This window comes from Trichosurus vulpecula, chromosome 4 (assembly GCF_011100635.1).
Source record: "Trichosurus vulpecula isolate mTriVul1 chromosome 4, mTriVul1.pri, whole genome shotgun sequence".
Lineage (NCBI taxonomy): Eukaryota > Metazoa > Chordata > Mammalia > Diprotodontia > Phalangeridae > Trichosurus > Trichosurus vulpecula.
The window spans coordinates 389,837,103-389,958,998 of NC_050576.1; the positions used below are offsets into that span (position 1 = coordinate 389,837,103).

Below are 121,896 nucleotides of genomic sequence, written 5' to 3' on the forward strand. Positions count from 1 at the left end.
TACCACATTTTCACACAGCAGAGGGAAGGATCAATGGGAGTATAACATATGTTGCATTTCAAAAATCATGTTGGAACACATCAGAGCCCAGCTGATGCTCATGCCCGGTGCCCTTTGAAGTTGCTGAGGCTGGCACACAAGTTAAGGGCAGCATTTTGTCCAGATGCACTAAGGTTCCTTGTGCGAAGATGGGTTGGTGTAGCAATTAACCTAATCAAACCAACGGTTTTGAACCATTCCCAGAAAAAGAAACAGGGAGAATGCACACGCTGGCATCTTCTACTGCTGTTGGATGTTCCCAGCGCCTCAGAAAAACCTATTTGAAAGCTCCTCTGTGCAGCCCAGATCTCCCCAAGCAGACTTCCAGAGAGCCAGCTAGTCTTCTATGGAGCTCTGGCCTGGCTCCGATATTTTTTCCCCTGGTCACGAAGGAAGCAAGAGGACGCCCTCCACTGGCCGAGCCTCCACTTTTCACCAATCATCAGATGCTAAAAAATCACTTTGAACACTGAGGCGGGTAGCTAGAGGCAATTACCGGTGATTGATAGCTCTAAATATGAAACGGCATGTACCTCATCCATGAAGCATGGAATCAGAGACATATTGTTAGTGGGGGAGATGAATGGAACTTGAGATAACCTTGGCAAATTAGGCATATGTTAGCATTAAGCTTTGTCAGTAAGCAGGCTATAAATTACAGACATATTGTAACTCCATAAACTCATCTAATGAATTGAATGACAGTGGTAATTTAATGCAGAATGGAACAGTTTAACCCTTTTAAGAATTTAGCTACATTTCCGTATTATGCAACAAACCAAATTCTATTAAAAAGGTTAGTGTTTAATATCTCCAGAAAGAACATTTTCAGTAAGGTAGAATGGGGCCTTTAAATTTCATGCACATTTTTTTTAACGTGTTCATTAACCCGGAGGGAATAGCATTATTACTAGTTAATTATTTTTAATGATTTTTTCACATATTCTTCATTATAATCACTCGGTTCCCCCTTCTTAGAAAATGATCAGGCTAAATATATTTAAGCCCCAAGGCACAGCATGGAGCACATTTCTGGGCCATGACTGAACACCTCGGGTGGTATTGTGAGCAGGAGGCTAAAGGCCGAGAGACTTTAACCAGAGAAGAAGTGCAGCAATTCTGTAGAAATGCACTACCTGCGGTGTCTTATTGCTATAATGAAATGGAATTTATAAATAAAAATAAGGGGAAAAGACAGACCCTGTGCATTTACTGGCCGTTAGCTATGACATCAGTGACAGCTAGTCCGGGATTGTGAAGCTGTTTCATAATTTACTGTATATTTTAGTCAAAGTTCCATGTGGAAATAACTGACAAATCAATGTGGGAGCCGAAGAAAAGTTCCAAATTCGAAATGGGAAAATTAAATGTCATATGTCATTATTTAAAATGTGTTGACACGCTAAAAAGCATTTTTAAGTTCTTACTCAAATGGAAGTGATGCAAAACAGGCGAATGGGTATAATTATTGTCTCCCAGGTGTAGTGATTTGTGTCTGATGTTACTAAACTAAGAATTTTCCAGATAAATTGCCCCCTTATATGTTTGTTATCCTACAGAATGCAATTATCTTTTACCATTGGCTCTAAGTTGAAATGCGTTGTCGATTTCCTGCACCATAAATTGTGTTAACTGCTTTCCGTGGCCACCTCTTTGTGCGAGGTAAACAGGCCCGTGGCATGGACTTTCAGCCAGAGCACATCTGTAATATTATTTTCCCTGATTCTGATGTATTGCGTGCTATTCACTTAACATCTCCGGTGAACTGAACCACCACATTTACCCTGATAGAAAAGGATGAATAACAGTAATGATCATATTTTACCCATTCTGCTGTTGCACCTTTAACCTGATGATCTCCAAGTGCTTTGGAGAAGCAGTGTCGAAATAAGGGCCTTAGTAGGAAGTTGTAACCTGGGCTCATTAGCAGATCAGAGCTATTTGCTTCTAAGAGGCTAATTCGGAGAAACAGTCTATTCAGCTGTCATTGCTTCGCTGTATAAACCCTCAACTATCAAACTTCCATCACCTGCAGGGGAAACTGGCTGCATTCTTTGGTTAAATTAAGCCCTAAAAGTTTAAATTAAGCAAATAGGTATTATTTCAACTTTCAAATAGTCATACTTCACAAGCCTTTTATAGGGTAATCAATCATATGCCACATTGACATGCGGTAAAGAAAATCTGCGACTCGATGGTCCGCTGTCTCTTTTTGAATGGAACCAACAATGGGGGGGGGGGGGAATATTGTAAGAAGAAAAAGGAAGATGCTGTGTCTAGAATTCCCTATATCACTTAAATGCTCCTAATAATACTTTATACTATATATCTTTCAGGTACTACATATATAGCAAATAGTACCTCATAGGAGGTGATATATACAGTCTGTGTTCAGTATTCATATTATTTTGATACTGTGACAATACATAAAACCAGCTCACTGGCCTCAAGTAACTAATAGGCAATTCCTGTGAAGATCTAATAACCCAGTGTTTGGCACACAGAAAGCGTTCAATAAATGCCTTTTCATTGATTCAATCATTCAATGCAGTCCAGACTAATCTCTCTTCTGAGCTTCTCTGTCTTACTCAGTTTGCATTTAGCTAATACTAACATATGTAAACGACCCTTTCTTCCCAACTAGACTGTAATCTCCTTGAGGGCAAAGAACAGACCTTACTTCAGAAGTTCAAAACGAGGTGCCTGATAAATACTGATTAATTGGCTGATTAACATCTTTTGGAACTGACAGGTTGTAGGTATTAAGTTTAATGTTGACAAATGCTAGAGGAGTTAGAAACAATGAAAAAAACTTGATGGAGATGATCAGGACTGACTGAACGATGTAAACTCTTTAGGCAGAACTTTTAGGCAAATGTGTGACCTGTTCTTACAAATGTCAACCATCCTAAAGAAGAGGCAGAAACTTTCTCATTCTTCCCATTCATAAAAAAAGGTTCTAGAGGAGTCCACACTGAAAGCCTTCCACTACTGAGTATCTCTTTTATAATGGGAAAGTTGCTCTAATCTGTTTTTTTTTAAAGGTAGGATCTTGGATCACTTATGTAAACAAAACCTATTGAGTGAGGTTAAAAGTTTAGGAAGAGGCAATACGGTTTCTACAAGAGGAAGTCATGCCAGACTAATCCACTAGAATTCTTTGAAGGAATAGTTTCAGGAGAACAATGGGGAACCAATAAACATAATCTATTTAGACTTTCAGAAAGGCTTTGACAAAGTTCAGCACCAAAAGCTATTTTTTTTAATTGAGTCACTGAGAATAAGGGTATGGAGACCATTTTACTGGAGATAAGGAACTGGTTGATAGAGAGGAAATAAAAGGTAGGGAGAAATACTTACTCAAACACATAGAGAAAAAGGACGATGTTCTATTGTCTCAGTCTATAGAATAGTTTATTGAGTTTCTTAAAACCTACAACCTTTTTTGTGCAGGCCATACCCTTCCTATTGAGTTTTTGAGGGCCAGCTTTTACTGTTTACAGTCTTTTTAATTATCTGAACTTCCTACCCAGAATTTCAGGGCATCCATCACCACCAGGTTTGGGGTGGAAATTTGTTATTCTTCTTTGTAAACAAGGGATACAATGAAAGACTAGCAATCGCTACCTCCTTCATGAGATGTTAAGTAGACAATGTGGTGATTGGGAATGAGGTTGATTCCACAGTGATATATGCAGAAAGCTCCCAGAAACAAGATCTCTGTGTCTTGAATTCTGAATTCTGCTTTCTTACTAAAATCTTCTCTTTCCACCTCTCCTACCACCCTTTGCTCCTAAATCTACTTTCCTTCATCACTGGGACCACCTAGCATTTGATCTCTACTTCTATGTCACTCGTATCCTGGCTTAACTTCTCTTCCTCAACAGTCTTAGACCTAAAGTCATACATTTTTATCAACTCACCATTTACCACCCTTGAATCCTTTGAACACTGCATTTTGGTTGTTTCCGCTTTGGCAATTCCAACCATGAATCACACCCTCTCCATCCACAGCACCCCCCACTATCACCACTACCATCTCCTAATTTCAAACTACCAAGCACAGCTGGAAATGTCTTTACTACTACATAGAAATTCACCTCTGATTGACTCCTGATCATAATGGAAGGAATAATAGTAATTTCGACTTTTCTTTCTTCAAACCCCCAAATCATCATCACCTCTGTTTTAGCAGATTGAAATGAGAAGATTGAGGCCAGCTTCAGTGAGCTTGCTCATCTCCCCTCTCCCATACTTCTATATCTCTGTGACCTCACCCATCTTTTCCTTCTTCCTTCCATTCTTGGAGGATGAGGCATCAGACCCACTAACTTGTTAGCAAACCCTTAGATCCAATTTTTTTCTGTCTTCTGCAAAGCCCTAATAAATTGGTCATCCTCTCTCATTTTTAACCTCTTGCTCACTATTGTCTCTGTGTACAAATGTGCTCAAGACTCATAATTTTTTAAACCTTCTCCTTGACGCTGCTGCCTCTTTGATCCATCATTCTAGATTCCTCTCTGTTTCAATGTTATATTTCTAGAACAATGGGCAGAACAAAGAGAATGTCACATACAATAACAGCAATATAGTTTTGAGAACAACTTTGAGCAACTAAGTCCTTTTGGCTATTGTAAATATCCAAATTAACTACGAAGGACCTATGAAGGAAGATGCCATCGGCATCCAGAGAAAGAACCGATAAATAGAAGTATGTATAGAATGATTTTTACATACACACATATACACACATATATGTATATGTATGTATGTATGTAGACATACATATTTGTGTCTAATAGTAGCCATCTCTAGGGCAGGAATGGGGACGAGAGAAAATAAGGAGAAATTTACATGACAACTTTATTATACATTTAAAAGGAATAGTAAGTTGTACATAAGAGATTTGCAGTTTCATGTGCAATCATCTTTTTTCTATTCTACTATGTCATGGAAATTCTTGAATTATTTCTTAAGTTCAGAATGAAATAAATTAAATTAAAAGAAAAGAAATACAAGAGAAAAAAAGAAAAAAGTAAAAGTTCTCTGCTGCCTTTTCCTTAGGGATTCTTGACTTAGGGTCATTGTACCCCACCTGCAGAGATCTATGAACAGATTTCATAGCATCTATGCACTTGGATGGGGGGGGGATTACACCTTTATTTCGACTTAATTGATTTCCTTTTTAATCCTATGCGTTTATTTTACACATTTAAAAATATTATCCTGAGAAAGGGACCAAAGATTTCACCAGACGTCCAGAACAGGTCCATGATACAGAAACAGTTAAAAACTACTTCTCTCTTCAATTTAATTTAGCAAGCCTTCACTGAGGTCTTAGTATGTTTGAGTCACTATGTTAGACACAGGGGTTACAAATAAAAATATGAAAATCTCTGCCTTCAAAGAGTTTAAATATTATTCAATCTGGATTCCCTCCCAATCACTCTTGAAACTTTTCTCTCCAAGGAAGAAGATGCTGATAAATTTTAAGAACCAGGTATCTGGAAGAAGAAAAAATAGACATGTGACAGGCTTTTAATTTTTATATACAGTATTCATATTTCCCCATCACTTTGTTAAGTCTGGACCAAAGATGTCACACTCATAAGGGGCCAGCAAAACTAGAGTGCTGCTCAAACTGTATTAAAATATAGTTGGGAAATATTTAACAAAATGAATAAAAATACAATAAAACATAGATGATGTTAATTTATGGTTTTCTTTTTAAATTTTTTTCATTCATTTTAAATGTAAGACAAAAAGACAAAAAAGCATTTCCATCTATACAGCACAACAAAAGAGAGGACTCAATAGGAAATAATGATTCTCTGTCACACTCTTTACTTTTTTGAAAACTGTGTAAACATTTTCAAAACTACCCTGCTTTTCTGTGCTTCCTTCTGAGTTTTCTTTTGTTCTCTGCCATGCACTTTTTTTCTCCCTCTCTCCCCACCCTGTTATAGAGAAGGCCGCCATTAGACACAGATATGGACATAGATGCAAAAATACTATATACTTTTATTTATCAGTTCTTTCTCTGGAGGTGATAACGTCTTCTTTAATAGGTCCTTTGAGTATTTATAATACTCTAAATAACTTAGTTGTTAACAATTTTCTTCCAACAATGTTACTGTTATTATATCCAAAATTCTCTTGGTTCTGTTCATTTCACTCTTCACCATTTCATGAAAGTCTTTACATATCTTTTTAAATCAGCCTGTTCATCGTTCCTTATGACATAGTAGTATTCCATCACAATCATATACCACAACTTGTTTAGCCATTCCCCAGTTCAGGGCTGTCCAACCTTAGGCTATCTTAGGGCTGCATTAAAATAAAGTAATTATTCAAGGGCCTTACCCAGAATAAAAAATACAGTACGCTAATAGAAAGTGGGGGAACGCTCATCATCAACACGACAGGCAAAGGCACAAAGCGCAAAAGCAGACACAAAACAACCAAGTGACAACACAGCAGTATAAAGGTAGGTGCATACTGACTAGCTGCAATGTACAGACAGAATGCATCCCACAGATCGATTGAAAATTTCGTGCGATATGTTCTGTCCATAATACTGCTTAAAAACACCAAAGAAAATTAGCATCAATGAGATTATTTATTAGTAATGGAATTAAAAAATCTAATACATACTCCACTCAAATTATTATTTTATTTTTTTGCTCATGAAAATTAAAACCCACAGGTGGGCTGCATAAAATCGCACTGCAGGCTGCTCGCAGCCCGCAGGCTGTATTTTGGACAGCCCTGCCCCAATTGATAGGCATGCTCTCAATTTCCAATTCTTTGCCACCACAAAGAGAGCTGATATAAATATTTTGGAACATACAGGTTCTTTTCCTCCTTTCCCGATCACCCTGGGAAACAGATCTGATAGTGGTATTTCTGGGTCAAAGGGTATACACTGTTTTAGAACTCTTTGGGCATAATTCCAGATTGTTCTCCAAAATGGTTGGTTCAGTTCACAGTTTCACCAACACTATATCAGTGTCCCAATTTTTCCAAATCCCCTCTAATACTTTTCATTTTCCCCTTCTATCATTTTAGCCAATCTGACAGGTGTGAGATGATATCTCAAAGTTGTTTTCATTTGCATTTCTCTAATCAATAATGATTTAGAGCAATTTTCCTATGACTATATATAGCTCTGATTTCTTCATCGAAAAACCGCCTATTCATATCCTTTGACCATCTATCCATTGGTGAATGATTTGCATTCTTATAAATTTGATGAAGTTCTCTATGTATTTGAGATATGAGATCTTCATCTGAGAAACTGTATATAAATTTTTCCCCCGATTTTCTACTTTCTATCCAATCTTGGCTACATTGGTTTTATTTGTATAAAGCCTTTTAATTTAATATAATTAAAATTATTTATTTTATATCTCACAATGCTATCTCTTGTTTATTCATAAATTCTTCTCCTATCCATAAATAAGTCTTACAGGATGATTTGTGGTTTTCTAAGTCAATATATGGCCCATCTATTTCTATCTGAGTTTGACACCACTGGTCTAGACAATTAATAAAACAATAAATCAAGCCCTGATTTGTAGCTTTTGTCAATTTCCTAGGTGTAAACGCTGACACTAAAAATTTAATAATCAGCTCCAGAGACCCATTTAGAGCTGGCTCCAGCATATCCATACTCTAAGGCCACCAATGACTTTTTAATTGTCCAATCCAATAACATTTTCTCAGTTTTATTGTCTTTGGTCTTTCTGTCAGTATCTGTCATTGCCAACCACTTTCCCCATCCTGGATACTCTCTCTGTCCTTGGCCTCCACCTGTTTAACCATTCCTTCTTGGCCTCCTCCAATGGCTCATCTTCTTTCTTCGGTACCATATGGATGTGTCCATAATGCCTCTCCTCAGCTCTCTTCTCTTTCTATACTTTCTCCTTTGGTGAATTCATCTACTCCCATGACTTCAATCATCTCTATGCAGATGACTCCCAAATCTAGAGAGCCAGCCTTATTTTCTTTTCTGGATAATAATCTCTCATTTCCAACTGCTTGTTTAACATCTCCACCTAGATGTTAGACCAGCACCTTAAACTCAACATGCCCAAGACAGAAGTCTTTGTGTTTCTTTTTAAATTTACTTATTTTGTTCAGTTAACAAAAATCCACCTTCTCTTGCTCCTACCCACTCCCCCACTGAAAAAGGTAAAAAAATCTTCTAAAAGCTATAACTTATTGGATCCCCCCCAAATAAAACCTACTCCTCTTCAGAAAGTCCCTATTTTTATCAAGGGTACTACTATCTTCCCAATTACCGAGCTTCTCAACCTGAGTGTTCTTGACTCTTCACTCTCCTTCATCCCCCATAACTCATCAGTTGCCATTTGTCATCCATGCAACATCCCTTGAATCCAGCTTCTGCTCTCCACTCATATAGTCACTATCCTTGTTTAGGCCCTTACTTAGACTATTGTAATAGTCTGCTAATTGGGCACCCTCTTTCAAGTCTCTCTTCTCTCCAAGATATCCTCCACACAGATGCCAAGGAGACATTGCTAAAGCACAAGTCAAACTGGCCTACTGGTTTAATATATATGACATTCCATTTTCATCTTTATCCCTTTCTGTGTTTCTTGCTACCTACAATGTGCCCCTTCTCATTTCTACCTCTTAGAATCCTGGATTTCTTCAAAGCATAACTCAAGTATACCTTATAAATAAAGCCTTTCCTGGTTCCCCAGCTGCTAGTGTCTTCACCCACCCCTGCAATTATCTCATATTTACTCTGTATATATTTGTATTGACTTGAGTACATATTGCTTCTTCTGATACCCTAACAGCTTCTTGGAAGCAGAAATTGTTTCATTTCTGTCTTAGTCCATGCAATGCCTAGTATTGTACGTGGTCTATATAATAGATATATAATAAAATACTAGCTGATGAAATTGCCCAAATTCACCAGAAAAAAAATTTTTCTTGACTTTTGCTTCTGGGAGATGATAATTGTCACATAGCTGGGCCATCTCCAGTCATCTTGATCTGTATCTTGCCACTGGACCAAGATGGCTCTGGAGGAGAAAGTGAGACTGGTGACTTTGTACAGCCCTCCCTCACTTAAATCCTATTCAATTGCAAGTCATGTCATCATCCTCCTGATGTCATTGGTCCTCTTTGAGAATGAAGGACAAAACACACAATCACAATTATCAAATATTAACCTAATGTTTTCTCTAAAGCATTGATGTTCATTATAGCTCAAAGAGATAGCAAATAATTTGTATAGTTGGTTAAAGAGACTTTCAGAATCATCATCATTGTGCAACATTTATTACATACTTACAAGATATATATAGACAGTACTTTGGGGTATTAGAATAATAAAATTCAGAGGACAACCTCTGTATCCTCTTCTGCCAGCTCTAGGATCTGGCAAGGAGTGTGATTACTTGGATTTCATGGTGGAATTAGCTGAAGACTAAAGACTTCCTGCTTCTGGAAGGATGAAGGGAAATCACAGAATCTAACTGAAAATCATATACTATAGTAAGCCCTTGTTTGGGACTTTGCATCTTCCTATGAAGCAGACATCTTGCTCCTGGGAGGCTTGATTCAAGTGAATGAATGAATGGATGAATGAATGAAAAACATGCATTAAATACTTATTACATGCAAAGGGCTATTCTAAATACTAAGGATACAAATAAAAAAGCAAGATAGTCGATATTTTCAAGGAGCTCACATTTTAAATACGGGAGAGAGTATATATTTGAGGTTTCAGCTTCAAGGCAAATGGAAAGACCTGATGTTCCCAAAGGTACAGTGGTAGCATTGGTATGGATTCATGTAGAGATATTCTTGAAGTCTTATTTCTGTCTTGAAGTCATCTCTAATTACACAAATGCCAATATTCCTCTAATTCCATTGTTTAAAAATATAACTTGAGTTATCACCTCACTAAATGAACTTAATGTAACTACCTAATTGGAGTTACGTATTGTAAATGTTAGTATATCCTTAGTATTTCTCCTTCACAACCTCCTCCTCTGCTACCTTCTCTTCCCTCACTTCCTCCTTGTCTTCTATCACCACCTCCTCATCCTCATCCTCTTCCTCATCTTCGTTCTTCCTCATCCTCTTTCTCTTTCTTTTCCTTCTCCTTCTTCTCCTTCTCCTTCTCTTCCTCCTCTTCCTCCTCCTCTTCATCCTCCTCCTCCTCTTTCTTCTTCTTCCTCTTCTTCTTCTTCTTCTTCTTCTTCTTCTTCTTCTTCTTCTTCTTCTTCTTCTTCTTCTTCTTCTTCTTTAAAATCAATTCCTTATTAAAACAGATGATTAAGTCCACTCTCCCCCTTTAGCAAAAGCACAGATATGGCTTCTACTGGAACATTGCAGTGATAGGGCTCAATACCTAAATTCACCATGTCCCAAAAGATCCTATTCCCTAAACCAATGTGGTCTGCTGTAAATGATAAGGTCCTGCAAATACAAACACTTAAGAAACACGTAAGCAGAAACAGACCAATATATGTAATGACTATAATATACATGAAAAGAACACTAAAAGAAAACTGAACCTTGAGTAAGCACAACAATCAATCTTGGTCCCAGCAACAAGATTATGATAGACATCTCTCCCCTGTTTGGAGAGAACCAATAGCTTAACCTTTCTAGGCCTCAGTTTTTTCTGGAAAACAAGGCTGGACTAGCTAATTTCTGAGTTTTCTTATAGGTATAAATCTGTGATCCTATGATGTAAAAATGCAAATGGTATACCTCTTCAATCACCTCCAATTTACCCTGTATATGTCTTGTACTTACATGGCTATTTGCATGTCTATTAGTTCTTTTGTGAGGTCCTTGAGGGCACACACAGTTTTTGCCTTTCTATCCCTAGTTCTCAGCTCAATGTTCATCACATAGTAGATATTTAATAAATTCTAGTATACTTGTATGTAAAAATAAAAGGGATCCATAAGAATTATTTACAACAAAATAAACAGTAATGTCTGAGAGGACAGAGTCACTATAAGCCAATTAAAAGAGATGCTTCTAGGAGTTATAGCCCCACTCTATAAAGAGACAGAGCTGTTCAATGTCAAAAAACAGTTAAAAATATTTCACAAAGTGCTCATGAAAAAGTGAACTGATAAAAAATTAGTCTAAGAGCACTCATTTCTTCAAGAGTAACAGTAGAGATGGATTTTTTTAAAACCTGTGGCATGAACTCAATGAATTCTCAATGATTCTCAGACCTCAGCAACATTGTCTCACCTGTTTTAAATGCCTTAGAAATGGCACGTGTTCAGTAAGATGAGTTTTCTGTTCCTCAGCTGAAAAAGAAAATACCTTTCTTAAAAGGAAGAAATGATCTTTCCATAGTCAGTCAGCCATCTAAAACTCAATCCTCTCAGCCAGCTCCTTGATCTATAAAACCCATTCAAGTTACCATCTTGTGACTCAACCCTGCAAAGAGAATGGGTAGCTAGAACCCTGGTTCTTATTGCAGGCAGCTCTATGAAAGTAAGGAGTAGCTCTTCGAGACGTCAAGACAGAGATGGGTTCGAATAGCTCTTGTCCTCGGAATTCCCTGCATCTGCCAAACATTCATATAAACAGTTTGAAGATGAGTTGTTTCACTGAAGCCATCAATCTTTTTGCATAACCCCTGGAGCATTCATTGTCTTCAGGTTCCAAAAGTTGTTTCAGAAATCCTTTATTAGCGATTTCTCTGGAGTACATTTTATCTCATGAACTCCCACTGACCTGACCTCAGACACGTAAAAGAAGCCATAGTTTGACCCTGACTAATTACCAAAACTTACTGTGTACAATGCAAGGAGCTTTCATTCAGAATTTTTTTGAAAAATAATAATCTTAGAGACCTTTTTGGGGAAGTGAATCCCAGGGTGGGGAATAAAATAAAATGTTGGGGGGAAGAGGACTAACACAAGAGAAGGCAAGGGGAAAAAGTAGCTTTTACATCACATTTGCATTGATACAGAAGGTAAGAAGGTATTTACGCGTTGCTTTAAGAAATAGCTTTGCAGAAGTAAAATAAACAAAGTGCCTTCACTTGGGAATTAACAGACTGCTGGTGAAATATTGGTCCTCATGTAGCCAAAGGCAGATGTGAATGCTCTGGAAAGGTCTTCAGGAAGGGATTGCTTCCTTCTTCGGATTTGATCCCTAGTGCCTAGCAAGGTGCCTGGTATATAGTAGGTAATTAATAAATGCTTAGGGTTTGATCGATTACTAGGCCCTCTGCAATTAGTGAAATCGACAAAAGTGTGTCTTTAGTCCCATGTCTTTCCACTTGACATAAAATTAATAGCAGCTGCCATTTAAGGTTTACAAAATGCTTTCTTTGCAACAACCTATTATTTGATTGATTACTAGACCAGGTCAACCCTCTGCATGCAGTATAGTGAAATCAACAAAAGTATGCCTTTAGTCCCATGTGTTCCCACTTGACATAAAATTAATAGCAGCTGCCATTAAGGTTTACAAAATGCTTTCTTTGCAACAACCTGGAGAATAAGGCAGCGCAGAAATATTTTTTTTAGTTCAGTCTCATTTTCAAGAGGAAGAAACTGACGCTCAGGGAAGTGACTGTGACCAGTTATATAGGTAGAATTGGGGGAGGCAGTACTTAGACCTTACATCTTCAAATACTAAGTCAGTGTGCTGCCTCTTTCTCTATGTGTCTGTCTATGTGTATGTGTATCTCTCTGTGTCTCTCTCTTTCTCTGTCTCTCTGTCTCTCTCTGTCTCTCTCTCTCTCTCTCTCTCTCTCTCTCTCTCTCTCTCTCTCTCTCTGTCTCTCTCTCTCTCTGTCTCCCTCTCTCTCTCTCCCCTCCTTTCATTCTCCCCCTCTCCCTTTCTATCTCTGTCTGTCTCTCTGTCTCTGTCTATCTGTATCTCTCCCTCCCGCTTTCTCTCCTCTCCCACCCCTCTCATCAAACCCAGGGAATGATCATAGGATAATTCAATTCACCAAGCATATATCAAGCAACTACTGCATACAAAGAAGGCACTTTGCCTGTACACTAGGATACTAAGTAAATAATTTTAAGACAGTCTCTTCCTTCAAGGACCTTATAGTCCACTGTAGTTTCATTTTGACTAGGCAAAAGTCTTCAAGTAAAGCATTTGTTTTTATGTATCCCCAATGATAAGCACAGTGCCTGGCACACAGGAGTCATTTAATAAATAATAATGGAATGATTAATTTTAAAAATATATAATTCATTTTCTAAAAGTTGAATTTTTCCATTAATTATCATCATAACCAAATAGCTTATGTTTATTTGGCACTTCCTGGTTCATAAGAATTATCTCCCTTGATCCTCAAAGTGGTCCAGTAGACGTAGATATACTTATTATTGTCCCCATTTTAGGTATGAGGAAACTGATATTCCAAGAATTGAGTGTCACACAGGAAGTGAGTGACAAAGCCAAGGATTGAACCCACGAAATCTGATTCCAAGTCTAGTGCTCTTCCTACTCCCCATGAGCCCCTGAAAGTCAAAGAAATGGAGTAATAGGTCATTTTTTGATTGACTTCGATGGGGACACTGTTTAGAATCCTTCAGTCATCTTTGCCTTCATTTGCTATTGTTCTTTTCCATGCTGCTTCCAAATTCCTGTTTGCCGGACAAGAGCAGGAAACATAAGGTATGCCTTTCTCTCCAAGTGCCCAGATCCATCAAGTTCTTTATATTTCAATAATGGCACTGACGTGTGCATCAGAGAGCTTTTGGCACAAATTTGATCTCTCAGTGAAATTGGCCCTTGAATCCTCATCCCAGCCGAGATTATGTGACCCTTTCCTCCCTATTTTCCTAATGGTTTCTTCACTACAAAGCCCAAATTGAATGAATATTTCAGCCATCCCCAAGATTTGGAATTAAATTTATCTAGTATAAATCAATAGAATGGAAATCAAAACTAAAAGCCCAGAATTATTTTTGTAGGGCTCTTTGTGCAAGACAACTTTGCATTTAACCTCTGGACCAACTGGCGACTCCCTAACTCCATCACGGCCACTGAATTCGTGTTTCCCTTACATTAATGTAATGAAGCTGTTCTTAGGGCAGACATTAATGACAAGGTCTATCAAAACTGGCTTATACAACTTTGGTTCACTCTCTATCATGAATTGTTGGATAACTAAATTAGAAAATTATAAATTGACTTAAAGTGTCCAATTTCCAATTGGAAGAGAATTCAGTATTTTCTTCCTGGCGCAGCTAGCCTTCATTATTTCCAAACTCAGATTAGTGGATTACTTCGTATTTTAATTATTTTATAATTCATACGTTAACGTGACATTCATCATTCAAAGTGTGTAAGTAGGACTCACCCTAAGCAAATTGTGAGGCTGTCAAGCTAGAGTCATACTGGAGTTCACGTTCACCTATTATCTGATTCGTGGCATATTCCATCCCAAAAGCCTGCAGGATATCTACTAGCTGTCCAGCCCCACCCCCTTGTGGCAGCCTCCCGGAATAATGACCAATGCCCCTGTGATAGTACCGATAATTTCCAGCTTTTCCCCACAACATGGATTAAGCCCATCCCTCCCATCCTTCCTGTGACAGGAACCTAAAAGAACGTAGTGATTCCAGTACCTTATTGATCCCTGTGATGCAGTTTCCTGATTACTTAAGGGAAAAAAAAGAATTCTACCTACATATAGCTAGGGTGTCTAGGTGGCACAGCAGATAGAGCTCTGGGCCTGGATTCAGGAAGACCTAGGTTCAAATCCAGCCTCAGATACTTGCTAGCTGCATGTCCTTGGACAAGTCACTTAACCCTGTTTGCCTTAGTTTCCTCATCTGTAAAATGGTCTGGAGAAGGAAATGACAAACCTCTGCCAAGAAAACCCCAAATGGGGCCATGAAGAGTTGGACAGGACTGAACAAGAACAACATAAACCTGGGGTCCCCTCCAACTTGGTAGACTCTGATGACCGTGCAAAGAGTCATTAGCTAGCATTTATATACCACTTTAAAGTTTTCAATGTACTTGACAAATATTGTCTCATTTAATACTCATGAAAACCCTAGGACTTGGGTCGCTATTATTATCTTCATTTTACATATACGGAAACTGAGGTAAACAGGGGTCAAATGACTTGTGTAGAGTAACACAGCTAATAAATGTCTAAGGCTGGATCTGAACTCAAATCTTCCTGACTGTGCGACCTGACTTCCACTGAGCTACCTAGCTGCCTCTACTATTCACTATACCCTTCACCATATCCTGCCCTGAAGACCAGAAGAGTTTCTATATGTAGATGAGGGGTTCCACATCCAGAGAAATTCAGTGCCATTGTATCTTTATTCTGCACCCTGCTGCGTTAAGGCAAAGCAAACCTCCTCTCATTAACTGGTCAATGACTCACAAGCACTTCGTTTTGTCCCGACTTAGACCTGATCTAAGAAAGTGACATTAAAACCATCTCCAGTGGATCTTCTTGCTTCCTTTGACGGAAACTTACTTATCTTGTGTCTGATTCCTTTGAGATATTACAATTCAGCTGGTCATCCTGATTGAAAGCAATCTCCAAAATCATTTTATCCAGATATTAATGGCTTCATGTACAGCCCCTAATGAGAGACATTTACATGAAGAGATTCTAGGAGACAAAGTATCATCCTCAAAGAAATGAATCAGCCATGGTGGGGTTTCAGGCACTAAATAAAAAGAAAGTAGATGAAATTGGAGTTTCCAAAAGTCTCAATGCAGTTTTAAGCTATTGTTTGACCTTTAATTATTAAGCTTTAAGAGCTTAAAACTACTCCAAGACATTTGGGAACCCTGTATTTGAGTTACTATAATGACATCAGATGAGCTGACACCTCATCAAATTAATTAATTAATAACTAATCAATTAATAATGGCACCGCCTATTCCACTATCATTTAAAGGTGCCCATCATTCAAGGGCCTTCTCCTTCCTTGATGCATTTCCACAATGATCCATTCTAGCTCTCAAAGATGCCTGAACTGAGATCTGGCCTAATTTGTGATGTCAATCAATCGATTTTGTGCCAATCAAAGTTATCCCTTACAAATTCAAGTTCCTCTAGTTACAGTACTTACTTCATAGAATCATGGAATCATAGCTTAGTAGCTAGAAGAGGCCATGGAGGACATCAAATTCAGTTTTACCGATGAGGCAGCGGAAACCCAGAGAGGTTAAGTGACTTGCCCAAGGTCACAAATTTAATAAGTGTCTGAGGCAAGATTTTTAACTCGGGCCTTCCCTACAGTGGCCCAGTGGATAGAGTGCCAGACCTGGAATCAGAAAGCTTCATCTTTCCTAAGTTCGAATCTGGCCTCAGACACTTACTAGCCATGTGAACCTAGGCAAGTCATTTGACCCTGTTTGCCTCAGTTTCCTCACCTGTAAAATGAGCTGGAGAAGGAAATGGCAAACCACTCTAGTATCTCTGCCAAGAAAACCCCAGATGTGGTCACGAAGAGTCAGACACAATTGGAGCAACTAAATAACAACAAAAAAGCTTCTCTGACTTCAAGCCCATCCTTCTACTTAAGATCCCAGGTGTTCAGACTAATGTTGTTTTGCATAGGCATAATAAATAGTAATGTTATTAAACTCGCATTATGGTTAATGCCAGCACTAGCCAGAGATGACTCACTAGGGTGAAATCTTGAAAGAGTAAAGAGAAATTTAATATTATCACTAAATTAGTATCATAAAAACCAAAAATTAGTAGTATATAGATGAAACCTCTCTGAACCCAATTAATAAGCAAATATTCTTTCCATTCTTACAAAAAGATTGTCATTACACAGATGCACTTGACTGTTTCTGACTAATGTTGACTTTAGCCAAAGTACATTGTCCATAGAAAATGAGATATGCCCTCTCTTCCAGGGACAGTCTCTCATTGTTCAAGGCATCATTGTTCTAAAGGACCCTTACCTAAATTTAATTTAAAAAATAAATTATCATGTAGACGAGAAGTCCCTTGGCAAGGATAAAGACACATTAAGCAGAGATCTGGAGATTAAAAAATCTAATGTTTCTTTACCTTGGAATCTAAGATTGTCCTCAATTCCATTGGAATAACAGTACTCTTTGCATAGATGGAATGCCTCCCCTTGTAGGGGGATAAGAATGGATAGATTTCTGGGATTTGGAGGGTAGGAGGTGTTGCTCATCTCCTGAGGTAAGAAGAAATTGTATGTCTGGTACTGAGGAAGGACTAAAAGGAAAAGAAGAAGAAATGAATCCTAGGATACATGGAGCAGCTATGTGCCAGAACCACAGCAAGCAGGGCAGTGACTTCTTCCTTCTGAGACACTAGAAATGTGATAGCTAAAGAGGAAGCGGCCATGTATATGACTTTTTAAAATTAAATCAAGGGTGTTTACAGACTGGAGAAGTAAAGACAAAATATATTTGGAGGAGAACATGAAGGAACTAGCAGTCTTTATCTTGCCTTACTTTAGCTGGGTGTGACTAGCACCCATTTCTTTTTTTTAATTTATTTTTTATTTTTAGTTTACAACACTCAGTTCCACAAATTTTTGAGTTCCAAATTTTCTCTCCTTTCTCTCCTCTCCCCCTCCCCACCCCAGGCAGCATGTAATCCAATATAGATTCTATATATACCTTTGCTTTAAACTTATTTACACAATAGTCTAGTTGTAAAGAAGAATTATAACCAATGGAATGAACCAGGAGAAAGAAGAAACAAAACCAAAAAACAAGGAAAAGAGAGAGCAAATAGTTTGCCTCCATCTGCATTCAGACTCCACAGTTCTTTTTCTGGACGTGGATAGCTTTTTCCATCATGAGTCTTTTGGAGCTGTCTTTGAACCTGTGTTGCTGAGAAGAGCCAAGTCAATCAAAGTTAGTCATCACAGATACCTCGTGTCTGTAATTGTATATAATGTTCTCATGGCTCCTAGCACCCATTTCTAACAGTATACACTAATTATGTCAAAGATTGCACCCTGACTGATCTCATCTTTTTTCTCATTTAAAAAATAAAATCCATGGTTGCCCCTAACCTTGTCTATTTTATTTCCTTGTCCCTCTTTTGTTTGCCACTTGAGGGCGCAAGTCAGCTCCAGGAGCCACATAGGGGAAAGAGATCTTTCCTAGCACAAGGCTGGAATGCATTGAAAGCATAACCAAGAGGCATTCACATGTTTCATAATACCCTTCCAAGGGCAGAATTATTATAAACTTGGGTCTTTAGGTCCAGTCCTAACTTAGAAACCCAGGGGCTTATCAAGAAAGAAATTATATTAAGGTATGGATTAACCCAAGCGTTTGGCAGCCGTGAAAAGAGCACTGTCCTGAAATTCAGGAGACTTAGGTTCTTGTCTCAGCCACACTGTTAACTAAATGCATGACCTTGGGAGAGTCAATTATCCTCCCTGGGGGTCTCAGTCTCACTATCAGTAAAATAAGGAGGTTGGGCTAGATCGTTTCTAAAGTCTTTTCCAGTTCTAAAATTCTAAATTTCTAAAATTATGGGATGCTCAGGCATTCCCCTGCCCAACCTCTCCCACCCCCCTCAACTATTTCACACTAAGGTTAAGGTCTTTGAAATGCCAAAATAAGACTTGGCTGCCAACTCCCCCATTTCAGTGATCGGTATTTTTAAATAAATTATACATTATTTGAATGAATGTATACACGTCCAATCTGTTCATATCTGTACACATTTTCTTGCTTCATTGATTTGATTTTTAAAGAACCCTGACTAATTCACTTTAGCATGAAGTTAATCCTAGACTATAGGGCTAAGTATAAAACAAGTGACATCCTCAAATGGGTGACAAAAATGAGCTGACTAGGGATCATTAAATCCTCATTAACTGCATGTTGTCACATTAACTACAGGGTGTAGCACCAATTTTCTCTTCTTTGTCATGAACCGACACTATCCCCTTTTTATGGAGCAAACCACTGGTGTGATATGATGCCCAATGTCTGTTCTCTGGCTCTGTTCTTTATTTGGGATTAGTTATTTCTCATGTTTATTTCTATGAAAACAACTGCAAAAGTTCACCCTGAGAAAAAGGGTAAGAGGTGATGTTGGCATCATCAAGTCCTTGAAATAGTTAATTTTCAGCAAAATAATTTTTCCATTCTACTGGGGATGTGTAGCTATTTTCAGCTATGAGTGATAATTGAATGCTTTTGTTTCTTTCTACTATTTTAGGATTTCAAACTTGCCCACATCCTCTAGATTGCTAGGGTTTTCTATTTTAACTCCTTGCTCACCCTGAGACTCAGTTTCTCCAAAGTATGTTAGCAATTTTTACATGGATATTGCCAAGGATTTGGGAGATTTATAGGACATAAAGAATTCAGAGTCTTTTTTATAACGTGTATTCCTCAGGAATTGTGGATACTACCATTGTAAAAAGAGCATTGCACATGCCGCCCAAAGGCCCGGATATTAGTCATGCCTTCACCATCAGCTAGCTTGCTGTATAACGTCATACAAATACCTTACCCTTTTGGAGCCTTTGCTTACCGATTTGTAATACTGCAGATGACCTCTGTAGTGCTTAAACCTCACCTGACGTAGGTGTAGAAAGGCAGGAGTAAAATGTAAAGCATCAGGTAAACAATGGGCACCTACGTAAAGCTTTATGTAAAAGGTAAGCAGCTAGGTGTTGGACCGAGGCAGGAAGATTTGAGTTCATACCTGTCCTCAGACGTGGCCTGTGCAAATTTCTCAGCCTCAGTTCCACCAGTTGTAAAAATGATGATAATAATTGCACCTGCCTAATGGGATTATTGTGAGAACCAAATGAGATAATATATGTCAAAGTGCTTTACAAACCTTAAAGTGTTACATAAGTTATTATTTATTATTAGGTAAATGTGAATTTCTGTTGTTAATGATATTTTTAACCAATATTTATCAATACACAGTGGCACAGTGGATACAGTGCTGGGCCTAGAGTCAGGAAGACTCATCTCCCTGAGTTCAAATACAAACAGACATTTACTAGCTGTGTGACCCTGGGCAAGTCACTTCACCCTGTTTGCCTCAGTTTCCTCATCTGTAAAATGAGCTGGAGAAGGAAATGGCAAACCACTGCAGTGTCTTTGCCAAAAAAAAAAAATTCAAATGGAGTCAAAAAGAGTCAGACACGACTGAAAAACTGGACAACAATCAATATACATTCTAAAAACAACAGATGCATTGTAGAAAAATTGTAAATCACCAATATATCAAAATATTTCTACCCTGAGACTAAAACTGAGCCTGAAACTAGGAAGGATGTACATTTTAATAAGTCCAGAAAAAATCTTTCTCCCCTTGAACAAGGTCTTGTTTCTTTTAACATCCACTTCCATTTTTGACTCACCCTCTTGAACTTTCCCCACAGAGTCTGTTGTTACAAAACAGACTGTTACAAACAGATTCTTACAAAATGCTATCTCTCCATCTCCAATTTCTTTTGATCATGACCAGGTGAAAATGTGCGATTGGTGTGAGTTCACTGAAATTTAGTTTGATTTCATGTTTTACCCAATATTGCCCATTTTGAGAGTCCTTTCCCAAAAAAAGAGGGCGCCCGTTTTTCTCGTGTTTTATGGTTGCTAAGGTAATTTAACATACATTATATAAGAATTTTCAAGCATCTATTTCAAATGTCCTTCTTAAAAATTTCTTTACAATACTGAGCAGGAGTAGAAATAAGGAATACTTATGGAATGGAGGTGAGCTGGGAGAAGAAAGACTCATTTTCAACTTCTATGAAATCCCATTAGATTTAAACCTCGCGCCAACAAAAGTCCTACACCACAGCTCAAAGCCTTGTATTCATTATACGTTCAATATTCACTGAATCAAACTGAAAAAAGGAAATAATGTAACAGAACTCAGAACAATACACCAACTTGATGTCATCTAATGCTTTTCTTAAATAAATTTAATCTATTTTAATAATGTTATTAATTAATTATGTAATTAATAATGTTTAATACAGTTAGGCAGTACGGTGGACAGAATGCTGGACCTGGAGTGACATATGGCCTCAGACATTTACTAGCTATGTGACCGTGAGCAGGTCACTTAACTCTGTTTGCCTCAGTTTCCTCATCTGTAAAATGAGCTATAGAAGGAAATAACAAACCACTCCAGTATCTTTGCCAAGAAAATCCCAAATGGGGTGGCAGAGAGTCAGGCATTACTGAAATGTTTCAACAACAACAGCTGTGTGGCCCTGAGTAAGTTGCTTAACCTCTATTTGCCTCTGTTTTCTTGTCTAAGAAACAGGCATAATAACAGCACCTATCTCCAACTCAGCATAGTGCCTGGCACATTTTTGTTGTTGTTCAGTCATTTCAATCATGTTCAACTCTTCATGACCCTATTTAGCGTTTTCTTGGCAAAGGTGCTGGAGTGGTTTCCATTTCCTTCTCCAGCTCATTTTACAGATGAGGAAACTGAGGCAAACAGAGTTAAGTGACTTGCCCAGGGTCACACAGCTAGTAAATGTCTCAGGCCAGATTTGAACTCAGGAAGATGAGTCTTCCTGACTTCAGCCCTGACACACAGTAGGTACTATATAAATGCAAGTTATTATTATTAGCCAAGAAGGAAGAACTTATCAAAAAAGAAAAATGGTCTGGTTTTTTATTGTAGAAATTAAAAATCAATTTAATATTTCCCAAGCACAAAAGCTTTGAAATGTTATTCTCAGTTGGGAAAATTCTCATCCTCCTTTTTTTGCAGAGTTGGGGGACTATGGGTATGGTATGTTTCATACATTCTAAGAATCAGTTGAGTATTGGTTGTTTTTTCTAATTTTCTCTCACTCTTTTTCTTTTCTTTTCTTTTTTAACTATTTATTACAAAAGAAGGCCTGCTATCAAGGGGACAGGGAGAAATATATTCAGAAATGGAGGTGATTTAAAAGATAGCAAGATTTAAAGAAAAAGAAAAGTAGTTCTCACAGGATATTTCCTCCATGAAATCATTGAACAAGCCTCACAAATTCTATGAGCATCTTCACGCTCATAGAAGCTTTCCTTCTTGTTTCTCCAAAAGAGATGACACTCCACATAAGTAATTTGGGCTCTCTCAACCCACTCTCACAATCAACCTTGAGCAGAATTTTCTGGTGGAGAGAGAAAGAAAAAAGAAGAGATATTATCAGCTGAGCAGAAAGGCTGGAATCACCAGGAATGGAAAGAGAGCATCTCTAGCTGGCCTCCAGCAGGGATATGCTGGTAAATGTTTAACAACTGGCTCTTGGGAAAGCACACATTTTAAGATTTAATCTACATGATTAATATTTATTATTATTAATTATAATTCTTTATATTTATATAATTATATACTTGTATATAATTTATATATTTATGTGATATTTTATTTATATAATATATAATATATTTATACTATATGATAAAATACATAAATAGATATAAGTATATAATTATAATAATCATGTAATTATATACTTACACATAATTTATATATTTATATAATATATATTTATACTATGTATAATAAAATATGTATTATAAAATGTATAAATAGATATAAGTATATAATTATACACTTAACATAATTTACATATTTATATATTTTATTTATAGAATATACTATATGTAATAAGATATATTATAAAATATATAAATGGATATAAATATATAATTATATAATTTATATATTACATGATATTTTCTTTATATGTTTACAAGATATACTTACATAGATATATCATAAAATATATAAATAGATATAATTTACATATTTATAGATATTTATATAAGATATAACATATATTTATACTATGTATTATAAAATATATAAATAGATATAAGTATATATAGATATATACTTATATATAATTTATATATTTATATTATTTTATTTATAAAATATTTATATAATATATTTATACTATATATTATAAAATAGATATATGTATATAATTATATTATAAATAATCTCTAAATCATTTTCGTAAGTCTAGACAATTAACAGAACAATAAATCAAGCCCTGATTTGTAGTTTACTTAGTTCTGAGATAAAATGCTCACATTGAAGATTTTTAATGGGGGCTTTCTTCCAGCTAGCTCCAGTCCCTGGCCTTAAGACTACTGATTAGTAATATTTCCCATGAAAGATCCCCCACTTGTGTTCCCTGGTATTTCTGTGTAAAGCTAGGCCCTATTTGGAGCAATCGGGAGATGGACTGACCCTTGCCCTCTCTCAGGCCTCACCTTCCTCACTGACCTCCATGCTGGTTGTGGGGAGCATCTTTTCAACCCAATGTGTCCTTTAAAGCATCAGCAGAATATCTCTCTACAATTAGTCTGTAGAACACATGAGAACTTTATGTGATTTTGACACAGCTAATCGTTCCCAGTTAGTCTATTTAAGGCTTTATAAAGACAAAAGTAAAGAAGACAATTAAACAGATTGCAGAGACCAGAGAAAGAGGAGCAAGAGAAAAAGAAACCCAAAGAGCCAACAACAATATATCACAAACAGCTCAGCAAATAATAGTGCAGTTTCCCAGCTAATAGAATGGTTTAACACCTGAATACATTCACATGCCTGATTAAACACTAACAACATAAACCCATAAAAGAAGATTATAAGTTGTAATATGTCTTTGCGAGAAACAGCATATTAACCACTGTTTGTATGCTTCTCCAATTACATTCCTTTAATTCTTTTCATTTAGAAAACAGTTTACATTATAATAGCCAACATCACTTCTGTTTTAAAACAATTGATTACATGCATATTGCCAAATTATGGGTCTACAAGGATATTTTCATAAGTGAGTACAATTGAAAATGTGCAGCGGAAATGATTTTTAACTAGGGTTTCTGTGGAAAGAGAAAATTTGTGCTCTTCTGGTCATCCCTCCTTACCCTGCCCAGCCTTCCTAGCCCTCTGAAACTTGTCCATTTTCATTCTCAAGTTCTCTGGGGACAGGCTAGATTATTTGAGGTTGAATTCCATGGGGACTCAGTAGAAACTGTGAGCTTCTTTCTTAGTGCACTTATTTCATTTCTGGAAACCGAGGCAAACCCCAGAAAGGTAGGCTTTGTGCCTTCCTTTGTGTCATAAAATCTTTGAGTCATGGGATCTTAGGATTAAACTCTGGAAGGCATCTTAGAAGCCATCTAATCAACTCCCTCATTTTACATATGAGGAAACTGAAGCACAGAGAATTTAAGGGTAATTGACTTTTCATGCTTCTATGTCTTTGCATAGGCTGCTCTTCATGCCAGAATTGTCTCTCTCTTTACCTCTGCCTCTCTGAATCCCTAATTCTGTTCAAGGCTTAGTTCAAGAGCTATGACTTATCCAAGACCATTTTGTATTCTTCCTCCCTCCCATGCCAGGTGGTTGTGCTCTCACCACCACCCTAAAATTATTAAACAGAGATGATAGATGGATAGATAGATAGATAGATAGATAGATAGATAGATGATAGATGGATGGACAGATGGATAACTAGATAGATAACTAGGTAGAAAAGTAGATAGATAACTAGAAAGATAGACTAGATAGAAAGAGTTAACTAGATAGAAAACTAGATACATAGATCAGGGCTGTCCAACCTTAGGTTATCTTAAGGCCACATTAAAATAAAATAATTATTCGAGGGCCGCACCCAGAATAAAAAGTACAGTACACTAATTGAAAGTGGGAGAACACGCATCATCAATATGACAGGCAAAGGCGTAAAGCGCAAAAGCAAACATAAAACCACAAAGTGACAACACAACAGTATAAAGGTAGGTGCATACTGACTAATCTGCATCATACAAACAGAACACGTCCCACAGATTGATTGAAAATTTCATGCGATATGTTCTGTCCATAATACTGCTTAAAAACACCAAAGAAAATTAGCATCAATGAGATTATTTATTAGTGATGGAATTAAAAAATCTAATATGCATTCCATGCAAATTGTTATTTTTTTTGCTCATGAAAATTAAAACCCGCAGACAGGCTGCACAAAATTGCACTGCGGTCTGCATGCGGCCCATGGGCCATATTTTGGACAGCCCTGACATGGTTGATAGAAAACTAGATTGATGATGATGATGATAGCTAGCTAGCTAGCTAGCTAGCTGGATAGATAGATAGATAGATAGATAGATAGATAGATAGATAGATAGATAGATAGATGGATGGATGGATGGATGGATGGATAACTAGAAAGATAACTAGAAAGATAGACTAGATAGAAACAGCCAACTAGAGAGAAAATTAGATAGATGACATGTGATAGAAAACTAGATAGATAATAAATAGATAGACAGATAGACAGATAGATAGATGATGGACAGATGGATAACTAAATAGATAACTAAGTAGAAAACTAGAAAGATAACTAGAAAGATAGACTAGGTAGAATTAACTAGATAGAGAACTAGATAGATGGTAGAAAACTAGATAGACAGATAACTAGGTAGAAAACTAGGTAGATAGATAACTAGATAAAAAACTACACAGCTAGACTAGATAGAAAGATAGATAACTAGATAGAAAACTAAATAGTTGATAGAAAACTAGATAGCTATACACGCGCACACACACACACACACACACACACACACACACACACATATATATATGGAGAGAGAGAAAGACAGAGACAGAGACAGAGACAGAGACAGAAACAGAAACAGAGACAGAGACAGAGAGATTTGGATATAGAATCTAGTTAACGTTCATGATTTGCTTCATGGGTTGCCATGGCCAAGCAATTCATCACCTACTGGTAATGAGCTTTTCTTTACTTAATTAGTCTGGTCCTTGGAGAGCATTCTAACTCTTGCTGGGACCACACTATGACTTCCCAGCATGGTAAAACTTGGATGAAATTTGTACTTCACCATCTTACTTTTTGAGAACTAAGTATCACCACTGTGTCATGGTGAAACATCAGAGGAGGACTTTGGGGACTTCTGTCATGGTAGAGGATGTCATCAGGGAAATGCATGATGAGCAAAGAAGGGCTATTTATGTGGTATGTGAAGGATAAATGGTGGAAGGCCAAACACCCTGAGGATCTTCCCCTCTCAGATTGATTTTTTTAAACTAGGTGAAAAAGACCATTCTGTACCTCATTTCTTTACTTAGCCTTAATCGCTGAATGAGCCAAAGTCTCCCACAGCATCCAGGGCCATCTCCAGTGACCCTGACCTATATTTTGCCCATAGACCCAGATGGCTCTAGAGGAGAAAGTGAGGATGGTGACTTTGCACAACCCTGCATTACTTAAATCCAATTCACTTGCAAATCATGACTTCACCTTCCTGATGTTATGATCCTCCTTGAGAATGAAGGACAAACATCATCCTATGCCTAGTAGTTGCTGCCCCACTGGGGACACAACTGCTCAGCTCCGTTTGGGCAATGCAGCTCCTTCCTTCCTTCCCTTCTTCCTTCCTCCCTCCCTCCCTTCCTTCCTTCCTTCTTCCTTCCTCCCTTCCTTCCTTCCTTCCTTCCCTCCTTCCTTCCTCTTCCTTCCTTCCTTCCTCTTCTTCTTCCTTCTTCCTTCCTTCCTTCCTTCCCTCCTTCCCTCCCTCCCTCCTTTCCCTCTGCCCACACTTTCCTGCAGGTGCTCTGCCCAAAGGAATATAAATTTTGATCACTGAAACCTAGCAAGGTATCTTGGGGTTTACAGGCTAGATTTCTTTTTAAGGACCATGCCTTAAACCCAAATCACTCTGGCTCTCATTGATTGGCCAGCAATAGGTCCCAGCCCAAGCCTCACTTCGACGTTGTTGGGCTCTGATGGCTCCGAGTAGCAATTGTTTGTGTTTTGGCCAGAAAATTTGAGGGTTTTCCCTTCCCAGCCTGATTTTTTTTGACCAGGTAAAAGAGGCCATATAGTAACAGCAATATTGTTCAAAGAATAACTATGAACAGCTAAGTTATTCTGAGTATTACAAACACTCAAATCAACTACAAACAACCTATGAAGGAAGATTTATCCACTTCCAGAGAAAGAACTAATAAATAGAAGTATGCATAGCATGGTTTTATACACAAGCACACACATATACACATTGTGTGTATATTTTTATATATCAACATTTGTGTATATGCATATATATTTGTATATAATGTATATAAACCTACATATGTGTGTATATTATGGATAATAAATGACTCATCTATTTAACATTCTGTACAAATGTATGTATATAATATGTAATATAATGTATGTATATAATATGTAATATAAAAATATACATGTGTACATGTGTGTATGTATGTATACACACAAATATACGTATATTCTGTGTCAAATGGTGGCGTCCTCTAGTGTGTGGTGGGGAGGGAGGGAAGGAGACAGTCTGGAACATAAAATGTAAAAGAAAATTTAAATTAATTTTTAAAAGAGAATACGAATAGAATCAGTTCCCAGCTTGTATCTTAGGTGGGAATATTTTGAAGCAATCTTCCTTTCTGAAAATCCAAGAGTTAAAACTCTTGGACTGAGCAGCAGATATGAAAGGTTGGTCACTAGGTACCCTCTTCCTTAGAAATACCATACCAAAAAGACATGAAAAAAAAACCAAAAGTAGAAAGTAAAGGATTTTTTTTTTCCTCATGGAAACTCTGTGACCAGACATGCATGGACTGTTTGATGAGCTCCCTGGGTCTGATAGAGACACATTCCCCATTATATGTGTTACTGTTGTAAAAACCCCTACAGTTCATTTTCTATTGCTATGACAGTTGCTCAAATGAATTAAAATCTGCAATTGGAGAAAGCTGGTGTAAATAGATTAATTTGTTAAAGTCCCATCTGGTTCTAATGTGTGAAAGTCATGGTACAAAGGGAGGAATATCAAACCTTCTTGCTAAATAGAGGCAAAGGGCTGATGAGAATTTTTGTCCCTAATTACTGGAGAGTGCCTATGCCTGCTCTGCCCCACACTTCTGTAGCACATAATCTCTCCAAGCTACCAGACACAGGGAGGTCAGGAAGCCTAGTTGTGGACAGCCTATCCCAGGGAGCAACCTGTGAAGTCCGATCACTTGCTTTGTGAATGACCACATCTGAGCAAAGTCAATACGTAGCTCTGAAGATCTCTCTTAGTTCTAATGCCTTCACTCTGCTGATGATTTCAAATTTATTTTGTCTATGACTTGCTTGTATATACTTGCTTGCATGTTGTCTTCCTTGTTAGACTGTGAGCCTCTTGAGAGCAGGGAGCATCTTTTACCTCACTTTGTATCTCCAATGCTCGGTACGGTGCCTGGTATATAGTAAGTGCTTAATAAATGTTTATTAACTGACTTACTAACTTACTCTAGTGGGTCCTAATTTTAATAGCAAGAAATCCCTGTCCTATGGAAAGGGAGACCTCAATGCAACCTTTTTGCAAATGGCGGTCCTAGAAAGCCAAGAAGATTCCATGGGCCATGATATCCTTCAGGGACCAGTCTGGCATAGTAGGATGGAATGTGAATTTAGAGTCAGAGGACCTAGGGTTGAAACCTGATCTTGCTGCTTACTAGCTGTGTAAACTTCAGCAAGTTCCTTCCTAAGTTCCTTTGGGCCTTGATTTCTTCATCTGTAAAATGAGAGGATTAGACCAGATCAGGGGTGGGGAACCTGCAGCCTCCAGACCACATGTGGCCCTCTAGGTCCTTCAAGTGTGGCCCTTTGACTGAATCCAAACTTCACAGAAGAAGTTGGCCTCAAGGCCTCAGGTTACCCACCCCCAGACCTGATAATCACTAAGGTGCCTTCTAGCCCTAAAATCTCATGACCCTTTACTAGTGTCTCTTCCTCACTATCACTGCAGGGCTCAGAGTAGAAAAAGATCTAAAAACTCTCTTCCCCCCTTTGCTGAAAATCTCACATTGGGATGACAAAGCCCCTAAGAACCAGACAGGTTCCACTGTCTGGCCCAGTGAACTGAGTGCCAACTTTAGAGTCAGAAAGACTCATCTTTCTGAGTTCAAGTCTGACCCCAGACACTTACTAGCTGTGTGACCCTGGGCAAGTCACTTAACCCTATTGGCTTCAGTTCCCTCGTTTGTAAAATGGGCTAGAGAAGGATATTGCAAACATTCCAGTATCTGCCAAAAAACCCAAAGGGGTCACAAAGAGTCAAACATGGCTGAAAACTGCTGAACAACAAAGAGTCAGACATTCTCTCTCTCTCTCTCTCTCTCTCTCTCTCTCTCTCTCTCTCTCTCTCTCTCTCTCTCCTCTCTGTTTCTTTGTCTCTCTGTCTCTGTCTCGGTGTCTGTCTCTGTCTCTGTGTCTGTCTCTCTCCCCCTTCTTTGTGTGTGTATCTGTCTGTCTCTGTCTCTCTCTGTCTCTGTCTCTGTGTCTCTCTCCCTGTCTGTCTCTCTCCCTGTCTCTCTGTCTGTCTCTGTCCATCTGTCTGTCTGTCTCTTTCTCTCTCTCTCTCTCTCTCTCTCTCTCTCTCTCTCTCTCTCTCTCTCTCTCTCTTTTTCTCTCTCTGTCTCTCTCTGTGTCCCCCCACCCCTTGTTTTCTGTATTCTGTGTCAGGCCCAGCACATTGCGGGTCCTCAATAAATACCAAACAATACCAGTCATGTTTACCAGAGCCGTGAAAAGCAAGTCCACAGCTGTCTTTCCTCTCTTCTAGCCATTCACACTCTATTTGCTCCTTTCACATCTTCACTCCCCTGTTCTTACCACTTCAGAACAATTTCCGCTCATATTTAACTCGGGAATATCCAAGACACCAGTTGGAGCAACAAAAGAAAATTTCAAAGTCAAACATTCATGGAGCTTTAATTACCTCCAAAAAAGAGAGGCCTTACCATCAGGAGGCAGGTTAAAATGCAACCGTTGAGTGGAAGAATGAGGATGTTTTTTAAACAAAGCACATCAAAGAAACTGCATCTGCTCTTCCTTGTCCAAGGCTGTCCAGAAGCTCTGACTTTTACTGATGAAAAGGAAGTAGCCGGGTACACTGGGATAAAGGGCTGGGTTGGGAGTCAGAGGACTTGAGCTCAGGTCTGTCCCAGGCACTGTCTGCGTGACCCTGGGCAAACAACTCAACCTCTGAGGCCCCACTTTCCTCTATAGAAAGAAAACCTCTATAAAAACATAACCAATGCAGACATCTCACAAACCCTACTAGAACAACTCTGGGATCTCTTCCAGCTTAAAATCTATGAAACCATATAATGAAGACTTGGAGCCTAAAGGTCTCTGCTTCAGAAATGGATGCTGGAACAAAGCAAAAGCAAGCAAGAGATGATTAGTGGGAGCCAAGCCAGGTCTGCATAAACCACATGTCCATGGGATGATTTGAGAGGGAAAGGCCTACCTGTCCAAAAATACTTCCTTCACTGATCTGCCCTACTGGGAGTTGGGGGAGGGGAGAAGGAAGCAGAGATGAACTCTCTTTTATTAGTTCTTCTTGAATCCAATTTTTTACTTATTCCTCTGGGCAACATGAGAAAGTCCTTTGTTAAGATGACATTGTTTTCTATGAAAGGATAACATAACAAAAAAAGGCAGCATAGTGGAGTTGGTTAGAATCCTGGTTTGGAAAAAAAGAACTTGGGTTCAAACCCCAGTTCTACTACTTATTACCTATATGACTTTGGGCAAAAGAGGACTGACACTTACCAGCTGTGTGACTTCGGGCAAGTCACCTAACCCCAATTTGCTTACCTCCCCCCTCCAAAAAAAGAAAAAAAAGAGGATTAACCCTCTCTGGGCTTCAATATCTCCATTTTTATAATGAGGAAGTTGGTCTAGTTGAGGGCTGTTAACCTGGGATGCATGAATCTATTTTTTTAAATTGTTTTTATTTTTTAAAATATATTTATTTAATATCTTATTTCCCCCCATTTCGTATAAAAACAATTTTCACCATTCATTTTTTTAATTGAGATCCAAAGTTTCTCCCTCTCTTCCTCCCTTCTCACCTCATTGAGAAGGCAAGCAATTTGATATAGATTATACATGTGCAGTCATGCAAAACATATTTCCATATTAGTCAGGTTGTAGAAAAAAGACCCCAAAAAATAAAATTTAAAAAACTATGCTTTGATCTGCATTCAGACTCCATTGGTTCTTTTTCTGGAGATGGATAGCATTTTTCATTGTGAGTTCTTTGGAATTGTCTTGGATCATCGCATTGCTGAGAACTTCTAAGTTGTTCGCAGCTGATCATCTTACAATACTGCTATTACTGTGTACACTGTTCTGGTTCTTCTCATCCCACTTTGTATCAGTTTATGTAAGTCTTCCCAAGTTTTTCTGAGAGCATCCTGCTCGCCATTTCTTATAGCACAATAATGTTCCATCACAATCATATGCCACAACTTGTTCAGTCGTTTCTCAATTGATGGATATCCCTTCAGTTTCTAGTTCTTTGCTTCCACAAAAAGAGGTGCTATAAATATTTTTGCATACAGGTATTTTTCCATTTTCCTTTTTGTTTTTTGGTTTGGGGTTTTTTTTATCTCTTTGGAGTACAGACCTACTAGTGCCATTGCGGGATCAAATGGTATGCAAAGTTTTATAGTCCCTTGGGGCTATAAAACTTTGTTCTCCAGAATGGTTGACTCAGTTTGACTGCTTTCAGAGCTAGTTCTGGGGATCTGTAAGTTCTTGGTTCTTCCAAGGCAGTATGATCTAAGAAGAAGCATGGTTACTGCTTTCCTGGCCTGTGTTCTTGTCTGTGAGTGACCACAAGCACTCTTTTCCACCCTGGAACTGTGACCAGGGTCCCTGCTCCTTTCAGGCTGCAAGGTGCTTGTGCTCTGCCTCACCCTGGGACTGGGACCCAGGACTGCAACTTGGATCTGCATATGAACAATGGCAATAGAGTACTGCATCCAGTTCCAGAAAAGGGACCCATAGAATCTGCTTCTGAACAATTGTCCCCCCCCTTACTGTCTTTGGGCTGAGAGCTCTGGAAGCCAGAAGCCACTACTGATGCTGCCACACTGACTCAGTCACCCCCAAGATCTGCTGCTTGCCGGTTTGCTGGAGCCTGGCCTATGCTGACATAGCCTGCACTGGACTGTGCTCAACTCTCACCCTGGTCTCACAGACATTTGCTGTTGACCTTCTAAGTTGTCTTAGGCTAGAAAATTGTTTCACCCTGTCCTTTGGTGGGTTCTCCCAATCCAGAATTCATTTTGAGGCATTATTTAAAGTTGTTTGGAGGGGAATTTGGGAGAGCTCAGGTGAGTCCCTGCTTTTATTCCACCATCTTCAATTTTTAAAAATTATAACCCAAGTCTCAACCCTGGAATACCTACATAAGAATACATACATAAGCTCATATTACAAAAGATACGTAAGATGATGACTACATAGTATGCTTGCATGAGGGGCAGAGTTGAAACAAGACCTTTGGGGCTGAGAGGTATTCTTCTTTCTGCTTTAAGAGAAAGGACATATGAGATTCTGGTGTCTCTTTGGGGCCAATGCTGAGGAGAGAAGGAAATATTTTTGAAGGTAAACATGTAGGGGAAAACGTGTTCCTCAACATGCCCATGATTTCCAATTTGCCTCCCTAGAGATTTCAGAGAAATTCCCCTTTGGTGAGATTGGAGACTCTCCCTTGGTTGAGCAGAAATATCTTGCTCCTTTGCTTCACATATTATTTTGTATATTCTAATTTCTCTAACTTCTCTAATTTTTGTTTGTTCTCTACTTATATTAATGGGTTTACTTACTATTCACTATTGATGATGGTTGTTTTTATGTAACTTGCATCTGGAAAGGGCCAAGCTTTCAGATGAATGCTTGGGGTGTCCCTTTCTCATTAAGAGATAGTGACCAGGAAAATTACTTGACCCTGAGAAAATGATCATTCCCTACACTAGTGAAATTTAGGGGGGCAGATTATTATAATTCAAGCCCAGTACCTTCCCTGTGAAGTGGGCAAAGGGACTAGTCCAATGGTCCTTTCCTCTATTCCCCTCCAGATAGAAATTAATTTCTCTTGGAGAGGAGTGGGCAAGATTCCAGAGATATTTCTCCCTGCCTCTTTGTGAGCTGCATTTAGATAGCCTACATGGACACATGCATAACCTACACAAGCAACTCACAAACCCTATATAACATTTTGATAAAATAGATTTCTTTTATAATCTCTTGTATTTTATTTTATTCATTTAAACAAGTTATTCTGAGAAAGGGAATATAGACTATTACACATAAAAAAAATAAAACACTAAAAACCCTTAGGTTAGATAGATGCTATTCAGTTATAAATTCTATAATCTATGAATGAGTCATTTTCAGCTATTAACACCTATTGTGAATTCATTTATCAGATTCAGTCTCATTGCTTGGCAAGGCTCCAGGCCACATGGGTCAGGAGCCTGTGGTCTCTAGGCCACACATAACCTTCTAGGTCCTTGGGCGCAGACTTTTGACTGAGTCCAAGTTTTACAGAACAAATCCTTTTATTAAGGGGATTTGTTCTGTGAAGTTTGGATTCAGTCAAAAGGCTGCACTTGAGGACCTAAAGGGTCACATGTGGCCTCAAGGGCACAGGTTCCCCACCCCTGATCTGGGGGAATGAGAAATAGGACAGGTAAATTTCGATGGAGGGAAAGGAAAGTGATGAAAGTGAGGGTGAAGGGAGGTGAGAAAACCACTTAAAGCAAAACTTTACCTGCTGCCTGCAGCAGGTCACCCTTGGCCTCAGTGTAAGAACATTGATATTTGTACTTTAGCAGTAAGGAAGAAACAAGACTGAGCTGTGTTTTTCGTAAGGTCAGAGGAAGATAAGTGAAAGGATGGAATTGAGTAGGAAATCAACACCAAACAGAAACAGCATCAGAAGAAGCCAAGACCCTAAGAGGGGGTTTCAGCTGACATGGAATATAAATCTTGAGTTGCCCCCCAAAATTCTGGGAAGACACTTGCTGTAGTATGGCTTTTGGTCGGTAATAAACCAGAGGGCAGCAGTGATTTCATGCTGACTCCATGCATTAATGGTGATCTTAAGAAAACAAAAATGATATAGCAGGCTCATCACAAGCTTACTTAGTTATTCAAACCCCAGCTCTAGTCAAGGATTGAAAAGCTAACAAGCTGAGCTTAAATCAATGTCATATTAATCAGAGAAGCCAAAAAGCCCTTTGGCTTGGACACATGTTTTTAAAGGCACAGTTTTATAGAATGAGGCTTTGGGAGGGAGGGAGGAGAGTTTAGTTATCTGTAGCATGTCATAAATAAAATCCCTTTCCTTTCTAATATCACCCACAGACTCTTGCCAATGATGGATTTCTCCTCCTTTGTTTCTCATGGTGTTAAAATGAAAATGCTATCTGCTTTCTTCTGCCAGAGCCCCCAGCTCTGTACTGAGGACCACGATTGTCACTTTGGTTTTTCATCATCCGTTTAAAGCCAGTTAGTGGGCACCAGCATTGCTGGAGGAGAGGCCTTAGCCAGGAGTCGAGAGAACATTCATGGAGAAGGATGCCAGTGCAACAGACCCCTCAAAAATCCCCACAACTCAGCTCTACTCAAGTTTGTTTTCTACCCCCTCTAAGACTGATTGGTTTGGAGTACCAGACTGCCACAGGAAATCATTTTACTTACTCTGTACTCCTCCATCATTGGCAGACTTTATCTCTACCTTAAGAGCAGAATGGCCTTCAGCCAATTCCCTGAATGGTGTCCTGCGAGGAAACTCCACACACCTTTGGACTCATGAGTCTCGACTCTTTCTTGCAAAGAGGGTCTTCCTCTTATAAAGCAGGAAAACACTATTTACAGTGACTACGATGATGACAAGTGCACTGTGGAAAAGACAATAGTAACAGAAATTAAAACTGAACACTGTCTAATAATATTGACCAAGCCTGACCCCAAAGAAGAGACAAGGCAATGTATTTCCCTCTCTTTGCTAGAGATATGGGGGACTATGTTGGTAAAGGGGAACAGAGGAAATGTTGCATATACTCTCACCCGATATATTTGCTAGTTTTTCTTCTTTTCTTTTTCTTTTTTGTTCTTTGTTTTGGAGAACGGCCTTCTGAGTGGCAGAGACAAGGAGGGCTGTATTTGGAGATAAAGGAGCTGAAAAAGCTGATGGCATCAATAAAAACTAATCATTTAATCAGTCTTCAAGCATTTAGTAAATGCCAACTTGGCACCAGGCATTATGTTAGATGGGGGAGGGGGTGGTCGAAGACAAAAATGAAATTGTCCCTGACCCAGAGGGGCTTATATTCTACTGGGGGAGATGACAAACATATAAATAAGTCCCATATACACAAACAATATGCAAAATAAATGCAAGATAATTTGGGGAGAGAGGATCCTATCATCTGGGTGATCAGGAATGGCTTAATGGAGAAAGGGGTACAGAAGCAGACTTTTGAAGGGAATTAGGGATTCTAAGAGTATCAGGTGGGAAGATAATGTTTTCCAGGAATGGGATTCATGGTCAAAAACACAGAGATAGGAGATAGAATATCATATAGGTCAAATAGTTTGACTAGACCATAGAGTCCCTGACAGGGAATAATGTATAATAAAACTGGAAAGGGGGGTTGGAGTCAGGTTTTGAAGGCCTTTAAAAGCCAGGCAGAGAAGCTTTTATTTCTCAGAAGCCACAGGGAACCACTAGAGTTTACTTAATGAAAGAGAGACAGGGTCAGGCTTGTATTTTGGGAAAGTAATTTTGGCAGCAGAGTGTGTAGGATGGATTGATGGAAAGAGAATCAAGACCGAAAGACAATTAGGAGTCTCCCAATAGTCCAGGAGACAGGTAATGAAGGTCTGTCCTAGGGTGGTAGTTGAACGAGTAGAGAAGGGACCAGATAGCAGAGGTGTTATAGAGGTAGAAATGACAATGAAAAGAAATATTTCTTAAAAGAAAGAAGAGTGTCTTCCTGAGTGAGGTAAATCACTCAAAAAGCTCCCCTATCCCCGGTATATTTTCATATCCAACCAGAAAATATAAAATCTTCCTCCCTTCTTAGAGTTGCCACTACATCTGTCAAAATGAAAAGTAAATTTCTAAAAATATAAATGGAGAATGGGGCAAGCAGAATAATAATAATCCCTAAAGTACCTGATTTGCCAAATGCGCGCGCGCGCGCGCGTGTGTGTGTGTGTGTGTGTGTGTGAGATGTTCCCTTTTCCTCTTCCTCTAGAATTGGCAAGGACTAAGAAGTGAAGAATTTGGAGGTTTACAGGACTTTGTGGGAGAGTTAGAAGTCAAAATCTTCCTAAGATGTTTGCCTCCTTTGCCACCTGGAAAGTTCTATGCATCTCACTTCCTGACCTGTGACATAACAAAGCTCTCTGCTCATTCCATGGTGAAGCGGTATCCTGGACACCAAGGTCAAGGGGGGGCTGAAGGAATTTCAGGAAGAGGGGCTTCTTCCAGGTGAAAAATGCAAGACCTTCCCGCTGCTGTCGCCTGTGCTGAACATGACAGGGGTTAGAGCAAACGTGACTCCTGTCTCCTTCTTCGTCCTTCTTCTTCACTCTTGGGGAGATACAAAGCCCCAGGTGCTCATCAATGACCCAGGTACAGTCAGAAGGTTCAGCGTTAAAACAGACAGAAAATTGTTTTATCCTTTCATAGAATTAATTGTAGTCAGACTTCAAGCAAGAAAAAAATTGTCTCCCCATTCTGTTTTCTGGTCGACACATAGATGAGAGAGAGAGAAAGAGACAAAGAGAGAGACAGAGAGACAGAGACAGAGGCACACAGAGAGAGACAGAGAGACAGAGACAGAGAAGCAGAGAGACAGACAGAGACAACAGAGAGACAGAGAGAGAGAGAGAGATACATAGATGTAGTATATGTGTAAATACACATGTGTCTGAGTCTATTTGTCTGATTATACCTCCTTTTCCCTCCCTCTCTTCCTCCGGGAGGCATTTGAGGAGAAGAATAGGAAGTAATAGCAGGCTGATTTCTCCCAAAGTTCATGATGGAGTTCAGAGCTTCATCCTGCTCTCCTTAGTGATACGCATTTGAGTTAACTTTAACTATGGGAAGAACTGTTTTTATACTTACTCCTAGAAGGGCAGTAGCAGGTCAATGGAAAGACCACCAGTTTGAAAGCCAAGAGTGAGAACCCAAGGTTAAGTGCTAGTCCTGGCACAATCACTAAATCACAATCTGTGTAGCCTTAGGCAAAACATATAACCTCCCTGGTACTTAGTTAACTCATCTCTTGGCTCCAAAATGTACAACTGATTCCAAAGGGTGGATGTTACAGTGAGGCAGATATACAGGAAAAGCTTCCTAATAATGGGAACTGTTCAAAATTGAAGTAGCAAAACTTATTCCTTCCTATCAGTATCCATCATAAATAGATCTAGATCTAGAAGGAACTTTGGAGGTCAACTGGTCCAGCACTTTCATTTTATAAATGAGGATTCTGAAGCCCAAAGAAATGAAGTGACTTGGCCAAGGTCATACACCTCGCTAGTAGTGGAGTCAGGATTTCAGTGCACCGACTCTGACTCCAAATCTAGCATTCTTACCCTGTTTTCAGGGTCCAAATCAAGGCTAGATGCCCACTTTTAGGGATATTGGAAAAGAGTTCATGGACTGGGTATGAGTTTATGCATCTGAGGTCTCTTCCAGCTCTGAGACAATACAGGATCTCCAAGTTTGCTTTCAGCTCTAAAATTGTATAAAGTAAGCACATTTGGGAGAGGTGAATTGTTTGTCCATTTTTCCATGGCTACTAAAAGTGTAGGTTTGCTTTTCTAAGGAAGTTTTCTCTCTTTTCTATTTTCATAACATTCTTGAGCCATAGAAGCTACTGTCTGAAGCCCAGCTAACTATTGATCTTACAACTTCATCTGCCCGTGATTCTTATCCACAAAACAGAACCCCAATTGAAGCAAAGAGATAATTCAGGAAATTATGATCTATTCCCTCCTCCCCTGAATATTAGCTAAATAAAAATTACAGAAGGAAGTAGGAACACCTTTCCTTTTGGACACAGACGATCCACAGATACTGAGTGAGGCTTTTGTTTCAGCACTCGCCCAGGGATACGTGGCATTGTTTTTCACATGGTAAAGATGAGGTGACAAGGGGAAAAGGGGAAAGTGTCTACACTCGACAATGCACTCTTGGAAACCATACGGCTATTATAAAACATAAATATTTTACTGCATGCGCTTACTGGCTGACTTGCACAATGCTTCCATTATAATTATGGGACAGACATGAAATGAAAAGAATATTTTTAACAAAGTGCTTGCCGATGATGCAGCTGTATCCATTCTTAATCATTCATTAATGTCTCATCAAAAGAGTACTGTACTTTCTGTTTGTTTCATTTACCAAAGGTCAGCATACTTGGAAGCAATTGTCATACACCATTACAGACCTTTTTACATATTTTCCCTGTATTGTTCTAAGCCATCATGTGCGCAAATGAGTCAATTGGTATGCAGATTGTCTGTCATTAAAACCATTTGAAAATCAGCTTTGTCACTGGTTTACTGTTGGAACTTGAGATTCTGGGAATACACGTCTTGAATATACTGTGAAGCTCAGAGCAGGTAGGTGTCTGAGCCCTATGGAAGACTTGCTTTGTGCCTTATGAAGCAGCTCTTTTGAGGTCTACTTGCTTTGACTCGGTACAAAATACAAAGGCTGGTCTTCACTTTGATGTATCGAAAATACAGTGGTATGGATCGAATATTCAGGAGTGCAAGAACCTGTATTCTCTGCTGTTAAATTGCTGTGTGGCCTAAAACAAGTCACTTCATTTCTGTGGGACTCAGTTTACTTGTCTATAAAATGAAGGGGTTGCTTTAAGGTTATTATGTCATTATGTGATTCTATGATATTCTCCTACTATTTAATCCCAGGCCCAGATAAATATTTGTGAGAGAGTTAGGACTCTCTCTCCCTTCTTTGGAGGGCTTGGGGCACTATGGGTGCTGTATCTTGCAAAAAAAAAAATATCAGACATAATTTGTGGGTTGATTGGTTTTATAGAATTTTTTAAAAATCTGTTTTAATCTTTGTCAAAAGGCATAGTGTGCTGGGTATAGAAGCACATACATTCAGAAATTAAGGTGATATAAATACTTATAATCTCAGTAGTATACATGAAAAAAAGTAAGATTCAGGACCCCACTGCCATACATTCAATGAAGTTGTAAGATACACATACTGATGAACTAATTAGACAGTATGTCTTTTCTCTGTATTTCACAGTTTGGGCTAGTTTCATTTTTTATCCATTTTGTTTTCCCAGTGTGGATTGTTAGAACAATCTCTCTCACATTTCTATGAATTTCACTTGGGGCTTTGCATTTAGAAACTTAACACTTAGGAAACTACATATTAACATTATCTATGTTTTATTGTATTTTTATTTTGTTAAATATGTCTTAATTACATTTTTATGTGGTTTGGGCTGCATTTTGGATTGCTGTGGGCTATTGGCAGTTGATGGGCTATGTGTTTGACATCTCTAATATAGACCATTCTCAGAAAATATTTGTAGTTGAGGAAACTGAGGCAGAGAGAAATGAAGTGACTTGCTCAGCGTCACTTGGAAGTTTCTGAGGTAGGATTTGAATTCAGGTCTTAGTGACTCTACTAGGGCGTAGTGTTCTCTCCACTACACCACCTAGTTGTCTGATTGTCTAAGCCAGCTGTTCTTCCCAACTTTGTTTAATTTAGTGTTTGTTTAATCTGGGTTAATTCTTTTTTTATGTAGCACATGGGTCAACTCACTGGTAAAAGTTCAAATATGCTGGCTCCATTGTCACTGGAATTATTTTTTTCTAGAAAGTCATCTAGAAAGTATACAGTGCTAGATGTGGAGTCAGGAAGACCTACATCCAAATCCTCATTTGGATACTTACTAGCTATGTGACAATGGGTGAAATTATTTCCTTTCTCTGAGCCTCAACTTTTTCATCTGTAAAACTGTCTTAATAATATTTACCTAGCCTACATGGTTGTTGTGAGGCTCAAATGAGGTTTTTACATTTATACAAAATGTGAAGCATTTTGAAAATCATAAAGTGCAATATAAATATTAATTACAATTTTTATTTAATGATACATAGTAGCTACAAGACTCTGGCAAGTCACTTGATCTCTCAGTACTCTAAGAAATTCTTTAAAGCTATAAATTTTAAATAAGGTAAGATCTGCATTGGTAGAAAAAAAAGGAAGTTCTCTAGAACATTGGAATCATAGGCCGAGTCTCTATCCTACCCCCATTCTTATTACTTTTCTAAAACCTTTCTATAGAGTCTTTTCTATTTTTTAAGTATTTATGTACTACTCCTGGTTTCATCTTTAGGCTGAATTTTCTTAGTCGACCCTTTCCCCAAGCTTTCTGCAAACCCATTTTTCTTAATACTGCTTCTCACTGTTGTATGGTAAAACATAATCTTCTACTATCTTCATTTGTAAGAGTTTACAAAGGCACTTTCTTTAAGAGCACATCTGATATTGCTTTTGGTCGTTGTATCACTCTGCTTTGTAAAGAGATCAGGTGTTTGCTAGTCAATGTGACTTCTAGTCTCTTCTGATCTCCTTGTTGTGGTGATTGGTTTATGTATGTTAAACTTCCTTAAGAAATGGTAATAGTCAAAATAAGATATACAGGTAATGAGGTATAGAAATCTATCTTGCCCTACAAGAAAGTAAGGTGGAAGAGGATGGGAGGTAGGGTGTTGATAGAAGGGAGGGCAGATGGGGGAAGGGGTAAAATGCATGCCATCTTGGGATGGGAGGTAGGGGAGAGATGGAGAGAAAATTTGAAACTCAAAATCTTGTGGAAATGAATGTTGAAAACTAAAAATAAATAAACTATTTTTAAAAAAAGAAATGGTAATAGTCTTCCATGAGATATGTTCTTTTATCCATTTCCCATTCTGTGGTATCAATGGGTTGTTTAAATAGGTCAAGTCTGGAGTTACCTCAATTGTATGTCATCTCCACTTTATTCCTCTATTTTGATATTGATTTTGAACTGTAACAAGTTAACAGTGTACAGAAATCTAATTTGAAAATTATTCTCATAATTAATCCTCCATTTCCTATATATTAAAATATAAATTAATTTTATGGTGTTATTTGATTTTTTTTGCATTCTCCCCTCTTTCTGATATCTTGAGAATAATGTTCTCAGTGCCTTAAAATTGCCTTACCTCTAATGCAAAGGGAGAAGGAAAAGAAGAAGAAAACATTTATTATCTATTATGTTCCAGGCTAGTGTCTCCTGACAGTCTTCTCTAATAAGCTATAAACCTAGGACTTTTGAATAATCTACAGGCCATCACTTGATCTCCCTTATTTCTTAATACTGAACCATGTTTTCCAATATATTTTTCACTGTCCTCCCTATGCCCACCTTCACATAGATATCACCACTAAAGTATGTGTTGGTTTCATTAGGAGTATTTTATCAAGTTCTACATAGAATTTCTTTGCCACTTTGTCCTCTATAAAGACGCTGTTGCATGAGCAACAATTATCTTCATGGGTTTCTTCTGTTTATTTTTATCATGACCCCTGCAGAGGAAGGTGAAGAATTTTGCCTTGAAATGACAGTTCTTTTTTCTCCAGAAGAGTAATGAAATGAATCCCACTAAACCCTTTATTTGCTTCTATGTGAATCAATAAGTCATTCTTCCATTTCCCTATAATTTTTTGGTTTTCTGGTTTCATTTGGGGTGACCATATCAAGACTGAGATAAATTCAAGGTTTGCCTGTGAGAGCCATTGTCAAATGTTCATTGTGAGCATTTACACCTCAAAAATGGTATTAGTTACAAATCAGAGCTTGGATTTATTGTTGTGTTGATTGTCTAGACTTAATAAAGTGTTAATAATGCAGATTAAACATGTAAGTGTGTATACATACTCCTTCCTGCCCCTCCCAGTCCGGTTGTTAAATATTTATCAACATACTCCTAGATTGGATTCAATTCCTCTCATAGTGTGATGACCAATTCACTGGAACAAGATTTTGCATTTAAAGAGTACTAACAGTGGAGTTAAGGTTTATAGAAGATTTTAAAATGAGCTTCTTGGCACCTCCTACTTCTGGTCTCTCTTCTACTACTTTGCCACCACCACTGCAGAAGCAGAAGGGATCATTGCACAGGACTGAGGACCACTTTGTTTTATACTTGGTTTTATGGTTTACCACGAGCAGAGCATTTCATCGCCAAGTGGCCAGAAAGGAGCCTTTCCATATTTAGCTAAACTGGTCCCCAGAAAGCAGACCGAGTATGTCACCAGGACTGTAGTGGTAGAATTTCCTAGACTTTGCATTCAATTTATCAGTTGGTCAATCAATGAACTTTTATTGATTATCGGCTATGGGCCAGGCACTGTGCTAAGTGCTGGGGATACAAAAAGGGGCAAAAGACAGTTCTTACCCTCAAGGAACTTACAGATTATAACCTTTAAGAATCAATGTCCTCATGGTGCCATGATGGGGACTGAGAGCAGTATTTTATGACTAGTTAAATATGCCTATAAAATTATAATTCTCTCTATGTCATTAAATGTAGTATGGTGTAGAGGTTAGTATATTAGATTTAGAGTTGGGGGACCTGCATTCCAGCTTCTAAAACTTACTAGTTGTGTAACCCTGGACAAGTCACTAATTTCTGTGTGCCTTAAGTCAAAGATGCATTGTGTTCTGCTTGAGGCAAGGGAATTTCTGTGCTAGGAGTTGGCTATGTTGACAAAAATCAGATCCCTTTTATATGTCTCATTAACATCTAAGGTATGCTCATCAATACCAGTGAAGGTAGTGGTCCCCCCAAAAAGTAAACAAACTGGAAATCAGAAGGCTATGCATTCCTGTCGCTGTCCATAGCAGACATGCTACTATTTGCCTGTGCACTGCCATCATGGGAGCTGAACCAACCATTCCTTTCTTCCTTCTTTTGGGGGAGGCTTCAATAAGTAACGATCACCACTTGCTTTAAGTCTCTTGAAATGTGGAAACCTGAACTCCATTAATATTTCAATAAAGCTAGTTTCCACTTTTCAGAATTAGAGCAGCACATTTCTGAAGCTTTCCCAATTCATCCATTTAGACATTGTTGATAAGGGAGGTGAAAGCATCGGTTTTTACAGTTGATTATATGTTCCTCTTCCTTTGCCTTCCTAAAATGAAGAAAAAACATCTGCGGGCACCGTGTGTTGAGCTGCACTGGTGAATGTGATAGCCTTGTCAAAGGTACTGTGCAAGATAGAATTCATTTTTATTGTAATATGCCATTTACTCTTAAAGAAGCCAAGTGTAAATTCAGTGAGCAATGAACTTTGAGAATATCGGGTTTTTTCCAGGTTCAGATACTGAATTTCCATCCCTTTCAGAAAGTCACAGCAGATCAATGGCTGAAACACTTTGTAAGCAAAAGTCTCATAACATGCTGTTAAGTATTACTGTTCCCATGTTATAGATGGGGAAACTGAGAATCAAGGAGGTTCCAGACTATATTACTAATAAGTTCATCCAATAATCCTCCAGGGAAGAATAGTAACATAAGAGGAGGATAACATTTTGTAAAGAGAGCAAGGTAAGGTTTGTTTTTGCAGAATGTTTGTGATGGTCTACCATTGTTTCAAGATGACTTGTAATCCACATGCCTTGTGACTTTGGCTTTCAAATAGTCTGACATTTAATTCTGTTTCCCCTTTCCTGATAGAATACTCATTGTCTCAATTGTCCCTTTGCTGGACACTTAGACCTTATGGGGAAAGAAAGTTTTATTTTGTTGCTAAAGGTGAGTCTGTGCGCAAAAGATTCAGGCAACACTTCTCTCTACATTTTAGAAGAAAACCAAACTCAGGTTATCCCACACATTTCATCAAAGGATCCTTGGTAGATAAGGACATCTGGGATGAAGAATAAAATGGAAGAGATCTCTAGGAGGGATATGGGAGATTTGATGGGGCTTGGGGATACTGACATAGATAGTAGAATCGACATTGGGAAAGCCCCCAGCAGGGGTGGAGGGGTGAAACAATTTTTCATCCCTCCTTCCTAGCTTTCCTCCTTGCTGCTGGCTCATCCTGCCATTGTCCATTCTATCCTGAATGGATAGAGCCATGAAGTTTGATGAAAAATGGTGATGGGGTGTGAGAGGGGAAGGGAGAGAGATCTCAGGTTGGAGGCAATAGAATGGACAGCAAACACAGAAGACAAATCTAAGGGACAGCAATGAGGATGGATGAGGAGTTCTTGTGGCTTCCAGTTATTTCCATGTATCTTTTTTGTATATAAAATGACAACCCCGAGTCCCTCATATATACATCAAAGACTATTTGCCTGTGCACTGCCATCATGGGAGCTGAACCAACCAAAAGACAGTTCTTACCTTTAACATGCTGTTAAGTATTACTGTTCCCATGTTATAGATGGGGAAACTGAGAATCAAGGAGGTTCACTGGCTTACCCATGGTTGCATTGCTGGTAAATGCTGAGAGTGGATTCATTTAGGCCTCTCCTGCACTCTTTCCACTAGTGTGGAAAGAAATCTCACAACATATCTTGGGGTTTACCGGCTAGATTTCTTCTTAAGGATCACTCCTAAAATCTAAGTCACTCTGGATCTCATTGATTGGCCAACAATAGGTCCAAGGCCCCACTTGGTCATTGTTTGGGCCCAGATTGGCTCAGAGTGAAATTAAATAGTAATTGTTTCTATTTTGGCCAGAAATCCTGAGGTCTTCTCCTCCTACTTTGATTTTTTTTTTGACTAGGTAAAAGAGGCCATTCTCTGCTTCATTTGTTACCTAACTTTAGTCGCTGAATGGACAGTGCCTCGGTCAAACTGAGACCTGTTAAAGACCTTAGCTTAAAAAGGTCAAGATATCCCACTGCCTCCTGGGCCATCTCCAGTCATCCTGATCGACATCTCAGCACTGCATCCAGATGGTTCTGGAGGAGAAGGTGAGGCTGGTGCCTTTGCACAGCCCTGCCTCACTTAAATCCAATTCACTTGTTATGGCATCACCTCCGTAATGTCATGGTCCTCTTCAAGAATGAAGGGCGAGCAACAACAAGAAAGGACTTTTCTTTGAAGCCATTGTTTTCAAAATCTGCTACCGATACATTCACAGGATCTCATGGGTGAAAAGGACATTAGAGATAATTACATTCCAAACCCTTCAGTTTATAAATATAGTACTTTAAGCTCTGCAAAATGTTTTTAGTATTGTCTCATATTCTCCTCCCAGCTCTGGGTTCCTGGGTTAAAAATGTGGAACCTGGGACATGTGGAGTTTAAGCAAATTGGCCAGGGTCATGCAATTAATACATTTCTGAGATGTAATTTGAACTCAGATCTTCCTCTCTCTAGGTCCAACATTCTATCCACTAAAAATGAGGCCCAGAGAAATAATGCAACTTGACCATGAATGCACAGGTAGTAGCATAAAAACCTAGGTCTTATGACTCCCAATCCAATACTGGCGTCTCTGTTAGACTGGCCCAAATCCCTAAATGGTGTCTCCTTCTCACTGGTACTTTCCAGGAAGACCTAGGTTGAATTCATCCTTAACAGGTCCCTGTGGGTTTGAAAGTTTGATAAAAGTGACTATCAGACCTGTAACTAGGGATTAGATGACTGGGCATGGAGTATACCTTTAAGCCCTGTTACTGGGGAGGCTGAGACTAGAGGACAACCGGAGCTCAGGAGTTGCAAGCTGCACAGGGCAAAACTGTGACTGGGTATTTACACATAGTCTGACACCACTTTGGGAAGCCCCTGAGTGCCAGGGGCCACCAGGATGCCTAAAAAGACACAAACTAACCCAGGTCAGAAGTGGAGCAGGTCAAAGTTTCCATGCCCATCAGTAGTGGGATGAGGTCTATGAGTGGCCAGAGTGAAACCAAGATATCCATTCTCAAAAATAAGTAACTAGGCTGGAGTGACTAAAGCTGTGGACTAGGACACCATAGAGGGAAAAGGGAAAAGATATGCCTTCTATCTATGATGGTCTGTCAACCCACTATTCTTGTATTTCATGGTCTTCTGCCATACCATGGTCCACTGTTCTGATAGCCCCCAGGTCACCATCTCCCAAAGGAGCCTCCCTTTTCCAAATGCCACACAGTCACGAGTGTCCCTGAAGGGGACATTTCAAAGTTTAGTTGACTTTGGTTGATATTCTGCTTCTGAGACTAAAGTCAGTCAGTCAGTCAATAAATATTTATTAAATGCCTCCTTTGTGCCTCAAACAAAGAAAGGTAAAAGGTAGTCCTTGCTCTCAAGAAGCTTACAGTCTAATAGGGGAGACAACATACAAACAACTATGTATAAATGAGTTATATTCTGGATAAATTAGGAATAATCAAGACAGGGAAGGTGCTGGAATTAAGGAGGACCGGGAAAGGCTTCCCATAGACATGAGGAAGCCTGAGAAGCCAGGAGGCAGAAAAGAGGAGGAAGAGCATTCCAGGCATGGGACACAAGCCAGTGAAAATGCCCTGACTTGGGACATTTGACAGTGTCTCTTTTTAGATAGTGCTGCTTTGCTCAGTGTGGCTGGATTGCCCTCATAGTTAGAAGGGTTAGGGCCGGGACGCATTTAGGGTTAGGGTTAGGGTTAGGTTAGCTGGCTTATGGGACTACTACTATCCTTTGTGTAAAATTCCTGTCTCACTTCCTTGAGAGGTCTATACACATGAGTTCTGAGCCTAGTTCTTTTACCTACTACCTGTATAACCTTGGGAAGACATTTAGAGAAAAGACCTTGTCTCATTTATTTTTATAAACCCTTTCCCCACTTCACAGCACTCACATGAACGGAGCAGACATTCAACAAATACGTATATTAGATGGAATTGTATATGAGTCTTTATCTAAAAAAAAGGAATAATATTAAATTTCTGGTCTAAATGCACACTTGTTATGAGTAGTGTGTGAAATAATGTTATGCATTATTTATTAAGCCTTATCTGTTCTTAATAAATATTTGTTGTATTATCTTAGAGAGGCAACCTATAAAGTTAAAATATAAAGAGCTTATAAAGAGCTGAATTCAGAGCCAGAAAAACCTGGGTTCCAGTTAAGTCTTTCTAACGCATATTGACTCTAGACCAAAGAAGTCAAATTCACAGCCCTCAGGCTGCATGCTTCAGCAAAACTCCCCAAACCAGATTAAAATGCAATGGGAAGCATTAAACAAATTAAATAAAATATAGCACAACATAGATAATGTTAATGTGCAGTTTTCTAAGTCGTTCCAAAGCTAGGTGGTGTGGTATATAGAGCCTGGAATCTGGACTTGGACCCTGAGTAGCTGTGTGACCCTGGACAAGTCACTTAAAGCCTATCTGCCCCAGTTTCCTCATCTATAAAATGAGCTGTAGAAGGAAATGGCAAACCACTCCAGTATCTTTGCCAAGAAAACCTCAAATAAGGTGACAAATAGTTGGACACCACTGGAACAAACTGAACAGCAACAGTAATAACAATAATTTAGATGACACAGTGGATAGAGCACTGAGCTTGGAGTCAGGAAGACTCATCTTCCTGAATTCAAATCTGGCCTCAGATATTTGCCAGCTGTGTGACCCTGGGCAAGTCACTTAACTCTGTTTGCCTCAGTTTCCTTATCTGTAAAATGAGCTGGAGAAGGAGATGGCAAATCACTCCAGGATCTTTGCCAAGAAAAGTCTAAATGGGGTCACAAAGAGTTGGGTATGACTGAACGACTGAACAAAAACAAATCAATACTCAGCAGCCCGAGGATCTGTTTCTATTTGAGTCTGACACCCTCTCTAAGACCTTTAATCTCATAGAAGGTGCCATCCTTTGTTGGTAGAGAGATCTTCTTGATCTGAGTAATACCATTGCTGTTGTTCTTCTTCCTCTCCCTCTTCTTCTTCTTCTTCCTTTGTTCTCCAAGAGAACCAATGACATCACCACTGGAACCATAGATTCAATCTGTATTCAGCCTCCCTGATGTCATGGTCCTCTTCAAGAATGAAGGACAAACCACAACAGCAATCACAAACACAATGTGTGGAAGTGCTTCAAATACTGAGAAGCACTATGCAAATGCAAGGTATTTTCCATAAAACTCCCCAAAAATTACCACTCAATTTCTTATGCCGACCCATGATATATTGAAACTAAGATGGGGAAAGTCCCAATGTGGAAAGGATCATGGTAGTGTCAATTAAATTTGAACAGACCCCAGTTTTATCATTTAAAAAGTGGGCATCATAAAGCCTGCCTTATAAATACCTACTTAACCTAATTTCTGATTATGTTTTTCTTTTTTAACTAAATCCAGAAGAAAAGGAAAATTTATCCTCCGAAGTTTCATACAGGGAGAATGTAAAAAGCTTGGAAAGTTTTAAGAAATTATAGGTATTTCAGAAATAAACTTTGAGCAGAAACAGAAAGTAGAGGTGACTCTTAAGTAATTAGAAAATACTTGGAAATGAAAAGTACTTGACACAACTACAAAGTACTTGTTAAAGTAATAGTGATAAAATACTAATCTCAAGGTGCCTCTGGATCTCTTAGCTAGAGGAGTAAACCTAGACGTAGTCAATGCTTTCCCCCCCTGATCAAAACTGCAGCTTTTCTCTAGGTTGAAATCACAGAAGGAATGGTAAACCTTTAGAAATCCCTAGGCAATAACAAACAAATTGGCTGCACAGAGCTCTTCATTAATCTGATCTTCAATATCCGGATAGCATATATTGTGCTATATATTCAGTCTTTGATGTATATATGAGGGACTCGGGGTTGTCATTTTATATACAAAAAAGATACATGGAAATAACTGGAAGCCACAAGAACTCCTCATCCATCCTCATTGCTGTCCCTTAGATTTGTCTTCTGTGTTTGCTGTCCATTCTATTGCCTCCAACCTGAGATCTCTCTCCCTTCCCCTCTCACACCCCATCACCATTTTTCATCAAACTTCATGGCTCTATCCATTCAGGATAGAATGGACAATGGCAGGATGAGCCAGCAGCAAGGAGGAAAGCTAGGAAGGAGGGATGAAAAATTGTTTCACCCCTCCACCCCTGCTGGGGGCTTTCCCAATGTCGATTCTACTATCTATGTCAGTATCCCCAAGCCCCATCAAATCTCCCATATCCCTCCTAGAGATCTCTTCCATTTTATTCTTCATCCCAGATGTCCTTATCTACCAAGGATCCTTTGATGAAATGTGTGGGATAACCTGAGTTTGGTTTTCTTCTAAAATGTAGAGAGAAGTGTTGCCTGAATCTTTTGCGCACAGACTCACCTTTAGCAACAAAATAAAACTTTATCTTTCCCCATAAGGTCTAAGTGTCCAGCAAAGGGACAATTGAGACAATGAGTATTCTATCAGGAAAGGGGAAACAGAATTAAATGTCAGACTATTTGAAAGCCAAAGTCACAAGGCATGTGGATTACAAGTCATCTTGAAACAATGGTAGACCATCACAAACATTCTGCAAAAACAAACCTTACCTTGCTCTCTTTACAAAATGTTATCCTCCTCTTATGTTACTATTCTTCCCTGGAGGATTATTGGATGAACTTATTAGTAATATAGTCAGTCATTCAGGAGTTTTTGGGAGGAAACATAGCCACTGCACCATTGGTAGAAGAGAAGAAAGTCACATCTGAAAAGATTCTTTCCTTATAAAATTAATAGTAATTAGTTAATATATCAAAACTTTTTAAAAAGAAGCAACATATGCAACTGAAATTTAAATACATTTATCATTTAATATAGTATTCATCATAAGCCGGCAGAAAAATACGTATTTTATATAGTAACTAGCTCTTTATGTTTATCAATTGGTTGAATGCCTAAAAATAAGAAAAGAATTTCTACCTACAAGAGAGCTTGTGACATTCTCTAACATTTCCTATCACATATTCATGTGAGCAAGCATTTTCACTTTATTTTTGTCTTAAGTTAAAATACAGAAATAAATTAGTTGCAGAACTAGATTTGTGACCATCAAAATTCAGTTTATATATGATTATTTTATTGTTAGACAATATAATTTCAAATTATAAATGGAAACAATATAATAATATAACTATAATATAATAAAGATATAATATAAATATAACATTTCAAATTATTACTTATTTCACTAAAATGTTATTTATATTCAACAACATTTATAAAATAAAGAAATTTGGTATGAAGTCTTCCAGATATTAGTAAGCATATGAGGTCTTGCTAAATTATCTATTTTAATTCTTATAGAATTACAGAATTCATTCTTACAGCATGTCCCATGTAAAATATTCATAGTAATTTTATAATTTGAGTTTTATCATTTTAAACTTGGAGTTTTCATAATTACAGGTAGAATAACATTTTATGTTTTTAATTATGATTAAAACGTAAATTTTAGTTTGGAGGCAAAAGCTACTGTAGTTATTATAAACACCTAATAAATACATCTAAAAGAATATTATAAGTAGCGTATCGGTGTGGGACAGGGGGGTTAACAGCACTTTTTTTGTAGAAAAATGTTCATGAAACAACACTTTTCCTTTGAATCTTACTCTAGGTTAGAAATTTTTCTCCATAGCTGTTTTTCTCCCAGATCAAGGATTGGAAAGCCTCCCCAACATTCATCTACAGATCACTCTTCTTAAAATAAATGTATTTGATAAAGTAACGTACGGTTGTAATAGATGGTAGTGGGGTATGATACAGTGATATCTGCAATACTAGCTTTAACAGAGTTTTATGTTCTTTCCCTGAAGGCCAAAATCAACAGCATTTGATTCCTAAACAAAAACTACTATCAAATGAACAAATAGCAGAAGCAATTAAAAAATCAAGAAGCATAGAAAAATGCAAGTATTTCATCTTTTATTACTTTTAACCTATGAGTGTATACATATACATAGAACTATAAAAATGTGTCATATGGTCTTATACATCTTTAATGTCTATAAAGTTCTTTCTTCACAACAACCCCACGAGGTTGGCAGTACAAGTATTATCATCCTTATTTTGTAGATACTCAGGCTCAGAGAGATTGTGACTTACCCATGGTCATGTAGCCAACAAGTGTCAGAGGCAGGATTTGAACCAGCTCTTCAGATTCTAAATCCAGTGTTTTTTCTGCTATGCCATAGTGCCTCTTTTAATGTTTTGAATGTTATGGTATCATGTATTTAGTTTTAGAAGGGACTTTCAAAACATCTAACCTAACTTCCTCATTTCATATATGAGAAACTGAAGCCAAGAGAGATTAATTGATTTGCCCTAGGTCACACAAACAGTAATTGTCAAAATTTGAACCCAGGTTCTGACTTAGGTCCAGCTTTCTTTCTCCCCTACCTAGTTGTCTCTAGCTATATCATCTTCAGATCATCTACTAACATACAGCTATTTTTCTAAATGAAACAACCATTAAGATAAAAAGGAAGCCATCTCTCAAAACTATATGTATAATTTCCAATTCACATGGGAGCTAAGCACAGTTTATTATGTATAATTTAGCATTTCTCTGGAGAGAACTTTAACATACAAAGGGGGGAGGGCTCTGACCATCAAATTCACTCAGTGGTTGCAAAAAAATAAATAAATAAAATCTTTCCAATGAAAACAAAACAAGGCCATCATAACAACTCTATAGAACAGGGAAGAATTTAATTCATGTCCAAAATATAATCCCAAATTGCAGGGGAAAAAAGTGGGGTCCATGAGAAACTCTTAGCTAACAGGCAATAAATGTAGGATTGGTATAAAAAAAGCCTGATCCACACATTAAATTACATTCATTCAATGACAAAAGCATCTGACTTTTTAATTTAATTGTGAAGAATTATAACTGAATAATTTCACTTCAGGGAAAAATACCTGGGGCAAGGAAATGGTGCCGACAGAAAGGGGTGAGGCTGTGGGGTGGTGGCATTGTAGAGAATAATCCCATCACAAGTGTAGAGAGGAGGCCAAGACTATCAAGGGAATTAATTTTTTAAAATATGTGAAGGAAGGTGGCCTAGACATGCTAGATCATCAAAACAATCTGGTTCTGGCTAAGAAATAAGGCAGCTGATGAGTGGAATAGATTAAGTACACAATACACAGTAGTAAGTGACCATAGTAATCTAGTGTTCAGTAAACGCAAAGATCAGAACTCACTGTCTGACAATTTCTGGGAAAAATGGGAAAGCAGTTTGGCGGAAATTAGGCTTACACCAACACTTCATACCATCTACCAAGATAAGGTCAAAATGGGTACATGATTTAGCAATAAAGGGTAATAGCATAAGCAAATTAGGAAAGCACAGACTACTTTACTTGTCAGATTTATGGATAAGGGAAAAATTTATGAACAAACAAGACACAGAGAATATTGTAGGATATAAAATAGATAATGTTGATTATCTGTTTGATTAAATCCAAAAGTCTTTGCACAAACAAAATCAATGCAGCCAAGATGAGAAGGAAAGCAGGAAACTGGGGGGAAATTTTACAGCAAATGTCTTTGATAATGGCCTCATTTCTCAAATATATAGAGAAATGAGTCAAATTTATAAAAATACAAGTCATTCTTCAGTTGATTAATGGTCAAAGGATATGACCAGTCAAAGATCAAAGGATAAAATTTTTAGAAGAAATCAAAGCTATCTATAGTTATATAAAAATGTTCTAAAACACTCTTGATTAGAGAAATGTAAATGTAAATTAAAACAGCTCTGAGGTACAACCTCACACTTATCAGATTGGCTAATATAACAGAAAAGGAAAATAACAAATGTTGAAGGGGATGTAGAAAAACTGAAACACTAATACACTGTGGAATTGTGAACTGATCCAACCATTCTGGAGAGAAATTTGGAAGTATGCACAAAGAGCTATAAAACTTTGCAGACCTTTTGACCCAGCAGTACCACTACTGTATCCCAGAGAGATCAAAGAAGAAGGAAAAGGTCTTATATGTCAAAAATATTTGTAGCAACTCTTTTTGTAGTGTCAAAGAATTGGAAATTGAAGGAATGCCCATCAATTGGGGAATGGCTGAACAAACTATGTGATGGAATACTATTGTGCTATAAGAAATGATGGTTTCAGAGAAACCTGGGAGGACTTTTATGAACTGATGCAAAGTAAAAATGAACAGAGTCAGAAGAACATTGTACACAGTAACAGCAATATTATATGATGGTCAACTGTGAATGACTTAGCTATTCTCAGCAACATAAAGATCTAACACAATTCTGAAGGACTTATGATAGAAACTTTTAACCACCCCCAGAGAAAGATCTGATGGAGTTTGAATGTAGATCAAACATACTTTGAAATTTTTCCTTATTTTTCTTCTTTTTTTGTTTCTGGTTTTGGTCTATGTTTTCTTTTGCAACATGGCTAATATCGAAATATGTTTTGCATGACTGCACATGTATAATCTATATCAGAGTGCTTGCCTTTTCAAGGAGGGGGGAAGAGAGGGAGAGAATTTGGAATGCGAAAACTATAAAAAATGTTAAAAAAATTTTACATGTAATTGAGAAAAATAAAAATATTCTTAAAAACAAAATAAAAAAATAAAAATGTGTAGAGAGGACAGACTTCCCCAGACAGTATGAACCATACTCTTTCAAGCATTATCAAAGATAAACCCCAGGAAACCACAGTGACAGGAGGTACCAACCCAAGGCCAGGAGAGGGAATGGTTTCATACTCTATAATGTAGGCCATTAGAGAACCATTAAGAGCAAGAATGATGCTATCTAAACCAATTTATAGAAGTACCTCCACAGATGTTAATGGCCAGGGCAAAGTCCTAGTTGCCCTGCCCTTGTTGTGGCTCAGTACTATTGCATAAAGATAAGAATGGTAGACAGTGACTTGGGTAAGACCACATTAGTATATCTTTTGAGTCCCCCAAACTCAGAATCAAGGCTCCCAGATTAAATACCTTCTCTGAATTTGTATATTAACTTTCCAATTTACATATTTAAATAGAACTGGAAAGCCATTATGGCAGTCTAACTTGAAATTTCAAATAAAGAAGCCAAAGATGTGTATATGTATAACCAAACACTTCACTTCAAGCCCCCAGTTTTCCATGTTGTTTTATCAAAAAAAACTAGTATAGCTAATAGAATATAAGCTTCTTGAGGGCAGGTGCTATTTCCTCTACAAAAGTCCAATTCTGATGTTTCCTTGTGATATTGACATAAACCAGAGTTCTCAAAACATATAGCTATGGGACCTTAGGCAAGTTACTCAACTCTCTGGGCCTCAGTTTCTTCAACTGTGAAATGAGAGAATTGAACTAGATTGCCTTTTAAGATTCTTTTTAGCTCCAAATCAATGATTCTATGTTCCCATGTCAGCAAAGTCCAGTCGAGCCAGAAAGGCTCCTAATTGCTTGACACAATATTTTTTCCAACTTTTTGTTATTATAAATAAAATTGCTCTGAAATACCTACCTACATAATGTACCTTTTCTTGAGGGAAATAACCTTCTCAGGGTGCAATCCCAGTTGTGGATGTTCTGGATTATATAGGTAACAATTTAGTCTCTTTAGTTTATTTGCATAATTCCAATTGTTTTCCAGAATGCTTATCAATTAACAGGTCTACCAACAATGCATTAGTTTACAGTGGGCAGGCTTTTGAAGATGATTTTTTTTGTCATAGATCACATTTTCAAAATCACGCAATTGGCTGATTACTGTGATGGTTCCTTGCCAAAAAAAAAAAGGCAATTGATTTAGCAAAATGACATACCTTCTTAAAGACTCTCATTCAATAACCCATGCTTATGTTAAGTGCATACGGAATTTCCAAATAAGTATAACCACAGAGATAATTGTTCAATGATCCTCTGATTACCAATATTAACTAAGGCATAAGCCAGAGATGCATGCATGCTGAAGGCATTTCTCATTGTCACAGGGAATATTCTGTGCTGAGCCTTTTAATTCCTAGCAGGAGGGAAAGTGATGAATCTCTTTTTCCTCAACATACTTAAAAATAGTGTAGAATCTCATTCATCTAGACTGGTTTTGATGTGACCCTACCTGAACACAGGTGTGTGGGCAAGATAACTTCTTCAGGGCCCTTGCAGCCCTGGAATTCAGTGATTAAACTTTCCTAGGGTCCCTTCTTGAAATTAATCCTTCTCAGATTTTGTAATTTGTTGAGTACATTGACTTCTGCGAGTTCCCTGGAAGTCACAAATTAAATAGAGTTGAGTATCTTTTTGGTGCCTATGCTCACATTAGGAAACATTACAGGGCGATTTTAAGACTGAATGCACTATGCATGAGATATAATGGCCCCATTAACACAACCAATTTGCATTATGCCCATTGTCCTCTTTAAGCAAATCGAAGAGGAAATAAGAATAGACAGAAAATACGTTCCAGAGAGAGACAGACAGAGGGGAGTGGTGAAGGAGAGTTAAGAAGGGAAAGTGAGCATGACAGAGTGGGAAAGAAGGAAGGATAGGGTGGGGCAGATGAAGTTAGGAAGAAACCTTTGGAAAGTGGACTTCAAGTCACCAGATGGATTTCTTTCCTCTGTCAGTGGAAAATATGCATGCGAGGTCAGCTAAGGAAAACCAAGCTGCTTCCAAATCCTGTTAAGATTTCTCTCGCTGCCCATTTTTGCTTTCTTTATACATGAAGCAGGATCATTTGATGCCACAGTGCATTGTGCTTGGCCCAGATATGCAAAGAACTCTGTCTCTTGGTCCAATACCAACAAACTAGTAACCCGAAATTCTTGTCCCCAGGGCAAATTTAATAGAAAAGGAGAGGAAGGAGGAGTAAACAATCTATTCTGCCACAGTTGAGTCAGGAAAGACAAGAATATTCCCTAAATAGTCCCCAAGTCACAGCATACAGTCCCTGATCTCCCAAGCCCAGAAGAGATAAGGAGAAGGTAGCAGACAGGGGAAGGAGGTGACTGGTAGGGGAAATCAAGCCCTGGGAGAGGGGTGCTATGGAAACATGGGGCATATCCTTTTATCTTGCTACTTCCCTCTTTACCCAAACCTAGTTAGACTCTGAATTAGAACAGGGTCGATCAAGTGACCTGGGTGCTCATTACCTCACTGATCAATTTACAGGATACTGAAAACTAAATATAGTTCCATGAGATGCTATTATGTTCAGTTTAGTTTTCTTCTACTTGAGGGTTGTAGTAGGGCTTGGCTTTCCTATAGATTTTTAGAAACCTCCGGCTCGGCCCTATGGACTACAAGTGATTTCTTCTGACATAGTTAAAACCCTGCCTCAGATGCTTCCTAACTGTGTGACCCTGGGCAAATCACTCATCTTTCCTAGGCCTCTGTTTCCACATCTGGAAAATGAAGGGGTTGGACTTGAAGACACGTAAGCTCTTTTCCAATCTAAATCTATGACTTCTTATCCTATGATCTCAAGGGGAACCAGCAGCATGCAGATGGATTGTCTTATGGGTATAACCTATGAAAGTAATAAAACACGGTAGAAAAAAACCAGCAACTCTATGTGGGGATTGAACTTCTAATGATAGCATCATTGTTATTTATTTCATATCCCCTGGCTGCCTTTTGAAGCCCTATTGAAAGCAGAATAAAGGCACTTCTGTCCCGAAGCCCAAGGAGCATGGAACCTTGCCATCTGACTTGAGCTGAAGCTTCCATATATGTGGTCTTCCCATTAGAATGTGACCTCCTAGAGACGGAGGAGTGTCTTGCTTTTCTTTTTGTGTCTTCCGTGCTTAGAACATGCTTTGTATATAGTAAGCACTTAAATAAATTATTCATTCATTTGTTCTTTCATTCATTTTTGGAGAGCTTAAAAGACACTTGCAACTATGCAAAATGAACCTGTATCTGGAGGTTTGGGAAAAATATTTAGTCATTACTCTCCTCCTCCTCCCATCCCCATAAAGACATCCATACGTCAGCTAAGAAATCACAGTCTTAATAACCCAATGCTATAATATGCAGTTTACTGTGAAAATCTGTTTTTGGCCTTCCAAATCAACAAATACCATCGTATGTTCACCATATTTTTATAGCCACACTCACACAAATGAATGTTAAAGCTGGTTTAGAGCAGATGAGAGCCACAGAAAGCTCTCAAGGTTGCCAGATTGCCCTCAGTTCCATTCTCTGTGATTATTTTTCAAGGAAGGTTTTCCTGGAATTGAATGATCAAGTGGCAGCTTTGTCTCTGAAAGACCTGTAGGTTACATTTTACAAAGTGCATTAAATAATGGAAATTATATGCGCCTGTGTGTGTGTGTGTGTGTGTGTGTGTGTGTGTGTGTATACACACAGCCAAATATTTACTTATTTATACATGTACATATGCTATTGTTGTATAGTTTACATATTCAACTTTATGTAATAGGAAAAGTCCAGGAGTGAGGAGGTCCAGGTTCAGGTCTTTTTGCCATTACTTTCTAGGCGTGTGTCTTTGAGCAAACGCCGTGCCTGAGTTTCTTTTATCTGTAAAATAGGGCTAAGAAGGGGAAGAAGAATACTGATACTTCTGGAATGCATTAGCCTTGACAGAGTTCTTTACACAGGATAATGCTCCAGTTATCATTGTCATAGAGTGGTTGTAAAGAACACATGAGATCGGAGAAGATAATGCGTGTTAAGTATGCTTCGTGATGGTCAAGTGCTACGCAAGTATGAAGTTCCAACACTTATTAACTGTGTGACTGATGGCAAGTCATTTTAAAAACAAACAAACAATCTTCTCCGTGCCTCAGTTTCCCTAGATGTAAATGAGGTTGATAATACCTATAGCAGCTACTTCATCAGGTTGCCATTAGGATCAAACAAAATCATGTAGGTAAAGTGGGTTGCAAACATTAAAATGCTATAAAAATATCAGTTATTATCACAGTGAGTTTATCATTGTCATGTGATACAGAGACAGTGTGTGCTTCATAGTTAAAAAAAAATTTTATCTGTCTCCCATTGGCAATTGCCCTCTTCTCTGAAGGAGGCAAACCAGGAGCTGAAAGGCCCGCAGCCCCATTCCCCTCCAGGGTAGCAACTCTCCTGCTTGACAACAGGCATTTCTCTGCTACCGTTCAGTGAGTCTCAACAAAAGACAGATGGCCTCTTACTAAACACTACACATGCTCAGAAATTGATGAACAGAAAAATTTCGTGAGCAGTTGGTGCCACAAGGGATGGTATTCCTTCATTTCCCTTCCCATGCCCGCACTGTGACAGGAGCTTGTTACTCGCAAGTACACAGCAGTATATTCATTCTTGCCCTTCCTCTGTTCATCTCTGGGAAATCCCCCTGCCAGAGGCTGTGGGGAGGCCCCCTCCCTCATTCAGCATAGAAACTGCCTGCCGGCCTGCAGACTCGGGTGCCTCCCCTGCCTTAGGCAGCATGCAGTGTATGATTTCATTGAGTCATTTCTTTGTTGGAGGCGGTTTACATTTGCAGCTCCATCCCAATAGTGTGCAGTAGCAAGAACCATGAAATCCAATTGCAGATATTCCATGGTGCCTTCCACTTGACTAGCTATGTAATTAATCAAGACAAAAGGCATCGGGGCTTATTTCTTTTCAGCAGCGGTGCTCTTCTTCCTAGATCTGTCTAGGACAATTAAAGTGTAAACAGTGAGAGTCAGAACAATTGGCCACTGGTGTTCTCTTCATCTCTGTCTGTCTGTCTGTCTGTCTATCTGTCTGTCATCATCCAACAATCTATTTGTTTTTTTATTGGATTGTATATTTGACCTATTTATTTATTGGATTGTTTATTTCATCTATTTGTCTATTTATCAGATTATTTATTTGAGTACTAATTTAATTTTTTAATCTTTCCCCTACCTCTCCCTCCCCCTCCAATGTAGATGCATCTGACTCTCCTAACAATCTTTGGATTAATCAAATTTTAAATACCTTGGAGAATCACTTGGGCAAAACTGAAGGTCAGGAAATAAGATCAGAATTCATTTTTACTGAAACGAAAAAATAGCTGCCAGCTATTAATGTGCTTTTAATATTCCTGTTTACAGGTTCCCAAGAAAATGCTTCTCAAGACAAAGAAACTGGTGAACTTATCGGAGACTTTCCAGAGTCTGTTGACCTAGATAAAGCACATGGTAGGTAATTTTTTCTAGCTATTATATTCTTATCAACACAGTTCTATATTTGAAGCATGTTCTATATTTGAAATCTAAACACTTAGCATGAACACTTTCGTTGTATTTTGTAGACACATTGCTATGGTCAAGAAGGTAACGCTAACTATACTTTTCATTTGTGTTATATTTCATGATTACAATGTTACTCATATACACCATCGTATTTGATTTTCATGACAAGTATTGTGTTAAGCAGGGCAGGTATTTTGTATAACAAGCTGAAGCCAGCTTGGAGAATTGCAGTTTTATTGCAGAGAACTGACATCTGGAAGGACAGGGTAGGGTTTACTTTGTCACCAGGGAATTCACACAAGGTGGTTGGAGTACTTTCTTGGAGTACTGAATGGGCCCAGGGCCTGGAAGGACCATGAGAAAAAGAGAATCAATATGGAAAGAAATCACATTCTTACCTTCATGGAAGTTCACATGTTAATGAGGGTGCCAAACTGACCCTTTCCTAGGTTCACCTTCATCTATTTAGATGACTACATCTGACCAGGGTGGACTGGCTGCCTGGCGACCCAAACAATTCAGAACTTCTAACGGGGGTGGGGAACCTGCTGCCTCGAGGCCACATGTGGCCTTCTAGGTCCTCAAGTGTGGCCCTTTGACTGAATCCAAACTTCACAGAACAAATCCCCTTAATAAAAGGATTTGTTTTAATAAAACAAAGGTAACATCAATGCAGGCCGTCCTTGGGGTATCCCAGGCTCTCTTTTCACAGTTATCATAGCTCTAGAGATAGAAGTACCATTATAGGCCATCTAATTAAAATCCCTCATATTACAGATGAGAAAACAGGTCCTTGGAAGTATCCGGGATCACAGAGATAGTAAGCTAAGACATAGGTACCTTGACCCCAGGGCCAATGTTCTTTCCAGCATGCCTAGCTGCTTCTGCCTCTTTGGTGGAATTTGCTCCTGCTGCCCAAATTCCCAGACATGGCTTGTTGTTCATCCTTCATTTTTGATCTTACATATGAGGAAAGTGACACGTCAAAGAGGAGGCTCAAGTGACTTTTCCAAGGTCACACAAGTAATACTATAGATGTCAGGACTGAGAGCCAAACCCAGCTCTTCTGATTCCAAGTCTAGGACCCAGTTATAGCACATACATTTTGCAGAGAGCTGTGCTAAGCTAAACTTTAGCATTTGGCAACCCTCATGTTTTTTCTTTAACTTTGTATGAGGTAAGCCCTGTAATCAGAAAAAAAAGCCACCCTTTTGGTGTAGTTAAAGGCATGCTGGCTTTGGATTCACAGGACCTAGGTTCAAATTTTGGCCCTGCCACTTACTACCTGTGTGATGCTGGAACGTCATTCAGTGCTTCTGTGCCTCTGTTTTCTCATCTTTAAAATGAGGAGGTGAGACTAGATCAGGCCTGCACAATATACAGCCCATCAAAGCAGCCCGTAGGCTTTATGTTATGCAGGCCTGTTTTCTATCCTCTATATTTTTCAGCCCGAAATCCTTTCAAGGGCTGTAAGTGGTACAGGCCAAATGTTGTGCAGGCCTAGACTAGATGGTCTGTGAAGCCCCTGCCATCTCAATTCTAGCCAAGAATGTATTAAGTGCAAACTATGTGCCAGTACCTATGCCAAGCAATGAGGATACAAAGGGGAAAAAAACAGTGTCTGCCCTCAAGGAGCTCATGGTCTAATGGGGGAGACAATGTGCAAGCAACTATGTACAAAAAAGTTATAATAAAGGATAAACTGGACATCATTATAGAAGAAAGGCACTAGCATTAGGGCAGACAAGCTTCTTACAGAAAGTAGGACCTAAAGGAAGCCAGGGAAGCTGGAAGGTGGAAATTAAGGAGACAATTCCAGGCATAGGGAAACCAATGTAAATACACAGTTAAGAGATGGAGTATCTTATGTGAGGAACAATAAAGAGAGGCCAGTGTCACTGGATCTCAGAATATTTGGAAGGGAGCATGACTGTGAGAGTTGAGCTAGAAAGAAAGCTGAGTGCCACGGAGTCGACACTTTTGAATTGTAGTGCTGAAGAAGACTTTTGAGAGTCCCTTGGACATCAAGGAGATCAAATCCATCAATATTTAAAGAAATCCAGGCTTTTCACTGAAGATGAAGCTTAAATGCCTTGGCCACATAATGAGAAGATGGGACTCATTGGAAAAGACCTTGATGTTAAGAATGATTGAAGGCAAAAAGAAAAGGAGATGGCAGAGGATGAGATGGATAGAGAGTGTCATGGAAACAACAAATACGAGAGGTAGTAAAGGATAGAAGGGCCTGGCGTACTACCATCCATGAGGTCACGGAGAGTCTGACATGACTGAATGACTCAACAAAAACAACAAAAAGGTACAAGAAGACTGGAAAGGTGGGAGGGGAGCAGATTATAAAAGGCCAAATAGAGGATTTAATATTTGATCCTGAAAACAAAAGGGAGCCATTGGAGTTTATTGAAAGATGTGGGGGGAGGAGTGGCACGGTCAGACTTGAGCTTTAGAAAGATTATTTTGATAGCTGAATGGAAAATGAAGTGGAGAGGAAAGAGACCTGAGGCAGAAAGAGCAACCAGACTATTACAATCTTCCAGTTGTGTGGTGATGAGAGCCTGAAGTAGGGTGCTGACAGTGTCAGATGAGAGAAGGGGGGCTACATGAGGCATGTCGAGAAGGTAAAATTGACAAGCCTTGTCAACAGATTGGATATAGGAGGTGAGAGAGAGTGAGGAGTCTGGAATGACACCTAGAGTGAGAGACTTGGAAGAAAGTGGGGCCCTTGACAATGATAAAGAAGTTAGCAGGGTAGCTAGGTGGCTCAATGGATAGAGCGCTTGCCCTGGAGTCTGGAGGATCTGAGTTCATGTGGCCTCAGACACTTAGTAGCTTTGTGACCCTGGGCAAGTCACTCTATTGCCTCAAAAAAAAAAAGATGAAGTTAGCAAGAGGGGAATGTTAAGGGGAAAGATGATGAGTTCAATCTTGGATATGTCAAATTTAAGATGTCTATAGGAAATCCAATTCAAAATGTCCAATAGGCAGAGTAGAGAAAGGCAATAAATTAAGAAAAGCTTGTATACAAAAATTTATGCAAACAAATAAACAGAATAAAAAAGGCCCAGGGTAAATTAAGAAGTTAAATTTTCTTGAGAGCAGGTACTGGATTGTCTTTGTCTTTGTACCCCTAGCTCCTAGCACCATGTGCCTAGAACATATAAATAAATTAGATATGACTTCCCTCAAAAATCTTAAAATCAGAAAGAATGACATATTCATAATTGATAATGACACAAAGGAGAAAGAGATAAAAGTAAAGACGTTCAAAAAGTGCCATGAGTAATTTCAGAAAGAAAAGAAGCCACTTTCAGGGAGGATGAAGTGGGCTAAAGGAGTTGTGGTACATGTTTCTAATCAAGGAGCCCACTGGAAACAGCAAGGCAAATGTGGCATTGAAAAGGAGCCAGTCCCGGGTATGCTCTCCAGAAGGGCTGGTCACTGTTACATTTGATTTCCTCCTCTTCCTATAATTTTCTTTTTCAAATCTGTCCCTTTCTCTGAACTCCCTCCACAACTACCTTTATTCAAGTTCTCATATTAAAATATTCGGCTAACCAGGCTTTCCACCTCTGTTAGTCTTTTACTTTTCTGAGTCATCCTTCTTCATTTACAACATAGTCTTAAAAATCTCTCAAATGTGTTTCTCTGAACATGTCATTCCTCTTCCAAAAAAAACTCTCAGCACCCCCTACTTCAAGCTTCTAATCTTGGCATTCAAGCTTCTCAAACTTGCCAGTTTTAGCTCCTATTACTACCCTCCACATACTCTTATCTGCATCCCAGCTAAGCTGAATTACTTTTATTCATTAATTCAGCATTTCTCAAGAACCTCTATGCTGAGCACCATGTTAGGGGATGAAAACAAACTAGCCCATGCCCTGAAGAAGCTGACATCTTATTTGGCGGAAACAAATATTTGCATAGAAAATTCAGTACAAAATAAATACAATGTAGATACAAAATTTCCTGGGTGTGAGTACTAGCAACTAGGACATCAGGGATAAGTTTCCTGTAAGAAGAAGCACTTAAGTAAGCTCAGCTTTGAAGAAAGGTAAATATTCTATGTTGTTTTGGAGTTGTTTCAGTTGTGTCCAACTCTTCTTGACCCCATTTAGGGTTTTCTTGGCAGAGATACTGGAGAAGTTTGTCATTTCCTTCTCCAGCTCATTTTACAGATAAAGAAACTGAGGCAAACAAGGTTAAGTGACTTGCCCAGGGTCACACAGTTAGTAAGTGTCTGAAGCTGGGTTTGAATTTAGGAAAATGAGTCTTCCCGATTCCAAGCCCAGTGCTCTATCCATGGCACCATTTAGCTGCCTGGAATTCTATGTAGCTGAGGTAGGGAAGAAGTCTTGAAGTCACAGTCTTGGGAGAGACTGTACAAAAGCAAGGTGACAGGAGATGGAACTTTGTGTAAGCCATTTAACTGGAACAAAGATCTAGCTCATGAAAAAGAGTCGTGCTCAGTAAACCTGAAAAAGTAACCCAGGGCTCAAAAAGACGAACATTCTCAACTCTCATTCTGTTCTCCTTCCTCATCACATCTTTTCACCTTGCCTTCCACATCAGACAGGGATTCACTTAACTTCACCTGCTGATGTCCCTTCGAGGTCAAAATCAGGTGCTACCTTCACCACAAAATCTCCTCCAACTTCAATAAGCTTTCCTTCCTCCAGTTTCTCATAGCACTTTGCCTGGACATTTCATTTACACTCATCTCACTTTATCTGGTATCCTTGCCATTTGTCTAAGTCTGTCCCTCATCAGACTTAGGTCCTTGGGAGCAAGGTGTAGATAGATAGATAGATAGATAGATAGATAGATAGATAGATAGATAGAAAAATGCCTGTGTATATGTGTATGTGTATATATGTATATGTACATATATAGATGTGCATGGGCATATGGATACATTGTATATGTGCATGGCTGTATGTATTGTACATCTGTACATATGTGTGTAAATGTATATATGTGTTTTAGGTGTATTGTATATGTATATGTATGTACACATGTGTATACACACATGTACAGTGTGTATAGATGTGTGACCACATGTACATCTTGCATGTCTATGTGTACATGTTATCCGTGTGTACATGTGTGCAAATATGTGTATATGTAGGTGCATATATAAGTATGCACACGTGTATGCACAATACATATATGTATATGGATGTATGTATGTGCATCTCTATATGTATTGTACATGTGTGTACAACAAATGTATATGTGTAAATGTATATAGGTGTAAGTATATATAGGTGTGTGCACATGTGTATATATGTATATGCATGTGTGTATGTGCATATATATCCTCATACCTCCTGAATACAGTAGGTGCTTAATGATTGAGTGAGTGAGGGATAGACTAGGATTAAGCCTACCAGATAGGAGTGAGAGTGGAAAGGAAGGGATGTATGCCAGATAAGAGAGATATTGCCAAGGCAGAATCAGTAAGACTCAGTGAGCTTCCTTAAGGAAAGGGACTGTTTTTGCTTTTTCTTAGTTTGTCCAGCACCTAGTGCCTGGTACATGTAAGTACTTAAAGGGGCTAAAATCAGGGAATAAAGTATAGAATCTGTTTTATGTTGAATTTATTGCTTTCCTATTGGCTAATATTTTAGGTCCCATTTACTTGAATTCTACTTCTCCCTTGTTGCTAAGAGTTGTCTGTAACTAATTTGTAACTTTAACTTCCATTGGATTATTATTCCTGAAACCTGAAGAAGATATGATGGAGACTCACTCTTCTTTTAAAAATAGAGAGGTGTTGATTTTTTTTTAATCTTGCCTACATTTTCTGCTCCTATAGAAAGAGCTATTCCTTAAAGCAAAGAATTTCTGGGCAGAGACAGAGAGAAGAGAGAGAAACAGAGACAGAGACAGAGAGGAGGAGGAGAAGAAGGAGAATGAGAAAGATTTTTAAAATCAGCAAAATCAATCAATATATTTTTAAAAAGCAGATATCATATGCAATTTTCCACACAGTGAACCCCAACCTTCTGCAGAGTGAGACAATCTTTAAAGGGCATATTCCTCCTGAAATCCCAGTCCACTCATGACAAAGGGCTAAAGAAACAGGCTGAGCCATGATAACATTTCCAAGTATCTCCCTCTGGGAACCTTATATCTGGCAATTATTGCTTTCCTTCCCTTACTTCCTCCTACAGCACTTCTATGCCAGCCTGAGTCATACCTTTTAACTTTTAGAAAAAGCTAAATTGGGATTATTAAGGCAGCTCCCAATTTAGCTTTGCACCTAGAGAGTAAAGAATACATTTAAGGTGGAACCTTCTCTAGAAACATGATTCTAAGGTGCTGTTCTATGGTCACAGTCTTACAACTAAAGACCACCAGGAGTGATTTGGAACGGAGGAGCTAGGAAAGAAATCTATGATGGATGGTTAAAGAAAATGAGATAATTTAAGACTGAGTTTATTTAACATGGTTGCCTATCCTTGTCGTTTCCATTTCTTCTCTTCCCATTCCTTTTTTTAAAAAAATCAACAATCCATTATTAAATGTCAGATGTGCACTAGACACTATGCTCAGTACCAGGCATAAAAATACAAAAACAAAACAATCCTTGCTTTTTAAGAATTAGAAATTGAAGGGATGTCCATTAATTGGGGAACAGCTGAACAAGTTGTGGTCTATGAATGTAATGAAATACTATTATTGTTCCATAAGAAATGATGAGCAAGTGAATTTCAGAAAAACCTGGAAAGACTTAGATGAACTGATGCTGAGTGAAGCAAGTAGCAACATTGTAATAGCAACATCGTGCATGATCAGCTTTGATAAACTTAGCTCTTCTCAGCAATGCAACAATCTAACACAATTCCAGGAGACTCATGATGAAAAATGCTATTCACATCCAGAGAAAGATCTATGGAGTTGTAAGGTTAATGGGGAATAAGATCTTCTCTGCCCATCAATAAGCCTCATGTGGAGCCCATTAAGGGAAGCTTGCTTGCTTGTAGGAAGGCTTACACACCTTTTGCTAATTTCTAATTAGACACTGAATCAGGAGGGTTGTGATACCTTCTGGCTCTGAGCCTACTAGCTGAAAGAGTATGTATATTCTGAGAGATGAGCTTTTGCTTTAGGGGTTTGCTTACAAGAAGGATCTTGTGATTCCCTGGTCGAGACTTTGAGTGGCCATCTGTTCAGAGCACCCCAACTGCTCAGAGGTAAAGGCTCTCTCAATTCAGTAGTGGATGGAAAATATATTTAGCAGTATAGCTTTGATTCAGGCTGTAGAGCCCTGTCTGTTGGCCTTTATTTCTCTTCTCTGTATTTTCTTTGTTTGTATTTTATGTAATTAAAGAAGATCATTGACCCTTGGAACAGCTAACTGTCCTAGTAAAGCAGATCAAAGAACCTGTATTAGCAGCCATCTTGGGTGTGCCAGTGTGGTTGCCATTACAGGAGTCTGAATGTAGATCGAAGCATACTATTTTCTCTCTTTTTGTTTGTTTTTTTCTTTCTCGTGGTTTTTCCCTTTTGTTCTGATTCTTTTTTCACAACATGATTAATGTAGAAATATATTTAATATGATTACACATATATAGCCTATATCAGATTGCCTGCTGTCTTGAGGAGGAGGGAGGTGAGGGAGGGGCATATATATATATATATATATATATATATATATATATATATAAAAGTGAATGTTGAAAACTAAAAAATAATCCTTGCTCCCACAGAGCTTACTTTCTATTGACAGAAAACAACAGGTATGTGTAACAACAGACTAGAACCCTAGACTAAGATCTAGAGGTGCCCTCTCTCAGTAAGAGGCTCCTCACCTCTGAACTCACATGCCTGGTTCAGTATTTGAGGAACCTGACCTCTAAAGAGAAGGTCAGATTCTTTCTTGCATTGTTTGGCTCATTATACTATACCCAGAAAACCTGAAGGGAAATCCCCCAAAACTTAGGAGTCTAAGACCTCCCCAAAAGGAACAGGAAAGATGCTCTTATACAATGTATTTTCTCCATGCAAAAGAAACGCTCAAAACCAAAAAGATTTATAAGCATACTATTAATAAAGACTTAGAACATGATACCAATGCCCCATAGCAGCTGTTAAATAACCTGGAAGTGGGGCAGCGGGAAGGAGATTTGCTTAAAACATTAAAACATGAAACATTTAGTGGGATTGCTAAACATCAATTTTACCTTCAGTTTGGCTCTACAACCTCTAAACAACCCCATCAAGGTCCACGTTTTTGGGAAAGCCAGACATAGTCTTGGTCTCATCCTCTTTTCTGTGGTCATCTTTTCTGTGAAGCATTGTAGTAACTGCATTGCTCCTGCATTACCTGGGCAGCTAGGTGGCATTGGGCTCGGAGTCAGAAATACCTGAATTTGAATTTGACCTCAGATACTTATTAGCTGTGTGACCCTGGGCAAGTCACTTAACCTCTATTAGCCTCAGCTTCTACATCTGTAAAATGGATATAAACATAGTACCGATCTCCCAGTTGCTTACCATAGTGCCCGATACATAGTAGGTACTATATAAATTTTAGCTATTATTGTTAAAGAAAGCTTTTCCCAAAGTGCAGTTGGTACCAACTATAAAAGACGAGAACTCCAGAACTCAGAGGCAGCTACTCTAAAAAAGTCAATTTCATCCATGCCCAAGGAAAGAATACAAAGTGAAAAAGGCAGCCAGGAACCCAAGACCCAAACTTAGGCCCACTCAAGCAACACACGTGTCTGCTGCTACATACTAACAACCATCATGGGTTTTGGGAGAGAGGAAGTGAAGAGACATTCATCCCCTCCCCCAAGGGAAGTCCAAGAGAGAGCCCCTTTAGAGGCCTCACATACTTGGCAGAGAGGAAAAGAGAGCCTTACTCACTTCTTAATCTCTTACAATCTGGCTTCAGACACCCCCACTTAAATTGAAACAGCTTTCTCCAAAGTTATGAGTGATCCTAAGGCAGGGGTAGGGAACCTGCCGCCTTAAGACCACATGTGATTTGTTCTGTAAAACTTGGATTCAGTCAGATGATGACACCCAAGGACCTAGAGGGTCCTTAAGGCTGCAGGTTCACCACCCCTGCTCTAGAGAAACCTCCATTCTGTCTGGTGATTCCTTCCTGGGTCCACCATTTTTGCCGTGCTTTATGTCACTCAAGCTTAAATTCACTTACCAGAATACTCTTCCTCCCCCGCTGCCACCCTCCCCACATATGTACCCTTTATCCTTCACTTCCAGCTTTCCTATGTACATCTTCTTCCATCAAAATGTTGTTATTGTTGTGTTTGTCCTTCATTCTCGAACAGGACCATGACATCACAGAGATGATGACATGACTTGCAGTTGACTTTGATTTGAGGGAGGGAGGGATGTGCAAGATCACCAGCCTCACTTTCCTCTCCAGACCCATCTGAGTCCAGTAGCAAGATATTCATCAGAATGACTGGAGATAGCCCAGGATGCAATGGGAGATCCCGGCCCTTTTAGGCTAAGGCCTTATAGGTTCGCACTTTGAGTGAGGTAATGCCCATTCAGTGAATAGGCCTCTTAGAGAAGTGAGTTGAGGGATGGCTCCTTGAATAAAAAAAATAAAAATAAATAAAACTGGGAGGGGAAGACCCTCAGGGTTGCTGGCCAAAAGAGAAACAGTTACTATTTACATTTGCTCTGAGCCAGGAGGATCCAAAATAAAGCCATTAAGCGGTGCTTGGGCAGGGAGCTATTGTCCAATCTATGAGCTAAGGAAGGAAGTAAAGAAACAAGGATGGAAGGAAGGAAGGGAGGGAGGTGGGAAAGGGAGGGAGGGAAGAAGGAAGGAAGAAAGACATCTAGCCAGTAAAGCCCAAGTTATGGCCATCAAAATTTACCATCCTTTGAAGAGGAGAAGAGGAAGAAGGAGAGGGAGAGGACAAGCTGAGTTACCCAGCTGGCTGGGTCTCCATTCAGGCAGCTCAGACTACTCACAGGTTGCGTTTGTCTGTTTTCAAAGAGAACCATGACTTTGATTTGAGTGAGGAAGAGCTGTATAAGGTCACCAGCCTCACTTTCTCCTCCGGAGCCATCTGAGTCGAGTGGCCAGATATCCATCAGGACACTTGAGAATAGGGACTGCCTTTTTGTTTGTGTTTATGATCCCAATATTTAACACAGTGCCTGGTATGCACTTAATAAACGCTCTCTCTATGTGACCTTTAATTGCTAAATCCAATGGTCTTTTCTCAGTCTTCATCATTCTTTGATTCTCTTGTAGCTAATGATACTATCGACCAACTCCCTCCTTCAGAATGCTCTCTTACCTCTCTGACTGACGTTTCTCAATTTCCTTTACTAAATCACCACCCAACTTTAGCTCCCTAACCATGGGTGTATACCCCAAAACATTGTCCTCTGAGCCCTTTTTCATTCTCTCTCTAAACTCTCTCTCTCTCTCTCGATAACCTCATCAGTTTTCATGGGTTCAATTATGTGGGTGACTCCCAAATCTAAGTCCTATTCTCCCTCTTAAATGTCAATCCTATACCACCATATGCTTGATAGATATCTCCACCTGGATGTTTTATAGGTCAACATGTCCAAAACAATTCGTTATATTTTCATCCAAGCCCATCCTTTTGATAAAATTTTCCATTTCTACTGATAGTACCACAGTCTTTTGAGTCACTCTAGTTCAAAGCTTTGGAACTCTTTTGACCCTTCTCTCTCCCAGGACCACATATCCGATCAATTGACCAAATCTCGTTGAGCCTACCTCCATGACAAACTTTCTATTCATCCTCTCCATGCCTACTCACGTGTCCTCTACTCTTAGTTCACAAACTTAATACCTCTTGCCCGGACTATTGAAATATACCTCAGAATTGTTAGCCCTGACCCCAGTCCCACCCCCCGTAAAGCTGACAAACTGAAATTTCTAAAAGACAGATCTGGTCATGTTACACACTTCTCAAAATTCTTTCATGATGATTATTTTCAGAATAAATTTTTAAAAAAAAATTCTCAGCCTGCTATTTAAGGCCCTTAACAATTTATTTTCTCCTTTCCTATCCCCACTTTTCCAGTCCTGTTTCATATTCCTCCCAATTATTCATTGAGTTCTAGTAAAACTTTCCCAGTATCCATTCTCTATATCTGGCATTTTATTACCCTATTTCCTGCCTTTGTACAAATGTCCTCTGTCCTCACCTCTTATGGCATTTAAACCTTCCTTCAAAGTGCTACTTTCTCCTCTGTTGTTAGCACTTTCTCTCTCTCTCTCTCTCACCTGAAGTTACTTTGCATAGCTTTGTCCATAATTCTTATTTACTTATCTGTGTATATTTTGTATCTTCTCAATAGAATATAATCTCCTTGAGGTCAGGATCTCTGTCTTTGTATCCAGCCTTTGCTTTCAGTCCTGTCCGACTCTTCATGACCCCATTTGGAGTTTTCTTGGCAAAGATACTAAAGTGGTTAGCCATTCTTTCTCCAGTTCATTTTACAGATGAAGAAACTGAGGCAAATAGGGTTAAGTGACTTGCCCAGGGTCACATGGCTAGTAAGTGTCTGAGTCCAGATTTGAACCCAGGTCTTCTGACTTCAGACCCCTATCCACTTCACCACCTACTTTATACATAGCAGGCACATAATAAAATGTTTTTAAGTTAAATTAATTGAGATATTAAAGCTATACAATGACCATTTTAATACCTTTACACAGGAAACAAATGATTATTTATGAAAGACGATCGTTGAGCAGTTTTATTCATATCTGTAAAAGGCAGTATAATGGCAAGCAAAGTGGGACTTTTTTTCCTTTGGCGTGCTTCTCAGCACTAATGCATTCAAGTGCCTTTGATTGAGCCTTGCCTTTGTTTAAATCAAGAGTCTTTGATGACCTGCTTAAGTCACAAGAAAGCCTAAGTCACATGAGTTTGAGTCACATGGCTGTGACACCCTCTGACCCTGAAAAAGCATGTATATATACTAGGAGGTTAGCTTTTTGCTTTGGGGCTCACTCACTGGAAGAGTGTTTGTGTGATTTGGCCAGACAAGACTCTGGGTAGCCGTTAAGGAGCCCAACAGCTTTGAAAACCCAGATGTTAGTGCTTCTCTCTCTGGTAACTGTATACATTGCTATGGACAGACAGTTAGAAGTCCTGTCTGCTGATGTGTGTTATTTGCTCTATTTATATAATTTCTGCTTGTAGTTTCTGTTTGTTTTCTCTGAAGTTCAGGGTGCTGACTTTTCCCCCTGAACTAAGTGAATGGTATATGTATGTTTAATTAAAATGAGATCATAAACCCTTTAAAGCTGCTTTCCTTAGAAAAGCAGATCAAAGAACCTGTGCCAGCAGCCCTCCTGTGTGCTGGTGTTACTGGCCTCACACAGCCACAGTAGTGGCAAGTAGCATTGTTGTTATGGGCAGATGACAAATAAATGGACCTAAGCTGTTGTAGAAAGTATCCATGTCAGATATAAGGAAACACTTCCTAGAGAATGAGGTTCCAGCCTCATTCATGAGAATGGATTACCAAAGTAGGACATACTCTTATCTGTCTGGGACAGTTTAATCAAGACACTACAGGTTAGGAGATGTGCCGGCTCACAGGATCGTAGGACTCTGGCACATAGTACCCACCAAATAAAGCTTTGTTGCCTTGCTTAATGTCATCTAATGCAAACTTTTGTTGTACAGACTAGGAAACCGAGGCTCATGGAGGTGAAACAATTTGCCAAAGGTCACCCAGGTAGTAAGTAGCAAAGGTAGGAATTAAGCTCAGGCCCTCTGACTCTCAATCCAAGATCAGCTCATCACTTTAAGGTCCTTTCTGACATTTTATGCTGTGAGAAGGAGCAGAAAGATATGATTGGAATGAGTTGCCTAGACCAAAGATCCCCACAAAGCAGTTTGAACATATCCCTGTGATTCTACTCCCTAGCTTTATAGGCCCACAGCATTCAAGCTGGAAAAGCTTATCAAGTCCACCCTGCCTCATTTTACAGATGAGGAAGCTGAGGCAAGGAAGTCAATTGACTAGTGCAAGGCCCTACAGGCAAAAATTCTAACCTAGGTCCTCAACCTCCAAATCCCCTGTCCTTAGGTGGAAATTCAGATTACCCCATAGACTCCCAGACAATTCAATTTAACAAACATTTATTATGCACCTAGTATATGGTTCAAAACAAGGTGCTAGATGCTGGACCAGTAACCCACTATCCTTTAAGACAATTAAACCTAAGTTGTTTTTCTTCATTTGGAAGACATTTTTCCCTAATTATCTTATTTAGGATATCCCTTCCCATGCCTGACCCTTCAGGAATTGGACTGCTTAATATACTTTTTCCTAAGCAAAAACTAAATCTCAACCCTAAAACAATAACCAGAGTGACCATCTGACATGGAAGAAATGTAAGGCAAGAAACACTGCATGAGATGCTGCCCATAGATATTTTCTTTTGACTGCATTTTTGCATTTTTTGCCTTTTTAAAAAATCATAAGCAGAAGAATTTTACTATCGTTTCTTTTATCTTTCCTTCGGTGTCATTACTCCAAAGAGGGTTTAGGTCCCTGTCATGCGAATGGAATGGGCTAGTGATGAGGGTGGTGACCTGGGTTTCCTGGGGGATTTAAACAGCAGCGGGCTGTTGTAAGAAAGGCCCCACTGGTCCATCAGGAAACCGTTTTAAAGTAATCAGTGTCCAACGCCTCATTAGAATATCAAATCAGTCATCTGAAGCTTTGTCTGAAGGGATTGTTGTCTTTCTGGAAGGGGAAGATTTCAGGCGTTTTTTCTTCTTCTGAGCAAAGATTGATACATGCTCAATTTTGTCGGGTATTTTCTGTGGAGCACAAACCAGAAACAGGTTGTTGGAATCCTTTTTCCCCTCAGATTAGTGTTTTGGCTTCAAAAGAGTTGTTCTGGACACATAAAAATAAGCACATTAATAGTCCAAATGTTATTTTCAGCAATAGAAATTAATGTTGTCTTTAAAGCTTTGCCTAGAAAGATGCCATCATCTCCATGTAAATTCCCGTTTTCCTTGTTCTTCTATATTTAACTTGGGAGTCAAATAGAATTGCCTTCACAAAATAGGCCAACCAATCAATCAGCATCTATTAGGAACCTATATTCTCTATGATTATGTGGCAGGGACTGTTTGAAGCACTGAGAATATAAAGAGAGGAAAAATGAAATAGTACCTGCTCTCGAGAAGCTTGCATTCTATCATGCCAGGTAGATTTCCGGAACACAGGATCACCTGGCAGCACCCCTGGGAAAAGAGTAAGCTTTTCCCTTTTCCTTACTAGGCAAGTACAGAAATGCAGCTTGTCCCCACAAGTGACCTGGCAAATACCAATTTCCAAACAGAGTAGTGACTACTGAATTGAGATCCTGTCAGAGTTGGTTTGATCATCACTCTCTGAGAAACTCTGACAAAATAAAATCCATTAATGCAAGATCTCACAGTGATCCCAGGATATTCAATCAGTCAGGCAAATTCGGTAATTCGGCAAAGTGCATGTATTAAACACTTACTGTACACTTAGCAACTTTCAGAATTCTCAGGTTTTCCTAAAAATCTATAGTGGATTTTATTCTAATCATATCCTAGCCTATTCTATACCATCCCATCCCAACCCATCCCATCCTATCCTATCCTATCCTATTCTATCCTATCCTACCCTATCCTACCCTAACCTATCCTATCCTATCCCAGCCCAGCCCAGCCCATTCCACCCTATTCTTTTCTATTCTGCTCTATAATATCCTAATCTGTTCAACACACTTTTCTATTCAATACCGAACACACACATGGCACTTTGGTGGGTAATTAGGGATACAAAGACAAAAAGGAAACAATCCCTGCCCTCAGAAAGCTTACATTCTACTGGGACAATGGGAGAAGGAAAAGAGGAAGAATATACCACATACACAGATAAATGTTGTTATATACTAATAGATATCCCTAAGGAAAAGTCATAGGCTCATATAGTGAAAGCTGGACCTTAAATAAAGATCTCTAATTTCACCCCCTCATTTTACAGATAAGGAATATGAAGCCCATAGAAGTGACACAACTTGCTCAAAGTCACACAAGTAGTCAGTGGCAGAGCCAGGATTCAGACGTAGGTCCTCAGACTTTAAAATTCAGCGCTGTTTCCACTATACTGTATTGTCTCCCAATAAGAAGTTTAAAAACTGTTCTAAAAAAACCAGCAACACAGGAGCTGTTCAGTCTTCAGTGAGCTCTGTCTTTTCTCTCTCCCTCTGGTCGATTGCTTTGCCTGATGAGTTTGAATGAACTAAATGACTTGAAGATCATCTAATCCCCATGAAATGAGGTCAGGTCTGAGTGGTTCCTAGTGGATCACTTTTTAAAATAGTAGATCTTAGTCTATAAAATTAGTCATCACAGGCATTTTTAGTCTTTTAGAAAACATAGAGTCAGTCCACATTGGACCCCATTTCAGTATCAGCCACCCATTTACTTTTGTGGTCTCGGCAACTGTCCCAGCAACACACTGGCTCCATTTTGGAGGCTTAGACATGCTTTTTAGTCTCCAGTCCTGTCCCTAGTTCTGGCTTTTCCTGCTTACAGATCATTTTATTAGAATGAGCAAGCATAATGCTGACTTCATGCTCAAGAGATCCAGACACTCATGTTTTCCTCCTTACCCTTCCCAATCTAAAGGGGCATCTTGGGATTCTTCTGTGAGACCCATATGATATAAGCTGCCCAGCTATATGCTCATGAATATCTAGAAAATAATCTAATAAATGGTACTACACTGCGATTGGATAGTACTGCAGTGCTATTGTGTACTCTACAGACCCGAAAGTGTTAACAGTGAAGAACGGATTTTATTCCCTATGATTCACAGGAGAATCATGAGGCGTTTATCACTTTTCTGAATCTGACTGTTCATTGGAGCCTCTCAGAACTGAAACCTTTGCTCTCCTAGATAATCTAACTAATAACAACATTCATCATCTCCCACCTTCCCCCACCCGTCCCTCAGAAAATAAATTGCTCTCCACTAACTCATTTTGAAGAGCTGCTATGGGAATTATATTTTTTAAAAATACAAAACCCTGCATCTTTACAATATATACAGTCCTAGAATAACCCCTTAAAACTGAATCAGAAATACACTCGAATAATCACAGACTTGAGTACATTCCAAAGGGTTAGACTCGAATAATCACTCTAATAAAACACATTAACAGGATTAATTCTGTATTTATGATAATGTAATAAGATATTGATTTTAACTGGATCCAGTTTTCTCCCTTTAAAACTACATATCATGATGTCCATCATCCCCTTTGACCTTAGGAGACTTAACAATGTGCCCTTCTAAGCAGTAAGGAGGAAGAAAAGACATCCTTTTGTCCCTTCAATATTTCTTCTTCCACCAGGATCTCAGGGACAGTAATCTCCCAAGGGAGAATAATCTTCCAAAGATAAATTGTACTTGATACTCTCTATGGTGCCACAAGCCTAATGTATCCCAAACCCAAGGACATGACTTGTTGGTACCTTTATTGAGTTGTAGCTGCTGTAACATCTTTTCTGGACCAAGCCCCCTTTAACCCTAGGTTGACCTACAGGAGAAAACATAAGAACGTGAAAAGGAGTAGCATGAAAAAGGCTAGAAAGGTAAATGGGAATTAGGTAGTAGAAGGCATTAAATGCCAGGTTGAAGAGTTAAAGAGTTTCTATGTTCTTCTAGAGGCTATAGGAGACCATTGAAAGGATCATAATTAGATCTATGCCTTAGGAAGATTATTTTGGCAACTGTGTGAAAAATAGGTCAGAAAGAGAAGGGAAAGTGCAACTAAGTGGTAGAGTAGATAGGATGCCTGTACCCCTATATATCATTAAGGCAGAATTCATGACTTCAAAGATAACCATGAATATGCCTGAATGGTCCAGAATCACATGATATAAGGAATTCTCTAAGTAGAAGGCAGAGGAGTTACAGCATTTATTGAAACTCAAAAGTAGCAGACCCATGGACCAGTGTCCCCAGTTCGATATCCTGGCAAGAACTTTCAAAACCAGTATGCCCATCTCACAATAGTGACCAGGAGGCAACAGAAAAACATTATAGCAGCAAGCCAAGCCATACTGGTGCTTCCCCCCCACCCCAGTGCCAGGGCCCTCCAGCAAGAAGACCACCCACTGGCCTCAGGCCCCTGCTCAGCACTCTCCGGTCTCCATGAGGGTCAGTCCTGTTTTTTTGTAGCGCCCCCTGCCACCATCCCCGCTGCTTCCTCTGCAACCTCCAAGCTGTGTTCCAGCTAGCTGACTGCTTCCTCTCTCCTTCAGCTCTCAACTGCTCTCACCAACTGCCTCACCAACTGCCTCTTAGCTCTGCTCCAATCGTTCATCAAGCTCCTCCTACCACAGGCTTCATGTCATCACGTGGACCAGAACTCAGGCGCCTACCATTGGCTCCAGTCCTAGCCACTCCCCCCAGGACCCTGAGAGCCCCACCCCCGAAGCCCACTCAAATGGGCAAGGATGATCTTCCCATTCACTGATTGCCTTTATACCCTACTGCTGAGGGAGGAGGAGGATGAGGAGGAGGAGGAGGAGGAAAGGAAAAGGAAAAAAAGAAAGAAAAAAGAGAAAGAAAGGAAAGAAAGAAAGAAAGAAAGAAAGAAAGAAAGAAAGAAAGAAAGAAAGAAAGAAAGAAAGAAAGAAAGAAAGAAGGAAGGAAGGAAAGGAAGGAAGGAAGAAAGAAAGAAAGAAAGAAAGAAAGAAAGAAAGAAAGAAAGAAAGAAAGAAAGAAAGAAAGAAAGAAAGAAAGAAAGAAAGAAAGAAAGACAGAAAGAAAGAAAGAAAGAAAGGAAGGAAGGAAGGAAGAATAGGATTAGGGATATTTATTAGAAGGCTATTAAAAGAAGCTGGGTGAGAGGTCATAAGAGCCCAAGCTGGAGTGGTCGCCGTATGAGTGGAGAAAAGAAGAAAGATGTCAAAGATGATGTTGAGGTAGAATTCCAAAGTCTTGGTGACTGAGAGGATGTGAGGAGCACTGCAAAAGAAGGAAGAATGAGAGGGAGACAGAGATGCAGAGAGAAAGCCACTTTTGGTCCCCCGTGAACCTGCAGAGGGTAGCAGTCAAGAAGAAGATTAATCGGTGGGTGGGGAGGGCCCAGTGGTGAATAGCACTTCTGTTCTGTGAAGAAGACTAGCCGAGATAATGATAACGTCCGACATGTATATAGGATTTTAAAGTATCAAAGCATTTTTCATGCAATATCTCATTTGAGCCTTACAACCATCGCATGAGGTATTATAGACCCTCTTGTCTTCATTTTATAGATAAGAAAACTGAGCCTCTGGTAAGTGACACACCCTCAGTTACGCAGCAAGTGTCAGAAGTGAGAGTGAACCCTAGGGCTCCCTGAGTCCAAGTTTGCTCTCCATCCACTATGACCCAATGCTTCATCAAGATATCATTTATTAAGGGCCAGGAATGAGCCAAGCCCTATGCTGGGTGCTGTGGGGCTAAGGACAGACATACAAATTATAAAAGGGTCTCAGCTTCCTAGGACTTACAAAGGCTTTCCTGCTGCCTTCTATATCATACCTTATAATAGATGGCTGCCTGTTTGTTTCTTGTTGAGGGCAATCAGAGTTGTGACTTGTCCAGGGTCACACAGGTAGTAAGCGTCTGAGGTCAGATTTGAACTCAGGTCCTCCTGACTCCAGGTCCGGTGCTCTATCCGCTGCTCCACCTAGCTGGTTGCCTATTTTGCCTATTCATGTCATCCTTGCCTGTCTAACCTAGTTCTCCCTCAGCCTTAGAAAACATCCAAACTCTAGTAGCTTCCCTGTGGGGTGATAATATAGAATTGAAGAAAGTCAGGAGGGACCTGAGGTCATCCAGTCCAGGCCTCTTATTTGATAAATGAAGAGATTAAGAGTTAGACAAGTGAAGCAACCTCCGATCACACATTGACTTGATGTGAGAACCTTGACTAAAACTCAGGGATTCTGACTTAGAAAGTCCAGTCAAAATCACACATGGGTAAGCGCAGGGGCCACTCCAGATTTCTAGTGTGTAGATAACACAGCAGTAAAGACAACCATAATAATGGCTAACATCTCTATAACTCTTTAAGGTTTGCAGAGCAAGACAGACAGAGATGTACACATATCATGTGTGTGTAAGTGTGTCCATGCACATGTGGGTATGAACATGTATGTGCATTATATTATCATATATCTGTTTATTTATATATACATGTATGTGTGCATGTGTGTGTCTGTGTTGTATGCATAGCCTCATTCACTACATATACATGTATGTTCTTATGTGTCATATATGGATAGAGTATCTGCCCTGCAGTCATGCAGACTCCTCTTCCTGAGTTCAGATCTGGCCCTCATATTAGCTGTATCACCCTGGGCAAGTCACTTAACCTTGTTTACCTCAGTTTCCTCACCTGTAAGATTCAATGGAGAAGGAAATGGCAAAAACACTCCTATCTTTGCCGAGAAAACCCCACATGGGGTGACAGAGAGTCGGAGACAAACAAAAAACAAATAAATAACAACAGAGTCTATGACTGCCTAAGAAAGGTAGAATTGGGAGAGTTATGAGGGGAGGGAATATTTCCTTTGGGTAATGTTACCTTTTAAATATGATGTAACTTTTATTAGAAAAATCAGAACAAAACATACTTATATAATGTTGAAACTGAAGAGTCTTGGATATCATCTGGCTCAACTCTCTTATTCTGCAGATGAGAAAATGAAGGCATAAGCATTCCTGCAAACTATAGTTAAGTTTTGAAAGGTAATGTTGGTGCAGGGGTGCACTAGAGCCAGTTCTAATTGATTAGTGAGAGCTGATTGTTAAATTTTGAGCTTGAGCATTTATACCTTGGAAATTGTCAAACACTGCAAAATCCAGGCTTGATTTATTAATATGCGGATTGTCCAGACTTAGGAAAGTGATGAAGAAAATATTAATGACACAGATTAAATCTAAAAGTATGTCCTGCGTAATTTTTTCCCCAGAGAACCAATTTTTAAACATTTACCAGCGCAGTTAAACATAACCACTAACACAGCACAGTGGAAAGAAAGCCCATCTTAGAATAAATAATGCCAGGGTCTGGGACAGTCTCTGACACAGACTAGCTGGGTAACCCTGGGCAAATCATTTAATCTCTTGAGTTTTCCAGGTAATTCTATAAGAATATAATTTAAAGATGGCCTAGAGTCAGTAAGACCCGAGCTCAAATTCAGCCTCAGACACTTACTAGCCATGAGACCGTGGGCAACTTACTTAACTTCGGTTTGCCTCAATTTCCTCGTCTATAAAATGGGGATAGTAATAGGACCTCCCTTCTAAGGTTGATGTGTGAATCAAATAAAATAATAATTGTAAAGCCTTTAGCCTGGATGCCTGGAATATTATATACATATATATGTGTGTGTGTTATATTTGTATATGTACTATATACATAACATACACATATATACATATACACACATATATTTAAATATATACATACAGGCATTGGAGAAGGAAATGGCAAAATCCCTCTAGTATCCTTGCCAAGAAAACGTCCAATGGGGTCAGAAAGAGTCAGACACGACTGAAAATGACTGAACGATGAAATATATACACACATATCAAGTAATTACTTATGTACTTATTACTTTACTATGTAATTATATGATATAATTACTTATATACTAAGTGATGCATATATTGCATGTATAACCGTATATATGCATGTATAAGTGATGCATACATAATGCATACATTACATAATATATTACATATATGTATACAATAAACATGTGTGTATACAAATACCCATCTATAATGTATACAATATATATACACTATATAATGTATACAATGTACATATATAATATATATGTGCAGTCTCGTATATTACAAATAGTACACACAGTAAGTGCTATGTAAAGGATAGCTATTATTATCACATCCCTCCTCTCTTCACAAACTTTTTCCCCCCATCTAAACGTCTCTTTTTTATGGACAGCCATTTCCCCCTTTTATCCTTTGCCCATGATCACTGTTATAGCTACTGTGTAAACTAGAAGATCTATAAATAAAAGAGTCAACAATGCTGGCAAGGGACACTCTGGTTCATTTTCTTTCCAGAAATACTTTATACGTATATACATATGTGTGTCATATGTGTTATAGATACTATGTATAGTATATATATGTATATGTATGTGTGTATATATGTATATACAAACTGTATCTCTTCAAAGGACACATGGAACCCTAAAAACCCAGAAAAATATTCCAAGTGACCCATAATCATAAGTATCCACTCCTAATGAGTGACACTGTTTATTTCTTAGTGGTTGATTTTTTTTTAAACTCAGGATAGTCACCCAAGGTCCTAGAGGTAAAAAGTTCTTCATATTCCCGAGCTATTTCACCTTTAGGACGACTGATTCCACCTGGACTATGGAGCCTTAAAAAAATTGCCACAGGAGAACAATGAAAGGAGTGTTTTTCCTTTCAAGTATTCACCGTGAGAGATCATTTTTATCTGCAGAGACTGGGAGCAAGCTACTTCCTGCCTTCCGTGCTGCGAAATTGGAAAGTATAATGACTTCACAATACCCCGCTGAGCTGAGTTCTTCTCAAAAGCATGCGACTCCCATTTCTCAGCCATTTAGGGCAGGCCCTCAGCCAACTTAATATTGGGTTGATTTCCCTGGAACTTTTGGATGTTCCCAAAAATGAAATCATCCTCAATAAAAGGTGTTCTTCTGCAGTAAGTGCTGTTACTGCTTTCTCGTTTTGAGACTTTTTTGGCAATGGATTTAACCTATGTGGAAGTCCCTGACCTTCTCTGAATCTCAGTTTCCTTATCTGAAATATGAAGGGGTTGGCCTAGACAACTTCTAAGTTCCCTTCTAGCTATAAATCCTTGGTCCTACCCAAAGAGGTATAGACACAGAGGCCAGTTTGAGCTGTCAATGTCAAATGCGGTCAATGTCAAAGTTTATTTGAACAAGTGCCCCCATTAAAGAAATGCCGGTGATTATCACCATTGTCAGCAACAGAGTTTCAAAATGAGAAATTAGAAAAATAAATCCTCTGAAATGGTGGTAGAGTCTATCCAATTTTAGACACAATTAGGATCATTTTCCTCTCTCAATTCACTCATTAGAATTACAATCGAAACACCAGGGACAGCAGGTTCAAAACTTTAATATTAAGATGTTAGGGTCAGTGTTTCCAATGCAACCCTTCCTTCCTGAGAATTCCCTTCTTCCATGAGTTGGACAAAACGTGAATGTGTCACACTTTACAATTCAGGTTAAGATTGATTTTTTATAGCTCCTAATATGCAAATGTAGCCTAGCCTCTGGTCTTACTCCCCCAATGCCACCTGGAACATCATTGTGAGACTGGTGAATAAAATAGGAACAACTAGCATACATGTCTAAATCTAATGGCCTTTTTTCATTCTTCCTCTTCCTTTGTCTTTATCAGCCTTTGACACTTGGGACCACCTCCTTTCCTTTTGATACTTTCTTCCCTTGACTTCCTCTGTTTTCTTCTGCCTCTCCTCCTACTTAATCTCCCTGCTCCTTCTCCTAGTCCTTCAGTGGTTCACCTTCCTCTTCCTGCTTCCTAGGCACAGGCGTCCCTAAAGTCCGGTCTTCCTCCCTCTTCGCTGTCTTTCTCTCAAATTGTTTTACCTATGCAGTTTATTCTCAAATCTATCTATCTAGCCCCAGTTTTCTTTTCTGGAGCTCCAGTCCTAATTGCCTGAAGGATATCTCCATGTGGATGTCCTGCTACCTTCTCTAACTCAACATAGCCAAAAATGGAACCAATATTTTCTCCTCTTCTAAACTCAGGTACTTTCCCTATTTATTTTCATAGCACCCCCATCTTTCTTCTGATGCAAGCTTGAACTCTCAATCATCTTTGGCCCTTCACCCTCCTCCTCATCCCATATGTTACCGAGTCCTGGCAATTTAACTAGCACAATATCCACCCCTTTTATCCACTCACACTGCCTTCACCTCAATTTGGACCATCCTTACCTCTTGCATTGATTGTTATTATGGCCTCATAATGGCATTCCTGGGTCCCAGTCCCTCCTCTTCTCAGTCTATCTTTTACACAGCCATTGACATACTTTTATTTTCTATTGTTATATTTAAGTTATGGAATAAAACAAATATTTTCTTAGTGTAGTGGAATGAAAAAGGATGATTGTACATAAAACTGGGAATCTACTATGCACAACTTGCTATTTCTTTCAAATATACAATGAAATTATCATGTACATTTCTTTTTTTTTCCTCCCTTCCCACCCCCACCCTAGAAATGGCTACTATTAGACACAAATAGGTGTGTGTATATGTATGTATGTATCTATACATGTGTATATGTATATATACATGTGTGTAAATATATATGCATATACACATATATGTATACATAGATATGTGTGTATAAAATTATTCTACGCATAATTCTGTTTATCAGTTCTTTCATTGGATGAAGATAGCATCTTTCTTCATATGTCCTTTATAATTAATTTGCATAATTATAGACCAAATACCATTTGCTCAAAGTCATTGTCAAAATAATATTGCTGCCACTGTAGACAATGATCTCTTGGTTCTGCTCATTTCTCCCTTTATTATTTCGTGCAAGTCTTTCTGTGTTTTTCCAAAATCATTGAGCTCATCCTTTCTTATAGCATAGTAGTATTCCATCACAATCATATGCCATGCCTTGTTCAGCCATTCCCTAATTGATAGGCATCCCTGCAATTTCCAGTTCTTTGCTGCCACAAAGAGAGCTGCTATTAACATTTTAGAACATATAGGTTCTTTTCCTTTTTTCTTAATCATCTTTGGAAATAGACCAAGTAGTACTATTGCTGAATTAAAGAGTGTAGGTAGTTTAATAAGTCTTTGGGCATAATTCCAGATTGCTCTCCAAAATTGCTCTCTTATTTCCATATTCAAAAACCTTTCAATGGCTTCCCATGGCCTATAGGACAAATGCAAACTCCTTATCCTCGTGTTATCAAATAAAGATATTAGTCTTCCATAATTTGGCTTCTAACTATCTATCTAACCCTGTTTCACTCTACTTCCATTCATAAACCTCAGGTTCCAGTCAAGTTGGGCTGCTGTTACACCTGTTTCCATGCTTCTATATACAACATTCCTCATACCTGAAACATATTCTTACATCTCTGCTGGATAAAGCCTTCTTCTTCCTTCGAAGGCAGCTAAAATGTCATATCCTTCCTGAAGGCTTCCCTGACAGGGATTTCCACTTCTCTATCTCTTTTTCTTTCTTCCTTTTTAAAGAAGTCTGATGTCTCTTGTTTTTATATCACTGTCAGTTTCAGATAAAGCAAATTCTCTGACAAACCGAGCCCTCCCTCGAAACAAAGAAAAACAGGTAAACGAAAACAACTCATATTGAGACATAGTGTGTGTATACGTATGTATATTGTGTATTGATACACAATATCCTGCCCCTACACACACACACACACACACGCACGCACACACACACACACGCACACACACCTCTTTGCTCAGAGTATGTAGGTATGTTTCTTTATCTGTTCTCTAGTATTATAATTACTCAGGGGTCAGCTTTCTTTTAGGAATCTGCTTATTTACATTGTAGTCATTACGTAAGGTGTTCTGCTTTTAATTATTTCAATTAGCACCCATAGATACAACTTTCCTCTATTTCTTTGAATTCCTCATATTTATCATTTCTTGATGCAAAATAATAGTCTGTTACATTTATAGACCATAGTTTTGAGGTAGCTAGGTAGTGCCAGGCAAGGAGTCAGGAAGATTCATCATCCTGAGTTCAAATCTAGCCTCAGTCACATATTAGCTGTGTGACCCTCGGCAAGTCACTTAACTCTGTTTACCTCAGTTTCTACATGTGTTAAATGAGCTGAAGGAGGAAATGGAAAACCACTCTAGTATCTCTACCAAGAAAACCCCAAGCAAGATCATAGAGAGTCATACATGAATGAAAAACAACAAATCATAGTTTTATACATAGCCCTCTGATCAGTGGGCATATGCTTTGTTTCTAGTTCTTTGACACTACAAAAAAAAATGCTGCTCCAAATATTTATGAAATTTTACTTTTTGTCTCTGGCCACTTTGGGGTATACGAATCATAGTGGGAACACTAGGTCAAAGATATAGACAGTTTAGTCAGGCCTTGTTTTCTTGAAAACTCAGATAAAATGCTACCTTCTCTAAGAAGCTTTTCCTAACTTTCCCCCTCCCAGCTTTTAATCCCACCCCCAAGTACATTCTACTTATTGTATATATTTATTTATGTATATGTTGTTTCTTTCTATAGAATAACTGTTTTTATTTTGACCAGCAACTCTGAGGGTCTTCCCCTCCCAGTTTGATTTTTTTTTTCCTAATTAAAAGAGGCCATCCCTTGACTCACTCCTTAGAGGGTCCTATTCACTGAATGAGCATTACCTCACTCAAAGTGAGAACCTGCAAAGACCTTAGTTTAAAAGGGCCAGGGGTCAGGGTCTTCCACTGCACCCTGGGTCATCTCCAGTCATCCTGGTGAATATCTGGCCACTGGACCCAGATGGCTCTGGAGGAGAAAGTGAGGCTGGTGACCTCGCACAGGCCTCCCTCACTCAAATCAAATCATCATGTCATCATTCCCTGATTGTCATGGTCCTCTTCGAAAACGCAGGACAAACACAACACAACAACTTTTATAAGAATGAAGTCTTTCTCAACTTTGTATCCCCAGAGCCTAACACAATGCCTATATACATATTAGATGATTAACAATGCTTGTTTATTAATTAATAATTCCAATTTTTATCCCAGAATCGTTAAATCACTTCACAGCTCTCCCAACACGTGCAATGATGTATGTGTCTTCCCACAGCCCCTCTAACATTACTTTTAGGTCTATAGAGAGCCGGACATGGAGTCAAGATAGACATAAGTTCAAATCCGGCTTCAAACACTTACCAGCTGTGTAACCCTGGGCAAACCACTCAACCGCCATCTGCCTCAGTTTCTTTATCTGTAAAATAAGGATAATAATTTTGCCTCCCTCTCGGGGTTGTTGTAAGGACAGAACGAGATAATGTTTGTAAAGCACTTTGCAAACTTGAATACTAGGCATTATTTTATTCTTGCTATGTTATTATTATCCTGCCTTTCAATTTATAAGGCATGGGGTAAAACCTCAAAGGTTTTAAATTTTAATTTGTCTCATTGTTAGTCATTTGAAATAAGTTTTCAAGCAATTGCTGATAGTATGTGATTCTTTTTTTGAAAATTTTCTTCATACCCTTTGGCCTCTTCCCAACACTTCTTATGGTACTTTGTCTAAATACCTTCTTTGTCCTTATCACATTCTTCTTCGGACTGTACTTACTTGAAGAAATTTGGCCTATTAGATTTTAAGCTCCCTGAGAGGAGGGAGTTTTTCTTGTCTGTAGCCCCAGTGCCTAACATGATGTTGTGCATGAAACGGCTGCTTCAGTGGTTTTCAATTTTGTGTCTTTTTCTATTTTAATGTTACGTCATTTTCAAAAACGTTTACGTACCATGACTCCAAAGTCAAATGGTGCTTAGCACAGAGGAGATGCCCAAAAATGCTGATAAAAGAAACCTTTTATATGAACCCAATTATAACTATCTTAGGGAGATTCAACTATGAGCTTACCCTTATAGGAAAGCAGGTTGGGCATTAAGATTCCTGCAAGCTCTCTGTTTGACTGTGAGTAGAAAGAAAGCTGACTATAGCACATTACACTTATCCTTGTTCTTCCATAGACTCATAGAATGTTAGGGGGCATGGAATCTTAGAGAAAATTTGATAGAGATTGTTTAGTCCAACACCCATACTGAGGCAGCTAGGTGACACAGTGAATAGAATGCTGGGCTTGGAGAAAGACCTGAGTTCAAATCTGACCACTAGCTGTATGACTCTGGGAAAGTCATTTAACTTTTGTTTGCCTCAGTTTAATCACCTTAAAATAGAGATAGTAATGGCGCCTACCTCCCAGATAATAATTATAAAGTGCTTGGCACAGTGTCTGGCACATAGTAAGAGCTATATAAATGTTAGCTATTATTATTTTATGGATGAGGACACTGAGGGACCCATATGCCACATACTTAATCTTCCCCATGAGTCCAGTCACTGCTTTAGGATTTCAGAAGCGACACAACTAATTACTAGGAGCCAATATCAGATGCCAGTCCTCTTAACATTTTGTACACCACGTTTCCCAAGGACTAAATCATTTACCCACATCCTTCCAATCAAACTGAGAATGCAAATCACAGATGTTGATAAAGTTTCCATGTTTCTTGAATCATTTCCTAAGCAATGCTCTCTAAATTATAATTATAGTTTTATTGACTATATGCTCAACAAAATGATAAAATCTAGCAATAGGCCGCCAATGATGCATCTCTCTCGTTTCTATCTATGTAGCTTTGTGAGGTATCATTATCACCCATAACAGCCATTAAAACCAAGTATCAGGATAAACAGAGCTTAAAACCAAGCCTTTGAATCAATCCCTCTAGTGAAAACTGTTAAGTCAAGATTTTCACAAATAATGAATATCAAAAAATAAATATTTCATAAATATCCAATCACACTGCTTTTACTTATTGTTAATCATTTTAGTGTGACCACAAAGTTTTGCCCAACTAATAAAATACAATAAAATTATTTTTTAAATATTATTCATGTGTCCCATTTTTATTTCTATTTTGTGTATCCTTAATGATATATTTAACCTGTATATTATACACACGTACAACAGTATATATATATATACACACACACATATATACATATATGTACACACATATAAGTATATATATACATACATATATATACAATATATACACATATAGATATAAAACACCTATATATTATAGTCTTACATCTTATACACAGGTACGATTGTGTGTGTGTGTATATGTTTTCATGTATCTATATATACATATATATGAATATATATTTCCTCCCCATATATACCAAATATATATCTCCCATCATGCTTCCATGATGAAATATATAAATATATATATACAATTGTCCCTGTGTATAATATATAAATAAACTAATATACATTGGGGTGCTTGCTTAAGAACATTTCCTGATCAAAGCACATTGTCAAGAAAGTTTGGAGATCTCTGGTATAGACTGAAGACAGGTTGGTGGAGTTGGAATCAGCAAATCCTTTATTCAAATTCTGTCTCTGAGACTTACTAGCTATGTGATCATGGGCAAAATCCTTAACCTTTCTGATCCCATTTCCCCATAAGCAAAATGAGAACATTATCTATCACACCTACCTTACCAGGCTGTTGTGATACTAAAATGAAAACATCATAATTACTTATTGAAAATTTAATTATATAATTAGTTATATAACACTTTGCAAATGAAGTGCTATATAAATGCCAGTTATTATCATTATTGGTGGTTGTTTTTGGCAGGGGAGGGGGTATGTCCTAAATGTATGTTTTCATTGGCATGAGGACCTCCCATCATGCTTCCATGATGAAATGTGCTTTCATCATGAAGTTCCCTCCATCAGCTATACCCACTAACATAGATCTATAACTCATATTTAATGTTCAATATAAGAAAGTTGCCTGGAACACTTAAGATGTTAAATGGTTTGCCCAGGGTCACATAGCTCGTATGTGTCAGAGTCAGGATTTCCTGACTCCCAAAAGGGTCCTCTATCTACTACTCCTCTCGGTCTTTCACTATTGCTCCATTCCATTCAATTCTATAAACATTTCTACACTGAGTTTGACTAAAGGAGATCATGGATTCAAGGAAATATAGAGGACTATGATTAGATTTGTACTCTCCTGTGGGACTACATATAGACCTATGTAAGTTAGGTGGCACATGGATAGAGTGTCGGGCCTGGAGTCAGGAAGAGCTAAGTCAAATCCTGCCTCAGACACTCACTAGTTGTGTGACTGAGCAAGTCACTTAACCTGTTTGCCTCAGTTTCCTCATCTGTAAAATGATCTACAGAAGGAAACAGCAAACCACCCCAGTATCTTTGCCAAGAAAACTCCAAATGGGGTCTTGAAGAGTCAGACATGACCAAATGACAACAATGATGTACTTATAGAACCAATATCCTATGGAGCAGTTAGGTGGTGCAGTGAGTAGATCACCAGCCCTGGAGTCAGGAGGACCTGAGTTCAAATCCACCCTCAGACACTTGACACACTTACTAGTTGTGTGACCTTGGGCAAGTCACTTAACTCCAATTGCCTTGCCCCCTCCAAAAAAAAAAAAGAACCAGAAAATTCCAACCTCCTGTTTTATACCCCCTTCTCTCTTAGAATCCCTTCTTCCCTTCTCAGCTGCCCATTGTGTTGGAAGGGAGTGTAGAGGTCATCTAGTCCAACCTTTTCCTTTTACACATCACAAAGTCCTGCCATTTTACAGATGAGTGCCAGAGAGGTTCAGTGAATGACTTAGCCAAGGTCACACTAGTAGTAAGTATAAAAGGCAGTATTTGAACCCAAGTCTTCCGTCTCCTAATTTAAAATTGTGTGATCCCTAAAAGTTTTTTCTTATTATTTTGATTGTCTGAAGGGATCATCAGTAAAAGTGAAAGTAAAGGAAAAAAAAATTGACCCATTCCTGGTTGAAAATTGCTGTTAGTATTAATCACAATTGTAGGAAAATTAGTATGAAAGTAAGTTCTAATGCTATTTTCTGGTGGCTAGAAACAACTATGGAAGAGCCCCTTACCTAGGGTCTCATCCCACCTAAATTGTAGAATGCAATTAAGTGACTTGACTCACCCAGCTAAGAAATGTCTGAGGCCAGATTTGAACTCAAGAAGATGGGTCTTCCTGACTCCATGCCCAACACTCTAGCCATTGAACCACATAGCATATAAGTACACACTTTTTGCCAGCCACTGTGCTAGGCACCATGTCAAAAATGAAATAGTCACTATTCCCCATGAGTTTTACATTCAATCAAACATGATAATATATACAAAGTACTTTGCAGAACTCATAGCACTATAGAAAGGGTACTAATTATCATTACCAACAGCAGCATCATACTGGATACTTCTCCATCATACTTATTATTAAATAGATGAAGTAGCAAAATACCTACAGAGTACGATTTCTAGGGAAACAGAAGCAAGTGAGCCCATCCCGCAGATAGAAACTGTCTTCCATGTCTTAAACGCCTACGTTACACAGTCCCTTTAGGTTAAAGATTTGATTATGTAAATTTTCGTGGGAGGAGAACTAGGGTTAAGTTCTTATCAGTAATTTATACCTTTGAATGAGTGTTCATTTATTAATCCAGATAGCTTACCCACACAAAGTGTTTTATCTACCTTGTTTCCTTTGAAACTCACAACCCGGAAGGCAGGTTATATAAATGTGACTCCTATTTTACAAAAATGAAAAAGTCAACATGCAGAAAAGTCTAATGAATTGTCTGAGACAAAGCAGCTAGTGACATAGAGGATAGAGAACCGAGTCTGGGGTCAGGAAGACCAGAGTTCAAATCTAGCTGAAGCTGGATTTACTAGTGGTATGACCATGGGCAAGTCACTTAACCTCTGATGGTCTCAGTTTCCTCAAATGCAAAATAAGCATAATAATAGCAGCTACCTCCCAGGGCTGTTGTGAGGAGCAAATGAGATAATATTTGCAAAAGTTCTTAGCACAGTGCCTAGCACATAGTAGGTGCTATATACATACCTATTGCCTTCCCTCCCCCACTAAGACCTCTCAGACCATAAATGATAGTATCTAGTCTTGAACCCAGATTAAACTGTATCCTAAGTTCATGTGTGGTCCTGCTACTACATTGTTGTAGTGAGATGAAGTAGGATGAGAACATCCCCACAATGGGCAGCTGAGAAGGGAAGAAGGGATTCTAAGAGAGAAGGGGGTATAAAACAGGAGGTTGAAATTTTCTGAAGTCAGACTTAGTCTTCTCCACACTTCGGTCAGATGAAGTTCTAGGCCCAAGAGCTGTCCTCAGACCCAAGGCATTTCTAGCCAAAGTCAGCTGAATCTGGATCTATGAGGCAGGCATCAGGAAGAAATCTTCCAATCCCCAAAGGGAACCGTCTATCCAGTAACATGCAACAGCAAACCAGCTCCCCCAGCAAAGCACACGGCTGGTGGAAAGAAGGGTAATGATAAACCGGCAAAGGCATAGGACCGGGCAAGTACTTCCAGTCAATGTCCAGCTATCACGGCTGCCTTGTTGAATTGAAGTCTGAGAGGCTGGAGGGGGTTGAGGCTCAAGTCAGAGGACATGTCAGACTCCATACCTTCCTTACTTTTGATTGTCTTACTCCTAATGCCTTTGGAAATCAAAGATCACATCCAATTAAGTACCTAGTTTAATGACAAAAGCTCTCAGAATGTATACATAGAGAAAAACAAGTCAAAAGTATTCAAAAAGAGTAATAATTATTTTTTGTACAGCATTACACAAAGTACTTTCACACACATTATTCCATTTCATACTTCTAAGGAGGCAGGTTAAGCAGGTATTATGTCCATATTACACATGAGGGGGTTGAGACTCAGAAAAATGACACAACATGATTAAAATTATCCAGTTTTTCATGCCAAATCTAATGCTTTATCCATTATAAACCACTGCCCTACCTACCCACCCAGTCCAGTATGAAACAGGACAACAGTGGGTCCACAGTTCTACAACAACACAAACAAAAACAGTTGTACAGTGTGGAGTCCAAAATCGTCCAATCTGCAAGAAAACCCTCTGAGGCAGAGCTCCAAGCCAATTGCACACTATTAAAGGATCCGTGGCTCCCGCCCCAGTGAAGTGGACCTCAGATCTTCTTCATAATTTCAGATGCCCCTGGTACCTACGACTTTGTTTCTATAGGGTTTGATATGTGGACACCCTAGAGAGAATAAAGCAAAATACGGAATCCCATTGATTGATAGGCTTCTCTCTTGACCCTCCAGGAAGTCCAGAAATGATCCATCAACATGGGTGGTCAGAAGATGAGCAAGGCAAGGGTCATCTCTGCTAAGTGGTCAGAAGATGATCACCTAGTCATGTTAGACGAGAGAGTGGTCCAGAGGCACAAAAATAAGAATTAAGGCATCCTATCCATACTGGATTTAGACATTGAATTTGGGCAAAAGAGGATGGAGATCTCTTTGTCAGCATTCTTATGGTTGCACAAGTGAGTTTCATAACTGGTAAACAAGTGGTGAATGTTGGATTAAAGTTTGAGGCCTACTATAAAGGCCTACTAGAGGAACCTCCTGTATCTAATTCTCCCTATATGATTTATGTAACATATCAAACTGATTAATACTGATTGGAATAGAGTAGGGATCCAAATGAATCATTTCTCATTCTGAGTTTGGAATTAGTTTGGAATTGTTTTAAACATTTTGCTTAAAGTTAAGGATATTATTTATTCATACCTTGAAATGACTTCCTATTATGAAAAAAATGATGACTGACCGTAGCCATCTCTTACCCTTACAATGAAGCACTGCAGCTGGGCCCTGGAAGAGTTAATAGCTTTCTAAAGTTGAAAGCAAAAGCATTTTGGAATTAAACCCTAATTATTTGTTGAGGATTGGTAATTATGCTTATTTCTCCCCGACAGAAAAACATATGACTTCATCAGAAACTTCAAAGGCCAACGCCTCAGTTATAGAATCGATCCTTCAAACTCTTAAAAAAATTTCAGGTAAATATGAATTTAAAATCATGTTAATGATAATGTAAAGACTAGCTATTGATAACATGATCTTAAGACTTAGCTTTTTTCTAGAGAAGAAAGAAGGAAAGTAAATTTTCTACTCAAGTGACAAGAATAATGAAATCCTTTTTTTTTCCTATCAGGAATTATAAGGAACAGGGCTAACTATAGCAGGTCAGACTTTGTCTCTGAATCATTGTTAGATTTGGAGTGGAATGTGATTTAACTCATGAAATCTCCAGATCCAAGCCCAGCTCTGTCACTTAATTTTTCTGACCCTTAATTTGCTATTCAGTAAAATGAGGTAATCAAGATGATCTCCAAATCTTGTCCAACTCTAAATCTTATGATTCTATAATTCTTTGAAATAAGACGGAAGGATGAAAGACTGAGTGGAGATTCACCCATTTTTTGAGGACCAAAGGAGGAGAGTTTAGAAAGCTCACTTTAACTGGTCTTTTAAATTAAGTAGGAGATGAAGCAATAGCAACCACTTCAGCAAGTATTTTTCCTTCAATTAATGTATTATTTATTTTAAACATTCTTTTTAAAAAGCATTTTGAATTCCAAATTCTCTCCCCTTTTTTGCCCCTCCTCCAACCATTGGGAAGGAAGAATTGTGACATTATACATATGAAGTCATACAAAACATATTCCCATATTAGCCATGTCACCTCCAAAAAAATTATTTTTAAAGTGAAAAAAGTATGCTTCAATTTGTACTCAGAGTACATCAGGTCTCTTTATGGAGATGGAGAGAATTTTTCATCATGGGCTCTTTGGATTTATATTGGATTGTTGTCTTGATCAGAGTAGCTAAGTTTTTCCACAGTTGATCATTGTTACAATACATCCCTTTCAGCTTTTATCATTCTCCTTTTCTGTCATGTTAACCAATCTGATAGGTGTGAGGTGGTATCTCAAGAGTTGTTTTGCATTTCTATGGTCAGTAGTAATTTAGAGTACTTTTTCCTTGTAACTATTGATAGCTTTGATTTCTCCTTCTGAAAACTGCCTGCTCATATCCTTTGACCATACAATTAACACTTACATACATAGAGCTTTAAGGTTTACAAAGCACTTTACAAATAGTATCTCATTTTATCCTCCAAACAACACTGTGAGGTAGTTGTTTTATTCCCATTTTTCAGAGGAGGAAACTGATGCAGGCAGAAGTTGTGACTTTTCTCCTCCTCTTCTTTCTCTTCTTTTTCTTCCTCCTTTTCCTCCTCCTCACAAGGAATAAGGTTAGATATGAAATCGAGCCTTTCTGACTTCAGGTCCAGCATCCCATCCACTGGGTTATCTAGCAGCTGAAAAAAAACTCTGAGGAACTTTTAAAGGGCTGGAAAGTGACGATGGGGACATTGATGGGAAGTCGATGAGAGATTAACAAAATTGAGCAGCAGTGAGAGCTTGGCTGAGATTAAATATTAACTCAGGAAGATAAAAAAACAGGAGTAAGACATGAGTTTGAACACTTACTAGCTATATGACTCTTAATCATACCTGTGGTCATGAGGAACAAATGAGATAAGGAATGTAAAATATTTTGCAAAATTTAAAGTGGTATAATGTTGATTATGATGATAAGGATGACTGCCTAGCAACCCAAGGCAATACAGTTTCATTACGTTCCCTAGCAATATTCGGAAACATGGATATGGATGCCAGGAAAGGGGATGGTTCTTGTTGCCCAGAGCTACTAGTCTAAGGCAAACAGGTCAAGTGATGCTAACGTGGTGGTTAACAATTGATTTTAAAAGTTGATAAGCAAGCGTGAGCTGGATAGAGAGATAAAGGCTATAATGATGGAATGATGGAATATGAGAATAGGAAGGATAGATGTCACAAAGATGATAGAGAGGTTTAGTAAACATGAAAGAAGGTATGTTATGGAAGGACAGGAGGTTGTGGCTAACATTCTTAGCTATTCTCCAGAGCCCAACCTCAACAGGCCATCTAATTCTAGATAATCTTATGCCCTTGTCTTTATGGATATTGCTCTTTCTTGGTTCCCCTCCTTCCTTGCTCCTGCTCTTTCTTTATCTTTGGTTTCTCATCCTTTTCCCAAAACTGCAACATGGATATTCCCAAAAGGTGCCTTCTCTTTTCTCTTTACTTGGTAATAACACTTATAACCAACAGCTTCAACTATCACCTCTACTCAGATAACTCCCAGATCTGTCTCTATCCCTGACCCATCTTCTGAATTGCATATTTAAATCCTTAAAAGACATCTCCACCTAATGTCCCACTGGCACCTCAAGCTCAACATTTCCAAAAATAAGGTTATTGATTCCCTGTTCCCCTAAACTTGTTGGTTTCAGTATTTTTGTCTGAGGCACTGCCATTCACCCAGTCTCCCATGCTCACGACCCTGGGATTACCATTAACTCTTCCTTCTCTCTCAGCTGTCATAAGTAATCAGTTACCCAGTCCTATGAACTTCACATCCAAAATATTGCCTGCATCTGTCCCCTTCTTTCTATTCCAATTGACACCATCTCAGTACTGAAATTTATGTAGCAACCACCGTTGTTTCCAGTCTGACCTGTCTTCCTGGTACTGAGGCTCTGTTGAGGGAGGTGCCAGCTAGTCTACAGCGTGTTCTTTTGATGCTCTTGTCCTAACTGCTATTTAGCCATAGTCACATGAGCTTTCATCCCATCTCCCTTATCTCAAATTTCCTTTCCCTATGATATGGCAACTGGGGAGGAGCTGAGACTCAATGGCCAATCTCCTTTTGGAAGACACGTACCTATCTAGATGGTTTTTCTCTTATTATGAAAAGCTGTCTTAAAAAGTTGTCTGGTTTGAATCCCAGGGCTGATCCTTAGTGATCAGCCCACCGACGTGTTTCGACTTTGATATTTTTAAATAAATTCCTTTTTAATTCTCTCTTCTGAGTTTTGCCTCTTTTATCAGGGAAAAGGGCTCAAACAAAAAAAATTTCCTTTTAATATTAGTACAAGGCCTTGTTACCATCCGTCTGGTAATATTATGATCCTGCCTCTACTTTTTTTCCTTTTCTAATCCAGTTTTCGTGCCATTTCCAAAATACTCTTTCTTTTATGCTAATCTAGTCATTCCTCTACCCAAAAATCTTTAGTAGTTCCCTACTTGCCTACCAATGAAAAGTAGCTTTCAAGGCCCTCTGCAATATGGCAGCTTGGGACCTTTTTAGCTTTTTCTTATGCCATACTCCTCTACACACTCTATGCTATAGACAAACAGAAACTCATAAAGTCATAGACTGTCAGAGACAGAAGGGAATTTGGACTATCCCGTTCCCAAACCACCAATATATTCACATACCTCAGGGACTTTGCTTCAGCTATGCCCTACATCAGCAATGTTCTCCATTCCCCATCACCTTCTGTTGAATTACTTCCTAACTGAAATGCCATGAAGTTGTCTCTTCACGAACCTGCCTCTTTTAGACAACTATTGATGCAGTGGAAAGAAAAGGGTATAAGAGTCAAGAAGACGTGAGGATCATACGAGATAATATTTATAAAAGCACTTAGCATAGGGCCTGGCACATAGTAGGTATAATATAAATGCTTATTTCTTTCCCTTCTCCCTCTGGTGACCTCTGTTGGTTATTCTTCTTAGTCCTTATGTAGTTCTTAATTTTATAACTATCTAATGCACTTACAATGTAATACTGTATATTACAATTATCTGTTTATATATCATTTCTTTATTAGACTGTGACCTCCCTAAAAGATATAAGTGACTTGTTAAAACTTTCTGTTTCTCCCAGTGTCTAGGAGAATGCTCTGGGCCTGGTAGGCACATAATAAATTCATGAATTAATGAGAATTCGAAGTCTTTACAAAGAATGGTTCTATTCATAGGACATATCTAAGATGAAACACTAACCTATTTCCAATAAATTTTTTTTTTATTCAAGACAGCTAAGGAAATGAAGTTCAGGTTACCAGCCCTCTGTCACTAGAATTGACATAGCTACGGCGATGGGAATTTGAAAGCATACTTCTTAGTTGCTAAAGATATCCTTCTGATCACCAAGAAAATACCTCTAGGTCAAGTCTTGATTTACTTGATGTCACTAAGCGACAACCAAGTTATTTTGATGACCTGGAATGAAATATGATGCATTTATAATGGCTTTAAATGACTTGGCCATCAGCCAGGGTTTGGAAATCATCTTTGTTATATAGGGATTTGGCTTAAAATGGGACTTAAAGCATAATTAGAGGAGCATAGTCCTTAAAATCTCTCATGGAGGTGACATCCACAAGTCAGTTTTCTGAACCTAATAAAGACAAGACCACACAATTCATTATCTTTGTGGTATAGTGTATTTCATCTACACAATTAAAAAAAACAACAATAGAGAGACAAGTGGCTTTCAGGTTCCTTCTTGGAAATTGGTTGTGTGTGGCTTGTCCTTCCTTTTTGAAGAGGACCATGGCATCAGGGAAATGATGACATGACTTGCAGTTGACTTTGATTTAAGTGAGGGAGGGCTGTGCAAGGTCGCCAGCCTCATTTTCTCCTCCAGAGCCATCTGGGTCCAGCGGCCAGATATCGATCAGGACAACTGGAGATGGCCCAGGATGCAGTGAGAGACCTTGGCCCTTTTGAGCTAAGGTCTTTCCAGGTTCTCTTTGATTTCCAAATCTTCCACAGACTCTCCAGTGGAAGATACCAAAGATCTTAAACATTCATCTTCTTTGGCCATATTTTCTTTTGTTGCCTCCTTTTCTCAAATCTCATTAGTATTGACTATAAAAAAAACTAACAACAAAATATCTCCAGCTTTTCCTCTTTTTAAGTTTATTGTATCTAGCTTTAAGTAAATAAAGCAGTTTTCTTTTGTTTAGAATTCCAAAGCTTATTTTCCTTTTTGCTAAGCATATACAATCAGTTCTGCTATAATACAACAATACAACATATGTATTTCACTCCCCCCCCCCAAGAAAATAGTACCATGCAATTAAAACCACAAGCCTCATGGGGAAAGTGGGGTTAGGGGCACAATGCTCAAAAACTTCATCAGTGACTCGTAAAAAGATAGGAATCTAATTTCAAAATAGTAGCACAGTACTATACATGTTAAATGATTAAAAGATGCAAATATTATGAAAATAGTGGCTGTGATGTCCACGTCCTTGAGCTGCTGCTTGGTTTGCATTTGGGTTTGCAATCTGCAAAGTCAGGAAAATTGGACAAGCCATAACTTGAGACCTTGGGGCCAGAGGCCATATCAGAAGGTGGAGAGCAGGTTGCCCTCCTCCAACCATAGCTCCTACTATGCCAGGAGATATACAGTAAGTACAGTACTTTTCTTTTAAAAAGACCTGAAGTTTGCTTGTGGAAGCAAGTGTCAGTAGGGTTGCAGCTTGTGAGTAATTGTGAAGTGGTGCACTTTTCTGTTCTCACTATTTGAGCAAACTGGAAACCAGGGTTATTCTCAAATCATTCCCAGATAGTTCCCAAATATATGTTTAGCATTGGAACGAATTCAGTTTTCAAAACAAGCGTTATAGCAGAATTAATGGTGCTCTTAATGCGTCAATGAGTAGGAAGATATCTTGGTTCTCAATTTGTAGAAATCCAGAATAAGAAAACATAAAGAGCTTTGGACTCAGAGCTAGGAGTTTTAACTAAGCCACCAAGCAATCCCTTGCAGCTCTGGAATCCTGGGATCCCATAATTCATAGGTATCATCTCCAAACAACTACAAATAATTGAATTGCATTCTCTCCTATCTCTCTTCTCTTTGCTTAGAAGCACTCTTTCCCCCTGATTGAAAAGAGGTGATTTCTGAGAAATGGCAGATGCACCCTGGAACCTCCTACCAGGCAGTCTTCATATTAGCAGACCCACCACCCACCATAGTCATGCTGCTCCTTGTAACATAGAAGCCTCTGACCAGCTTAAAATTTGAACTTTTCAGTAACCGTTCTTCATCTATGTGTAGCAATAGAAAAATGCTCTGAAAGTGGAGATGAGAGACCTCCATTTACAGATAAACAAGCTCACTTTTTGACTCTTTAGCATTGTCATTATAAAGCACTCAGAGCTGATCAGCCAGTAAGATTGCTGGACTGACTGAACATTCCTTACCCTATAATTTTGCATTTACAGAACATCTCATGCTGTGGCGCTAATGGTTCTTAGATTGTTCCATTGTGACTGTTGGACTCTGACCTTTGGGGAGGGGGGTTATCCTGAGAGGAGGCAACTGCTCTGAATGCAAGGAATATTTTCGATATTTCCCTGACTCAGGTGGCTTCCTGTTTCTGTGTTAAAGGAGGTATATGGTGCCTTGGTGGGGAAGGGCTGTTGCAACTGCAATAATTGCCAATGACCAGGAGGGCAGAGTGAGGATAGAGGTCTCAAACTGGAATCAGAGCTATCGAGTGGACCACCTTCATGGCCAAAGAACTGGTGTCGGGTGCTTTTATAGGGGAGGAGAGGGGAACCCTCAAAAGTTGTTTGGTATCTAGGGGGGAAATGCATATTTATTTGACCATGGTACTCTTCATTACCAATCAAAGAATGCCAGACTTAGAAGAGGCTTCAGAGGTCATGTGGTACAACCCACATGCAATATATATTCAGTAGAGCTAAACGGAGATTGTACAGCTGCTGTTCTTCAATTTTTTGGTCTCAGGGAAAATTTATACTCTTAAAATTTATTGAAGACCCCAAATATGTGTTATATCTACTGATATTTCTTATATTAGAAAGTATACTGTCTTAGCATTATTATGAAAAGTTTGCAAATGTCTTGGGGACCCCCAGGGGTCCCCACTTTAAGAACCATTATTGTGCAGAATCAGTATCAGTTTACAGCACATACATACATATAAACAACATATATTCATACAGGCATACACACATACTTCACAAATAAAACGTGTCTCATTTAGACTTCAGCAACATTGAAAGTCCTATGGGGCAAAGAAAGAGACAAATGTTAAAATATAAGTTCCTTTCAGATATAAATGAACACATCTGAAGAGATTCTGAAGACCTTGAGTAAGGCAGTTGCATATGAAAAGGCCAATGCAGGCAATGAGCTTGCCCCCAGAGTACAGGCTGCCCAAGTCCCTTTGTCTTTAACTATTCATCATAAGACCCAACAGGAATCAAGAAATTTACTGGAGTGGTCAATCTAAGTTAGAGAAATCTACCTCATTGAGAGAACCTAGCTTTGAACCAAGAAAAATTGTTGAATAGGAGAAGCTCTGTCTTTCCTCCCTCCTTCCTGAACATCACAAACTTCAAAGCCAAAGGTCCAGAGGGAGCTTTTTTGGGACTTCTGCCATGCTTGGGCTAAGAGCACAGTAGCACTCCAGGTGAAAAGAACATTGCAACCCTCCACCTGAAACAGCCCAGTCACACCCACTGGAGCCTGAGGATGGAGGTGGTGGAGACAGCAGCTGCCCATTGAATATTATGCCCAGGGAGTTTATGGTATCATCAATTTGCCCAGTATGGATGCCACACCCTTACAAGTGAGTCCAGTGGCCAAGCAGAGCAAGCCCAGCTGAACAGTAGAACAACTTATCTACCAAAACCCATGCCCAAACCGGAAGTGAATTACGTGAGGACTATACAGAGGACAAAGAACATCAAGGTCCTCTGATGCTAGAGTTATGAGTTATCTTGGCCACATGGTTCTCTACACATAGGCCTCACTGTAATTGTACTTAATGTTTGTGCCCACTCTACCCTACCTCCCTGGGACTATGTATGTGTATCTATGGGAGAATATGTCCCAGGTCTGAGGGTAGAATGTTTGGCAATTCCTGTTCTTATCCCATTTAAGCATCTCTTTTTAAGGTGTTAATTGAATCTGCTTGTTATGGTTTTGTTCTTTCATATCTGACTCTTCGCGACCCCATGGATCATATCCTCCACTATTTCCCAAAGTCTCTCCAAGCTCGTGTTCATTGCTTCCACGATGGTGTCTATTCTTCTCATCCTCTGCTGTCCCCTTCTCCTTTCGCCTTCAATCTTTCCCAACATCAGGGTCTTTTCCAATGACTCCAGTCTTCTGATTATATGATCAGAGTATTTAAGCTTCAGCATTTGATCTTCCAATGAATAGCCTGAATTAATTTCCTTACATATTGACTGATTTGAGACTCCCAAAAGTCTCCTCCAGCACCACAACTCCAAAGCGTTGTTCCTACCATGCTCAGCTTTCTTTAAAGTTCAACTTTCACAGCCAAACACCCCTACTGAAAAAAACTATCCTGTGGCTATACAGACTTTTGTCAACAAGATGATGTCTCTACTTTTTAGTATACTGTCCAGATTTTGCATCGTTTTCCTTCCCAGGAATAATTGTATTTTAATTTCATGGCTGCCATTACAGTAATCTTTGAGTCCAAGAATACAAAATCTGACCAGCTTCCGTTTCTTCTCTGTGCCAGGAAGTGATGAGACCAGCTGCCATGATATTAGGTTTGTTTCACTTTGTTTGATGTTAAGTGTCAAGCCAGCTTTTACGCTCTCCTCTTTCACCCTCATCAAGAGGCTTCTCAATTCTTCTTCACTTTTTGCCATCAGAATACGATCAACTGCATGTCTGAGATTATTGATATTTCTCCAGGCAACCTTAATTCTGGTTTTTAATTCATCCAGCCTGGCATTTTGCATGATGTACTCTGCATATAAGTTAAATAAATAAGGTGACAATAGAAAACCTTGTCTTATTCCTTTTCCAATCTTAAACTAATTGGTTTGCTCTATGTTGGGTTCTAACTGTTGCTTTTTGACCTGCATATCAGGACACAAGTAAGCTGATCTAGTACTCCTATCTCCTAATTGTTAAGTGACTTGTGCCCAAGGTCACACACCTAGTAACTGTGTGAAGTGTCTGAGGCCAGATTTGAACTCAGGTCCTACTGACTCTAAAGCTGGTGTTTTACTCACTGTGCCACCTAGATGCCCCAAGTACTCCTGTCTCTTTGAGGACTCATCACATTTTGTTGTGATTCACACAGTCAAAGGCTTTAGTGTAGTCAATGAAGCAAAAGTATATGTTTTTCTGGAACTTTCCTCGTTTCCTCCGTAATCTAGGATATATTGGCAATTTGGTCTCCACTTCCTTTGAGTCTTCAAAACTCAGCCTGCTCTTCTGGTAATCCTCCATTTACATATTGCTGAAGCTTAGCTTGCAGAATTTTAAGTATAACCTTGCTTGTGTGTGAAGTGAGCACCATTGTTCAGTAAGTTGAATATTCTTTGGAATTGCCCTTTTTTAGGATTGGAATGTAAACTGATCTTTTCCAATCCAGTGGCCACTGTGGAGTTTTCCAAATTTGCTGTGTATTGAGTACAGCATTTTAACAGCATCATCTTCTAGGATTTTAAATAACTCGGCTGGAATTCCATCATGTCCACTAGCCTTATCGTTAGCCACTTGACTTCATTCTCCAGGATGTATGATTCTAGAGCAGTAACCACGCCATTGTGGTTATCAGTGGTATTAAGATCTTTCTTGTATAGTTCTTCCATATATTCTTATCACCTCTTCTTAATCTCTTCTGCTTCTGTTAAGTCCTTACCATTTTGGTCTTTTTTCACATCCATTCTTGCATGAGAGGTTCCCTGGATATTTCTAATTTTCTTTTTTTTTTTTGGCAGGGCAATTGGGGTTAAGTGACTTGCCCAAGGTCACACAGCTAGTAAATGTGTCAAGTGTCTGAGACCAGATTTGAACTCAGGTCCTCCTGACTTCAGGGCCAGTGTTCTACTCACTGCACCACCTAGCTACCCCCTATTTCTAATTTTCTTGAAGAGATCTCTTGTCTTTCTCATTCTTTTGTTTCCTTCTGTTTCTTTGCATTGCTTATTTAAGAAAACCTTATGTTTCCTTGGTATTCTCTGGAATTCTGCATTCGGTTGGGTACATCTTTCCCCTTCTCCTTCACCTTTCACTTCCATCTTTCTTCAGCTTTTTGTACAGCCTCATCAGACAGCCATTTTGCTTTCTTGCTCTTCTTTTTCTTTGGGATATTTTTTGTTTCTGCCTCCTGTACAGTATTGTGAACCTTTGCCCATAGTTCTTCAGGCACTCTATCTACCAAATCTAATCCCTTAAATCTGTTCATTACCTCTGCTTCATATTCAAAAGGGATGTTATTTAGATCATATTTATATGGTCTGATGGTTTTCTGTATTTCAATTTAAGTCTGAATTTTACAATAAGAAGCACAGTCCACTCTAGGTCTTGTTTTAACTGACTCTACAGAGCTTCTCTACCTTTGGTTTCAAAATAATCATATATCTGTATATCAATCTGATTTTGATATTGATCATCTTGTGACATCCATGTGTAGAGTAACCTTTGGGGGGTTGTTGAAAAAAGTGTTTGCTATGACCATGAGTCATCCTAACAAAATTCTATTAATCTCTGCCCTGCTTCATTTTGTATTCTAAGGCCAAATTTGCCTGTTATTCCAATTATGCTCTGATTTCCTACTTTTGCATTCCAATCCTCTATAATGAATGTGACATCTTTTTTGGTGATTTTTCTAGAAGATGCTATAGGTCTTCATCAAACTGATCAACTTTGGCCTCTTTGGACAACATCGATGATAACCTTGTATTACTGTGATGTTGAATTAACATTATACCCCTGTACTGCCTTTCTCACCCTTTTATTGACTATGAAGGCTACTCCATTTCTTCTAAGGGATTCTTTCCCACAACTGTAGTATATGTAATGATCACCTGAATTAAATTCATCCATTCCCATCCATTCAAGTTCACTGACACCGAGGACATTGATGCTAAATCTTTCAGTCTCCTCTTTGACCACATCCAGCTTACCTTGGTTTATAGATCTTACAATCCAGGTTCCTGTGCGATACTGATCTTTACAGCATCAGCGTTTCCTTTCATCACCGGACACATCTGCAGCTGAGCTGCCCTTTGGCTTTGGCCCAGCTACTTCATTAACTCGTAGTTATCTTCTGCTCTCCCCCAGTAATGTGTTGATACCTTCTGATCTGAGAGGCTCATCTTCTGATGTCATATCTTTTATCATTTTAATACTGTCCACGAGGTTTTCTTGACAAAAATACTGGAGTGGTTTGCCATTTCCTTTCCCAGGGGATCACCTTCTGTCAGAACTCTCTACCGTGACCTGTCTATCTTGAGTAACTCTGCACAGCATAGCTCATAATTTCATTGTGCTACTCAAGCCACTATGCCCCAACAAGGCTGAGATCCAGGAGGGGATTGAATCTACTAGCTAGTGTTAATAGAAGCACACTGATGGGGTGAATCAGTTAGTGTAACCCACAAGGTTACTCCTATAACCAGAAGTAGGAATGGTTCCTCTAGGGACCTGACTTGCCAGGGCCAGTGCAAGTTGGGGAACTGAGCAGAGAAGAGGCATTACACATGAATAATACATACACACATGAATGCATAATAAATACATGTGTGTATATAAACACGTGTATATGTACACATGTATGTGTATCTTTGCCTCTGTCTGTGAATTGAGGGAGGAGAAGGAAAAAGAACTAGACGTGCAATTTCTTTGGTAGAGGGATCTCTGAGTGAAGAAACTCCATTTATCAACATAGAGCCCTAACTGCTCTTTAACTAATTGAACTAGAGGTTTGCCCAGGGCACTGAAAGTTTAAGTGATTTGCCCAGAATAATTCAATAAGTACTGTCAGAGGTGAGACTTGAACCCAAATCTTTCTGAATTCAAGGTCAGCTTTCTCTACACTTCACCTCTGCCTCATATATTAAGGGGAACTATTCAATTTATTTGTGTATATGTTTACTGAGCTCCTTTGAAGGCAGGGACCATGTCATATTTCATTCTGTATTCTTCACTCTTAACCTGGCACAGTGCTCTGAATTTAACAGGCACTTAATAAAGACTTGGTTGTTGAACTGAGCTGAACTGAACTTCTTCCCAGGGAGAATTGTTAGATCCTGGAATAAATTGCTAAGGGCAACAACAGATTCCTTCCCCATGATACATAGTAAGTTCTCATCTGCCAGGGTTGATTCAAGTGTGACCCTTTGAGAAGACAGAAAGAGGATGACCCCTCAAAAGGATTCTATAACCTTGAAATTCTATAATGAATACCTACAGTGGTCATTTTTATTTCTCATAAGAAAATGCATTTGTTTATTTTATGGGTTTCACAGGATGAGCAGGCATACGTGGGTTGTAATCTGCTTCAATGTAGGGACTTCTTAAATCAGTGAGGTCCCACTGGAATATTTGAGTATGAGGACAGAAGCATAGCTATTAAGAATATAGTAAAAGCCTGGAGAGAGGAAAACTCTTTACATGTCATCCACCACAAAAATTTCACATTTTAGAAAAAACATTGCTGATTAACTTACATGCCTAGTGTATGATGAATGATTTAAATGACTACCACATGCTTTCACTTATCTATAAATAAAATATTTGGGGCCATCACCAGTTGTCTTGACTTATGTCTTGCCACTGGATTCCAATGACTCGGGAGGAGAGAGTGAGGCTGATGACTGCACAGCTCTGCCTCATTTAAATCCAATTCATTGCAAGGCAAGACATCGCCATAGTTCTTCAGTTACTCTGTCTACTAGATCTAACACCTTAAATCTATTCATTACTTCCACGTCATATTCACAAAACAATTTATTTAGATCCTTGGTCCTCTTCAAGAATGAAGCACAAACAACAAATAGAATGTTATGGGTTCACTATCACTAGGACTTTTGTTGAGCTGCTTTCCCAGTAGTAAGGATGAGATGGCCATCCTTATCCACCGAGTCACCCACATTCATCCAGTTGAGCATAGATATTGGCTCATTCTATAAATTCTCTTGGAAACTGATGCTCGCTTTTCAGACATCTTGAAGCTGATAAGGTCAATGCCATCAGGTCAGCTTTGCTGTGAATTAATTGCATTACAAAACTGCATTACATTGCCCAACGAAGCGGGTAGAGGAGAAAAGAATGGTGCTCCCTGTCTTGTTTCCATATTGCTGCCACATTACCTGGTACATGAAGCCTTTTGCCTCCTCGGGCAGGGCTCCAGAATCTGAGGAAAGGAGGAAAAGGGGAAAAGAAAAATAAAGGAGGCAGAAAATTAACTTCTCACTCATTGAGAAGCAGGGATATATTTATTAATTCAATTTTTATTGAATATGATGCATGGACTCACAGATAGACAGGTAAGGAATGTTTTACTCCAAGAAGTACTTTTTCTAGTGTGTGAATTTCTATCTTTGTATCCCCAGTACTACTTAATTAATGTTGAATTGAACAAGGGGTGGGAGTGGGAGTGGGAGGGAGGACTGATTACAGTAATGCATATGAAATTTCTCTCCAAAATTTTTTTAAGAAATCTGAATGATTTATCACTTGTATTCTAGAGGAAGCTATTTCCATTAGGGAAAAGAACTAGGAAGTCAAAAAATTGTAATTTCCCAAGCTTTCTTTCTTACAGAGAGGAAATAATAGAGTTAAATGAGGAAGAGAGTGACAATGATACACATACCACCGCAATGGTCTTAGTCAGATTTTTCAGGCTTCAAATGAATCAGGAAATGGACTTTCTATAGGTTCTATGTGCCTCTGATGGTCTAGATATGAGTATTTTTTGAGAACTGAAGAGCAGTTATCATATCAACCAGAGTTGACTAAGGAAATGAGTATTTTAGCTTTCTTTCATGGAATTTTTAGCAAAATAACTATGCATGCACCTTGGACTAACTTACATGCATGCAAGCATTTGACTTTGAACCAATGCTAGAGATTCTCCACTTACTATAGCTGCTCATGAACCTTTGGTGTTCTTTGTAACCAAGAATGAACCATGGCCCTCACTGAGGGGCTCCAAAGCTATAGGATGACTCCAATATTCTAGTTTAACTACACTTTCTACTTCCCTGCTAACTTCAGTGTATTAAGCCTAGTACAGCTTATCACAGAACAGCAAGGAGCTTCTTGAGTCAAACTCTGAGAAATCAGGGTGGCATGTGAATATGTACAAGAAAATGTGTTTCAGATAGACATTTGCTATCAAACTGTGTATACTTATCATTCACCAATTAGATCATGTCTTGCAAGAAGTATGATTGCTTCCCTCAGTGTTTTCTTTATTATTGGAGTTATCATAGTCCCAAGTGAGCTAGCACTATTTCCAGGAGCAACCTATGGAGACATAAATGTGCCTAGAAGGTACAAAGTAAGTTTGGATTCATCTTTTCCCATAACAAAATTGTTAATACAACTCTTATGTACTACCTCACACTTAGATTGGCTAATATGATAGAAGAGGAAAATGACAAATATTTGAGAGGGTATGGAAAATTTGGGACACAGGAGTTGTTGGTGGAGTTATGAACTGATCCAACCATTCTGAAGAACTATAAAACTGTGTATACCCTTTGACTCAGCAACTCCACTACTAGGTCTGTATCCCAAAGAGATATTTTTAAAAAGAAAAAAAAGGACCCATATGTATGAAAATATTTACAGCAGCTCTTTTTGTGATAATAAAGAACTGGAAATTGAAGGGATGCCCATCAATTGAGGAATGGCTGAACAAGTTGTGATATATGATTTTGATGGAATACTATTGTGCCATAAGAAATGATGAGCAAGATGCTTTCAGAAAAACCTGGGAAGACTTAAATGAACTGATGCAAAGTGAAGCGAGAGGAGAACATTGTACAATGATCAGCTGTGAATGACTTAGCTCTTCTCAGCAATACAGAGATCCATGACAATTCTGAAGGACTTCGGTTGAAAAATGCTATCTGACTCCAAAGAGAGGACTGGTGGCGTCTGAATGCAGATCAAAGCATACTGTTACTGTTGTGGTGGTGGTTGTTGTCTTTCTTTACTTTTCTTGGGTTTTGTATCTGTTCTTTCACAATATGACTACTATGGAAATATGCTTTGCATGACTGCCCATGTATAACCTTTATCAAATTGCTTGTCTTCTCAATGAGGGGGTGGGGAAGGAGGGTAGGAGAGAATTTTGGAACTCAAATTATAAAAACCAAAGGTTAAAAATTATTTTTATATGTAATTAGAAAAAATAAAATATTAAAACTTTTTTAAAAAAAGATAGTTGTTAGCCCAAGTATTTATTCCTGTTATTATTATTATCACTATAAGATTATTATTATAATGATTGGTAATGATAATAGTGATAGGGCATTGAGACTAGACCTATGTTTTTATTGATCTAGGTAATGCCATGGATAAGAAAACTCCCTCCACCACTGCAGGTTGGTCCCTTTTCTATAATTTATAGATTTACCTAGAAGTTAAATGACTTACCAAAGATCACAGAGACAACACATACAAGATTTAAACTTAGGTCTTCCTGTTTCCAAGGCCAGCTTCATATTCCCTACACCACGCTAGCTCTTTCCTGATTTAAGAAAAAATTAATGACAATAGGGTTACCTAGGTGGCACAATGGATAGAGCACCAGTCCTGGAGTCAGGGAGGACCTGAGTTCAAATCCAGCCTCAGACACTTGACACTTACTAGCTCTGTGACCCTAAGCAAGTCATTTAACCCTGATTTCCTCGCAAAATAAATTATAACAATTATATTAACCAACAATATCTTGCATTTCTAAGGTGCTTTATGGTTTGCCAAGCACTGTCATTTCTTTGTAAAATCTGAAGTATATGATTCCTTCTCATCTCTGATACTGCGACCATGCTGGTGCAGGCCCTCATCACCTCACACATGGACTACTCCAACAGCCCACCACATGATCTCCCTGTCTCAGGTTTCTCCCTACTGCAGTCCAGCTCCCACTGAGGTACCAAATTCATATTCCAAAAGCTCATCCTTGACAATATCATTCCCTGGTTGATAAATTCCAGTGGTTCCCTTTTACTTCCAAGAGCAAATATAAAATCCTCTATTTGGCATTTTAAAATCTTCATAAAATGGCCCTTTCCTATCTTTCCAGTTTTCTTACATCTTGTTCCCCTCTACATACCTGACCATCAGTAACACCAGCCTTTTTGCTGTTCACGTGACACTCCATCTCCTGACTCCAAGCATTTTCTCTGTCTGTCCCTCCTTCCTGAAATGCTTTTGTCCCCTCTCATCTCTGCCCTCTAACTTCCCTGGATTCCACCAAGTCTCAAATAAAGTCCACTTTCTGCAATAAGCCTTTCCCATTCCTCCTCAATCTCAATGCCTTCCCTCTGAGACTACTCCCAACTTATCTGGTCTATATTGTACTGATACATAGTTGTTTGCATGTTGTCTGCCCCATTTGATTGTGAACTGCTCGAGAGCAGGGACTGTTCTGTTTGTTTGTTTTCATTTTTCTTCATACCCCCAGTGCTTAGCACAGTGCCTGGTACATAGGTCCTTAATAAACGCAGGTTGACGCTCAGCCTATATTAACTCATTTGATATCCTTACAACAATGCTATGAGGTAAGTGCAACAGATGTTATGATTTTCATGCTATGGAAGAAGATGTCCAGTAAGTAGGAGATGTTGAAGTTAAATGCGAGTCTTCCTGATTCTTTGGGAAACATTCGGTCATTATTTTCCTTCGGAAAGTAACAATAAAGGATCCTCTATTGTTTTGTGTAACAACATCATGATGACATAACATAAGAAAATGTCAGCCAGGACGCCATCCATTTGGTTCAATTCAGCCGCTTTCAGGAGGAAAGAAAGAATGCACATGCAGGATTCTCAGAATTATAGACTTTTAAATCTAGAAAAACTTTTCGAGTTCTAATCCAACCCACTTATCTCATAAATGAAGAAACTTAGAGGCCTAGAGAAGTTACTTACCCTAAGTCACATGAATAGTAAACAGGAGAGAAAAGATTTGAACCTGGGTCTTCTGACTTTAGACCCATTGCTCTTTCGGTTATGTTGATGATACCCAAAGGGTATGTGTCTAGAAATTCCACCCCACAGCTCCTGATATGGCTACAAGATTCTTGGAGCTGAGGGCTCACCAATTTGCTATCGACCACTTGGCTTCTTCAGATGAACTGGCTGGGATCAAAGGGGTCAACAGCCATGGCTTGGCTGTACTATGCTAGGCTGGCCTGCCTATATGAGCTGTGCTTCAGCCCATAATGGTCTCCCCATTTGCCTCCGCAGTCAAGTATACAAGCTGCATTCAAGCATATTGTTCTGTGCTTTGAGATATCTCTCCTTTGAAAAGGATTGAACAAAATCAGCCTCTATTCTAACACTAATGTAGGCATTAAAAAGGTTAGAAAAACAGTTTCTGTGCGTGCACAGTGGCCAATTTTCAAACATTAACTCCTCCATCCTTAATATTTTCTGTAAGCCCCAAAGAAGGTTTGTTCCACATGACAGACTAAATGGCTGCATCATTTTATTTAAAAGAGAGAAATTGATTTTGAGTTTATGAGAGGGCAAAAAAAAAAGTGACAGGCCCCAGAAAACATTTTTTTAAAGATATGACTTTTAAAATGGTCAAATAGGCTTAAAAATATTTGTGAGAAAAATGTGTTCCCAGGCTAAGATCCTACGTGATGTATTTCAAACCAGAGTGCACTTTCACAGCTCAATTCTAAATCACTGATAATAGGACTTTATAAAAGGCAATTCTGACAACCCTTTAAGAAACCAAGGCATTAAGCAGATAGTATTAGAACTCCAGGAAAGTTAATTACTATGTCAGCTGTGCCAAGGGTTTAGGAGAGCCCCGATGCTCAGAACCATGATTCTAGGCCAGCTTAATTTTGCTCCTATAATCTAGCCATGCAAATTAACACATACCCACAGAGCCAGGGCCTTCCTGGAAATCAGACCAGGGCTTAGCAAATCAGAATGACTCCGGCCTCACCTCAATGAAGCTTTTCCCCAATAGACTGCTCACATCCATCAGTGAATCATTCATTCAAGTATTTACTGAGTACCCACAGGGTGCATGGTGAGTAAGTACCCCGGGGTCAATATTAAGGAAGGGCAGGAATCTCTCTTCTCTCAAGAAGCTTAAAATCTAATAGGAGAACCAAGACTGAAGAATATATTATCTACAGAAATATGGCATTATAATATTCACAGAAGTGCAGGGAGAAGAAAAGAAGGCCAAGAGCTAGCACAGGCCTACTGCGGCTGCTAACTAGGGCAAGGTTACTGTAGGATGAGCTTTGGAATTTCCATGGCAATTTAAAATGATAAAATATCATTTTAATTCATTTTTTTTCGGTGAGCAAAAATCTATCTTCTCTTTTCTTCCTCCCTCTACAAATGAGAACGAAAGAAAACAAAATTCTGTTACAAACACGTGTAGTCAAGCGGAACAAATTTCTACATTTGCCACATCCAGAAACAAATTATCTCATTTTGCACTCTTGAATGCCTCACCTCTCTTATAAGATGGATTGCATGTTTCATCATTGGTCCTCTGGAATCATGATTAGTCATAATGCTGATCCGAGTTTTTAGTTCTTTCAAAATCAATTAGCTTTACAATACTGTTGTTATTGTATAGATTGTTTTCCTAGTTCTAGTCACTTCACTGCATCAGTTCATACATGTCTTCTCAGGTTTCTCTAAAACCATCTCCCTCAACATTTTTTACAGAACAATAGTATTCTGTGATATTTATTACTATACCTGAATCAGCCATTCCCCAACTGATGGGCATCCCTTCAGTTTTCATTTCTTTGTCATTACAAAAAGAGTTATAAATATTTCTTATATATCCTTAGAGTTTGTTTTCCATAGGACTAATCCCTCCCCTAATCTTCCCTCCCTCTAATTGACCCCCCTCTCCTTTCTCCCTTTCCCTCCTGTTTCCTTATTGAATGAAATGTATTTCTATATGCAGCTCTCTGTATATGTTTGTTCTTCCCTTATTCGGACAGTTCAAATGTGAGATTCAGTTGTTACCTACTTCTCCCACCCTTTCCTTCTTGTTTGCATAGACTTCTAATTGTGAGCAGTTATGTGCAATAATTTTCCACCTTGATGAAAATCAGGCCACTGGACCCAGATGGCTCAGGAAGAGAAAGTGAGGCTGGTGACCTTGCACAGCCCTCCCTCACTCAAATCAAAGTCAACTGCAAGTCATGTCATCATTTCCCTGATGCCATGGTCCTCTTCAAGAGCAAAGGATGAACACAACAACAACTGTATTCCTGTCCCCTCTTTTTCCATTCTTCTTTTAAGATCCTCAAAACATAATAGAACCACTCCTAGGCCTTGTGTCTAATTAGACTCCCTTTATGATTCTTGGTAGATGATAGGGTTCAGACGGGATACATATATCATATCCTCATATTAGAATATAAACAGTTTATCCTTTTGGGACCATTATGATTGTTCTTACATGTTTATATCTCTTTACTCCTGTATTTAAAATTTAAAGTTCCTATGCAACTAATGTGGTCTTTTCATCAGGAATGCTGGGAAGTCCTCCATTTCATTAAAAGCCCATTTTCCCCCTGTAGGATTATGCTCATTTTTGACGGGTAAATTGTTCTTGGATGTAAGTTTTTACCTTCTGGGATATTTAATATTACGGGCTCTCCATTTCTTTCTAGTTGTGATTGCTAAATTGTGTATGATCTTGACTGTGGCTTCTCAGTACTTTGAATTCTTTCTGGGTGTTCGCAGTATTTTTTTTCTTTGACCAAGAATCTCTGGATTTGGGCTATAATGTTCCTGGAAGTTTTCTTTTGAGAGTTTCTTTTGGATGGTGACCAGTGAATTCTTTCTATTTCTGTTTTGCCGCTGGTTCAAAGAGATCTGGACAGTTTTCTTATAATATTTCTTAAAATATGATGTCGAGGCTCTTTTTTGGTCATGACTTTCAAATAGTCCTATGATTCTTATATTTTTTTCCTCCTTGATCTGTTTTCCTGGTCAGTTGTTTATACTATGAGGTACCTTACATTTTCTTCTATCTTTTTTCTGTCTTTTGACTTTGTTTTAACATTTCTTTTTGTCTAGTAGAAGGCATTAGTCTTTACTTGGCCCACTCTAATTTTTATGGAGTTTGTTGCTTGGGCAAGGTTTTGTATCTATTGTGCCAAGCTGTTAATTCCCTTTCTAATTATTTTCTTTTTCTGTAGCTCTCATTTCTTTTCCAGTTTTTCCTATAATGCCCTCATGTCACTTATTTAAAAAAAACATTGTAAATTCTTTTTTTTTACTCTTACCTTATCATTTCCATAAATTCCAGTTCAATTTATGCCCAATCTCTGCTTTCCTTTGACACTTTACTCTTAGATGTTTTTGGAGTCATTCTTTTCTTCTGGGTTTGTGCCTTGAGTGTCTCTGTCACCATAGTAGCATTTATAATGGGATTTTGCACATCTGTATGCATGTTTGCTCATTCTTCCAGCCTACTTCCTGACTTTAAAATTTATTTTAGAATCAGGGTCTGTGTGGCTCTGGAGGGAAAATCAGGTCCTACTGTTGCTTTGGGGGAAGGGGAAGAGAGTATTAAGCATTGTGTTATTCCAAAATCTCAGAACTAGCTCAGTCTAGAAAACTTAAAGCTTTCAGTTCTCTCAACATGGTCTGAATCAGGACAGTCTTATCATTGCCTTCTTGGTCTGAGTTCTACAAGTTCCTGACTTGGGTTCCAGCTGGAGAAATAAATCTTTGGGCTTGTCTATTTGGAGTTTCAATAGATGACTGCTGGACTCAGCCACCACTAACCCAATGGAAATTTCTGCAGGTTGAGTAACAGAATTTCAGGCTCTCTCCTTAGTCTGGGAATTCGTATCCTGCTTATTCTCTTCAGGCTTCAGCTTGATCTAGAGCCTAGAACTGAGATCTCTCTCCATTCCTGAGGCTCAAGACACACAATGGATGCTAACTTCTGAATTTTTCCCTTGATCAGCACATAGCCTAGGACTTGTGACCATTCCTCACCTGGGAATGCTACCCCTATCTTGATCCACCCCGGATCTATAACCTGGGACTAGTAAATAAGGGAGCTGCCAGTTGACAACTGTTCTTATACCCTACATGAGTTTTGGGCCTCCATGTTGGATCTAGAACCTCATCTTGTCCTGATGCACAGCTTCTCCCTGCATTGGAACATTCCATCATTGTACCCCAGGCCAGACCCCATCCCCAGGATCAATAGAACTATCTGCTTCCCTTTGTCAAACTGGGCTAAAAAAATATTCATGACTTTCTTTCTTGTATTTCCTAGTCAGAATTTAGTCTGGTGCATTTTCTAGATCTATTTAGAGGAATTTTTAGAGTGAAGCTCCCTGAACTTTTTCCCATTACTTCACTATCATGGCTCTACCAGATCTCTCCCTAACAACTTCAAAGCAGGTTGAAGTGCAGTGCAACTAAGAGGCAGAAGGCAAAAAATGTCAGGAACGGAGCATAGTGTGAGCACATGATTTTCTCATTTGGGAAGATAAAAATTGCAGAAGGAAAAGAAGGCAGAAAGGAGAAACTACCACTTCCTTCAAAAAGTGGTTCCTGTGTAACACACTTCCAGAGCTCTCTACCCCATGGAGGGTCTGGAGGAATTTATGAAATCTCAGAGATTCAGGAATTTCTATACCTGATCAGAGACTAGGTCTAATATTTCTTTGTGCCTTCCACAGAGCCTAACATATGCTTTGCACATAGAGCTCAATAAATGTTTATTGAGAAATAAAACTGTAAATCACTAATGAGAGAAATGTTAATCAAGATAAGTCTTAAGTTTCACATCACTCCCAGCAAATTGGCAAAGACAATGAAATATGGGAATCATCAAAGTTGGAGGGGTTATAGAAAGATGACCCACCAATGCACTGTTGGTGAAGCTGTGAATTGGTCTGATAACCTGAAAAGCACTTTGGAATTATGTGAAGAAAATGACTAAAGTGTCTATTTTCCATCCTCCATACTTTCAAAAGGTTAATGATAAAAAGAAAGACCTCATAGAAACCAAAATACTTATAGCTGTTCCTAAGAACTGGAAAAAGAAAATTCCCATTGATTAGAGAATGGCAAAATAAGTTGTGGTACTGCTGTTATTGTTGTTACATAAATGTAACCAAACATCATTGTGCTGTAAGAAAGAATGAATATGATAAATAGAAATATAGAAGATTTGTATGAACTGATGCAAAATGAAGTAAGTAGAACCAGGAAAGCAACATACACTGTGATTACCATAATGTAAATTGAAAGAATAACAACAAAAAATTGAATTTATAATGACCAAGCTTGGCCCAGAGAACAGATGTAAGAAGGCATCCCTCTCTCCTCTTTGCAGAGTTGTGAGGGACCACAAGTATGGGATACGATAAATAATGCCTGAATTTCTCATTTGTTGGTTAGCTTTGCCAAACTGTTTTTTTCTTTTATTTTTTGTTACGATGGATGCCTCTCTGCGTGGGGTAAGTAATGGAAGTCAGATAAATCGGGAAATGTAGATGATATAAAGCTGAAAGATATCAATAAAATTTATTTTTAAAAGAAATGTTTGTTGATTGATTAAATAACTTATTTCAAAAAACAGTTGGTTCTACAAAAACATTCTGTTTCATATAATACATATTTTATCTGACATCTATTTTAAAGGAAATTTCCTTTCTTCATGCCTTCATTCACTCATCCAACAAATTTTTATTAGGCACTTAACAGAGTACAATATTCTGTGTGAGACTCTGGCTTATTTATGTAAAACTAAATAAGACATGTTATATGGCATAATGAAAAGAACAAAGAACTAGAAGCCAAATTCTGCCACTTACTGACTATATGTATATATACATATATGTATATGTATACGTATATACAAGCATGCATACATACAGCACAGGAACTAGTGGCAAAGTGCCTCTGCAATCTGGAAAATCCATGTAAATTTTTTTGGCCCTCCCTTTGTACCAGAGAAGAAGTCTGAATTGTTTCTTTTTCTTTTATGCGGTATTTACAATACCTTATTGTAAAATTTGGGCTCAACATTTGCTCATAGGCTCTGTGTTATCTATTGGCTTTCATATGTTATCTACAGCTTCCAAAACTCCCAAAATATTTTCTTTTAATTTCTTATGCCAACCTGCGATATATCAAAACCACAATGGGGAAAGTTGTGATGTGGAAAGGATAACTCTGCATGTGTGTGTGTGTTTGTGTATATGTATGTATACTATACACACACATATATACATATACACATATATACGTATAGTTGTAGGTATCTATACCTACATAGGTATCTATATACATTGTGTATGTGTGTGTACATACATGCATGTATATACATACTTTTCTATACACACATAAATATAGATAGAGAGAGATGATAGATAGATAGTCACCTTGGAGAGATAGACAGACAGACAGACAGATAGATAGACACCTTGGAGAGATAGATAGATACAGACAGACAGATACATAGATAGATAGATAGATAGATAGATAGATAGATAGATAGATAGTCACCTTGGAGAGATAGACAGACAGACAGACAGACAAACAGACAGACAGACAGACAGACAGACAGATAGATAGATAGACACCTTGGAGAGATAGATAGACACAGACAGACAGATACATAGATAGATAGATAGATAGATAGTCACCTTGGAGAGATAGACAGACAGACAGACAGACAGACAGACAGACAGACAGACAGATAGATAGATAGTCACTTTGGAGAGATAGACATACAGACAGATAGATCTAGTCACCTTGGAGAGATAGATAGATAGATAGATAGATAGACAGACAGACAGACAGATAGATAGATAGATAGATAGATAGATCTATACTAGGTCATGCTAGCTTTCTACGTTTTCTTTTCCTAATTCCAACCTTATTTGTAGTTGAATATAAAACTTGGGGCTTAAGCTTTCATAGTGTTTATTTAAGGGGTTACATTCCTTTCCCAGCTTTCTCTCCCTACTTCAGTTCCGTTAAATTGAGTGTCAACCTTTAGTAAGAAAAGACATTTGTCCATCTTTCACAGCTAGTGTATAGTTTCAAAATCTCATAGGCTCAATTCATATCTCACTATGTCTGCTTCTCTTACAGACAGAAACCATCAATGTGAAGAAATATATGTTTCCAAGTCAGCAAAAAAATTTACATTTGTTACTTTATTTTCTTCCCTAGAATGCCAGCCTGAGAATCAGGAGAATCACTGATTTGATTGTTGCCCCTGGCACTTAACTGTTTTTATTTAACCTATCTAAATGGGGACAGTAATAGCTGTAGTAACTCATGGTGTTATTGCCACGGTCAGCAGGAGCTAAACTTTAAAGTGCTGTATAAATGTCAGTCATTGGTGTTATGATTAGTCCCTCACTATCCACTATCCTACACACACTGAGGCCCCCCAACTCCACTTGCCCAAAGTCAAAGGTCATCATGGCAGCATCTTGGGGTGAAGAGATGTAAGAAACGAAATGCCAATGCAGCAGAACATCAGGGTGGTCATTTGAGTTTGACCTGCAGCCCCAAGAAATAGACTCTCTCACTGTCTTGTCTTATAGCCCTTGACTGGTACATTGACTTACGGAGATATTGCTATGCACTCCCTATTTTTAAACCCTTGATTTGTGCCTTTCAGATGGGTCTTATTCAGCTAAGATGTATTGTGTATATTCAGCTGAAAGAGAGGAAACATTTTTCTATGGCTCCAGCAATTTGTTTGCCTAGACCTCAATTACAAAATTAACAGGGCAGATTTTGCCATCCTTGTTGAACTCTGAAGATTACAACAAAATGCTCAAATGAAGTGAGACATAAGCAATAAGAATTAAAGACACTAATAATGAGAAATGGTTGATTTATTTACCGAAGTTGATTTAGGGGCCCCGCTGTATCATTTAGGTTTCAGAATCAGCAAAGAAAATAATTTATAGATTGCTGTTCAGCCCAAAGCCCTGGGCTCAAGCAGAGGGTGCATGTTAGTACATAGGGAAAGGAAGGTGTGGAAGAGATTGACTACTGGCTGCTTAGTCTTTGATAAAGAAGCCTTTCCTGGAGTAACTAAGCATATTGACTTGGAGAAGACAGTATTGCTGAGTCATCTTATGGGGTGGGATAGGGAAGAGATGGGGATAAGGAAACGATCGTCAGTACTGAGATATCTGAAAGACCCTGTGAAGGATGTGGCGACAAATTGGCGAAGCAAACAATGCATGTACAACTAAGACCAAATATTTCCCTTTTAGACTCCTTTTCACCTTCTCTGCTCTTGAGTAAATCAAGTTTATTCACAGATTTAACAAACATTTATATTAAACACCTACTGTATACAGAGCATGATATTAGATGCTAAGAACACACAAAGTTAAAAAAGGGAATATTGCAAAGGCATCTGGGAATCACAAGAGGAGTCAGGGGAGGAGACATAGATTTTGGAGTCACCTGGATGAAGGTGGTGTTTAAAGCCATGGGGTTGAAGGAGGTTGCCAAAGCAGAGGTTATGAGGAGAGAATAAAAGGAGGCCAATGACAGACCCTTGAGGGGCACTCATATTAATAAGTTTAAAAGGAGATGAAGAACCAATGATGCAAATTAGAAAGTTAAGAGGAAAACTAGGAGGATGGGGTCCAAGAATACACGAGAGGAGAACATAGCCAGTATGAGGGAGTCAAAAAACTGCATCAAAAGCATCAGAAAAATCAAGGATGATCGAATCTGGCAAACAGAAAGTTATTTAAGACCTTTAAGAGTAGTTGCAATAGAAGGGGTGAGGACACCCCTTAGATAATGAGGGAGTAGAAGCATGCAACACCGACAACTTTCTCAAGAATTTAGCAGTGAAAGGGAAGAGAACAATTCTATGGAATGAAAGGCAAAGAAACTGAGGGTCAGAGAGGTTATGTGACTTGAGTAATTTTAAAGATTGAGAGATCTGAGAACACTTACAGGTAAATGGAAAGAAGCCAGTGAAGATGGTGAGGGAGGAGGAGAGATGGAGATGACTAACGAAAACGGATCCTGGAGGAGGTGAGAGGAAACAGGATCCAGGGCACAGGTAATGTCTGAGGCTGACTTGGAACTCAGGTCCTCGTGACTCCGGGGCCAGTGCTCTGGCCACTTGCATCACCAAGCTGCCCCTAATCTAAGTCTTCTCAATCAGTCAATCATCCTATGTTGATCATTTACTATGTTTCAGGCAATTGTGCTAAGCACTGGTGGTATAAGTACAAGAAAGATAGTCTCTCTCTTCAAGAAGCTTCCATTCCAATGGGGAAAATTAAAACAAAAAGGGAGCTAGAGTGGTATTTTTCAAATCGGAACTCACTCGCTATTGAGCCTCTCTGTTTCCTTTACAATCTCTTGCATTCTTTTTTAGATTCTCATCGGAATTCACCAACGACTTCTCTGCTGACAGTCCTAAAGAACATCGTCATAACCTGTCTGACAGTGACAGGCTTACTGTTTGTCTTAGTTTTGTTATTGTATATATTTGCTTCACTGTGTATGAAGAGCCGGCGAAGGTGAGGTGGCTTTTAGCACTCGGTTTTGCACAGGTCACATTCTGCATCCCAGACACCGTGGCTAGGGAAGTATGCGACCGTACCAAATCTTGCTCTCAAAACAAACTGCTTTTCTTACTGATTTTATTCTGAACACCTCCAAAATTTTCAACTAACCCACCATCAAGAGCATACCTCTTCCTAAAAGCCAGTGGAGTTTGGGACCAAAGTGATGTCCTCTGAAGTATGAGCATCTTTGGGAAACTGGTAGGGAAAAACAAGATTTAAAGTCAGAGAGTCTGGGTTCGAATCCTAGCTCTTCTCATTTCTACCTTTGTGACTTTGGCCAAGACATTTCATGCTTCTGAGTCTGTTTCTTTTTCTGTAAAATGAGGGGCAGGGGAGTTAAATTAGATAACCTGTGAGGTCCCTTCCAGGCATAAATCCTGTGGTCTTATAATCTAGAAAAGAATTACCACTGGCAAAGGAAGGCACTGAGAGCAGTCCTAGCTATAAGAACATACTCAAGCTAGATGGTCTATAGAAGGAACCCAGCAAATACAGGAAGAGACATTCAGAGTTTTAGTGAGAGAATGGAAGGAGGGAACAAGAAGAAAGAGCGTGAGCATGCATGTTGATCACCACCAGCTACTAAACAGCAATCAAGGTTTTCCTCCTTCTAGGCAGATATTTGCCTTGTTCTCCCCTCTTTGTCTGAGAACACCCACCTCTGAAAAGATCTGAGGATGCGATGGAACTTTTTTCCTTGTCTCCACTCAGATTTCATCCCCTACACTTATTGTCAGAGATCGCAGTGGCCTTCGGAGACAAGAAGAGTAGGTGGTCACCTACATTTTAAGATCTGAAGCAAGGCTTCTGGGCCCCCAAAATATTTCTCTTAGCCAGGTGCTACAGTGCCTGAAAGTGCACCATTAGAATTTAATTATTACTTTCTATGTGTCCTCTTTGCAAATGCCAATGGTGCAGCTGGGAAGAATTGTAGCTTCATTCTGGAAGAGGACCGTGACATCAGGAAGGTGATGCCATGACTTTAAAGTGAACTGGATTTAAGTGAGGTAGGGCTATACAAGGTCACCAGCCTCACTTTCTCCTTCAGAGCCATCTCAGTCCAGTGACCAGATATAGATCAGGACGACTGGAGATGGCCCAGAATACAGTGGGAGACCTTGACCTTTTTAAGGTAAAGTCTTTCAGAGTTCTCACTTTGAGAGGGAAGAATAAGTTATTCTGTCACTACCACCTTGGTGTGACTAATAATTGGCATTTCTGCCGCACTTCAAAGTTCATGGGATCATAGAGCCGGAAGGGACCTTAGAAGCCATCATGTATAAACCCTCATTTTGCAGATGGGACACAGAGAGATTAAGTGCCTTGCCCAGAAACACATTAAGTTTCTGAGGAATCATTCGAACCTAGGTCTTCCTGATTCCAAGTTCAGTGTCCTACCCACTATGCCATATTACCTTTCAAGGTTTACAAGACACTTCCCTTACCAATACCCTCTGAGGGAGTATTAGAAGTATTCTTTTCCTTATTTTATAGAAGAGGAAATGGAGACTCAGAAGATCAAGAGACTTGTCCATAGTCACAAAGCTGATAAGTGTCAGAGCTGATGTCCAGCCCAGGTCTCCTCACTCCAAGTCTGGCAGTCTTTCCATTATATGATGCTCCTCAAACGAGTGTAATAATTCCGCTTTATGCTCATTGCAGAAGGGATCAGGAAACAAGACAATGTTGAGTGGCTAAGAAAAAGGAGCATGTAAAAAGTCATAATAATAACTAACATTTACATACCACCTATTATGTACCAGGCACTAAGCACTTCACAGGTATCTCATTTGATCCTTACAACAACCTTGGAAGGTAGGTGCTACTATTAAGTCCATTTTACAGAGGAGGAAATGAGGCAAACTGAGGTCGTGACTGGACCGAGTGGTAAGTATATGAAAACAGGATTAGAACTCACGTTTTCCTGATCTCAGCCCTGGTACTCTATCCACCTCAAGGTCACACAGTAAAAAGGGAATGAGAAGAGTGGGATCATGGTGAAGAGACACTGTCACTTTTACACTTTTTCCCAGAAATGACTATGCCATGGTTCTGTACTGCCCTGAAAGGACTTATTCCATGGGAGAATGGCGGTCATGGACAACCCCTCTGCCATCTATCACAGACATGTGATGGGGTGGGGCTGGGGATGAGGGTTCATAAAGAATTTCTCTGCTACCACTTTGGGGAAAGATGAATTCCTCATCCTCTCTCCCAATTACCTCCAACTACCACCTTCTTACCTGAGTTTTACAAGGATTTGTCCCTGACCTGCAAGTCAGACAGTCAGTGTGATATACAGATGAATATGCATATTCTACCGATTAGGAAAAACAAGTATCAACTTCTGTGTATTTTATTATAGGGAGCCTCCAGTAAACAACACATACAACATTTACATAACTGAGGAAATGAAGAAAAATTCTGCCTGCTTCAAGGAAATATTCTCAGAAAAAACAAGAGAAGACAATGCTAGGTTGAGATCAGATACCCCAAATCTCCAATATGTACAGTCACAAGGGACTGGTATTTATGAACCTGAAAGCAAAGGGAAATTATTCACTCAGAATTCTAACTACAATAATAGAAGTATTTTTCCTGGGGATGTGATGGAGGGACAGATAATGCCATTGACGGGATTACTGGTTCCATGTTATGGAAACAAATCGAGAACATGCAAAGATTTTGGTTCATCTTCAGAATTAAGTGACTCTGATGCCAGTCAGACCCTATCCCTACCTAAACCAAATAGTTATCAGTGGTATGATATTCCAGGTCCTCGTCTGAATAAGGAATATACGGAGAAAAAGGATCCCAATAAGGTCAGTGAGTCTCACAAAGAGCCAGACACCTTGAGGCATTCACAACACAAACTATATAGTCCAGACGGGAGGCATCAGTATAATGCTTCCCATGACTCACTGAATTATGCTGAAGAGACCCAGTCTGATACATATCCATCTTCAGCTACTCCAGAGAACTCAGAACTGGTAGGCAACCCCCGAGGAAGGGGTCAACATTACTAGGGAATACTAGCTCTCCTAGCTGGCCTTCCCACTCAGACTAGGACAGAGCAATACAAGAGTGCAGATTCCCATTTGTCAATGGTCTTCAAGCCAGTCCTTTTACCAACTGAAATCATGGTAGAGCCCCCATAGAATCTTGGAAGTTATGTTTTTCTTTTGTAATCTAGCCAAAAAATAAAAATTATTTTTGATATTGGGCACCCACATTCTTTTATTTTAATGCTTAAGTTGTCTTTTGATATGGTGATGATAGTTTACAACATGTGAATCAACATTGTTTTTAAAAGTCTAAGAATAAGGACAGAGCTGCATTGCCTTTCTCCCTCCCACTTAGGTATGTATGGAGCATGGGCCAGGGGCATTCTGGCATATCCTGGGGCATCTTGGGTCATCCACAGTCATCCTGATGAATATCAGGTCACTGGATCCAGATGGTTCTGGAGGAGAGAGTGAGGCTGGTGACCTTGCACAGCCTTCCCTCACT

The 121,896-nt window shown here is 38.8% G+C and overlaps 1 protein-coding gene across 1 annotated transcript; it reads left to right on the forward strand.

Annotated features, from left to right (window-relative positions):
* The first annotated feature begins 36,317 nt into the window (after window positions 1-36,317).
* LOC118845825 lies at window positions 36,318-121,611 on the forward strand. Its single transcript, XM_036753866.1, has 8 exons — window positions 36,318-36,540; window positions 50,724-50,816; window positions 58,804-58,881; window positions 58,969-59,055; window positions 91,820-91,903; window positions 107,135-107,173; window positions 118,194-118,338; window positions 120,752-121,611. The coding sequence occupies exons 1-8, from the start codon at window positions 36,441-36,443 to the stop codon at window positions 121,410-121,412; spliced, it is 1,287 nt and encodes a 428-aa protein (XP_036609761.1). The 5' UTR covers window positions 36,318-36,440; the 3' UTR covers window positions 121,413-121,611.
* Window positions 121,612-121,896: the final 285 nt, after the last annotated feature.

Coding starts and splice junctions, on each gene's coding strand:
- LOC118845825 (XM_036753866.1), top strand. CDS start 36,441: ATGACAGGGGTTAGAGCAAACGTGACTCCTGTCTCCTTCTTCGTCCTT. Junction 107,174..118,193: donor AACTCCCTCCACCACTGCAG/GTTGGTCCCTTT, acceptor ATTCTTTTTTAG/ATTCTCATCGGAATTCACCA. Junction 118,339..120,751: donor TGTATGAAGAGCCGGCGAAG/GTGAGGTGGCTT, acceptor ATTTTATTATAG/GGAGCCTCCAGTAAACAACA.